The sequence below is a fragment of the Chelon labrosus genome, assembly GCF_963514085.1.
Source record: "Chelon labrosus genome assembly, chromosome: 10".
Classification (NCBI taxonomy): domain Eukaryota; kingdom Metazoa; phylum Chordata; class Actinopteri; order Mugiliformes; family Mugilidae; genus Chelon; species Chelon labrosus.
The window spans coordinates 25646719-25751234 of NC_140360.1; the positions used below are offsets into that span (position 1 = coordinate 25646719).

Here is a 104516-nt window from a genome sequence, read left to right on the forward strand (position 1 = left end):
ATTACATTGGTATTTTCACAATAACCAGTGAGAGTATACAGAGACACAAAAAAGCTGACAATGTTGTCAAGCAACAGTAAACACTTTAGTGGTCCTCTTGGCTAACTTTGGATATTACAACTGACAGTTAAGTCTGTGAAGGTTCTTAGTCATCCAGGTCATGGTATATCCAAAAAAGGTTAAAAAAAAAAAAAAAAAAAAGACAACTGGACTTGTAGAGCTTTTTTGAGAATTCTCAAAAAAACTCTACAAGTCCAGTCACCTTTTTTTTTCTTTTTTTTTTTTTAACCTTTTTTGGATAACTGACAGTTAAAATCTCACCTCTAGGTATCTCTGAAGAACATGTTTCTTTGAAGAAGAAAATGTTGACCTCGTCTTGCCAACCATTTTCTAGCCCACAGTCTTAGAGTTCTGCTATGTTCATTTTTGTATATTAGAAAGTGACTGTGAGTTCTTCTTTGGTTTACTTTTGGCAAACCAGACTTCAATTGCATTTTGGATCAGATTCACACCAAGTTGTTGCGAAATGGAGACACAGTCTCCATTTTGTTTACATCTAATCCCTGCCAGAACATGTACTGTAGTGCATTTAATGCTCCCTAATTGGGTATGATCATCTAAATAATATCCTCTATCAAGTTTCCTTGTTTTCTTTTTACAGATGCTGCACAAATCAAAGAAGTACACTACTCTGCATAGACTTTTCCAGACTATCCTGATCCTGCCAAGGTCTCTGCACAGGACACAGGTGTTTGCTAAGGTGAGTGTTATAACCTCAAGCCATTCAGAAAGCTCACCAGTTGGTTTACCAACATCATCAGATCCAGATTTCATGAGAATGAATATGACAGGGTGGGACCCTGATGAGAATTTTACAGGCTTGTCAGACATGTACAGCAACCATTTCTATTGAAATTAACAATATTTTGTCTACAATGTATCTAAAGATTATAGCCTCACCACAAGGTTGATATCTTTGGTTTTAAGGGATATGTCTCCACAACTTACTGGATAGATTGTCTGAAAATTGTTATATGACTAACTGCAATTGTGTATTTGCTCTTGTCTTAAGATGGTCAGCAGCGCAAAGGCTATTCGTGACAGCAAGAAAACCTCAAAAGTCCGCAGGAGGAAACTGCCTGTTCAGGCAGTTTATGACCACAACAAGATCCAAGTAAAGGCTCAAGACAGTTCTTCTGAGGATAGCAACTCTATTGCTGCCAAACACGTATATGTTCCTGTAAAATGCTCCAGTACTATGGAGGACTCAAGTGACACCGACAACTCCTCTGGTAAGACTGAGCAAGTACAACAGAGAAGTCATCGTAACTATATCAATGTGTTCATTGCGCTTGGCTAATGAGATCAATCTATTGTGATGCCAACTGTAATTCCAAATGTTATTGATAATAATATCCAATTTGACTCTGTCTTGTTTCCAGTAGATGTGGTAGAGGTTACACATGTGCCCAAAGTACCTCAACACCGCAGACTAATCAAGTCAAAAGGCAAGAAATGTGTCATATTAATCATGGTGTAAATTACTTACATGTTGTGTTGTTAGGACTGTTAGGTCATCCACAGAAGAAGCTTCCTTTGCCTTCTGTAAGAGCATAACATCAATAATAATTGTGCTTCCATGTCAGAAGACAGCCATACTGACTAAATACCAAATTCGCACAGGATTAATTTTACTGGGGACGTCATGTGATTTAGAAATTACACCTTTGCGTCTTTGTTTTGTGTGGCTCATTCGTACAGGATGGGGAAGGTCATTCGTTTTGTCATTTTTACTTGCAAATAGGGCTTAATGTAGATGTATGTACTACAGGAGATGATTACCATACAGATTCTACAGCTTCATAACTGGCCATGCTATCTGTTCTTTACTGTTGTTTGAATATCTGATTATCATGTGTACATTTGTTCTCCATCCAGTGGTGACAAAAACAAACGGCACGAAGGTGAGGAAGAAGTTTTTCCAGAAAACCTCCTCCATGCGTGTCTCCGCCCACTCTGTGAGCATAAAGCGAAGCATCAGCACTAAGATGAAAGGTCATAAGAAGAGAGGTAGTCTGTTTAAGACATTTACTGAAGAGGAATCGCCAAATGTTGTTCGAGACAAGAAGAGGAGCTACACCAAAGCTTACAGTAAAGACAACCAAACAAACAGCGTCTACGTACAGCCTGATCAGAAACTGAGAGGTATGAAACAAAATTTTTATGCAAATATCTAATCAGCATTGATAGTAGTTGTAGTTGACTTAGTTAGTGTAGACTTGTTCCATTCAAAATACATCCATTAGAAAGTGTTCATCCATGTACAGCTCCCCTCCTGCATTAAGATAACAGTTAATGGTACCATTGTTATTATCAATTAACCATCTGGGTTTTTGTAGAGACGACCATTCGTAGGATCATGGACACGAATCTGGACATTGAAGGTAAATGTTTAGATATGTATGTAAAACATGTCTGTTTACATGTGCGGAATATTTTAAGAATATCTATTAAACCAGTTCATGTGTTTACTTGATTCTTAAGACGGAGTATGATAGGTTGTCATTACAACAACATACAAAACATACAGAAGTGGTATTTTGTACCTGTATAGATATTTTCACTGACTTGTTTTTCCTCACTTCCCGTCTTTCTGTTACGTCTGCAGGCTTCTGTTTGTGTTGTGGAACTGAAGAAACTGAGATATTCCACCCACTCTTTAAAGGCAGCCTCTGCTTGAAGTGTAAAGTAAGGAGTTACCAACTACTGTTTATGCTCTTTATGTTACAACAAATGCATACGAACACAAAAACTACACTAACATATTCTGATTATGACTACATGGACAACACTTCTTCAACCTGATTGAAATCATTCTGGTCAGAGAACCTAGCTTGAAGGGAACATAGCATCCACTTCTCTCTCTTGGAGCTTTTTCCACATTTTTTTGTGTGGCCTGTCTGCCAGCTCAGAAAAGCTGACAAGAATCCATACACTTTGCTTGTTTTGAGTACTATGAGTGGAGTCTGAGAGTGAAAATGTCCTTCAGCATAAATTTGAACCACATGTAGATCATTTGCTCTAAACATAAAACCCGCCCTGAGCCCTGTCCCTACACAGCTTCAGACCGCCTCCTCCATCCCCTGTACACATGTTTACATCATAGGGGCTTGTTTAATTGAGAATGTTTAACCAAAGCATGTAACAGAGGTTCCATCAAGTCATGAAAGAAAGATATCAACTTGTAGAAATGGTTATGATATGTCCTCTTAAACGTTTTACACGGAAGATAAATAAAATGATCTGATAACATAAATGTGTTACATGCCCCAAAACATCCATCACTATAAAACTATTATTGAACACACTATTATTGAACACACTATTATTGAACACATTAAAGGTACACTAAGGTACTAGTGTCTGTGTAAGACGACTAACTGATTCCAGAATTGTGGCTGAAAACTGATTTACTAATTCTCAGAAGTATATGTTTGTCAATCTGCAACCTTCATACTTTATGCTACAATATGAAACTGGTGAGATGGATAAAATGTCAGGGGCCCACTTCACTGGAAGTTGTCATTTAAGAGTGTTATTTTCAATTTCAATTATTCAATTCAATTATTTTCAACAATCCCTGTGATGGTGTATGTGTTCCTGCAGGATAATTTCAAAGAAACTCTGTATCGTTATGATGACGATGGATATCAATCCTACTGTACCGTCTGCTGCTATGGAATGGAGGTCATACTGTGTGGCAATGATAGCTGCTGCAGGTTGGTCTGTTATTTTCTTTCTCCACATTTCAATCTTAAAATCTTAAGAAGGTAAAAAGTAGAAATCAAGTGTTTGTGTGTTTAATCTTCTGTCCTCTCCACCCTCAGATCCTTCTGTGCGGACTGTCTGAACATCCTTGTTGGTCCAGGGACGTTTGAAGCACTGACGGTGATTGACCCTTGGATCTGCTACTTGTGTAAACCTCATCAGGCTCATGGGGCTTTAGTTCCCAGGGATGACTGGAGCATTCGTGTACAGGAGTTGTTCGCCAACAACAGCGCCATGGAATTTGTGAGTGATCAGCGGAGTGTTTTTTAAGTTGCCTTAAATGTACATACATCCTACAATTAAATAGAAAAATAAAAGCAGCATATTTTTTAGCTTGCCAATTGCAGCTTTATAAAGTTCAATACTCAATTTCACTTACACGGACATATACCTGTGTCTGGGTGTCTTTTTTTTTCTTCTTTTTTTTCCCCTTATATTTCTGTCTTTACTTGATACATTCTGTACATTTTGTGTCGAGAAATCACGAATCCTGTGTAGTGTTTTTGTTCATATATTTGCCCTTTAATTTATTTCACAATAAATGCATGACTAAATTTTGAATAGAAATAATAGATTGCTTTAGATTTTCAGATAGGCCCTTTGCGATTACTAGAATTACATTTATTTGTGATTATTGCATTATAAAGAAAGTATAAGAAAACGTGTATTGATAAAATGATGTATACAAGCAATTAGAGTAGACTCTTAATACCTAGAATACTGTATACTGTGTTATTAGGAACATCTACTGTACATAAAAATACTGTCATTTAGCTTGTGATATATCTAAAACAAAGGCGAATGAACTTGGGTGTAAGTTTTCTCAATAAGTCTAGATGCTTTTGTTGTATTATAGGTGTGCATAAACGTAGTCAACATGTTTTGACAAAATTACATGAAAATGTTCATATATCTTAGTCTGAAAAGTCTCCCGTTAATAACTTTCCACATGGTTTATTTTCATTGAAGGAGCCCCATCGTGTCTACCCATCAATCCCTGCCAACCTGCGCAGACCAATTAGAGTGCTCTCATTGTTTGATGGCATCGCAACAGGTGAGTGTACAGACACAGTCGCTGCATTCCCGCTCTTCTGAAATTAATTTATGAATTAGGGATGTCCCGATCAGGTTTTTTTGCCCCCGAGTCCGAGTCCGAGTCATTTGATTTTGAGTATCTGCCGATACCGAGTCCCGATCCGATACTTCTACAGTACATTAAAAAAAATGAAGAACAGCGAAGAAACAGATTCAGGATATCCCTGATTTTTTATTTTATCCTTCTATGATATCAACAATCGCGAAATTTCTTTCATCAACTTTAAAATATCTCCACACCGCAGACATATTCGCGCCACTAGCTTGAAGTTGCTGCCGTGTTCTGCTTCCTTTACAGCACGCAGCAAAGTGACGTCATGCCGCATACGTTGTTTCTGTGTGGAGTTGAGACGGTCTGACTCTGTACCACCACATAACAGCAAATACTAAGCTGTTATTTTTCCCATTTGTTTTGAAATATTATAGATCTGATAAAAAAAATAATGAGAATAAATATAAATATATATATATATATATATTCGATCCCTGATCGGGATGTAACGTCCGATTCCGATCGAGTCTGAAACCACGTGATCGGCCCCGATTTCCGATCACGTGATCGGATCGGGACATCCCTATTATGAATTATGTTGTTTATTTGTTTAAAAATGTTTTCTTCTAACTTTTGTGTCCGTCTGTGTTTCTTCAGGCTACCTGGTGCTGAAGGAGCTTGGCTTCAAAATTGAGAAATATGTTGCTTCTGAGGTTTGTGAGGATTCAGTTGCCGTGGTGACAGTCAACCATGAAGCGAGGATCATCCACGTTGGTGATGTCCGGTTAATCACAGATGAACATGTATGTTCACACTTAATGCTTGGTTTTCTTCATTCACACTTAAAACCTTAAAAGACTAAAGCAGTCAATTTAAGGACTGTGGTGGCAGAACTGAATTTAACCATCTTATTGTCTCTCTTTGATTATTCAGATTATGCAGTGGGGTCCATTTGATTTTCTGATTGGGGGCAGCCCATGTAACGACCTCTCCATTGTCAATCCGTTGAGGAAAGGCCTCTATGGTACATAGCTGTGTTTTTTATAACTTACTGTCATCTTGTTTAATAATTAGTTTATTGTTTAAATGTTTGTCGAATATTACAAGTTACACCTTCAACAATTGTCTGTGTTCATGTCTTTGTCTTTTAAAGATATTTTAGTTGGACTTAAGTGTGTTATGAAGTATTTTTAATGCAGCTGTTTTATACAAAGTGTTTTATTATTTGCCTTTTATTCACACATCCACACACGCACACAAAACCATGGAAGAAACTGACGCTAACCATCTGGAGCAATTATATGGGTTCAGTGTCTTACCCAAGAACATTAAAACATGTATCAGAGGAGACAGGAACAACCATTCGTTTTGATCTTTTTTTATTATTGTTTTGACTTTCTATGTATGATTGTAGATGATGATGGTGGAAATGATCATCAATCGTAGCTCTTGTGTCTAAATATGGTGTAATTATTTGCTCTAATAGAGGGCACTGGCCGGCTGTTCTTTGAGTTCTACCGCATTCTTCATCTGCTGAAACCCAAAGAGGAAGACCCCCGGCCGTTCTTCTGGCTGTTTGAGAACGTGGTTTTTATGAACACACATGACAGAGTCAACATCTGCCGTTTCCTCGAGGTTTGCACAGTTTCTTTTAATCTCCTCTTATTTTTCTTGTCTTCCCTCATCTTTGCTCTAAACCTTCTTTTTTCTTGTTGCTCTCTTTTCTTTTATCTTGTCACTTTATTCTTTACACTAACATGTGCTGATATATGGTCCTTGAACAGTGTAACCCTGTGCTGGTGGATGCAGTCAAAGTAAGCCCAGCACACAGAGCTCGATACTTCTGGGGAAACATTCCAGGGATGAACAGGTAAAACTTTTTTTCCTGCTGTCATACATTAGTGGTAGTTACCAAAGAAAGCAAAGAAGTCTGCCTTAAAAGATGTATGAAAAACGGTTTCTGTGTGTTTACTTTGCTTAAGTCTACACCTTTATTTTGTTGGTTCTCAATTTTCTCTCTTATGTCCCTCTTTGTTATTTCATAATTCATCAAAGGACATTGTTGCTCTTTATGTTTTATGAATACAATTGGTTTGCCGTTTTCCTGTCAGGCCCATTATAGCCTCCCAGAATGACAAGCTGAATCTCCAGGACTGTTTAGAGATCGGTAGAGAAGCCAGGGTCAGTGCATTTTGTTATATCTACAGTCCCTCTATTCACATAATGTGATAATAACTATGCTTGTTAAGGTACAAATAATTACTCTATGTTTTTGTTTTTTGTTCCAGGTGACAAAGGTGAGGACGATCACCACTAATCCAAACTCCCTGAAGCAGGGAAAAAATGTGTCTCTGCTGCCTGTCCTCCAGAACGGCAAAGAGGACAACCTGTGGATCACTGAGCTAGAAAGGTAGGTTTCATGAAACTTATGTGGAGAGTGTGTTTGTGTGTGTGTGTGTACCACTGTACTTTCCCTCTGTAAAGTCACTGGTAGTATTCTTGACAAGTGGTTTAGAAGCTCAGTGTGGTGGGCAGGTGCCTGACTCCACCTAACTCCCAGGTAATTCAAAAGTGGTCAGAGTGGTGGCGCATAGCAACATGAGTGAACACCCATGCTGTCAAAGCAGCCACACCTGCAGTTGTCTTTAATGTTTACATTTGCGCTAATAATGAAATGTTTTGTTTTTTTTGTACAAAGTTGTACCACCTGTTTTTTTTTCTGCATTTGGACATTTAGTGTGGAGTTATATGAGTTTGGCTGGCTTTTAGAGTCAGCCTCAGGTGGTCATTGGAAGGAAGAACTGCAGTTTTTTTTGTCTCTTCTCTGTTGGCTTAATTTTTCAGAAAGAAAGTTCACACTTAATGTGTGTACACTTACAGAGGGAAGGAGACATCAGCGACGTCTGGTCATGAAAAGTAATGACGATAAAATAAATTATACTATTGATAAAATAAATCATACTATTTGTCCGTTGATGTGGTCCAATTTCCCGTCATTTTGATCATTTCTATAGTCAAAACCACTGAATTTATGTATTTCCCGTGTAAATACAGGGAGCGACGTGAGTTGAGGCAGCAGTGAGCCTCGCCTCACCTCGGATTGCGCAATCTATTAATGTATCAAATCATCAGACAATTTAACAACTGAATAGTACTATATATAAAATATATTTGATTAAGGTGACGATTTGGTTTTAAATTCAAATATTTCCATTTGTGTTGTTTTCTCACTTGGTACTCTCATGTTGAATGAATATGAATGAACTGTTGAACTGTGACAGCAAACGCACTCTCTCTCTTAACCACTGTAGACATTGTTCCTTTGGCCAAATATGTAAATGGTAAATGGCCTTGTGTTTATAAGGCGCCTTTCTACCTATTGGTACTCCAAGCCCCTTACAGTCACGGACCCAATTTACCCATTCGCTCACACAAGCACACACACGTTCAGACACCAGTGCCATGCACTGGGAGCAACTGGGGGTTCAGTGTCTTGCTTAAGGACACTTCGGCATGTGGTGTGTGCACTAACCCTCTGGTTCGGGGAAATCCCGCTCTATCTACTGAGCCACAGCCGCCCCCTTACCTATATGTGTGTAAAGAATGCTCATTTGAGATATGAAATGTAACCAGTTAGTGTGGAAGCAGCCAAGTGAATGGTGAATTTAAGTTATTCCATTGGGTTCATAATTGTAAATCAGTGCCTCACCAGCCACAAACCTCACCTCGCGTAACTGAGAGACATGTCATATTGTAGACAAAGCCAGTTTGTGTTGTGACCATAAGCCCTGTATTGTTATCTCTGGGCTAAAAACATCTAGAATAACTGTGAAGAAATGAGTGACTAAAAAGAGACCCATACAGGCCAAATCATATATAACCATCTCACTGACCAGTCAGGATCAATTAGCAGTCACTTACACATAGAGATGAGCTGTTGTCACAGTGTTAATGAGAAAATAGAAAGTCATTAATGCCCTGTTTTTTATTGTGAATGTGTTCTCATAATAATAAAAAAAAAAAGCTACTGCATAGAACGCAACAAAAAATATTCAGACACCTTAAAGGTGCAGTCAGTATTTTTCATGGAAATTGCAGAAGCTAAATGTCCTTTGAGGTGAGTCTCCAATCTTAAATTGAGATGAAGTTGCACTTATTTTAAGTTTGCTCATGATTTCTATAAGCATCTTCTGTAGTGCCCTAGAGCTTCATCTGATGTCTTCAAATGTTTTGGTTTGTCCTTCTTCCCCAGAATATTTGGTTTCCCTAAACATTACACCGACGTGAGGAACATGAACCGGCAACAGAGGCAGAAGGTGCTGGGGAAGGCGTGGAGTGTGCCGGTCATCCGTCACCTCTTCGCTCCCCTGAAGGACTATTTTGCTTGTGAGGAACTGACTCCTTCGACCACATTCAACACATCTACATCCAACCCTTCCCCTTCCGTGTCCCCCCCTGCTTCCCCAGAACTGCAGCAGTTGCGATAGGGGGGATTGGTCATGTTTTATATATATACTCTGTTTTTTTATTATTATTATTTTTTTTAATACCACATTTTCTAAGAGCTAGTCAGCGGTCAATACCGTCCTATGGTTTGTGGTCAGCTCCACCATGAACTGGACTTGTGTGCAGTCACCCCTAAAGGCTTTCCTGTAAGTCTGTTTTTCCTTCTTAATCTCACCACATGCTGTTTTTTTAAAGACACTATCGAACTGTCCCTTTTAGTAGAATGAGTGTGATACTAGCCAGTAGGGGTTGAACGACTTGTTTTTTGTTTGTTTTTTCTTTTAAGGTTGACTAATATGTGTTCATTTTAAATTCCACTGATTTCCCAAGATTTTACAAATGTCCACATAAGGCATATTTCTTGGGATTTTTAAACCTTTTTAGTGTGTCATACACCACAGCTACATTTTATTTAAAATACATGAAATATTTCATGCATATGGAATTATGTGACTCTGAGACCAGTCATGCTGCTTTATTGTGAAAAACAGCTTGGTTTACTTTTCCAATGTTTTCAATGTCAGATGTAACAAAAACGTCAGTAATAATAAGTCTTAGATGTATTTCAGAAGAAGAAAATGTTTTATTCTTGTTCCATTTATTGTATATTTTTGTGATCAATTATGTATATTCAGGAGAATATCTCTCAACTCTTTGAATTGTGTTGATTATTGCTGCTGCGTTGTTTGTGCTGTGTGGCCTGTGTGTACAAGTGTGTTTGCACTGCCACTTTGCCAGCAACAAAACTTTGAGAGACCCCAAGATCACTTTATGATCTTTTCTGGTGCTAAATAATAACAAAGCCATATTGAACCATGCTGGCACCTGCTGAGTTCTTGTTTTACTTTGAACTGTGGACTTTGTTAGGTCTCCCATTGCAATGTATTTTTTTTCCACCTTTTGGGACATTCTTCATTTTTCACAGAAAGAGCAGATGTATAAATATCCACATGATTCCCAAATTAATTTCTCTACTTGTGTTATACGTTCCTTTTATTGTGAATGCTGTCTGGACTTAATGGGACACTTGACAAGAAAAGACACTGTTAATGCTTTTTTACTACTTTTTTTACTACCTAAATGTGTGCATTATCTTTACAGAAAGGACAACACGTAGAACACAGCCAGTTCCTTATTAACCCTGTTTAATTGTTCTTTACACTATAGAAGATACGACCCATGAACAACTCCTCCCGTTACCTACTTACTTTGGTTCTCATTGTAGTTGTTATTATGGCCTAAATATACTGCTTTAACTTGCAACTGTATCTACATCTCAGAACTGACAAATGATTGAATGTAGCAGTAACCATGATATCAAATGTTTAAGATTTGTCCCAATGATTTTTTTTTGTACAATACTAATACAGATAATACTAATATTGATGACTGTATCATGGACACAGGTTTTTAAGTGGACTGTACAACATTTTTGCACATAACGGCAGACTCAAGAACAGGTGACCTTTGTCACTTTAAGTTTGACTTGTATTAACGTTTGAACACAGAATGGTGCCCTATGTTTAACAATTTTTGTTTCCATATGTATATTTTTGAACCACTGGGCTGAATTAATTTTTTATTTTTTTTTACAGCATTAAAACAACTCTCAGAATGAACCCAGACAAGGCCTCTTTATTTCACATTTGCCCCACAACTGAACTTAAAAACAGGGCTGTAGGCCTCATTTAGTTTGGTTAATTATTTTATACATTTATTTTTTATTTTATCTATCAGTTTTGCAATTAGGATTTTCTGGACTGGGAAGAGTAGCTTTAGGCACAAGACTACGGAAGCGTATTGCTGCCACACTGTAGAAAAAAAAGGCTCAATATTATGTAATTACATGAAAGTTTCTTGTTATAACATGATATTTTTCACGTTTTAACAAGATACGTATCACGTTATTTCATGAAATTATCACGTTATTTCATGATAATGATATTTTCATGTTATAACGTGAAAATATGTTATTTCAAGATAAAATATGTTCACGTTTTTACATGAAATTATCATGTTATTTCATGATAATGATATAACGTGAAAATATCATTATCATGAAATAACGTGATAATTTCATGAAATAACATGATAATTTCATGTAATAACGTGATACTTATCTTGTTAAAACGTGAAAAATATCATGTTATAACAAGAAACTTTCATGTAATTACATAATATTGACCCTTTTTTTTTCTACAGTGTGGCAGCAATACGCTTCCGTACAAGACAGCTGTAAAAAGCTTTTTTTTTTTTTCCTGTGTGCGCGCCCTCGTCACGTTTAGGCGTTACCCGGTACGTCTTGACGTCATCAAATTGTTCCTTCCGCTGCCGGTAGAGTGAACGTGAACTGCCAAGAAGAAGAGAAGAAAAAGCAGAACTGGCAATAACGTCGAAACAAGCTCAGATTGGCTTTTTATGACACAGGGTTACAGCCGAGCAATTTACAATCACCGCGTCCGAGAACTGTGAAAGTCAATCGACTCAAGGTGGGTTTAACAGCGCATACGGACGGTATCATTTATTTGCCGGCATGTGAAACGGCGGCTGGTTGAAGAGGCAGCCAAGTTCCGTTAGCTAAGATGTTAGCTAGTGACTATCAGGAACAGAACTGGGGTGCGATGGTTAGATTCCTAAATTAACCGTCTAAATTGGGCGAGGCATTGACTATAGTTTGCTAGCACAGTTTTGGAGCTGAAATATGGACGCTTTCGGAGAACAAGTATGAAAGTTTGAGTCATTAACGGCTGCAAGCTAACTTAAGCTAACGAGGTGGTGCTTGGCGAGTTCAGGGCGGGGAAACGGCTTCAATTCTTTAAGATAAATGGCTCACATTAGCCGGTGGCCGTGTTTGGCCGGCGATGGACACGAAGCTAATATTAGCCACGATTTAATTGACAAAACAAGTGAATTGACCGTTAATTTGATTTGATGTCATATGGTAGCTAGCTAGTTAACGGCTTAGCTAAGCTAACTTTTAGAATGCTAAGCTGCTTACCACTTGGCTAACTGACGCTAACTGACGCTAACGTTAGCTTCCAAGTTTCTAAGCAGGGCCCTCGGCCATATAGCTGTTATTTTTATACTATCCGATATCATAATGTCGACATCTCTTTCCATTTATGTTAATCAGAACCTAGCATCATGCACAACCCCGACTTGATCCTAAAACTAACCCGTTATCTCTGCTATCATTCATCACAACCCAGCCTCACCATCCGACGAGAAATATTTATACAAAGGGTTTTGAATGGACTAATACAGAAAATAAGAAAGGTAGAAATGAATAGAGCTATTCTAAAAACACTACTTTATTGATCGCATTGAACTTGAAATAATTGTGAAAAATGCCTCTTCTAAGCCAAATGTCACTGCGTCAGAACAATTTCCTTGAAGGATTAATAAAATATTGTGATTCTTACTAATTAACTTAGATATTTAGTCAGCAGCACAAAACTCAGAATCATTAAATAATAGATTATATCAATACATTAAAGATATTAAATACAGAATTATCACAACGGGGAGCAGATTCTGTTTAATGACCAAAATGTTCAGTCAGTTGACGAAATGACAACATCTTAGTCACTATTCATTTAGTTGTAGTTGGTATCAGTTGACTTGTTAAACATTAAACTCTGGACATTTCAAAGGCTTCTGATTTCTGTCGGACTCCTGTATGCTCATAATACTCAATACTGTAGACGCTTACAGTTAAATATAATATAAAGGTATCAAAGATAGATAAAATGGGTAGCTGATTTTTTTTTTGCGCTACAGCTAAGGAGAACTATTATGCTCCTATTTATTACTTTCAGCTACAGAAAAAATAACTGACCTGGAAGAGAGCTACAGCAGGGACTAATGATGAGATTATCTGTTGTGATAGAGTTCATATCATGAATAATGATCATGGGGCAGGCATTAAAACCTTACTTTTGTAGTTGATAATACTGCTGCAATCATCAAAATTATTCTTGGGTTTGTCAAATATAGATAGATAGATAGATAGATAGATATTTTTTGTGTTGAGTCTTGTTTGGAGGTCAGCACATCTAGGTGTGCTTTCAGCCCATATCTCAGTTGTCAGATTATGTGTTGAGTGATAAGTGAAATCAACGCAGCACTTATAAGACAGCGATTTATATAGAAGATTACTAAACTCGGGGAAATAAAAACTAAGTGTCACCTTGGATGCCAAAATCAGTGACTCATTCTGGTTATCTCCACATGAAAGCAGTTAATCAAGCACATTAATGTTTTGACAGTTAACTGGTTTTGGTTTTTCAAAAGTCAATATTTTCTCTCTTTGTTTTTTTTGTTCTGTTGAACTGAATATTCTAGGACTTGATCTGTTCGTCATACTGTGCAAGTTTGGGCTTGCAAAACTCACATTTAATGTGCCTATTTTGTAAAGACACTGTGATTATGTATGAAATGCGTGGTAAATTAATGTAAAAAGAAAAGTGTTAGTCACTGCATTAGTGTGATGAATCCTTTTATGGTCTTTCTTTATCTTAGCATTTTCCTCCATACAAATCATTTCTGGATTGATACAAACAAGTTCAAAGTAGAAAATGCCTCACAATAATGCCAGAGCAGCAAGGACTCAAATTAACACTCACAAGCCACCAGTTCTGTTTCAGGGATGGTTTTGCCTTCGTCTGCTCTACCTGCTGCTCTGACGGATAAACCAGTCTTCATGTAAATGCTTCTTTCCACGTTGCGCTGTTGACAGCTTAACAAAGCTGTAAGTTCTCCGTCTTCTCCTCTGTGACAGCAGCTGACCGACAATGGCTGTGAACGTGTACTCCACCTCAGTGACCAGTGACAACTTAAGTCGTCATGACATGTTGGTCTGGATCAACGAATCTCTACAGATGAACCTCACCAAGATAGAAATGTTGTGTTCAGGTAAGAAACCTGTTTCAGTTTTTATTCAACCACCTTGTGAGGGGTAGATGTTTTCTTAATAAATAGTTGTCATACTTCAGTTATAAATGGTGGGTGTGCATGTTTGAAGATTAGACTGGTGTCAGCACGAGTGATACTTGGCACAAGTGTGTGATTTTGCTGACGTTGTGGGACAGTGAGGTTGAATACACTGGCAATGAAAGAGTGGGACACTGAAGCTTAATTCCATATATGGGTTAATAAAACATTAAAATGAAACAGTTTGATTAAAGTTAATAATATGATTCTTTACAATTGTGGAAAGTCTGCTTCTTTATATTAAGTAGAAAGCATGTAGATCAGTATTACTTGCCACTATAATAACTGTTACAGTTACTCATCTGCAAGTGAAAACTCATCTTCTGTGGAAACTCGGTACATGGCAGTCTCTGCCAGGTATGCCAGCTAGCAGTGGTTAATGGCACCCATCGGCCTGTGCATGCATGTGTTTTGAGACTGTAGATTTCTTGTTTGGTGTGTTAATATCTAAACCCTCACTTTTAAGTGTTTAATTAAAAGGCATGTCAGGACAACTGCTGCAATTTGCTGTACTCCCTTGTTGGCAGGTACACGAGTCAGCTGGATATTCATCTGCACTTGTAACAAAATATGATCACCAATCTATTGCTGTCTTGTTTTTGTTTTTTTTGTTGTTGTTGTTGTTTTTTTTACTTGAAAATATTCTCTGCATGCATGTACTGCTGCCGATTAGACTTGAGGATGTTTCAAGTATTTTTTGTTGTACAGGTGCTGCCTACTGCCAGTTCATGGACATGCTGTTCCCCAACTCTGTGCCTCTGAAGAAAGTTAAATTTGGTGCCAAGCTGGAGCACGAATACATCCATAACTTCAAGCTTCTGCAGGTTTCCTTCAAAAAGATGGGAGTCGACAAAGTAAGCAAGAATATGTACTTACCTCACACCATCACATTACACAATGCAAGCACTGTAAGCGGTCTGGGAATATAGGTATGGAGGAGTTTCTGATATTCAAGAACAAGGTGTTACACTCGAAACTTTGAAACAAATTCTTCAGCAGACAAAATAAAAATCTTTTTAACAGTGTTTCATTGTAACATTCAAGCCTCATATGCAACGTTTTAATCTAGCACCTTCGTCATGTCCTGAGTTACACAGATTAGACTGTGGACTGTGGTTTTCTGTACAACAGGAACCGCTCTTTAAAAGGAGATGTTTTCTTTGACAACACAGGAGGTTGAAGTGTGAAATTCACCATGATGCAAACTGTGTTTACATCTTCTTCCGGATTTCTTTTCATATTTAAATTTCTGAAGTAATGACTCATTGCACCTGAGCAAAGACAAATTGTTGTACAAAACACGATGTATATTTTATTTGGTTGCAAGCAAGAACGTCTTCACATGAAAATTACTGCAGGAAAACCCTTCAAAGAACAACTCAGCTGCAGCTATCAACGAAATAAAACAAACCGCAATACACTCATTAATCTGAATACAGTCCACATGTCCACACATGTCCCATAAGATGTTGTATTAGCTTTTCTGAACCCTAATTGACTGAGGTTGCATTTCCTGTGCTTACTTCACAATAAAAGCCTTCCTGTGGTTGGCTGGGGAAAAGCTTTTAACCTGGAGCACGTGCAGGAAGCGTTTGGGTTAAATTAATAATATCTCAACACCAGCTGAGGTTTGTACAGCACGGCTCACTTACTGCAAAAGAGGCAACGTGAATCATGTCTGATTACTGACGATTTCCGCCCACTCTTTGGTGGAAGAAACACTGCTGATACAGTGTCCTCTCTTCCTCTGACCCTAAAGAGAATGATTGTCATGACTGCATGAAATATAATAAAAACTGCAAAAAAACAAACAAACTTCAAGTCAGTGCAAGAAGAAAGTTGTTTTGTAATTTAACAAACCTGCTGCCGCAAGAACGGGAAGTAAAACAATTTAACCTTTAACCACACCAGCTGGATCTTAAAACAGTGAATCATAAAATGGTTTAAGAGTGACTTTAGCAGTTGTTCCTCACTGCTGCTTGATATGCTGACTGAAACTCATGTCATCCCCCTCCCAGTCGCCTGAGCTGCCTCTGCAGATTATGACTCATTTTGTTTTCTTAGCACTTAGCTCGTCTGTTGCTCTTTTACTTTGTAATGAGAGACCAGAGCACAGGCAGAGGTTCATTTGAAATGTTGTACAGTAGAATCAAGTTACGTGATCATAGGATTCAAAACAGTTTTTTTACAGCTGTCTTGTGCAAAGTAGCAGGCCAGTTTTCCCCGAATGCTTCGTGTCGCTTTAGTCTGAATTCTCCCGTAACTTCTGGATGTCATCTAAAGGCCAACAAAGATCATACAAGGCGGGACACGTACTGCGGATCTTTTTGTTTCCAGACTCGACATGCTGCAGCTTGAAGGACTATTGACAAAGCTGTCATCATTTATTCATGGGTCAACATCCTTCCAGGCATCCATTTGTTTGAAGACATAAAGCCAGATCTTTTTGGCGTTACATATACTCCATGAAATTGTACACCAAGAGTACATATCTGCGTATTCATGGGTGTTCAGCGTTGTAATCCCAAGCACTGTGTCTGGTCCATGGACTTTACCCTCATTCATGCTTTGTGTCAGTGTCAGTTTCTTCCACTGCTGAGTAATTGGTGCGCTGCTGAGCCCTTTTGTCTTTTTCTGCTGTTCTTTTTCTCAGTGGTTCAGCCCTTCTTTTCACGTTTATTGTACTGTATGTATATGTCTTTTCTTGGCTGGGCCAACTACACAATCAGTACATTGTTAGTTTGTAATTTTATCCCTGCAGCTCGGTAGCTGCCATCTATTGTTTGTCAGTATTGCACCTTCCATAAGAAAGCTGTATACACCGATCAGGCATAACGTTATGACCGCCTTCCTAATATTGTGTTGGTCCCCCCTTTGACATGGACTCCACTAGACCTAGACGTGTGATGTGGTATCTGACACCACGATGTTAGCAGCAGGTCCTTTAGGTCCTGTAAGCTGTGAGGTGGGGCTTCCATAGATCGAGCTTGTTTGTCCAGCACATCCCACAGATGCTCGATTTGATTGAGATCTGGGGACTTTACAGCCCAACACCTCAAAGTCATTATTGTGACCTCAAACCATTTCTGAACCATTTTTGCTTTGTGGCAGGGCACATTATCCTCCTGATCAGGGAATACAGTTTCCATGACAGGGTCTGTAGCAATGCTTGGGTGGGTGGTACGTGTCAAACTAACATCCACATGGATGGCAGGACCCAAGGTTTCCCAGAACAACATTGCCCAAAGCATCACGTTGCTTCTGCCGGCTTGCCTTCTTAATGCATGTTGGTGCCATGTGTAAATGACGCACACTCATCTGGCCATCCACGTGATGGAATGGAAAACGTGATTCATCAGACCAGCCCACCTTCTTCCATTGCTCCGTGGTCCAGTTCTGATGTGGGCGTTTTTAGCACTGGAGACGTTTCAGCATGGGCACCCTGACTGGTCTGCAGCTATGCAGCCCCATACGCAACAAACTGCGATGCACTGTGTATCCCGACACCTCTCCATCAGAACCATCGTTAACTTCTTCTTCAGTAGCTCGCCTTCACTCCCCACATGCTTCAGTGAGCCTTGGCTGGCCATGACCCTGTCGCCAGTTCACCCCTGTTCCTTTCTTGGACCACTTTTGATAGATACTGACCACTGCAGACAAGGAACACGCCAAAAGAGCTGTAGTTTTGGAGATGCTCTGACCCAGTCGTCATCACAACTTGGCCTCTCAAATTCTTACACTTGCCAATTTTTCCTCCTTCTAACACATCAACTTTGAGGCCGAAATGTTTACTTACTGTCTATTATATCCCATCCACTAACGGGTACTGTGATGAAGAGATAATCAGTGTTATCCACTTTTCTTGTCTGTGGTCATAATGTTATGCCTGATTCATTGGTTTAACTGGCCTGTAATTTATGCCCTATACAAAACACAACGATAGTCCATTTCTTCAGATTTCTAATAACAATGTCTAGGACCATAAATAGTATCATTAAAATGCTAATGCTCTCTTCATGGAAAGTGTTGTGAAGGATGGATTTGATGCGAGTGGACAGACTGGACTGTCAAACCAAAACAACAAGCTGAAAGGCTTGCACAGATGCCACCATATTATTTTAACTGATTCAGTGTTGGAAATATACAGTCTGACAAGGTGAAAGCCGAGATTTATCAAGTGAAGTGTGTTTCAGCTTCTTGTTTAGTTGTCCAGCTTGGTTCACTCTCAGTGGTCTTACTGTGTTCTGCTGACTCTAACCCTAACCCTGCACTAATATCCTTCTCTTTTACTTCCAGATCATTCCAGTAGACAAATTGGTGAAGGGGAAGTTTCAGGACAACTTTGAGTTTGTCCAGTGGTTTAAGAAATTCTTTGATGCCAACTATGATGGGAAGGAGTATGACCCAGTGGAGGCAAGACAGGGCCACGATGCCATGCCTACACCACCTGCTACGTCAGCTCTCAACAAACCACCCAAGAAGGCCATCAGTCAAGGTCAGAGCTCTGGTTGGTCTGACCAATCTCTCTGTCACAGTTTGTGACAAAAGCGTCTGTGAAAATCTGGATACGTTGCTGTGAACGGTGAGGTTTTCACTTGTGAGTGATTGTGTATTATGAATCTCTTCAGCCCCCCAGAGGCCACCCGTTGCCAAGGTAGCGCCCAAGTTGGCTCCTGTCAGCTCAAGGAAACCGATGGGAGGAGGTGACGAGGAGAGGGCCGAGCTCCTGAACGAGGTCAGAATGAAACTGTGGAAAAGCATTTTCTTTGCGCCATGACAAAAATGACAAGTTAATCCACACAATCACAACTGAAAGAGCCAACGAATTGCCACAGCTTGATAAGTCTTTCAAATAACTAAACTAAAATAACTATTTTTTTTCCCCCCATGCACAGGTGGAGATGCTGAAATCTACCATTCAGGACATGGAGAAGGAGAGAGACTTTTACTTTGGTAAGCTGCGGAACATTGAGTTGATTTGCCAGGAGAAGGAAGGAGAGGGCGACCCCACACTGCAGAGGATCATAGACATCCTCTACGCCACAGATGTGAGTATTCATATGATATTCATTCACCATTTTTAAGTAGAAGGCAGATATTGCCAATTCAGAAATTAATTTCAGTTGGTCTCAACAGAAGTTTCAAACTATTCCATCGTTCATCTTTTTTTCTGTTGTGTGTCTGAAATCTTTTTTAAAATGTTGATGCTTTTTTGAAAAATCTTAGCGGGACCAAATGGAAAATACAGTAAATGGCTTTATTCTTTAAATGGCTCCCCAGTGAACAGTTGGACTGCATAATATTCTCTTAGCTCAATAGCCGATTAAAGCCCATTTGTTCGTCTGTTAACAGCTGCTGATGTCTTTGTGAATTCCTAGAGAGGAATGGCATGCAGCTCTCTAACTGAGGCTGAAAGACGTCACTGGAATATGCGGACATGCCCATTAACACGCATGTTTGTTTGTTTGATTCATGTGAATGTATACCCTCAATTTCCAGTTTATTGGGTACAATAGTGAAAATGAATGCATTCTAATATAAAAGTCCTGCTATAAATCTTAGCTTCATGAATGTTATGGTATTCTTCATTGGTTTAAAATAACCGAGAGAGCTGTTGACTCAACTGGGTTTTCATTGTGGAGGCTGTGGTTTGCAGCACTATTGAATGGCTTTGTGTTGTTCATACATGTTTATAATAATTTGACTATCTTATTTTAGTCAGTGGGCTATGACAAATAACAAATACTTTCTCCAAAATGATCATCCAGTTGAATTACCACCTTTCTGACGCGGTTTCAACATAAACTGAACATTATATCCGTCATGAAGTTGGTGCAGGACTGGCTTAATAAAAATCTATTTGGGTATGTGGGTTTTCTACAAACAAACAGCCTGAGTCCTCAGGTAGCAAATTAAACTGGTCTGTTAAGTGCCCAGACCAGAAGTATGATGTATGAAGTAAGAAGCAGCTAAATGTTCAATGTAGAAATTGTCCTCTGTGTGCCTTAACATTAATAACTGTGTTTTAGGACAAACCTGATGATGTACTGTTTCATATCTCCATCTCTTCAGGAGGGTTTTGTGATACCGGATGCCGAGGAGCAGGAGGAATTTTAAATATTCAAGACTGCAAGCAACTTTTCACTTAGATGCCCTGGTCTACCAACCCACTTCCAAATCTTTCCTCAAGCCAAGACAGTTTGGTTTTTACATCCAAGCCTGATCTTGACTTGTGTCCCCTCCCGAATCGAAACCCCACCCTGCTGGACTTCTTCTTCATCTAACCTTCGACCACCGTGCAGCTCCTCTTTTCCTGAACCATCTTTTATCAATAATCGCCGAATCCCCAGCCCTCCTCGCCCAAAACCAGATGGAGCAGTACATATCTGGTTTCTGTAACGGACTTCAGTGTGAAAAACACGGTCATGTTCTCTGTGTGTGTGTGCGTGTGTATACGTGTGTGTGTGTGTGTGTGGTTGTATGTGTTTAAAAATCGATTTGAAACAAACGTGAAGAACCTCCTCTGGAGACCCGGCTGTTAGCTCTTTGTCCCAAACTAATCCAGGCTGGTTTTTAGTTTAATGGCGCTGTAGCCGCTCTGTGCCTCTAATGCTCGCACTGAATTTTATTCATTTAGAGACAGAACTGAGGAACAGCGGGTAGAAGAAAAACACACCTTACCAATGAGAACACTTATTTTTTTTTTTTCATCACTTTGAAACAAATCTGTGGCTTGTTTTTGCTCATTTTAGTCGTGCTAAATGAATTGTGTGTTTAAAATGTAGTCGGATTTGATCGCTAAGTTTTGAATCTAAATCAAATGAAGAAAACAACTTTTGGGTCCCTCATTCTGACACTGAAGAGCTCATGGTTTAGTCTGGGACGAGGCAGCGGTCGGGTCTTCTCTTGGCCTTTTTCCACCTGTGACTTCCTGTCTCCAACCAGGGGCGCCATCTAGATTTTGTCCTGCTTTTGTAAATTAATGCTACTGTCACGTCTCTTCTGTCACATTTTCCTCCTCACTCATTTTTTTTCTTTCCTTTTATTTGTCTTGTTTACCCTGTCGTTTGTTTTGACATGTTTCTGGGCACTTTGTCATTCATGCCCTCACCTTTTTTATATAATTTAGTTTTTTTTCTCACGCTTTAAACTAAACGATCACTCTGTTGGAAAGATTTTACTTGTGTGCAGAAACCTGTTTTTCCAGCCACAATAGAGTTTTGATTTTTTTTTTTTTTTTTTTTTTGAAAGGTTGCGGTTCTTGTAGCAGATCCGATGTCTTTTCGTCTCCGCCGCACACATTCTCCCACAAAACCTACACATTTCAGGCTTCCTAAACGTGCAATTCTTAATTCCAGGGAAGTGGCTTACTCTTCAAGTCAACGTGAGATGAAGTGTTTAAAGCGGACGGCAGCCTTCTGCCAATGTTTAGAAAAAAAAAAAGTGCAAAAAAAAAAAAACCCCAACTAGCTGATAAGGTTTTTGTCTCTTTGGACGTCTGATTTAAGGCACAAGCACTGTTTTTATACCAGTGGCCTTTCAGCAGCTTCAGACCAGCCACTTGATAAACACTGTGAGCTCCGACTGTGGCTGATCGCTGTGTTGGCTTCATGTAGCCGGCTGCAGTCGAGACCTTCTACATCTCTCAGCTGCTGTGGATCAATGAAACCTCTGCTTTCAATACTAGTCTTTTTTTTTTTTTTTTTTTTTTTTATAAACCCAAAGCTGATAAATAACGTGGGATCAAAAATGTTGCCACACTGAAGGAAAATTCCGCTCTGGGAATGAAAGACAAACATCTTATACTTTCCCTTTTTGTTTCTATGTCCACACCCTGACTGACCAACTTTTAATATTATCTGTAGATCTAATTTGAGACCAGTGCACTATGTACAAACGTAACTTTCAACACATTTGTTCCTAATTTGAAACGATACACTAGTGTTTATTCCACTCCGACCATGTAATTGGAAAACATAATGGCCTTATTCTTTATTTTTTGTACTTTAAATGTGCTGTTTGGGGCAAATGTTTGTACTGTTACAGTCATAATTTTAATGTGTTCTGGAAATAAACAACATTGGAGGTATTGTGGACAGGAGATCAGCTGTGTCAGGGTGCAGCAGGACGCCCGTCTTCCGTCAGAAGCCAACTAATCTTAGTGGTGACCTATGTGCACAGAATACAGTCTGCAGACTTAAATTAAAGATGAGCATGTTCCTCTTCAGATGGTTGAATATTTAAGTGTAGCTTCGTGATCTGATTTGACAGAGCTCTCCAGCCTTTATCAAACACTGCCATGGGACTGAATACTGCACAAATCCAGTGGGTGCCTGGTCCTGATGTTCCTTTTGTATTTTCTGGTAGTTGCCTTCAGTAAGACCACGTCTCTATTTTGCCCTGTAGGAATCTCCAAATCGTTTCTTCTTGCAGAATGTATGACACTCCTAAGAGTGATTTGAGTCTCTTTATGAGCGCCGTCAGCCTTGTGGCGTTCCAGTTAATGTTTTGTTTCGTGTTTGTGCTCCCCAGATGATGAGGTTAAAGCACTGACTGATTTTCCCCCATTTTACCCACGGTAACGGGGGAAACTACGCAGACAAGTCGGAAGTTTAAAACCCCTGAGAATAAGATGGAAGTAAATCTGACTGCAGATGCAGACGGTAATGTTATGACAAAGATTTAAAAAAAAAAATAAATAAAATTGATTTGACTTTGTTCATTCCACAAAGACCTCGTGTCAAAGCTGGAAGATGTATTCTAGTTTGCTGAAGGTTCATGCAGCCCAACAAAAACTGAGCCTGAAGCCTCCTTGTTGTCAGGATTGCCTTTGGTCTATTTACAATGCAGATTTCAGTTCATCTATTTAACATTTACAAACATGTACGTAGTCATAAGCAGATATAAGGAAATAATGAGCTGCATTTGACCACAATAAAAAAAAAAAAAAAATCATTTATTCTGTTGACGCACTAATCTGTCCGCGGGAGTTACGTGCGTTGATAAATACTTATATCTGCTTATAACCACTGATTTAATGTTTAGATCGTTGATAGAAAAGCCTAACAAGGTGACATAAAGTTTAACTTTAACATCTAGCCTGAAGATAAACCAGCCGTTGGTTTCTTAATCCACTGCCACTCCAGCTGTAAAATAAATACTTCACAGAATGTTTCTGGAATAATTAAAATTTGTTCAAGTTGTAGTTATCAGTCTGTCCTGGTAGTAAGAAGCTGTAACAGTAATGCCAAATGAGGCGCACTCTACCGTGAGCCTTCTCAAATACACGAAGCTGTAGACAGGACAGCGACTCTTTGAGTTTGGTTCTGACGAGCCTTAGTGAAGACGTGTTTTTTGTTATGCAATGTTAAAGAGGGGACAGGAGCTCCCTCTTTACATAGTGGCCTCTGTACTGAACCCAGTGCCAATGTAACCACCCCGCTCCACTAGCTCCCTCTGTAGTCGACGAGTCACGGTACTGACTGACCCCAATCTGTCGTGGGGTCGAGATCTGTTTTACGTTCATCTTCCGGCTGGAGACTTCTTTTTTTTTTTTTTGACAATCGCCTGGTTCTTTTGCAGTTTTATGCCGTTTTGCTGACGAGCGTTTAGAAGTGTTTGACGCGGTGTGCCGACTCCTTTCTGGTTTCATGGTAGTGGTGAAGTGTGTTAATGTTAGGTGTTAGTGAGAAGGACTGTGTGTGCTGTTTCATGTTAACCTCTGGTACAAGATATTTGTTCCTTCTTTACAGTCACACACACCTGAATTAGTTTGTGCTTGCTCAGACATTTTAAATGATCTCCTAAACATAATTTAAATAAAGAACAAGCACAGTGTCTTTGACCTGGACGGACGTCAGATGTTTGCGTTTGCAAAAAAATGTCTGAGCAAAAATATGGAACAGCTTTAACGCTAACGGTGGTGCTTGTCTGACCTCTGACCTTTCTCAACAATCAGTGTGTACACTGTGGGCCGAGGGGCCGCCTGACTCTATTTGATGTGTTTGTTATACTCTGCTGAACTCGATTTTCTTCAAGTTTCTTACAGACAATAAAACAGTATTTCCACGTCAGAGTTAGCCTGTTTCTCTGCTTGCGTGATTGGAGATTGTTTTTTTTTTTTTTTCTTTTGAAGCACAACAAGAAATTGATCACAACTGAAATGAATATTCAAAGAGCAAAGCTGTGTGTTTGTCAGAAATGATGCAGAGATTTAAGGAACAGACAAAGAAAGACATTTGGCTTTATAATTAAGCATAATAAACTCATAGTTTTCTAAAGAGCCAATGATCAGCAAAATAATTAGAATAAAATAATGAAACACCAAAGTGTGGGTGGTTAAATGGCCCACTTAGGTAAAGCTGATCTTTTATAATGCTTTTTTTTTGTGTGTGTGTTATTTAGTTGTTCATCTCATTCTTTATTTTTGTCTTCTCAAAAGCAAAATTAATGTTTCATTAAAATGTACAGTGTACAAGAAAATGTTTTCACTAAATCTATGGTTCGGTCCTTGTGGTAGTACCGTGTGAAATAGCTGAACGGCCTCAACATATGAGAGTAGCCTGATAACAATGAACAAAGCAGCCTTATGAATCACATGACGTCCCTCGGTTTAGGCCCGTGGTTGACATTTGACCCCCCAGCGATCCAGAGCTGTGACATCAGGAAGCTTCCAGAAAGTCACGCTTTAAGTTCAAGAATACTCAACGGGCTGGGAGCCTCTACGTTACGTCCAACTAACACGATATGAAGAGGGGATTCATCAGAATGGTGCAAACTAACAACCAGCTGGTGCAGTTGATTCTGTCAGACTCACATCGTTAACTAATTTAGTGACAATGATGTTGCTTTTTGGTGGCAGTGATGAGTCAATGATGAAATATTCCATCTGTTTTATTTTCCTGGAAGGTTTCAGGTGTCAGTGACTCACCAACAGCTGGTGTATTTCCCTGACTTCTTAATAATACTGATTAGTCTGATCTTCCTTTCAAAACCTGAGCCCGACTTAACTATTCAGAACCTTCAACATGCCCTAATGCCAATTAAAGAGAGACTGATAAATACAGTGTATAGGAGATTAGATTAATGGCAGGTGAATGGTTTCCAAAGATGATTTTCTGTGTTTTAGACTTCTGGGTGTTATAAGTTGGAATTCACTTCAATAAATCTTAGTGACAGGATCTAAACCCCAGGATCTTTTCCTCTTTCTTTTCTTATGTTCATTTTTACTATTAATGTGTAATACTTACACTTGTCCACACGGAGGCAGTATTGGGAAACGTCCCTGGTGTCGCTGCTTCAGTTCTTTTCGTTGTGAACCAGACACACGGCAGACGTGAGCTTGATGACTTTACTGAGTCATTATTACGCCTGTTTGCAGGCATCAGTGACTCACCAGCAGATGTATTTTTCTCCTTTGTCCATAATAGCGCTGATTAGCCTGTTCTTCCTCTCAAACATGGATATTATTACCATCTCCGTTTTTTAGACCAGTCTGCCATGCTACATACAAACATTATTTTTTTATATAGATTAGTATGTTTACCCTACCTCCGGTTTTCAAAGTAAATTGTGGAGTTTTACACTTATGTGTGGTATCCGTATAATTCGAATTTCTTACTTTAATAAATGAAAAAAATAACAGTTAAAATATTTTTTTCCTTTTTTCTTCAGTTATTACAATGTAGTATATACTTTTGTCCACAGGGAGCGGTGTTGGACAACACATATTTTTAAAATACTGAAAATGTGCCCATCAACAGCTGCAAATGTAATGTTTTAGTAAATTAAGTAAAGTTGTTAATTGAAATTTAATGGGAGGGTCTCGAATTGGTCCCTGTTATTTTAACAGTCACCTCATGATATAAATATATTACTACGGTACAAACAACTGACATAGGTGAAAAACGTAAACCGAAAAATAGTAACGACCACAACAAAAAATAAAAATAATAATAAATAAAACTTAAATGAAAGTACAATAATTGTTAGGCACTTGACTAAAATACTAGTTCATTTCCAAGTAACTGCATACATCGCCTATTTATATATTTTCAAACCAGTGAAACAGGCAATTTATTGTGATATGTATACATATTTTTTTAAGGAATTCTGTTGTACAGATATCACTTGTGGGTGTGTCACAGTCAATGGTCACAATATGAGCGTTTTCCTCTTCCGTATTAACTTCCGTATTAAACAGATACATTTTTGAACTCTCACTATCAGGACCACTCATACAGTCTATGAGACTCCTTGAACGCAGCAAAAGTCTAATTTAACACTGTTAGTACTATGATTTCGGAGCTTTCGAGAAGTGTATGAAGGCACCTCGAGATGTGATTGGCTAGTCCTCGGGGCCAATCAGAGTTCAGAGCCGCACGCTCGTTCTCCTTGAGAAAGAAAAAGGAGAAGAAGAAGAATCAGCCAACTGTCAACGTTGGGACAAAAAAATCACCTCCACCCTTACGGATAGCATGAAAGACACTCTGCTGACTGAAAGGACGCTTTTAATTTGAAAATTAAAAAGTCGTTAAGAGTATACAGCTAAAACAAAAACAGAAGGCCTCTGCTGGGCGCGCGTCTACTGGTTTTCCTCTTCTTCTGAAGTGAGCTAGCTTAGCCTGTTAGCTTAGCTGGATAACCACTCACCCGTGTCCGTGCAGGAGTTTGTTTTTTCATCCTGAGCGAACAGACACACTCGGAGCTGCACCAGAACTAATCCGTGCTTTAGATTAAAAACGCATTTGCACGAATTGGGTCCAAAGTCGTCTTTTGCATGACGAATTTCAGCAAAAAACAACAAAACATAATCCTGCAAAACAAGGAAGTCTGAATGAACTTTGCTGATAGCCTACTAGCTAGCACTTAGCTTACATTGATTGATTTTGCTGCTTGCTTGTGCAGCTGAAGGGGTCTGTGTGCATCGTCTTCGGCCGTCCTGCAGCGCTAATATTGGTTATCTGTGCAAACATCTGGTCGTACTTTCGATTTCCCGATCGCCGACTAAGTTAACGGAGTACGTGTGAGTGTGGGCTGCTCTGCTGCTACGTCTCTTATCTACTAACTTGAGTCAAACAAACGTTTCATGATGATTCCCGACAAAGCCCCGAAGGAAAACGTCTTCCACGGCTCCGATGACTTAAAGAAGGAGGCTCACATCTCCAGCTTTGAGAAATACAAGGAGCTTTACATGAAATCCATAGAGAACCCAGATGGTAAGTTTCTGTTTTGAACCTCTGTAAAGAAGACACCTGCCACACGCAAATTAAATGCAGCATATGTGAAAGCTGAGGCGTTAGATTTAAGAACAACACTGCCGAAGTGCAGTAACTATCTGGAACACTGTAGCAACCATCCATATGCTCATCCTCAGCAGTGAGAAAGTTATTCAGATTTTTCACACACATCCGTGTCTACATCCGTGGTGTCCTGTCATTGCTGCGGGCTGTCAGTAGAGTCTGCAACAGATGAGATTTTGAAAATGCCCAAGCTTTCAGGTTCCCTTCAGACCCAGATATGTTCAGTTTTAATGTTACTTTAACTTACAGTTCAACTAATTGAATTGAAAGTTACCTGTGTCCAACTTCAAATTGGTTCAATTCCCAATACACATTGTTCCAATTGTGAATATCCTCAACAGTTATACATTTTTGTTGATGAACAAAATTACTTTTTAACAAATAATAGATTTTACCACATGTGGACTGTCTCCAGCACTGCTAGAGCTGAAAGGATTACCCAGTTAACCTTAAATTAAGTGTTTTAATAAGTGCATAATGTGAGGACCTGCTGCTTTTATTTATCAATTAACTGCATGTCTTTGAGTTTTAAATTGTTTGGCCAAAGAAAATACAGGTTCATTTTATAATATTTTGATGACAAAACAGTAGTTAACAATAGCTTGGTTAACGAAATACAAAAATTAAATCACACAAAAAAATACAATAAACACAACTGTAACAAAAAGTGCTACTCAGCTGCTGCATCTGTAATGATTGTTATTTCCTGGTGTAATGTGCAGGGTGTGTAAAATACTTCAGACTGCAATAAGATTAGACAGATTTGAAGATTGCTCAGACAGTTAGTTACACTTTTGCCAGGCTTCCTTGAGTCAGTGAATCAATGAAGAATAATTTATGAAACATATAACCAAAAATATTAGCTGGTTTAATAGTCTTCTCAAATGTAAAAGTAACGTTTGTAACATTGATCCTATGATTCTAGATCATAAGACCTAAAACAAAACAATTTAGTGTAGCTGGACTTTTGACCGTTGTAATATTTCATTTCTCCTCCACGCCTTGGAAGCACTATAAGTCGTTGCACCAGAAATGCAACTGCACTTCCAACAAGAATCAAATCAAGTCAAATCAGAAATACGTAACAATAAAAGGATTTTCCTTACCAAATATGAATCATTTTTATTTTTTTGGCCCACTGTGTCAAGTCACGTGGGACCCTTTTCTCCAAGTCCCAGCCTGCAAACATGCACAAGAGAGAGATTTTACTTTTCTGTTAATTTTGAGAAATATATCAAAACAAACGGCAGACTCATTCATGAATTCATCATTTCATAAGATGATGTCTTTCTCTCTCTAACTACTTTGGCTCTTCCTGTGCTGCAGAGTTCTGGGGGGACATCGCTAAAGACTTCTTCTGGAAGACCAAACACACGGGCCAGTTCCTCAGCTACAACTTCGATGTGACTAAAGGAGAAATCTTTGTCAAGTGTATGGAAGGAGCTTCCACTAACATCTGCTACAACCTCCTCGACCACAACATCCAAGAGAGGAAACTGGGCGAGAAAGTTGCTTTCTTCTGGTGAGTACAAGGCCCTTTTTGTGACCATAGAGTCTGTGGTCATGAAGGGGTTTACATTTGAATCAAACATGAGTTGTGTTAAAAGCAGAAACAGTTGGTTCATTAATTGATTAGCTGATCGACCAAAAATGATCAACAATTATTTTCACTGTTTATTAACTGTGTAGATCATTTTGAATCAAAAGGATTAATGAAATGTAGAATAGTGTCTGGTTCAGTGTTTCAGATATGAAGGCTCCCTTTTATGCACATCTATGTACACTGGATGTCTTTTGAGTTTTGGACTTTTAGTCAAGTTTAAAGGACATTGTAAGAGTTTCTTTTACAAGTCATTTTATAGAGGCTAAACAACAAAAAAGAATTGACAGGTTAATCATAGTTTTTGCTTTGTTGAGGTCACAAAAGTATTTATTTTTTTTGTCTGACAATTGTCAACTATTTAAACTTTTAGTTTTAGAAATGAATGAATTGATTATCAAAATAGAGAGTGTGTGATTGTCTGAGTCCTTCAGGACAAAACAAAGTGTGTGTTTTTAAGAGGTCACTGAGATGTGTAAAGCATCTGTAACCTAGCTTTAGGCGAGTAGTGGTTATTGTTGGGATGAGTACTCAGAAAGTGAATGCCCTCTGAACTGATGGAAACTCAAGTGTGTGTGTGTGTGTGTGTGTGTGTGTGTGTGTGTGTTGGCTCTTTGTGGGGGGGTTGCCTCTGTGAACAATAACAGGACTGAATACCAGCAGATCTTATGAATGGAGCCGCGGTGGTCCTCTCTCCTTTGTCTTTACGTTTTTCTCACTTGCTTTCCCTCATTCTCTCTTCTCTCTTCCCTCTATCTTTGTCTCCATTTCTCACCTTTTTTATTTTCATTTCTTCCTGACACTGTAATTAATGGAGTCTGCATAAAGCAACAAAGAAGCAGTTGAAATGGTGTCCACTCTCTGGAGATTGCTGTCTGCAGTTAAATAATGTAGAACCAAGATTAATTTCTATAAACAGATACCTGCATGTGAACATGCAGAATCTGCAGGCGATGGACCAGAAAGTCAAGATCAAGCAGGCTTTGGTTGCATGCAGATAAACAGGTGGGCGCTTTCACAGGTTGCTGGCTGTTAGCTTCCACGTCATGTGCTGCTTGTCACATACAGTTCAGCATAATGCCCCGTTGGATCACAAGCTAATGCATCTTTTTGTCAAACAAATACCTTAATTAAAGCTGCAGAACTTTTACACTGTTATCTGAGTGCAAAATATTCAAGCATAGATGTCGACTTCTAACTCTAGCTCCAGTAGATATATTTGTAACGTTATTCATGATATTTTATAATAAATGCACCAGCCACCTATTCTCAGTGTCTTAAATATCACTGCTCCATATTTTCTTGGCCAGCTTTTCTTTATCCCTGCACTTGTCCTGTTTTGTCCTGAAAGGCCCTCTTCTCAGTCTGCAGCATCACTTCTCTTCATCGTCTTCTTTTCTTCTTCCTAAGCCATTCATACGAGGACACATCAGTGACTTGAGGCGGGTGATGGAATGAGAGAGAAGAGAGGAATGCAGTTAGACGGCGCAGAGCTTTTAAAACGGGGCTATTCAGGCCAAAATGGAAACGTGATTGAATGTAGCAGCGATAGCAGAATGTCCCTCCGTCGCTCTGATTATGGATGTGGCTTAAGTGAATTTTACCTGCAGGAATATCTCCAAAAAAAGCACAGGAAGTTCAGCTGAATGCTTTAGGGCTACACTTGACCATTGTTTTCATTTATGTACAGCACTGCTTCCTTGAACATGTGTTCAGATTACATTAGCCAACAGACTTAAACCTGTCAACCAGGGGAAATGTATTGGTTGTGTATCCCTTTAGTGTAAAATTGCTGTTATATCATCACTACTATTTGCAGAGTTGAAACTTGTTCCTCTGAGACTAAATAAAAACATTCTGGCAGATCTTTCCTCTGCTCATACAGTGGAGGAAAAGTGACATATCTGGACCAGTCTTTTATTTTGTAAGCACTCCCTCTCGCTCTGTGCTGTGTTAGAATGAAGTTTGTTTTCATCAGATCTCGTCACGCGTCCCTGAGTGTCAGTCAGACCGACATTTAAACTCAGTGTTGAAAAAAGGGATAATACTGTTGTGTCTTTATACTTGACTCTGTGTGTGTGTGTGTGTGTGTGTGTGTGTGTGTGTGTGTGTGTGTGTGTGTGTGTGTGTGTGTGTGTGTGTGTGTGTGTGTGTGGTTGAGCCATCATTGCTGTTAATGTTTCCAGTTAGGATAGCAGGGCAGAGAAATATGTCAGCTGACCCTTCTTGGAAAGTTTGCTTCCAGCTTGTTTTAGCAACAGTCTGCAACAAGAACGATACACAAAACTAGTTTGTTAGAAATGTTAATAAGGATGCAGACAGTTTAAAGTCATTTCATCAAGGAAAATAGGGGAAAAGTACATTTAAGAAGCAGAAACCAGAGAATATTTGTTCAACTAAGTGTTGTGAAGGATAATGCCAAGAATGAACTTCTATGATTCTATGTTAGCATGTTCTATATGGCAACACTGTCAGATATTTGGTAGTTGTAAATAAACTAACGTTTCAGCTACAATTCTGTGTACAGATCTGGATGTCTGTTTACATTAGGACCGTCAATCAGGCATTGGCCAGTGTCTGGCTGTCGGTGAATGTCTGTGGCTCTGGTCAAGTTTTTTTTTGCCTGTGATCCGACACCGGTTCGGTATTGGCCAGTCCAAGTCACAATCTTAAATTAACAAAAAATCCTCCCCTGGAGATTCATAAAGGGTTTTCTTATCTTACTTTCAGTCTTGAGGAAACTTTTCTCTTGTACAGCGTTCAGCATTGAGTGTACTTAACGTTTTTTGTTTTTATTTGTTGGCGGTGAATCAAGTTGATCGTATTGAATGACGATCTCGTTGCCAAACATTCACATTGTATAATTTAAATATTTTGACTATCTTAATTTTTCACAGTCAAGTACTTCCGCAGCAGACATGTTTAATCAGAATGTAGAAGAAGTTTTGATGTTACAGGGATGTGGTTTTGGTTTATGGCAGACCTAAAAAAAAAGTAACTGCAATAGGTTGGGCTTGGCTGAACCCTTATGGGCGGTTTGTCCTTCTCTGTTAATTTGCCACCGTAGCTACGGCAACAGCGCAGAGCCTGCGCACACTCTAGCACCGTAGCCGACGTGCACCTCCCCAGAAATGTAACTGTGCACCTGGGCAACGCAGACTTGTAACAGGCTTGGTAGTAGCGTGTTTCTGCTTTAGTATTTCCAGCTGCTTCTAAATCTCTGCAATTTTCGAATTGATTGTTTTGGACCAATAAAGATGAAACACATCGAGAGAAGGTTAACTGAGGAGGTTCGAAGATACAAACATTTGTGTGACTGGTCTTCAGCGAAATTTGGGCGAAGGTTTCAGTCGCCATTGTTGAAAGAGAAGCAGGAAGTAGAAACGAAAATGAACCCGACTGGCAAAAGACACGGCGCATGGGTGGCATTTTTACAAGGCGAGCCAGACTGACGAGCGCACAACTATAAATGGCTCGTGCCGGTGCAGGCTGCGTGTGTATGTGATGGCGTCTATGTCCCACAGTACTCAAAAAGAGCCTTGAACAGATCATTTTAAAAATGCCTAGATTGGACCCTGATCTCCCAGTACTGATCAAGACCTGCAACATTGGCACCAGTTGGAGCAGTTGGGCCCCTGTTGGCAGCTTCTTTTCAGCTTGTTGAATCGCTGGTGGACAATTTGGTCAGAGAGAGCTCTTTGATAGGCTGGTCAGCTAAGAAACAAGTGATGAAATTACACAAAGATCAAAGGGCACACAGAAGGTTCTTCCCATTTCACCTCATCTCATGTGAACATTCAAACACACAAAACAGTGGAATGTTCTTCTCAAGTTCAAGTTGACTTTGTCAAATGTTCAGACCAAAGTTTTCAGGTGATTCTTCTTTAAATGCAGAAAAAAAGCTGCACATTCCTTAGATTGGAGAATATGGTTGATAAAACATCAAACTGGTTGCCATATTTTCTCTCTGTCAATTAATCCACCAGTTGTTGCAGCTCTAATGTGAATTCCGATTGTTTCAGAGATCAACAAACGTACAGAGTACAGTTCAGAGCTATACGCTGGAATGATTAACCTGCTTTGTGTGCTTTGCCTGGAGATCACCCTTTGCAGGTGAAAACTGATTGATCAGACAGTCAAACGCCACATTGACGACCTTATTGTGAACACTCTGTGAGCAACTCAGATATCGTGTTGGAGATGATTATCAAGGTCAGGCCTCTAGTATAGTGTTAGTTATTCCATGAATGCAACTCTGATTTGCTGCCAGTGCCAAATGGGTCACAGAGACTTTTCAGCTATGCAGGCTCTCCTCCTACCAACAGCTCACACACAATACTGGAAAACACACACTTAGAGACACAGTGTGCTCTGTTGAGAAACTCTACTTGAATAGACAAACAGTGAGGCAGCACTGTTGGCTAGTGCTCAAGCTCGAGCTGTAATGAAATCCCCGGTCACTGCTGCTGAAACAAATATTTTGCAATCTTCTTCCTTGTGTGTCTGTTTTCTTTCTGCACAACAGGTTGGACAATAAAGAACACAGTGCAGAAAACCTCACACATTTGGATCTATTCATGACACATCTGACAGTGACTCCTTTCTTTTCTCATTGACTGACAAATTGTGGGTCGCTTATGCCAAAATCCAGTTTCCTGATATTCTCTGATGTCCTCTTCACATATTTCTGTGCAGTAACTGTAGTAATGTGCCTTCACTTTGACAGTTTGATCTTAAAACTGAAATTCAGGTTAAAACCAGAGAGCATTGAGGACATGTACCAACCGGTCTTTACAGGGCATTGTTATCACAAGTTAATCTCTGATGACTCTATACGTAACTCAGTTTATCTGTGCTGAGTTTTGCATGCAGTATTTTTACTTGCAGTTTTCCCCTTACGGTGCAATGAAAGTTCCCTCCCTCATCCTTTGGGTGTTTTTCATAATTGCTCCACATTTGTCGCCGTCACAGCTCTGTCTTCCTGCACTCATACTTGTTCTGTCGTCAGTTTCACATCTCTTATGTGACGTCGGTCATCTGTCTCCTGTCTAAAAGATGTGTCTTTCCCTCAGGTGCACTTGTTCCTGTGTTGTGTCCCAGTTTCTCGCTACAAGCTGCTCTCAGTTCCAACTTTATTCGTTACACTGACATGCAAAACATTGTCCCTTCACAAAGACGTTTTTGTATTTAATCAGCTGTACTTTGAGTGTCATTGATATCACTGAAGGTTAAACTAAATATTTAAAACCCCTCCCTATATAGTGTTACTACAAGGGAAATGGAGAGCTTCATACACCTGCCAAAAAAAGTCAAATGTATGTATGTGTGAAGTTTGTCAGCACCGACAGCTCAAAGTTGCTGATTAGATGATGAGCTTTAGCACATGTTGCATAATTTCCTCTGGTTAGAAAATGTAAAACGATCAACAGCAAAAACTGTACTCAAACTGAGTTGATTAGTCAATCTACTAAACATTTCCTGTGTCCAGCCTCTCAAATGGGAAGTCATTATTGTTTTAAAAAACATTTTATTATTTGATTATAAATTAAATTTATAATTTTCCTGGGACAAAATAGCCATTTAAAGATCTTCACTAAGGAGCTTGCAAATTACAATGGGCATTTTTCAAATCTACTGTATTTAAATTTCTATTTATTTTTTTTAGACTATGATTGATCAGTGAATTAAAAAATATATATATATAACTGATTGTAGGTCTACAACTAATGAATATCTTTCCTTAGCAATTTTATCCTACGTGTTTTCTCTTTTTTTTTATTATTTTTATTTTTTGATCTGTAATATTTTGGGAAAATAGAAAAATCAGTTTGTTTCAGTTGTCTGTTGCTGTCCCAAAGTTGTCAAAGGTATTGAACTTGATTATTCCAGCTACTTGTGTTTCCATATCATTCTAGATGAACCCCTATGTTACACCTTTCTCCTTTTGTTTGCCCTTAAACATTTTAAAGTCATCTTCTTCCTGGTTTCAGCTTGTTACTACTCATCATTCAGTCTATATTATGTTGATGCAATGAGAGAAACTGAACCAAGTTTGGATAAATGTCTTTGGAGACGATAGCTTTGGCCAAATACACTATATTGCCAAAAGTATTTGCTCATCTGCCTTTACACCCATTCTTAATCCATAGGGTTTAATATGACGTCTGCCCACCCTTTGTAGCTAGGCTTTGGGAAGGCTTTCCACAAGGTTTAGGAGTGTGCTTATGGGAAGTTTTGACCATTCTTCCAGTAGCACACTTGTGAGGTCAGACACTGACATTGGACGAGAAGGCCTGGCTCACAGTCTTCACTCTAATTCATCCCAAAGGTGTTCTATCAGATTGAGGTCAGGACTCTGTGCAGACCAGTCAAGTTCTTCCACACCAAACTTGCTCATCCATGTCTTTATGGACCTTGCTTTGTGCACTGGTGCGCAGTCATGTTGGAACAGGAAGGGGCCATCCTCAAACTGTTCCCACAAAGTTGGGAGCATGGAATTGTCCAGAATCTCTTGGTATGCTGAAGCATTCAGAGTTCCTTTCACTGGAACTAAGGGGCCAAGCCCAGCTCCTGAAAAACAACCCCACACCAAAATCCCCCCTCCACCAAACTTCACACTTGGCACAATTCAGTCAGACAAGTACCGTTCTCCTGGCAACCGCCAAACCCAGATTCGTCCATCAGATTGCCAGATGGACAAGCGTGATTCATCACTCCAGAGAACACGTCTCCACTGTCCAGTGGCAGAGTGCTTTACAACACTGCATCCAACACTTTACATTGCACTTGGTGATGTATGGCTTGGATGCAGCTGCTCGGCCATGGAAACCCATTCCATGAAGCTCTCTACGCACTGTTCTTGAGCTAATCTGAAGGCCACATGAAGTTTGGAGGTCTGTAGCGATTGACTCTGTAGAAAGTTGGCGACCTCTGTGCACTATACGCCTCAGCATCCGCTGACCCCACTCTGTCATTTTATGTGACCTGCCACTTCGTGGCTGAGTTAAAGCGACTGGGACTATAATTGCTGTTTGGTAGCGAGGAAATTTCACGACTGGACTTGTTGCACAGGTGTCATCCTATCACAGTACCACGCTGGAATTCACTGAGCTCCTGAGAGCGACCCATTCTTTCACAAATGCTTGTATAGTTGCTTGATTTTATACACCTGTGGCCATGGAAGTGATTGGAACATTTGAGTTCGATTATTTGTATGTGTGAGTGAATACTTTTGGCAATATAGTGTATGATGGAGTATTTTTAACAAATAACTCTACCATATATTGTTGGTATGCTATATAGTCTCAAGAATTGGGACACATTGTCAGACTCTTGTGTACTCATCAGCCTACCTTTCTCCTCCCTCTTTATAGCTCGTGATAACTCGTACTTTTGGGTTTTTAAGACGTTGATGTCGAGAGACGAGCTGGGCGATGCTCACAAATTAGCACGGCTGTATTTGATAATGTGAAGAGGCAGAGCAGTCACAACTCATTCTCTTCTGTCCTCTGTTCCTGAGACTGTTATTACTAGAGGTCTTAGCTTATCCTATCGCTCTCTGTGTGTGTGGCGATATGTGACCTTAAATGACTCTTTTGCAAGCTCACAGTTCCTGAAACGCCCAGGGTGATACTCTGTTGTGAAAAAGGGGAAAGTTTAGATGGAGTTTCACAACTGGTTTGAAGTTCTACCAATCAAAAGTTGGCTGAAGCAAGAGCTGGATTGTAACGACTCTTTTACTGTTCTGTTTGAGACTTTAAGTGACCGACCTAGATAAACCTGATTGGCCGCTCAAAGTGCTAAGATGGACTGCTGGATAAAAGTTAGACATTCAGTGTTAATTAACACAATGTGTGAAACAATTTTGACAAATATTTCTTCTTTCTGTTACAGAAAACACTTGAAAGCCTTTTTTTCCTTCATAGCCCAAACAGTTAGTCAAGATTATAATCTGCAGATTAACTGATAAATATACGTAAATGATTGTCCTCAAGAAATAAACTGAAGCACATATTAAAAGCGCAATTGATATTATACTTTAGTGATGCATGTTATTCTTCTAAATGATAATCCCTGCAGTTTCCAGTCATCTGACATTGTGGGGCAGTTGTTTAGTTTGCTGTTACCATTGAAGAAACACAGAACACTGGTAGGTCTAAAAACAAGATATTGCTCATGCATTTTTCCGTGTGTTTAATTTCTGTTTCAGGGAAGGCAATGATCCCGGTGATGAGCTGACGGTGACCTACAGAGAGCTGCTGCAGAGGGTCTGCCAGTTCGCCAATGTCCTGAAATCACAGGGTGCGTTACAAAATCACTCATTTACACTTGAACCTGGGAATATCTACGAAGTAGACAATACATTGAGTGAATTTATCAGTGTTTCTGTTCTAGGTCACAATGAAGAGGAAATATTGAACACGAATAAGATGCTGAAGTTGAATATCTGGATTAAATCAAAAATATCTTACTGTATTGTCTGCAGGAGTGAAGAAGGGAGACCGTGTGTCCATCTACATGCCCATGGTGGTTGAACTTGTCGTTGCCATGCTAGCCTGCGTGCGCATCGGAGCTGTTCACTCCATTGTGGTGAGTTAGAAATGATGGTGTATGTGGTGAATTACGGTCAGTTTGAGGTAAAATGATGGATGTTAACACTGTTTACACTGCTGCTTCCAGTTTGCAGGTTTCTCCGCGGAGTCTCTGTGTGAGAGGATCCTGGACTCCCAGTGTTCTCTGCTCATCACTGCAGGTCAGCTTCAGACTATTAAAACAAATTCAAACACATTTTCAAAAGAGTAATACTTTAATAAAATGTAATTATTCTGAATTGATTATGACATTCTTCATTGTGATCAAGTTTAAATAACACCTGCTGTATTAATTAACAAATTCAGTTTTTATTAACATTTCCTTTTCTGTCTGAGTAGAAAATTTGTTTGTGTCTTGCTTGAAGAAACTTCAGCAGACTTGAGTTTAGTTGTTGCAGGGCCCTCGGGCTTGACTCGGGCCTCTAATGGTTGAAACAAAGAGCTGAAGTTGCTGCTGGCTGAGATGAGGTGCTGAGTCGGGGCCAGTAATCAAAGTCTTATTAGCTGGATTAGAGTCTGGGGATATAACGTGTTAATCCAGTGGGTTAATTACCTGTGTTTGGAAACCCCTCCCCATACAGATTTTCCTTATTCATAGAAGTCTTCTAAGCGGATCATAGTGTGTTTAGCTCAGTGGCATTTTTATCTTAACTCGCTGTGTAATCAGTGTTTTATTACCTTGTAAAGAAAGTATTCGGAGAGATGGAAAACAGCTAAAACTCTGCCGAGTTTTACTGTCATAGATAAAGCTTTGTCAAACACTTTGAAGCTACAGAGCCCCTTGCTCTAAACAGTTTAGCACTGAACAATGGCTCTACTTTGTAGAAATGTATAGTGACATGTAGATGGAAATAGTGTCAGATGTCAGTATTATTATTAACGGACTATAATCAATATTTTACAGTAATAATGACAGAGTGAAGGGAGGGCCACAGTTAGAGACTATCTGACCAACATATTTAAGCATTTAGATTTAGCTGCTGAAGAGAGCCTCAGGAGTTACAACAGAGTAAAAATTGGACTCGCATTCATAAAGTGCCCCTAAAGCACTGATTATGTCACTGCTCTCTGTGTAAAGAGACAAAAGGATTGCCAGGTCAACTCAAAAGGTGTTTCTGCTTTTACGCTGCCCCCAAGTGGCAAGACCTGCACAAATGAAAATACCGAACAATAACTTTTATGTGATATTTTTAATCCAAAAAATTTATGTTAAAAAAAAAAAGTCGTAACCTTCCCTCTGTTTCATTAAAAATGTTGAATTTATGAATAAAAAGCAGATGGTTTTCACTTTAGAGTTTCATATTAATGTTTTCCTCCCCAGAAGATGCAACATGGGTGCATTTCTATTACTTTGACTTCACCTCCAGCCCAGATTTAAATACCAAGTGACAATTTAAGTATTCGACTGTAGTGGAGCACTGTCAACATGCATATGTAAAAAGACACAGTGGTCCAAGCTGCAGAGGCAGCTCGAACTCCAGATTCACTAGAGGCCAGATACTATCATCTATCTGTCTGTGTGAATGCCCTGTAAGGAGTTGTCTGACCTTTTAAATACTCGTCAAACTGTAGAAAGAGAGAGGGTGTGAGCTCTTGTTTGGAATTACAGATTATAAAACTCAAACAGAGACTGGCCTTCAGTTGAAGATTACAGCAACCATTGGCACTACTGACATACTGGTAGTGAATGTGCGTTTGAGAAAAGTGTTGCCACTTTAATCTTGTGCTAACGTTAACCTGCTAGCTAACCTGCTAGCTAACGTTAGCCTGAACAAACAAGTATGTCTTCTTTTCCCCAAACTGATCCAACCGCTGTGTAAATCTTCTGTATTCATTTGTGTCTCTCTGTTTTCATCTCTCAATGGTTCAGATGGCTTCTATAGAGGAGATAAGCTGATCAACCTGAAGCTCTTAGCTGACGAAGCACTGCAGAAATGCAGAGACAAGTAAGCTGTCTGGGCACATACACACACACACACACACATTTTTGCATGGCTGTCTTTGTGAGGACATTTTTAGGCTGCAGCCTATCCCAGCTATCTGTAAATAGCAACTTTTAATGTAATTTATAATAGTATAATTTATTATTTGATTGGAACAACTCGTCTTCCTGGTGTTTACTTTAAAACCCACTGCTGAAGAGCATGTGTGGAACTGCTTATTAAATGGTTTCGGAATAGTTTCAGAAACTCTCTCCATGCACACTTTTCCAACAGAGCGCTCTATTATAAACGTTTGAACTTTCTGAAATAAATGCACACTGTCCTGTGAAACATTGGCCTTCACCTGCATCAGCTGCAGAGAAAGAAAAGTGGTGTCACAAATTCAGAGAGTTCAGAGAGGCTCTAATATATTTAGTTGGTCCCGAATCAGTGAGGACTCGTTTGCAAACGTGTACATTTCTGAATTTGTTGATCTGACATTTGCACCTATACCTTGTGTTGAGTGCCCAGCTGTGTAGAGATGATGGAGGCTCTAATAGCAGTCTGAAAACCACAGTACAGACAGTTCTGTATCATTCCACTGATTCACCACATTTCTGTTTCACTCTTTGATATTAAATATGTCATGTCTCAAAGTTTGCACAGATAGCACTGATTAAAACATGTTGGTCATATTCTCATTGAGTGTAAGGTTTTAAAATCTCTACATCTCTGTGTCTGTGCAGAGGATTTCCTGTGGAGAAGTGTATAATGCTGAAGCACTTGTCCAAAGAACCAGAGGAGATTCTGGGCTCTCAGTCTCCTCCTGCCAAACGATCGTGTCCTGATCTGCAGGTAAACGACAAACTGAAAACATGACTGTCACAGACGAGAGCAGAAAGCACCAGTTTGATTTGCTATCATATTATCATGCGGCCCCCTCATGGTGTGTCCCATTAAGTTCATTTGCATTATTCCCAAGATCATCCTTCCCCCTGTGTAATAACTTTTAAATGGAAATGATTTGTTTTCAGTTGGATCTGAAGGTGTTAGTGTTGTCTCACTGTTACATTGTCCAAACAGAGATGCAGCGATACAGAAGTGTGTCTGTTTGTTATAGCTGCAGCTGTGGAATTAGTTTTGGAGCCATTTATGAATCGGGTCAATAAAAGCAGAACCGGTGCATGACCATTATGCACTCTGGATGTCAAAATAGTGGTCTTTAGAAAAATTTTGGACTGATAAGGAAGTCAAATTTCCACCTTTAGAAGCCAGACGTTTTCACACAAATACACACCGTCCTTTAAAACATTGGTCTTCAGCTGCTGCAGCTGCACAAAGAGCTGATGGAGGCTCGAAAATATATAGTTTGTGCAGAATCAGCTATAACAACGGAGAGGTGCAGCTTTGTACAATAAGCAGAATCACATGGCTCTGAAAATAAAAGTGTAAACGTGAAATCTACCAGTCTACACAAATACATGACAACGGTTACTTTATTATAAAACACGCATTTTTGTTAAAGCATTGATCTGAAATTGGCCTGATAGCCATTTATGTATTAATATGTTCGAGCCTTGAGCCATTTTAAGAAAAATGGTCTATGCGGTTAAGGGTTAATCTGTTTTTTCTAATCTCCTAAAATTTCCATCACTGTCATACTGTATATTGATTTGATTTTGGGGACCCTGGTTTTTAACTTTGTATTCTTTGGTTTTTAAAATAACCACTCTCCATCATTAACATCTCCTTCCTCCTCCTTGTCCTCCTCGTCTTCTGGCTTTCTTTCTCCTGTCCAGCAGAAACAGACAGAGAGAGTAAAGAAAATACGTCATGCCCCGCAGGTATTTTCACCCCCACCTCCCTCCACTAAACCCCAATAACGTCTTTATTTTGGCTTTATTTGTAAAGGGGAATTTCACTTGAAGCAGAATTTGCATTTTACTGCTGAGGGGTAAAAAGAATAAATGTACAAATCTTAAAGTTCATTATCAGATGCATTTATTTAGTTTTCTTTCATTTAAAATTCCCAATTGATATCTCTGATCGTATATATTCATATTGGATTTATTTTTGTTGATTTATTGTTTTTGCCCAACAGCAGAATTTTTTTATTCCAGTGAGTTTTGACAGTTCAGTCTACTCAGTCAGAGATTGACAATGAAAACCTTTAAATTTTCTGCTGTATTTAGACATGTAGAATAGGTTATATGTTAACATGTAAAATTATGTGAAATAAAGCCCAAAACTTAAATTATATGACTTAAACAATAAAAATGACAACATTGCATCGTGAGATCAAGAAAGGTTTTTCTTCGCTGTTTAAATTCATTGGAATAAAATGTAAATTCCCTCTGAATGTGGAATTCAGATTAACACTTTTCTCTTTGTGTCACTCTTCATGTTGTAGTTGTTTATCTTTTCTTCTGATGGAGTTGATCATCTTTAGATTTTGTACTCAAATGCCCCGTCGTCTCTGTCGGTTGTTGTGTTTTTCTCACTAATGTAACTGCTGTAACACTTCTCTCCTTCACCTAGTCAGGAAGAGTCAGGGGCTTGTTTGTGTGGTTCTCTTTGCTTTTAACAATTTTAAGCCTATTCTGAAGGCCTTGTTTCTCTCACGGCATCTTTGAACAAATATTTCTTTGGTATAATTGTGTGACTCCGGATCACTTTGATCTAGAAACAGATTCATACCTTTTTAATTCAGTTCCAGATACAAACAGACCCCCGATTCTTTCTCAGTAACAAGTTTCTATAGACTTTGTCTCAGGGAGCAGAGGTAGAGCTCTGCGTGTCGCCTTATCAGCGCCCACATTACCTTTCCATCATTGCCTCACGCCTGGTAACATCTTATCTGGCTCAAGCTTCGTCTTGGTGCGACACACATGTATCAACCGTTCAGCTTTTTCTCTCCTGCTGCACATACAGTCCAGCTCATGAAAAGCAAATTACCGATCAGCTGTTTACTTTTGTTTATGGTTGATTAAAATGATTGTCTGAGATTACTGAAAAAATCTGAACTGTAACTGAAAACTCAAATCGCTGCCAACATGATGCTCATGGGTAATGTCTAACCAGGAGAACAGCATTCTGTATTTCATCAGACCTGGGTTGATTTACGGTCTGAAAGGAGCCTCTGATTGATAGCCTTTGGCACATAAAGGCAAATGAAATGGATCTAAAATATGTATTCATCGTTGTTGAGAAATCTGGACCACTTTAAGTAATTGGAAACCTTCTTCCTGAGTAATGACTTATTTTATGACCAAATCTTTCTGCCTGTACCTTTCTCTTTGTCAATGTCAGTCATTCTGCTTATCTTATTGTATCTTTGGTCCAAAGGTTATTATGCTGTTCTCCTTAAACTGTAAATATATTTCACTTTATGTTAAATATAACTTTAGTCATAGTTTACATTAGATAGTAAATGACGCAGCTCTGATGCACATACAGGGAATAAGTTACAACAACACCCTCAAAAACCCATGTTTGTTATTTTTCTAACAACTCTTTGTTGCTTTATTCACTCAGATTTGTGCGACATGTTTGTCAAACTAACTAACTTTTGTTTTGTGTTTTAGATCTTAGAAACATTTGTTATTCTGACTGACTGGCGAAGATTTTATTAATAACTTTTGGAATTTCTGATCATTTCTTTCCATGTCTTTGTATGTATGTTTCTATGTTTGTATGTATGTTTCTATTTCACACCAGGTCCCGTGGAACCCAGACGTGGACTTGTGTTGGCACACTCTGATCAGTGGAGTTTCAGACGAGTGTGAACCAGAGTGGTGCGAGTCTGAAGATCCGCTCTTCATCCTCTATACCAGTGGCTCAACTGGAAAACCAAAGGTAAAAATAAATAAACACACTCACAAACTGAGATACACTGAGAGAAGATGAAAGCTTCAGCCGGGTTGTTTATAGCTGACACAGGTATTTGTGTCATCAGATGAGCTATGTATGTTTTTGCACATGAGTAAGTTTAGGGTTAATGTTGCAACAAAAATCCTTAATGTGTGGTTTACAGACCAGCTTTTTTAACAGCAACTCTTATTTAGGACTTAATAACTTCCCATCTCTGCAAACCTGAACATCTTCTTTTAAGCAGACAAAAGAATTGAATTCAAGGGTGATTGTGGCACAGGGAAGCTATAAAGGCTTCAGCTGACAGTTTTCACTCTCTGAAATGTCATTGAAAAAAGATCAGAAAAACTTTGAATCAAAGCTCTGTCACTGTTGGACAGAAAAACACAACCTCTGTTTGACTCCAGAGCATCTGCAGAACATTGTGCAGCACTGACAGGGTTTACATTGAAGTAACCTCATCCCAAACGTCAAAGTTCATTCTGGAAGTTAGTTATGACTTAGTAAGGTGTCCAAACCACTGCATACAGCTGTACAAGGCTGAGATGGACACCACATGGAGCATTTATATAGCACAACTGTCATTATCTTATTCAGAGTGGTTTAAAAATGGATTACTTGAACTTTGAAGACGGTTACATTTTAACTTCTTGTGTTTCATTTAATTTTCAATATTAATAATATTAATATCGCAGTAACACTTTCAGGGAATTTCTTCAAGTTTCTTTCTTCTGGGCAGACGTGGATGTAAACAGAGACTTGACTTGTTGGAGTCAAACAACCACCCGGCTGTAATTCTTGTTTTATGACAGTTTACCTTTCAGATTTGTTTCTCTTGAAGTGTAAGATGTTCATGTTCATGTTTTGCCTTGTTGCATTTACTGTGAATGTGCATTAATTATTACATGGATTATGACATGAACAGTCAGTCCACAACTAACATTTAATTATTCTCAACAGTCCATAAATGCCACAGTTTGTTATTTTTGAGTGTTTTAAACATGTTTTCATTCATCACTTTGCTTGTCGACTTGTCTGCAGGGAGTTCTTCACACAGTCAGTGGCTACATGCTCTACACCGCCACCACCTTCAAACTGGTGTTTGACCACCAGCCTGATGATGTGTACTGGTGCACGGCAGACATCGGCTGGATCACCGGACACTCCTACATTACGTACGGCCCACTCGCTAACGGGGCCACCAGCGTCCTGGTGAGTGCAGCCTGAGCCTGAGGAACCGTGGGATTAAACCTCCTGTTTTTACAGCCTTCCACCAACTTGGCTGATGAACGGCCTATTGTAGCTGCCTGCCGGTGGAGTCTGCCCCCAGAGATCTATAACCAGTATGGAAATTTCAGGGCATCCATTATGTCACTTATATTTATAGTACCTTGCATGGAACATCCAATAACCGGCAGTGTCCAGCTGGCAAACACTGTTTGAGTGTTTTTAATGGAAAGCAGCCTCTGTTTTTTGGTCATACTTCATCAAAAGGACAAACATTCACAAATATAAAGATTTTTTGAAATTATGTAAATAATAGTTTAATGAAATTACATCAGTAACCAACCATGTGTGAAAGGCTGTAAAGCCTGTGTCAGAACTCTCATTAACGTCCCCATAATAAATTTGTTATCTCCTCATTGTTTCAGGCAGCATGCAGAAACTCATAAAACACGCTAAACTTAAACTTTGAATGTAGAGGAATGGGTCAAAATTTAAGGAATGGTTTAATTCATTTCATTCATAAAAACATAGTTAGCACACAGACTAATCTTTGATTAGTAAATAAATAATAAACTCAGGTGAAAAGAACTGAGAAAAGATGTTTTGTTCCCCATTTATAAATTGGTTGAAACAAATTGATTGATTATTCAACTTACAGAAACGTAATTTGCTTAAAAATTTGATTTTTTTCAGTTTTACTCTGAATATGTGTTTGTTTTTGGAGCAGACATTTCAAAATAACTTTAAACAATATTTTAGAACAACTGTGACTAACAGCTTTCATATTTTACAGATCATTTATAAACTCATATGAATTTCTGCCTTATTTGTCATTTTTAAACATTAATATTATAATGCTCTTTGAGGCAGAAGACAATCTGTTTTAAATGATACAATGCCAGTTCTCCTTCCCTCTTTAATCCTCCATAAAGCCTGACATTAACCTTCTGTTTTCCTGCTTCTGTTGGTATTTTGTCTGTATATTTACTGTTTTTATGTGTCTCAGTTTGAGGGCCTGCCCACTTACCCAGACGTGAGCCGAATTTGGGAGATTGTGGACAAATATCGTGTTACCAAGTTCTACACGGCTCCAACCGCCATCAGACTGCTGATGAAGTTTGGTAGCGAGCCAGTGCACAAGTGAGTCAATGTCTGCGTTTTTAATTCTGCATGTTATTATAAGTGGAATGAACTAGGTCGTAATAAGTTGGTTGTTTATTTAATTTATGGCTAATAATTCATATTTTTGAGACCTATACAAGGGACTTGTATTTATTGATCTCTTTAAACAATAAAAAACTTGTTTTTAGCTCAAGCAAATGTAAAAGTGCACGAGCCAATATTTCGGTTTCATTTGGAATTTTCGTTTATTTTTTGTACATTCACCAAAAAACTTGTTAAACACTTATCTTCAAATATATATAAATGTGGTTTCTCCCATCATATTAGTCCAAAAACTAATCCACCTGTGTTGTTCTGTCTTCGTTGTCTGCAGGTACAAGCGAGAGTCTCTGAAGGTCTTGGGGACGGTGGGAGAACCCATCAACCCCGAGGCCTGGATGTGGTACTACAACGTTGTGGGAGAGCAGAGATGTCCTATTGTGGACACTTTCTGGCAGACAGAAACTGTTAGTGATAGTTCTTACAGTCTCAGATATTCACTAAGAATCTTTCATATTTATAAATGTGAAATATGTCTTTTAGAAGTAATTTGATTTAATGGCATCTTAAAGTACTTTCTAACAAAGATGTAAAACATTTCTACTGCCCCCTGGTGGAGACAGTTAATTAAGACCACTCTTCTCTTTTCTTGTCTTTCAGGGAGGACATGTGTTGACTCCTCTTCCTGCTGCTACACCCATGAAACCTGGATCTGCTGTAAGTAAAGGAGAGAAAAATAAAACACACAGGGGCTTTTTTAATCTACAGTGCATCAACATGGCAAGACAAACTCACTTACACAGCATAACTCACACAGGAGACACACAAGAGACAGTTCAGTTGTAAACGGTGTTTGGAAAAACAGAAACAGTTAAACTACTAAATTCTAAATGATAAACTCTTCTAGTTTTACATTCTGTGTTGCTGTTCTTCTCGTCCACAAACCCATCAAATCTGACCTCGATATTAAGAGACATAGGGTTTTGCAAGGTAATTATCTAGCGAATCAAGTAAGGGTGCTACAAACTATTGTTGTAGATTTAATTTAATAATCTATCAATTATTTTTGTAGTAGACATTAAATCTTATGGTTTATGTATCAATAAATAAAAACTTAAATTTCTGCCATTAATCCTTAAAACATTTTCTCATACTGACATTATTTGATGTGAATAAACATTTCAAACTTCAACTTTTAAGAAAAAGTATTTGTGGCGCAACTTCCCCTGCTACCAAGGTGCATGGAGGAGGAAAAAGAAGTTGTAGAAAAGTCAAGCACTTTTACCCGTATGATTCACTAGTACCAAGGCAGCCATCCGTTATTATTCAACTGGTTGAGCTTTATAGTTTTTTGATTGTAGCTGAGGAATCAGATTTTAGATGAATTCTGACAAGGATTCTCTTCTGCCCTCCAGACGTTCCCGTTCTTTGGAGTGGTGCCGGCCATCTTGAACGAGTCAGGCGAGGAGCTTGAGGGGCCGAGCGAAGGATATCTGGTCAGGAACCTGAAGCTCACTCACAGGAAATGAAATGGACCGTCATTGGTCTGTCTGCCTGTCTTGCATACTGATCGCCCTCTGCTTCCGCTTCCACACAGGTGTTCAAACAGCCGTGGCCCGGTGTGATGAGGACGGTGTACAGAAACCATCAGAGGTTCGAGACCACCTACTTCAAGAAGTTCCCCGGATACTACGTCACAGGAGACGGTGAGAATATGACCGCTTATAAAACATTTCAACATTAAAACACAATCTTTTCATCTTGTGTTACATGCTCTGCGAGAAGCAAGAAATTTGTTCTTGTTCTCAAGGGGAACAAGAACATGAACAAAGTTCATTCTGGCCAGGTCATTTATACTTCACAAGAAACTCAAGTGCAGAACTCCAGGGAAGTCCTCCTAGGGTCCTCCCACTGCAGCATACGACACACGCACCTTTTTTATTATTTTCGAATGTCCATCAGTCGTTTTGACAACCGTGTCCGTTGGATCCCACTGTTCATTCAGCATGTGCCTGCACACAGTATGCCGAGATTGGTGGTCACACTGCAAATATTAACATTTGGGAGCTCACAGGGTGACCGCTAGCATTTCTGCTTTTCTGCATTAACCGCGCCTACTTCCAATTTCTGAATAGTTAGAAAAAAGTTCTGCCTGGTTAATGTGTTTCAAGAACAGGCTGTGAGAACAAAATCAAGACACGTGAGAAGCGTACTTCTTGCGGAGTATGTAACAAGCTTGAATGTTTTTTTCCAGGTGGCCGTAGAGACAAGGATGGCTACTACTGGATTACAGGGAGGATAGACGACATGCTGAACGTGTCAGGTATGAATTGTGACAAACTGCTGCTTTTCCTTTTAATTTTCATTGAAAGAAGACACTGCTGCATGTAACTTTCTGTCGACCCAACCTCCAAGAGGGAGTCATCATCCTCTTCTCTCACTGAGGCTTCTTCACTTTTATTCTCCATTAAAGGAGTTTTTGCTTCTCAGAGTCGAGCCTCTGAGGACAGAGAGTGTTTTGTGGTAAAAACACCCAGAGGCAAATGTGTGATTTGTGATATAGGGCTATAAAATTGATTTAACTTGAACAAGAGCTTCTGTTGTCAGTAGACAGCTGTTTAAAATATTTCAGCTCTGCAAAATAAATAGAAAAGATATGAAAAGCTTTTGTATCCTCTCATGCTTCAGTTTTACTCTGCATAGTATGACAAATGGTACTGTTCATTCTTGAACAATAGCATACTAACTGGTGACCTGTCACTTTGAGAGAACTGTTGTATGTCATAATGTGGTGCTTACTTCATGAAATATGCTTCTTTTGACCCAATTATCTAGTTCGAGTTAGTAATGCTCAATACTCAGAAACATGCATTTTATGTGTGGGAGTCGATTCCCATAGAAAATCCATAAATAATTGAGTCTAGAGGTAAGACCGCTAAGATTATCAAGCCATGCTAATGTGGGCAGACATCACTTGTTTCCTTTACCAGTTTTCATGTTTGTTCTGTAAGGTTATTTCCTCCACTTTATTCACACTTGTCAGCTGTACCGTTTCTACCATTTGAAGAGTCACAAAGACGAGTTTTTGAGCTAACTAAGTCTTCAAGGTTTCTATGGGAATGGACCCCACATGGCCATCGTAACCTAGCAACAGTAACATAGGAATTCAGGAGTTGACTAAAGGTAGGGGCCCTCTGGTTGGTGCTGAGCAGACCAATCAAAAGGTCATGAAAGGGTCAATTCTAAATGGTTATCTGTATTTTTTCCAAAGAAAAAAAGGACAATTCCAGCCTTTTAAATTCACTCACATGTCTCATGAGAATTCACTTGTTATGTCACATTAAAATACATATATGTATATTTGCATGAAGCATGTTTATTAATATTTCTTCAAATGTCCAATACCTGTGTGAAAGTGTGTAATGTTACTCACTTGTAGGCTTGAGACCAGACAACAGACTTCATAAAAAGAAAGGTTTATTTCAGTAAACGAAATAAAATGGCAAATGTAGGCAGCAAAGTGATAACTAGTGAGCATCAGCACAGAGAGAGTGGTGACACCTTCAGCTACACTGTCATAGTTATGGTTGATTAAAGTATTCAAGCCCATGCACCACCCATAGGCTCTTGTACTGCCACTTCATAGCCAGTAGGGGGTTAGAGGGGCTGAACACATTACAGAAGTAGTTTTAGCAGTGTTTATTAAGTACTCAGTCTGGTCTTAATGTGAGGAGATGCTCTTCTCTCGTACTTTGCGTTTTAGATCTGTTAAACACATATTCTCCGTCACTCTTCCCTCCAGGTCACTTGTTAAGTACAGCAGAGGTAGAGTCAGCTCTGGTGGAGCATGAGGCCGTCTCCGAGGCCGCAGTGGTGGGCAGACCTCATCCTGTCAAAGGAGAAAGCCTCTACTGCTTCGTGAGTCTGATTGATGGAGTGTCATACAACAGCGCGCTGGAAGCAGAACTGAAGAAACAAGGTTGGTGATCGCAGCTTTGTCACTGTATTCTTGTTGGCTAGGGTGAACTTGGCATGAAAAAGTAGAAAAAACGTTTTTGCAAACATGTAGTTTCACCTTGTAAAATGTTATAGTTTCTGTGTGACATCCTGAAGGAACCCCATTTTCAGTGCCACTATTAGTCTGACATGGTTAATGTTTGGTGTTCACAGTGAGGGAGAAGATCGGGGCCATCGCTACACCTGACTACATCCAGAATGCTCCAGGACTACCCAAGACCAGATCTGGTAACATGTCACTAAATAAAAGTTGAATCATTCATGCAACACAGGCTGTTCAGGTGGAGTGTTTTAACATTTAACTGCACAATAAATCGTCTTTATATGTTATCGTTATTTATCCTGTGTATCAGTGTAGCAATTTGGCAGTACCTGACCCCAGCTAACTCCTTCCTTCGGAGACCCAGACATTTAAACATAAGGCAGCCTCTAGTGGCTGTTCTAGGAACTGCAACTGATGCCTTCATTTTTCAGCCTTGGAGGTTGCCATTTTATATGAATCCAAAGTGTGATTCAATCTCTCTCTCCCTCTCCATGCAGGTAAGATCATGCGACGGTTGCTTCGTAAAATCGCCTGTGACGACCGAGACCTGGGTGACATCTCAACGCTGGCTGACTCCTCAGTCGTTGAGCAGCTTTTCCAGAACAGATGCCGCACCGCAGTGTGACGCCCTCCGGGATCCTCGCAGATCATTCGCAGGATCTGACTGCAGCTGCGTGACTGCCGCCACAAACCGAACCAGGGAAGAAGAAGAAGAAGAGGAGGAGGAGGAGGAGGAATTTCACAAACTTGCTCTTGTCCAGAAAACAACCTTTAGCTCCAGATGAAAAGGACCTCACTGTTCAGCAGCATCTCAGCATTTTACTCGTAGATATTTCCCACTTCTGTGCAGCAGTAATACCTGATACCTTTTAACAACATCAGTCCGTGGTTGACAGAGCTGCTGCCTTTCAGAAACAAAGCAACGGTAAAACCAGAGGTTGCCTACGGTAGAGACCATTGTGCTGTTAGCGTGGAAAAAACAGAGTAGGGTAACACTTCTACTGGTTTTCAGCCAGTGTTTCCGCCAATAATGCAATGTCCAACAAATCAGTAAAAGTATAGATTCAGTGATTCCTGCATCAGTCCAATAGAAGATTCTGCACTGGAACAAGGTCGATATGAAGTGCTACCTTAATAAAACTTCTCCTCCCCTCGCTCCACGCCATAGCACTGATGATTAGATAAATCTGAGAACGCTCAACTTTTCTGCTTGTTTTAATTTCTGTTGTCACTTTTTTCATAAAAGATACGTAGGCTTGTTTATTCATCGTCATCTTGTTTAGTTGCAGAGACGTGATCAGGCTGAATGCGTCAGTCTGACGGAAACTAGACACAATGTTCAGCCTCTATAGTTTAGACTCGAACGGTCGACTCCACAGCTTCAAACCTGCTCTTCCATTAAAATAAATAAATAAATAAAGGAATGGGCCCTGCATTGCCCAACTACTTGACTTAAAAAGTCAAATTTGGTCTTCTCAGGTGAAAGCAAACTAAGGTACCAAAGTCAACTTTAAATGGCTGTAATTATGTACGGGTTTGATTTGGATTTGGTAAAATAATCTACAACTTTTGGAGTTGGCACACTGGCTACGTTTACTTGGACAGTATTTCTTCAACCCGATTGAAATCTGTTTACATGGACGCTACCTAACGTCATCTGATATACATATTAACATGCCCCAAATCATCAGTCAGAGTAGAACATTGTCGTCCAAGTGCTTCTGTGCAGTGTGGTGCATTAAATGTAACAGAAGATGTTTATTTTCCCAACTTTATTGACAACTCTGTATTGATTCAGCGGAAGAAGATGACTTAGATAGGGCCATGTTTTAATCGTTGCTGCTCACACTGATTCCAGCTTCGTTCATCTTTTCAAATACTTGTTTGAACTGGTTGTTTTGCTACCTCCATGTTTCTGTCCTTCCTAGAAACTCATAGTGTCACCTGATGCACAGAAAGAATGTATTTACTCCAACCAGAGAGAAATGATCAGAACAAGTGTTAGGAACTAATATTTTTCTTCTGAATGGATTCTAAAAGGTTTTCACCACCCCTCTCAATCTGATAAAAAATAAAAAAATTCTGTTCAGGTCACTCTGTTCAGATTAAGGCGTTTTGATTCTGATTACTAGTGGAATACTAGTGTCCCTGTAAACGGAGCCAATGTGTGAAAGATGATGACCAGAAATTCACCAGGATGTGGGTACTACTGTAATCATTACTGGTTATTTATGGATTTGTGTAAAAAAAAAAAAAAAAAAAAAAAGGTCCCTAAAAATTGTAGAAAACATCAGTGACATCCTGTCAAACTATTCAGAGCCAATCTGTGCATGGAATTAAAAAATAAAAATATATAAATTTCTGTGCTGAGAGACTGAAGTCAAATTTGAAGTAAAAGAATTAAATCAGAGTCACCTAAACAACTAGGAGATGATCTGGGGCGTGATGTTTGTGGTTTGGTTTTAGGGAGACAAATTAGAAGCAGGACCTCGTTCAGGTTTCACTTTTATTTTTTTATTAATATTGTGTTGCTGTATGTATCTTAATGTGCCAACTGTGGAGCTGGGTTTCTAAGGCTAATAACTATCTAATGTTAAAATAATGTGCAGCTGCTTGTGTGATTCAGAAGCATCTCTGTATAATGACTCGGGTGAAGGAAAGACAAATTTGCTGTTTTTTTTTTTTTTCTGTTCATCTTCAGTTTTGTGTTTTCATTTCCCTGTTTATGTCAAAGTGTATGCAATGACAGTAAACGGACATGACTACTGCCTCTACCTCTGTCACTGACTGCTCCTTTAAAAACTGTCCGTCTGTTTGGTGCGTTTTTGCTGGAACCATCTCCAGACCTCCTCTCTCTGATCATCTGTAGATCTGTAGAATTTCAGTATTTTTCTACCTGGATGCCTTTTTCAGACCATTAACTGGGAGTTACAGGTGATGTGGTACTCTTATAGGAACTAAACATGTAAGAATTCAAAGTTTTTGTATAATTTACTGTCAAGGACAGGACAGTATTCAGTCGCAGTCATGCCCACGCTTCCTTAAAGCTGTGACATGTTATGATTCCTGGAAGGACCAAGTCCACAACAAACTGGACAATGACACATTTATTCATCTTAATTCAATGTCTTTTTTCATATTTTTAGTTGTTAGATGTTCCCCTTTCCTCACTAGCTGCTCCAGCTGACAGTGTCTGGACAGGTGGTGTACAGAAGTTTTAGTTTTTACTCGTTACGTGTAAAGACTTGTTTGCATTTTATTCTACTCTACAAATTACTCAATAACAATAACCTTTGTAGCATGTGCCAGCTGGAGATTAAAATGTGAATTAAAAATTATAATAAAACGTAGAGGGTTTATATGATATCTTTCACCGGTAGATTTACTGCCTGGTTCTGTATGCTAAATAAAATATAAAGTGGAATTAAAACGATAATGACGAGAGTTTCACTGGAAAAATATTTCCGGTCAGAAAGTTTTTCTGCATTAGTGTTAACTCTTATAGTAGTTAACACTAGTTATAGCACTGCCATCAAGGAGTGTCATTGCTATGGGGTGGGGGTGTCTGGTCTGGTCTAGGTGGGTGGTACATGTCTAAGTAACATCCACATGAATGCCAGGTCCAAAAGTTTCCCAGCAGGAAATTGTACTGTCACAAGATGGTCAATGTTATTCACTTCTCCCGTCAATGGTTTTAATGTTATGGCTGATCGGTGTATATTTGTACTAAGAATGAAGATGTACTAGCCCAATCCAAAAATATGATATATCATCAAATATGTTAAACAAAGTCACACATTCAAGTCCTTCTTTGGGAAACAATACCAGATTATTTGTTACCGCTGGATCAGTGCTGGTGATGGCGTTGTGTTGCGTTATTCTACGATAGGACAGAGATAGAGATTTAATATTTGCTTAAATAAAACATTTTGAGATTTCCACTTGAATGGGAAACCCTAGAGACACATATTTCAAATTGTACACATCCCTATTCATGTATCCGTTTGTTAGTGCATGCGTGTTAGCGTTAAAAAGGCAAAGTTTATCCCTGAAGTGCTAACACAGGAATTCAAAGTGACCCGCTTGATCTCTCCCATGGATGAACACAGTCAAAGACTATTTGAAGACTCAGTCCATTCATTAACCAAGAGACTTAGGTTTCTATACAACTTCACACCACAATGTATATGAACTCCAATAATTATTTTATTCTTTTAGACACCCCTGTCAATTAGACCTAACACAGCATACATTCTCTATGCCAGGGAGCAATGAAGCCTCTGGCACCTTGTCATTGCGTGATGTCTTACTCAGACATTTAATATTGTTTTTTCTTCTTGTCAGACAACAATCATTAGTTGGCAGTGGTGTGTATTTAAGTCTCACTAAGAGTTTTGAAGTCACTTAACTGTATCCGTCATGGTACAACATGTTTGCACTTGTCAGCTAATCAAAACAGCTGTATTTGTGTTCATGTGTGTCGACATTTACTGACGTGTGTCACTGTTTAAACAAAAGATGATGCGCACAGAGAAATTATTACAAGTCCTCTTCTTTCTCAACGTTACTACATAGCTTATATATACCAGAGGAACCCTGGCCCCAGTCTGTAACAGAAACGAGTTCTCAGACAACTTGTTTACAGCCATGGCCAAAAGCTTTGAGAATGACACAAATATTAATTCTGCTTAAAGTCTGCTGCCTCATTTTTTATGATGGCAATTTGCATACTCCATAAAGGCCCTCTTTATCATGAAAATGAACTTAATCCCCCCAAAAAAAAATTCCATTGCATTTCAGCCCTGCCACGGAAGGACCAGCTGACATCAGGTCAGTGATTCTCTGGTTAACACAGGTGAAAGTACTGACGAGGACAAGGATAGAGATCTCTCTGTAATGTTGAATGAGTGAGAACGACAGACTGGAAGCCTTAAAAGGGAGTTACGCAGGTCATTGTCCAAGTTTACCATAAAGAAAATACTTCACAAGAGCAAATACAGGTGGATTCACCACAACATGCAAACATAAACCTCAAAAACAGAAAGAATAGATTAAATAGATTAGACATGTTTATTGCTAAAAGACCTCAGACTCAGCTTCTCTACCAAGACCAAGAACATTACTGATACAGGTTCAAGGGGGAAATAACAGAGCATTTGAACGAAACCCTATACGTGTTTTTGAATTAATCAGTTAACGCAGATCCACATTTTTGATTCCCCATCCACTTTATGAATGTATTGAAACTAATCTAATACACATATTCTCTTCACCACACTGTTTTAACTCAGACAAAATAGAAGGTCTGAGCCAGAAACAATTATGATTGGTTCTTATAGAGTCAGATCAGATTTACAGCTATATGATGGAGCAAGGCTTTTTAAGACTTTACATTTGGATTCTGAATTCTGACACTGACTGGTAGTTGATGAAGGAGCTGAAATCAAGAGCCATGTTATCAAATCTGTTCTTCCTCAAGAATTTCTGGGTTAACTGTTTTCAAACCAACAAGAACTAAATGCATCTTTTTGTGATGTTTAACATGGCCCTGAACATTTAGTTTATAAATGATGAACTAGTGTGACGGTTTTGTAAAAGACCTTGTTGATGTTGATCCATCATCTCAGATATCAAGGTACAAGAGAACCAATTTCAGGAGGAATGACTACAACTTCTTTTGTCACCCAGGGCTTTGTGGCTCTGACCTGGAGTTGGTGCAACTTTATGATGTCATCCTTCCCTGGTAGTATAGGAGGGTTGCAGGCCTCTGTTCTTGTAGTCAGAATGAGAAAAGAAGTGGTTCAAGGTGTCTGGCAGAACGTTGTCTGTGGGGTTTCTGATTGTATAGTTGCCTTTGTGTGTGATTCTAATCCACTTGCCACATGGAAGGAGTTATTATGAAGTAGAATCCATAGTCCATACAGTGATGGCCTCTGTTTACAGCTGAGATGTGGCAGAGGGCTGACCATGATTGTCAGCAGACATAACGTTGAGGACCATAAGGCCTGGCATGACGCAAGAAGTGCTGTCAGTCTGGAGGAAGCAACATCATAACAGCAGATATGGTGACAGGAGCCATCACAAGTCTTTCACACAAACTAGGCTTGTGGTGGTTGCACGGGACATCATTCCAGTAGTTATCTGTAAAAACAAGAAGAATATGCACACAGCATCACGTTATTTTTGTGAGTCTTTAAAGTGTTTGTAGTTATGCCAGCGAAAGAAGCAGGAGTTCCTGAGGGCTTACGCAGACTTTACTGCCACGTAGAAAATGAACTGACGATGTGTGAAAATGAGTTAGTATACTCAGCAGTCAAATAATGGATGATGGGCTCAAAAGACAGCCTAAATAACGTTTTTAATAAAATGATACTGCAATGAACTGCAATACAAACTTTGAAAGTAGAGAATGTGTCTGTGCTTGACAGACAGACAGATATCATCATCAAAATGTCCTTATTTCAATGATGACTTTCTTCTCCTTAGATTGATGGAACAGAACAAATGTAACAAATGTTTTTAGATCAAATGTATTAAAAAAGATAAAATATACTCAGGTGCTCATGACATGTCTTATTCATAGATTACGGATGTATTTTGTGTTATTAATCTATAAGGTAAATAATAACCATGTTAACAAAAAAATGCAATGTGTGCCTCTGATCATATGTTTGACAACCTAACAATATACATTCAGTGCATCCAAAGTGCACAGTTTATAACTCTACTAATAGCAAGGAAATGTTACTCAAGCCAAACCACAAAAAGCCCCAGATCACTTTGTTTTTAATTATTTATATGGTAAAATGGTTTCACTAGAAACAGACAGCGGTGTCTTTGAGGAGGAGACTTAATTACTTCTTCTTGATTGTCAGCTTGTATGTGCCAAGTAAAACATTTAAGAATCAGCAACCAAAAAAATTAAATAGATATTATTAGTGTTCATGCACGAAAGCAATATCAATATTATTAAGATAAATATTTTTTATAGTGTATTTGTACAGTCAGTCCAGTGTATCATCTGTTTCAGACACGGTATATTCAGCCACGTGATGTTTACAACATATGCTACCTAACAGGAAGAACTAACATCACCTTAGTGTAGAGTACACTGGGGATAAGTATTTTTTCTTGTTTCAGCCAACCTTTTGGTATTTACTGGTGTCAATTTTCAATCAGATATTCATTTTGGAAGATCTGGAAGACAAGTGATCGACTTACAATTTGCATTAACTGTCCGTGTGGTGTTTTGGTGTAAAACATCAGCACATAGGAGGAAAGGGTAGAATATAAATAAGAGTGGAAAGCTTGTTGTGGTATTTAGTGGCATCTACAGACCACAGCTACTTTGTACTGGGGGTGTATGTACTTTGGACAGTGGATATCCACAGAAGACAAAGAGTTGTGGATGATCACAGAATCATTTTCAATAATTAAAATCCCATCACAACAACCAGACCGGCGAAGAACACTCTCCAGAAGTTACGCAGGGCATTGTCCAAGTCTACCATAAAGAGAATACTGGATGGAGCGAGGCCTTTTAAGACTTTACATTTGGATTCTGAATTCTGACACTGACTGGTAGTTGATGAAGGAGCTGAAATCAAGAGCCATGTTATCAAATCTGCTCTTCCTCAAGAGTTTCTGAGTTGACTGTTTTCAAACCAACAAGAACTAAATGCATCTTTTTGTGATGTTTACGACATGGCCCTGAAACATTTATAGTTTATAAATGATGAACTAGTGTGACAGTTTTGTAAAAGACCTTGTTGATGTTGATCCATCATCTCAGATATCAAGGTACAAGAGAAACAATTTCAGGAGGAAACTGTGTGCTGTAACATTTAATACTGTTGTTTTTGGAACATTTACTGAAGGCTGTGGTTGTATGTAATTCAATATTTAGTACAACAACTAACTAATGTCTTGAGGTTAGAGGATGACAAACAGGATGTTAAATCAAAACACTGAAAACATATATAAAGAGCGTGTTCCCTCTTCTAAGACATTGTGCGATCACCTGCTGCTTCTGAAACCTCGTCTGATCAGCACATCAAGGTGAAGTCTGAAGGCTTTCTTCATTTCACACATCTTGATTTGCTACTCAGTTGTATTTGACATTTCCTTTGTGTCTATTTAACAGGGGGATCTAATCTCACTTTAGAGTGTAATTCTTTACAGTATCAAAATCTTGTCCTTATTATTTGTCAGGAATGTAAGTTATGGTATTATAATGGAATCCTCTCTGAACAGTGAATGAACTTGTGTCATTTATTTTCTCACAGATGGGATCGTGCCTTTACTTCATTGTTCTCCTCTGTGTGACCAGTGGACTGTGGATTGGAGCAGATGTAAGTAATGTCAGCAATATGACATTTCATGACCAGCTGTATGACAGTCTAACTTTTAGAATAATTGAAAGTAACACTAGTTTTAAGTGAAGGTGAAATATAATCCTTTCAACCAGTATGCAAATTGTTTCTCATCCATTGTTCTTTACATCCACAGGCAGGTTGGTGCTTCAGACATTTATGGAGATGACTGATTAAAACAGAGCAGCTGGCACAGTGTGAAGGTTTTCAAACATCTTTAAAGATAACATGACTCCTAAATTCATTTAAACTGAGATGGTGGGATTATTTCAGATTGAGTCTACTCCTTCTTTTCCTATAGCCTTTCTAATAATGCATGTATCCAAAACATACCAGTGATTGTTATTTTGTAGCTATTTTGCATTATTGTCCTCTAAGTCAACCACTGTCTTGCAGGTTCTTGCAGAAGCGGTTGTCCTGGTGGTTGGAGTCGCTACAAGGGTCGCTGTTTCCTATACTTTAACAGGAACTATGACTGGGCTACTGCAGAGGTAGGAAACAGCAACTGGCTCACTGTGTTTATGGGCATGCTCTGAAATGTTTGCTGCTGTAAGAGTCATTTTATGGAAAACAAATCTTAAATGTGAATATGCGAGACAGTTTAACAACTTTACAACTGGCTTTAAGTCTGAAGTTCATCTATAGAGCTCCGGGCATCACGTGACGTTTTTTGTTGACACCACCTGATATAAAGTGACCGCTACACAAGCAAAATCTGTTTCTTGAGGGATCCCAGCTCTCCTTTTTCTCGTACCTGCTTCTTGCACGTTTTATTGCAATAATCCACATCTGCAGTCCAGCAGGATCTTTGGGAATCCTATAACGCGGACAGTTTCCCCTTTTCTTGTCCCCAACTATTCTGGCATCCTGGGGCACAACAGCTGTCCATTTCTGGATGTAACTGGTACAAGGACAAGTTAGTTAGTTGCTTGCAGTTGTCAACCGAATCATAATTTGAAAAGCGTGCTTTCCTGTCAATATGGTGGTGTTGTAATTGCTGGTGCAGGGTGATGTCAGCTACCGGAGCTCAAAAATAAGTTTCTTACCTTAATATTCACAGCATGAAATGGACATGGAATTCTGTTGTTTTTTTCAAGACATTTCAAAAACACAGATATTTTGTATATTAATGTCATTGTATTTTCAATGTATATTTTTCATGTTACATCTTTTCTTGCTCTTCTTTTGTTCTCCTCTTCTTTCTCAGCGTGTCTGCATAGCTTACAAAGGAAACCTGGCCTCAGTCCATAACGTATACGAGTACAACTTCCTCAGATCACTTGCTTACTCCAAGATACGTTCATATAAACCAACTTGGCTTGGAGGCTACGATGCTGTGAGGGTGAGTGTTTCATCAACTAACTGGTTTCCTGTTATTTTGTGGTTTCATTAAAAATCTATTCACCCCTCATGAGAGACTAGGAGGTGTACCAAACTGTAGAAGTCCACCTGTTCTTTCAGGTACCCTCACTGAAATCAAGAAGTGAGACAACACAGTACAGAAACAATGAGTCAGTAATGAAAGAAATGATGATGTAGTTCTCTTTTGCATGCTGCAAAGTTAAGATTTTTGTTCCCAGAAACCTTTTCAATGTTTGAAAATGTAGTTAGGTTATTATTACTTTAAACAAATGGACAAGTTATCTTTTTAGATATTGTCAGGACAAGTTTTCATTTCTATCTACTGTGATTCTTTCAGAACAATTACTGGATGTGGAGTGATGGTTCAAAGTGGAACTACAGTCCTTTTTACAGGGGGCAGCCTAACAACAGTGGAGGAGGACAAAGTTGTATGGAGATGAATCATGGAGGTACACACTAATTATCTGATTCTGCAGATCATGAGTTTTCAATTTGAGAGCTTGAATTACAAACTTCTAAGCATAATTATTAGTAAACTGAGCAATAAGAGTTATCCTCTTCTTTGTTATTCATGTTGTGTTGTATTTTTACATTTATCAGGATGAAATCAAACTTGTCAGACACTTGCACTTCTTTGTTTCTGTTTGTTTTCCCCTTCTTCTCACAGGACATAATTATGTCAACGACACCAAATGCTGCGTAAAGAAACCCTTCATTTGTGCCAGAAACATATAACTGAGCTCTTCATATCCTGACACTTCTGACGTGATGATCGTTCATTTCTACTGATCATGTCACTTCCAGCATAATGTCAAGCCTCGATGACATCACTGTTGGAAGATATATACGCTAATCAAATCTCATATCTGTCATTAATTGTTCCCTTTCTTCTCCTATGTTCTTTTCATATTACTTCAGTTAATAAACACCTATCCTGCAGAGCAATCTGTCTCACCTGTTGACATCATTTCATTATCAGTATTATATATCATGTGTTTGGACATTTGAAAATGTTGTAGTTGCACACATACAGTTCATCCAATGTCACCCAGAACACTCATCACACCAAAAATAAATTACACATGCATACAATATGTACACACAGTCTAAAGTGAATGCTGACAATAAAAATATGTCACAGAAAAATAAACAAATAGAAAATCTCTATTACTCACATGGATAACTGCAGCTTTTGGTCAATTTACTTGTGTATCATTGTGTATAAATGAGATTGGTTTCAACTTCAAGTACACTTTTCTTCACTTTAAGATACATGTCAATATAGTTATAATGCTTAAGAAATCTACTTGGAGTTTAATGCAAATGTGTAGTTAACACATTCCAAATATAATTTAGGTGAATTCATAAAGTATATTTACATATATATTAATGTTATGTTCAAGCAATCACTTAAGTGCACTTAGGTGAAATGCTCTGCAGTTCAACCAACAATTTCCCTTCATCAAATGTTTTATTAAACTTAAAATGTATTCATCTTTAAATCAAGACACGTTCTGTCTGTTTGAACCAAATTTATACCAAATATGGCATGGCAACTTCAACCGAACAAAATAAACAACTATAATGCACACTCACTTGTTGCTGCTTACAGTTTTTTAAAACACAAAATTTTCATTGTTACATTTCCGAATTTGTCAATCATTTGTGAACGATGAGGTGATGGGATTGAAGGCTGTTGTGGTTCATTTGTGATGCTTCTGTTCATCTATTGCTCAAATCTGGAAAGAAGTAAGCATAAAAAACAGATGTCAGTAAATCCCTATAGTCATCCATAAATTGCATTTAAAATGACACTTTGCTCCTCACATTACCATTATATCAATAGTTATATTACGTTTATATTAATTTTATTGTGCACTGCTTAAATATGGGCTGGAGCCTATCCCAGCTGTCATCGGGCGAGAGGTACGGTACACCCAGGACAGGTCTCCAGTCTATCACAGGGCCAACACAGAGACCACCATTCACACTCACATTCACACCTACGGCCAATTTAGAATCACCAATGAACCTAATGAGCATGTCTTTGGACAGTGGGAGGAAGCCAGTGTTGGCTCATTTTTGATGATGATGAGCCTACATTGGTATTCAAGATTCAAGATTCAAGATTTCTTTATTGTCAATTTTTCAGTACGTTCACAACATACAGAAAAATTGAAAAAAACATTTCTCTCTCTGTCTCACATAATAAAAAAGAAAACCTAAATAGACCTAAAGTGGATGAAGTTGGCGGTGAAACAGTTACTATGTAAACATTCTGTATATATATATATATTTATGCATAAATATAATGAATAAATAGAAATTACTATGTACAACAGTGCAATGTATAGTTTGCAGCTTGGGTTTTCCCAGTTGCAGAGGGATGTTTTCAGTCCGAGGTAGCTCAGTTTTGGTATAAGTTGCTGGGGAATGATTGTGTTAAATGCTGAACTAAAGTCTAAGAACAGCATTCTTCAGCGGAGCATGGCACTTTTGACTAGTATTTAGCACACAAAATGACAGAATGCACTTACTGATATTGAAGTACATTTTCATGACATTAAAATACACTTCATTTTTACCTGGGATAGAGGAGTGAGAAGTTAAAAATGGTGATGAATAACTTTCCTAACTGGTGCTTGAGGATCTTTCCGGTAACTCCATCTAGTCCTGCAGCTTTCGTCACCCAGGGCTTTGTGGCTCTGACCTGGAGTTGGTGCAACTTTATGATGTCATCCTTCCCTGGTAGTATAGGAGGGTTGCAGGCCTCTGTTCTTGTGGTCAGAATGAGAAAAGAAGTGGTTTAAGGTGTCTGGCAGAACGTTGTCTGTGGGGTTTCTGATTGTATAGTTGCCTTTGTGTGTGATTCTAATCCACTTGCCACATGGAAGGAGTTATTATGAAGTAGAATCCATAGTCCATACAGTGATGGCCTCTGTTTACAGCTGAGATGTGGCAGAGGGCTGACCACGATTGTCAGCAGACATAACGTTGAGGACCATAAGGCCTGGCATGATGCAAGAAGTGCTGTCAGTCTGGAGGAAGCAACATCATAACAGCAGATATGGTGACAGGAGCCATCACAAGACTTTCACACAAACTAGGCTTGTGGTGGTTGCACGGGACATCATTCCAGTAGTTATCTGTAAAAACAAGAAGAATATGCACACAGCATCACGTTATTTTTGTGAGTCTTTAAAGTGTTTGTAGTTATGCCAGTGAAAGAAGCAGGAGTTCCTGAGGGCTTACGCAGACTTTACTGCCACGTAGAAAATGAATTGACGATGTGTGAAAATGAGTTAGTATACTCAGCAGTCAAATAATTGATGATGGGCTCAAAAGACAGCCTAAATAAAGTTTTTAATAAAATGATACTGAACTGCAATACAAACTTTGAAAGTAGAGAATGTGTCTGTGCTTGACAGACAGACACACAAATATCATCAAAATGTCCTTATTTCAATGATGACTTTCTTCTCCTTAGATTGATGGAACAGAACAAATGTAACAAATGTTTTTAGATCAAATGTATTAAAAAAGATAAAATATACTCAGGTGCTCATGACACGTCTTATTCACAGATTACAGCTGTATAAATAAGTGTAGTGGATGAAAAAATCCAATGTGTGCCTCTGATCATATGTTTGACAGCCTACCAGTCAATATACAGGTAGTGCATCCAAAGTGCACAGTTTATGACTCTAATAGGGATTGTTTCATTGTTTCTAAGTGTAATGCTGACAAATGTTTTTTTCATTACGTTTATTCCGTTTTGACTCGTACACAATGAACAAACGTATAATTTATTTCTGGTGTGATGGGTCCTGCGTGTAAGCTGCATCAAAGTAACTCTTACACTGACATACAAGGAAATGTTACTCAAGCCAAACCACAAAAAGCCCCAGATCACTTTGTTTTTAATGATTTATATGGTAAAATGGTTTCACTAGAAATAGACAGTGGTGTCTTTGAGGAGGAGACTTAATTACTTCTTCTTGATTGTCAGCTTGGATGTGCCAAGTAAAACATTTAAGAATCAGCAACCAAAAAAATAAAATAGAGATAATTAGTGTTCATGCACGAAAGCGATATCAATATTATTAAGATAAATATTTTTTATAGTGTATTTGTACAGTCAGTCCAGTGTATCATCTGTTTCAGACACGGTGGATTCAGCCACGTGATGTTTACAACATATGCTACCTAACAGGAAGAACTAACATCACCTTAGTGTACAGTACACTGGGGATAAGTATTTTTTCTTGTTTCAGCGAACCTTTTGGTATTTACTGGTGTCCATTTTAAATCAGATATTCATTTTGGAAGATCTGGAAGACAAGTGATCGACTTACAATTGCATTAACTGTCCGTGTGGTGTTTTGGTGTAAAACATCAGCACATAGGAGGAAAGGGTATAATATAAATAAGAGTGGAAAGCTTGTTGTGGTATTTAGTGGCATCTACAGGCCACAGCTACTTTGTACTGGGGGTCCATGTACTTTGGACAGTGGATATCCACAGAAGACAAAGAATCGTGGATGATCACAGAATCATTTTCTCTCCAGAGTTTACGCAGGGCATTGTCCAAGTCTACCATAAAGAGAATACTGGATGGAGCGAGGCCTTTTAAGACTTTACAGTTGGATTCTGAATTCTGACACTGACTGGTAGTTGATGAAGGAGCTGAAATCAAGAGCCATGTTATCAAATCTGCTCTTCCTCAAGAGTTTCTGGGTTGACTGTTTTCAAACCAACAAGAACTAAACGCATCTTTTTGTGATGTTTAACATGGCAATGAAACATTTATAGTTTATAAATGATGAACTAGTGTGACAGTTTTGTAAAAGACCTTGTTGATGTTGATCCATCATCTCAGATATCAAGGTACAAGAGAAACAATTTCAGGAGGAAACTGTGTGCTGTAACATTTAATACTGTTGTTTTTGGAACATTTACTGAAGGCTGTGGTTGTATGTAATTCAATATTTAGTACAACAAGTAACTCATGTCTTGAGGATAGAGGATGACAAACAGGATGTTAAATCAAAACACACTGAAAACACATATAAAGACCATGTTCCCTCTTCTAAGACATTGTGCGATCACCTGCTGCTTCTGAAACCTCGTCTGATCAGCACATCAAGGTGAAGTCTGAAGGTTTGGCTTAATCATTAATAATAATCTATTCCTGATGACTTCATCAATAAATTGTATGAATCATTGTCGAACCGCATGGATGCAGTCCTTCAAGCTCATGGAAGTCATACAAGATATTAAATATGGATCTCACAGCACCAGTACTTAATTCACTGATGTTATGCATCATATTTTTGTATTTGAAGTAAATGATTTGTTCAATTTTCACATTACTTTCTGTAGGCGACAAAACTTTTGTCTTGCCAAAATCTGACCTTTCTGTGTTCATTAAATGATCGATCTTTCTTCAGTGAAGCAAATTTATTTTAGTATATCAAACATGATTTGGGAGGGTTTTAGCTTGACTATGACTGGGCTAGTGCAGAGGTACATTAGGAAACAACAACTGCCTCACTGTGTTTATGGGACATGCTCTGTTTGCTGCTGTAAGAGTCATTTTGTGGAAAAAAAACTTAAGTTTAACAACTTTACAACTGGCTTTCTCGAGGTGTCGTGGGCCTAACTTAACGAAACATCGGTGAAGGGAGGTGCCCACTTGAAAACCCCAATGACATGCTGCATACTGCTGTTGTCTTCTTGTTACGTGGTAGCTATGGTTAGCTGCTGAGCGGGCCATACAAGCCAGCAGCGTTTAGTTAATGTTTTACAATGTCTGAACTATGCTGCTCAATGGGCTTACAAGCCAGCAGCTTTTACTTAGTTTATGTAGATTATAGGTTAATTGTCATATTATATGACCATAGGTTAGGTAGGGTCTCTTAGCTGAACAGGGCCTCTAAATGTGTTTTGCCTGGGATTTTGGCACAAGGGATTATAACATCTTATCCTGTGTATTACTGAATGAAGTTCATCAATACTGAAAGTTGAGTTGTATGGAGTTTCTTACCTTAAAGTCTGTTGTTTTGTTTTTTTTCCAAGACATTTCAAAACACAGATATTAGTTGAATCACTAGTTTGTACATTAATGTCATTTCATTGTTTCATGTTACATATTTTCTTGCTCTTCTTTTGTTCTCCTCTTCTTTCACAGCGTTACTGCATAGCTTATACCAAAGGAAACCTGGCCTCAGTCCATAACGTATACGAGTACAACTTCCTCAGATCACTTGCTTACTCCAAGATACGTTCATATAAACCAACTTGGCTTGGAGGCTACGATGCTGTGAGGGTGAGTGTTTCATCAACTAACTGGTTTCCTGTTATTTTGTGGTTTCATTAAAAATCTATTCACCCCTCATGAGAGACTAGGAGGTGTACCAAACTGTAGAAGTCCACCTGTTCTTTCAGGTACCCTCACTGAAATCAAGAAGTGAGACAACACAGTACAGAAACAATGAGTCAGTAATGAAAGAAATGATGATGTAGTTCTCGTTTGCATGCTGCAAAGTTAAGATTTTTGTTCCCAGAAACCTTTTCAATGTTTGAAAATGTAGTTAGGTTATTATTACTTTAAACAAATGGACAAGTTATCTTTTTAGATATTGTCAGGACAAGTTTTCATTTCTATCTACTGTGATTCTTTCAGAACAATTACTGGATGTGGAGTGACGGTTCAAGGTGGAACTACAGTCCCTTTCACAGGGGGCAGCCTAACAACAGAGGAGGAGGACAAAGTTGTATGGAGATGAATCATGGAGGTACACACTAATTATCTGATTCTGCAGATCATGAGTTTTCAATTTGAGAGCTTGAATTACAAACTTCTAGGCATAATTATTAGTAAACTGAGCAATAACAGTTATCCTCTTCTTTGTTATTCATGTTGTGTTGTATTTTTACATTTATCAGGATATAATCAAACTTGTCAGACACATGCACTTCTTTGTTTCTGTTTGTTTTCCCCTTCTTCTCACAGGACGTAATTATGTCAACGACACCAAATGCTGCGAAAGGAAAGCCTTCATTTGTGCCAGAAACATATAACTGAGCTCTTCATATCCTGACCCTTCTGACGTGATGATCGTTCATTTCTACTGATCATGTCACTTCCAGCATAATGTCAAGCCTCGATGACATCACTGTTGGAAGATATATACACTAATCAAATCTCATATCTGTCATTAATTGTTCCCTTTCTTCTCCTATGTTCTTTTCATATTACTTCAGTTAATAAACACCTATCCTGCAGAGCAATCTGTCTCACCTGTTGACATCATTTCATTATCAGTATTATATATCATGTGTTTGGACATTTGAAAATGTTGTAGTTGCACACATACAGTTCATCCAATGTCACCCAGAACACTCATCACACCAAAAATAAATTACACATGCATACAATATGTACACACAGTCTAAAGTGAATGCTGACAATAAAAATATGTCTCAGAAAAATAAATAAATAGAAAATCTCTGTGGGGAAGCCTGGCCAGAGCGGTAGGAATTAGTAGGAGACAGACTCAAAATGTTGTTCCAGTCCAAAAGAAAGTGTTTATTTTACAAAGTCCAAGTGTCACCAAAATACACGTGTTACAAAACAAGGGGAATATCTACAAAAATATACAAAAATAAACAGTTAACAAAGCTTAACCGAATAAAACTAAACCTATAGCAACTTACTAACGTAACGTTACTTAAAGTACCGTAACATGCACCCAACTACACGGACACGGTTCTTCCCTCTCCAGGGCTGACAAGCAACTGCTTATATAGTGCTGTTCATTAGCACTTGACTGGCATCCCGTTGGTGCATACCATGTAGCAGGTACGTTCACTATTCCCAACCTGGAAAAGGTCAGTGACAAGTGTCAATGTACTTCTTGCACAAATAGACAGACACCTTCCACTACGCCTTTAACTTCTATTAACTTTGTACCATCTCTACCCATCTTAAAAGACCAAATAATCCGTAACATAATTTCTATATGGGGCGGCACAGTGGCGAGGCACTGATGCCTCACAGCAAGAAGGTCACCGGTTCGAATCCATGGGTCGGCTGGCCTTTCTGTGTGGAGTTTGCATGTTCTCCCTGTGTCTGCATGGGTTCTCTCCAGGTACTCCGGCTTCCTCCCACCGTCCAAAGACATGCTCATTAGGTTAATTGGTGATTCTAAATTGGCCGTAGGTGTGAGTGTGAATGGTTGTCTGTCTCTCTGTGTTAGCCCTGCGATGGACTGGCGACCTGTCCAGGGTGTACCCCTGCCTCTCGCCCGATGACAGCTGGGATAGGCTCCAGCAGACCCCCGCGACCCTTAACAGGAATAAGCGGGTATGGAAGATGAATGAATGAATGAATGAATAATTTCTATACGTCCCCCCATTGATGGTTTTGTCTGATGTCCTCAATGATGAGGTCACAGAGACCTTAAAAGCAGGAAGAGATCCAAACTTTCCTCCTTTTGTCTCTGGAACACGTGGTGGGTATGATAAGTAATTAAACAATTAAATAATGCACATTTGAAATAAACTAGTTTTAACTTAATTCTTGTCTGAGTCTGATTTCATATGGAAATGTTGGTGTATGGTTTGCAACCAAATATAATGCAAACACAAACAAACCCGGGATAGTAAGTGTATGCACATTACAGAAACAGGTGGAATTTGGCAAACAAATATTAAACAAACACGATTACGAAGAAATGGTAAATGGGACAAATGGTGTGGTTCTCACCCACTTTGTCACAATCTCTATTACTCACATGGATAACTTCAGCTTTTGGTCAATTTACCAGTGCATCATTGTCGTATTCTCTATTACAGTGATTGGCTCCCTCTAGTGATACGCAAGAGAATCACTTAATAGATATAAACAAAATAAAATAAATTTAAAACGTGAAATACTATCCAACATATTAGAACAGATGAAAATATCTTATCTCATGACAAGAAAATGAAAGGAGATGCGAATTATAGCCTGTGGGTGTGTTAGTTGTTCATAAGTATTAATTGTTCATGTGTCTCTGATGTGCACATCACTCAGTCTGAGGATTTGTTTAAACATTTATTTATTATGACAGTTTCCCAGCATCGCCTCTAAGTGTCGCCAAAGGATCAACAGCTGTAGAAGCCAGCGTACGCCAGTCATTAGGTTGGCTGAGGCTCTGCACATGGCATTTCACTCTTGATGCATCTGAACTTTGCCGTGAAAGAGAACGTACGCCACATTTTTGAGCTTACGCACCCTTTGTATATCAGGCCCCTCTGGCCTACAGGTGACGATAGCAAAAGGTAACAAGATCAAAGGCTACAACTCTAGGGGGTAGGAGACAGTCCAGACATGACTAAGTTACCTTATTTACTGAAGACGTGTGGATGTGACCCTCTGGACAATAGCAACAGTGTAACAAAGCATGTGTATTCTTCATTCAACACAGATGAGATCAAAGAATGATGAGCCGAAATTGGTATTCTTCAGCGGAGCTTGGCACTTTTGACTAGTAATTAGCACATAAAATGACAGTGTAGTATAAAAGCATATGTCTGAAGGTTCTCAGTCATCCAGGTCATGGTATATCCAAAAAAAGGTTTAAAAAAAGGCAGCTGGATGTGAAGATTTTTTTTTTTTTTTTTGACAAGACGTTTCACCACTCATCTAAGTAGCTTCTTCAGTTCTAGAGGACTGGTGGGAAGTTTGAAGTTTAAATGGGAAACTTCTACTGACACTTGCTTGTTGTGCTAACAACAAGAAACCAGCTAATTTCCATTAACGGCTGGGTACTCACCTGTTATTGCGGCATGGACTGTTTTGTCCCTGTCCTCTTTCCCTATGAATGGTGCTCTAATGACCCTCCACATTGACACAGTGCTTCAGTGTCAAGGTGTGAATGGGGTTGAAACTCAGTGGCGGTCCTTCATTGAATTACTCCCCGGGCGAGACCCCCTGCGCCTCCGACCCCGCTCCGACCACCCAGCCCCCCCCCCTCGCGAAAAGAAATGACACAAAATTTTGCACAAACAGCCATGTTTTATTATAAAATTATAGGTGAAACAGAAACTTATATTTCTCAATTGCACAAATCCTTCAATAGGACATTTGAAAATCACACTTAAGAGAATCCAGTTATTCAACTATTGCAGTTACAACAGGAAACACAATTTTTAAGGTGTTTTTAAGGTTCATCTTTGAGACTACCTACAGATATGAAAATTCGTTGGCTAATTACAGGACCCAACGTGATGGAAATAAATAATAACTGAACTTGTAACAGTTTTGCTGTAAAGCACAATCTTAGGGTGAAATTAGATTTGGTGTTTGTTAAGATGAATTTCTGTTGTGTAAGCATTGCAAGCATCATAGCAAGTATTTTCTAACAAAACTGTGTTTTAGATCAAATATTAAAAAACATAAAATATACTCAGGTGCTCATGACACGTCTTATTCATAGATTACAGCTGTATTTTGTGTTATTAATCTATAAAGTAAATAATAACCAAGTTAACAAATAAGTGTAGTGGATGAAAAAATGCTATATGTGCCTCTGATCATATGTTTGACAGACTACAGGTTATTATACAGCGATTGCATCTAAAGTGCACAATTAATAACTCTACTAATAGCTGCAGTTATCTATAAGGGATTTTTTTCATTATTTCTAAGTGTAGTGCTGACAAATGTTTTTTCATTTCTGTTTTGACTCGTACACAATGAACAAACGTATAATTTAATTTATGCATCAAAGTAACTCATACACTGACACACAAGAAAATGTTACTCATGTCTGGAGTTTCAAGCCCAACCACAAAAAGCCCCAAATCATTTATTTTTTTTATTTTTTTTATATGGTAAAATTGTCTCATTCCTAGAAATAGACAGTGGTGTCTTTGAGGAGGAGACTTAATTACTTCTTCTTGATTGTCAGCTTGGATGTTCCAAGTAAAACATTTAAGAATCAGCAACCAAAAAAATAATATAGAGATAATTAGTGTTCATGCACGAAAGCAATATCAATATTATTACGATAAATATTTTTTATAGTATATTTGTACAGTCTTTCCAGTGTATTATCTATTTCAGACACGGTGGATTCAGCCACGTGATGTTTACATCATAGTGCTACCTAACAGGAAGAACTAACATCACCTTAGTGTAGAGTACACTGGGAATAAACATTTTTTCTTGTTTCAGCAAACCTTTTGGTATTTATCAGGTATTCATTTTCATCTGGAGAAAGGTGCTCAATTTAAATTTGCATTAACTGTCTATATAGTGTTTTGTTGTCAAACCTCAGCACATAGGAGGAAGGGGTATGACATCATGTTATCAAATCTGTTCTTCCTCAAGAGTTTCTGGGTTGACTGTTTTCAAACCAACAAGAACTAAATGCATCTTTTTGTGATGTTTACGACATGGCCCTGAAACATTTATAGTTTATAAATGATGAACTAGTGTGACGGTTTTGTAAAAGACCTTGTTGATGTTGATCCATCATCTCAGATATCAAGGTAAGAGAGAAACAATTTCAGGAGGAAACTGTGTGCTGTAACATTTAATACTGTTGTTTTTGGAACATTTACTGAAGGCTGTGGTTGTATGTAATTCAATATTTAGTACAACAAGTAACTCATGTCTTGAGGTTAGAGGATGACAAACAGGATGTTAAATCAAAACACACTGAAAACATATATAAAGACCATGTTCCCTCTTCTAAGACATTCTGCGATCACCTGCTGCTTCTGAAACCTCGTCTGATCAGCACATCAAGGTGAAGTCTGAAGGTTTGGCTTTCTTCATTTCACAGATCTTGATTTGCTACTCGGTTGTATTTGACATTTCCTTTGTGTCTATTTAACAGGGGAATCTAATCTCACTTTAGAGTGTAATTCTTTACAGTATCAAAATCTTGTCCTTATTATTTGTCATGAATGTAAGTTATGGTATTATAATGGAATCCTCTCTGAACAGTGAATGAACTTGTGTCATTTATTTTCTCACAGATGGGATCGTGCCTTTACTTCATTGTTCTCCTCTGTGTGACCAGTGGACTGTGGATTGGAGCAGATGTAAGTAATGTCAGCAAAATGTATTAATACAACAAAGCATGACATTTCATGATCAGCTGTATGACAGTCTAACTTTTAGAATAATTGAAAGTAACACTAGTTTTAAGTGAAGGTGAAATATAACTTCATAATATACATTACTTAAAACTGTAAAACTGCTTCAAAGATACTTCTAACATTTCTAATTTCTAATATATTTTTGGAGATTTGATATGTGAAACGAAGGTTAGAGCGATCCTTTCAACCAGTCCTGGAAATTGGAAATTGTTTCTCATCCATTGTTTTTTTACATCCACAGGCAGGTTGGTGCTCAACACATTTATGGAGATGACTGTTTAAAACGGAGCAGCTGGCACAGTGTGAAGGTTTTCCAACATCCTTAAAGATAACACGACTCCTAAATTAATTTAAACTGAGATTGGAACCCTATTATTTTATTATTATTATTATTATTATTATTAGTAGTAGTAGTAGTATTAGGGGTCTAAGCACTGAAAGTGGTTGGAACTTTATTGTTTTTGTTTGGATTTTTATTATTATCTTTGTTTTTATTATTATTCTTGTTCTGTCGAAACTTTATGGACTGGAGATGGAATCGTTGACGGTATGAAGTTAAAGCTTTACCAGTAGATAGTATGGCCATAAAAAGCATTTTGTAGAAAGAAGTCACACATGGCCTCACAGCAAGAAGGTTCTGGGTTCAAATCCATCGGCCAACTGGGCGGAGTTTGCATGTTCTCTGTGTGTCTATTGGTTCTCTCCGGGTACTCCAGCTTCCTCCCACTGTCCAAAGACATGCTCATTAGGTTCATTGGTGATTCTAAATTGGCCGTAGGTGTGAGTGTGAATGTTGTCTGTCTTTCTGTGTTAGCCCTGTGACAGGCTAATGCAGGGCTGTCCAACGTGTACCCCACCTCTCGCCCAAAGACAGCTGGGATAGGCTCCAGCTCCCCCCCTCCAGAGGACAAGAAAATGAATGAATGACTGAATGAATGAATGAATGAATGAATAAAGTCACACATGTCAACCACTAGGTGGCGCTACAGTAATGGTGAATGCGTTTGATTCAATTTCTCATAAACAGTATGTCCCACCTTCATGTGCGTTACATCACTGCATTTCATGAATTCAGATGCATCTGATGATACAGGTCACCCCCTAACCTTATTCCTTGAAAGCTATCTGTTAATAATTATCTACTACAATTTTCATTTTGTACACTTTATGTTAGCCATGGATGTCAAAGTTTTTGTCAAACCTCACTTTTGGGAAAAAAACACTGTTACACAGCCAGACAGCCTTCTAATTACATGAGATTTGACATGTTTGTGAGTTTTGCCGTAACACATACATTTATAACACAACATGAGTTGGGGGAGCATACAGCTGGCCGTAAGATCACCAGATCTCTGGAGGATGGAGCCACAGCACTACAAGTTCCGAGTCCAGTCGGTGTACGACGCCCTCCCGAACCCTGCCAACCTGTTCACCTGGGGCCTGGCGGACTCACCACCTTGCAAACGCTGCCAGAAAAGGGGATCTTTAGAACACATCCTCAGCTGCTGCTTTTGGGAGATGGCCGGTATCGTTGGCGCCACGACCAGGTTCTGTGGACAGCAGCAGACAGGATCTGAACTTGCATCAACAACAACAAGTGGCAACACCCCTCCAGGTGTACATCACGTTCGTTCGCGCAGGCAAGAAGCCCCAGCAGAAGACCCAGGGGGGCGGCCTGCTTGCAGCAGCGAGGGACTGGTAGCTCCTGGTCAACCTTGGGAGACAGCTGAGATTTCTGGACATCATTGCAGCAACAACACTCCGGCCAGAGATGGTCTTGATGTCCGTGGCAAGCAAGCAGGTGGTGCTACTTGAGCTAACTGTCCCCTGGGAAGAGCGGATGGAGGAGGCTCAAGAACGGAAGAGGGCCAATTACGCTGACGTGGTGGCCAAATGTCAGAGGAATGGGTGGAAGGCCCGCTGCAAGCCTGTTGAATGCAGGGACTTTGCAGGCCAGTCTTTGCATTGGGTCCTGGAACTCCTAGGATCTGTGGATTGCACAGGCAAAGAGCCATGAAGAACATGGCCTGCAGCTGAAAAGGCTTCATGGTGGCTCTGGTTGAGGAATGGGGATGCGTGGCGTAGTGTGCTATGTGGACACTGGCTGGGTCACCCGGGTGAGGGTGTCTGATGTAAGACCCGAAACACCCCATGACCCCGGTTACATCACTGAAGATGTGTCCAGGTTGCACCACAAGGTGTATCTAAGTACTGTAACAAATATTTGAGGGAATTGCCCCTCTAGGGGGCGCTATAAACATTTATTTCAAAAGTACTTTCTCACTCATCTTAATTACACGTAATAGTTTCAGCACATACCATAAATTGTGCATAGCCAACATATTGAATTTTATGCAAATTTGCCAAGCGGCGGTGCTGTATTGTATTTTGTATTGTATATAGGGGTCCATGCAACAAGTTGCAGGATCCCTATTGATTTTGTTGCAATTTTTATTATTCTTCGCCTTATTATTCTGCTTAGCTTAAAGTGTCCAGGACAAACTGCAAGGGCAAAAAGCACTTAACCTGGTAAATTGGTAGAGGTCCTAACATTTCACTTTGACAAGGTGTCAATACACATGCCTACAGCTAGGTGGCGCTTTAATAAGCCCATTCACGTTTTGGCTCATATCTTGAGAACCGTGTGCCCTAGAAACAAAATCCTTTCTCCCCCTGATTCCTTACATAGCCCTGGTTCTAATGGACTAGGCCACGCCCATTTCCGCCTGCCATTTTGAAAAAATTGCACTGGATGACTCCTTACAAGCCCACCAGGTTTTGTGCAATACGGTCTACAGGGGGCCCTGCTGGTGACGTGTAAATATTTGAGTCCTACCTGTCGGGTCTTTTCTCACCTGCTTTAGCCTATGACTCCCTCTAGTGGCAGACTGAGGCAATGGCATCTGTGGAAGACTGCGTACAAGCCGACCAAATTTCATTGCTTCCGACCCTCCTGATTCTCAATCACTAGTCAGCCAAAGGATTCGTCCGCAGACACTTTGCCTCCTTTCAGGTCGTGTCCGACCCGCTTATGCCTCTGCTTCCCGCTTTGGGACATAAACCACAGCATGGACCCCTTTATGATCACTTGCGATCATCTAGTTTTTCCATGTGGAAGTAACAAACCTTTTTATGTAAACAATTTGAGGACTTTGCACCTCTAAGAGGTGCTAAAAGCAGCATTGTGTCTGACATGAGTGGGAACACTTGTCTTGGGCCGGCTTGGCTTTGGGTCCGAGTGGTGTGGGGTTGCTTGGACCCCTTTGTAATTTCTTGCTATTCTAGTTTCAGACTGAATCCAGTCCTTCCTTTCCTATAGTCTGTCTACTAATCTATGCATCTAGTACTTGTTTTCTGATTTACCAACAATGACAATAATAGCTGTTTTGCATCTATTTTCCATTATTGTCCCCTAAGTCAACAACTGTCTTGCAGACTCTTGCAGCAGCAGTTGCCCTGGTGGTTGGAGTCGCTTCGGGAGTCGCTGTTTCTTATTCATCAATGCGAACTACGACTGGGCTGATGCAGAGGTAAATTGGGAAACAACAACTGCCTCACTGTGTTTATGGGACATGCTCTGAAATGTTTGCTGCTGTAAGAATTATTTTGTGGAAAAAAATAAAACTTAAATGTGAATATGCAAGACATTTTAACAACTTTACAACTGGCTTTCAGTCTGATGTTCATCAATACTGAAAGTTGAGTTCTATGGAGTTTCTTACCTTAAATTCTGCTGTTTTTTCAAGACATTTAAAAAAATACAGATATTAGCTGAATCACTAGTTTGTTAATGTCTTTGAATTTTAATTATATTTTTTCATGTTACATCTTTTCTTGCTCTTCTTCTGTCCTCCTCTTCTTTCTCAGCGTTTCTGCATAGCTCATTACAGAGCAAACCTGGCCTCAGTCCATAACGGAAACGAGTACATCTTCCTCAGATCACTTGTTTACTCCAAGATTCGTTCATATAAACCAACTTGGCTTGGAGGCTACGATGCTGCGAAGGTGTGTGTTTTATCAACTAACGGGTTTACTGTTATTTTGTGGTTTCATTAAAAAAGCTATTCCCCCCTGTACGGGAGCCTATGAATTATATTGTAATTAGTTAGGTTATTATTACTTTAAACAAAAGGACAAGTTATCATTGTAGATATTGTCAGGACCATTTTTCTTTTCTATCTACTGTGATTCTTTCAGAACAATTACTGGATGTGGAGTGACGGTTCAAAGTGGAACTACAGTCCCTTTAACAGGGGGGAGCCTAACAATACTAGAGGAGGAGAAGGTTGTATGGAGATGAATCACAGAGGAGGTACACATTAATTTTCTGATTCTGCAGATCATGAGTTTTCAATTTGAGAGATTGAATAACAAGCTTCTAAGCATAATTATTAGTAAACTGAGCAATAAGAGTTATCCTCTTATTTGTTATTCATGTTGTGTTGTATTTTTACATTTATCAGGATGAAATCAAACTTGTCAGACACATGCACTTCTTTGTTTCTGTTTGGTTTCCCCTTCTTCTCACAGCATATTGCAATGACACCAAATGCTACGAAAGGAAACCCTTCATTTGTGCCAGAAACATATAACTGAACTCTTCATATCCTGACACTTCTGACATGATGATCGTTCATTTCTACTGATCATGTCACTTCCAGCATAATGTCAAGCCTCGATGACATCACTGTTGGAAGATATATACACTAATCAAATCTCATATCTGTCATTAATTGTTCCCTTTCTTCTCCTATGTTCTTTTCATATTACTTCAGTTAATAAACACCTATCCTGCAGAGCAATCTGTCTCACCTGTTAACATCATTTCATTATCAGTATTATATCATGTGTCTATATGGCATGCTTGGAGTCTGACGAATTGATTTGTTTCATTTGGTTTCATAAGTAAATACAATAAAGGCGAGTGTTTATGAAATTTATGCTGTAAGAATTTTGCTAAAAAAAAAAGGAATCGATCCTAGCACAGAACCCTGTGGAACCCCATGACTAACTTTAGTGTACATGGAAGAAAAATCATTGTCATGGTAATCTGTTGGATAAATAAGACTCAAACCAGTGTAATGCGGTACAGACACAAATCTGTTGTATGAAGCAATGAGGGCCTTGTGGGTAAATTTAAGGAGTGCTGCTTCTGTGCTATGATGTACTCTGTGCTATGACAGAGAATCATATAAATGATCAGCTTTCAAGTGATGCTTCCGTTAATCAATCACGTTAATAATATAGCTGACACATTGAAACTAATTTCATTTTATATATCACTTGATTAAAATTGCATTGTGAGTTATTTAATAATAATAATAATAATAATACATTTTATTTAAAAGCGCTTTTCAAGATACTCAAAGACACTTTACATAAAAAGGACATCAAATTAGCAAAACAGTGTGAAATATAACATCAAAAACACAATAAACTGAGCTAAACATTAAAAGCAATTTTAAAAAGGTGTGTTTTTGTCAGAGATTTGAAGGTAGGAAGGTCGGTACAGTCGCGGACGTGTTTGGGGAGAGAGTTCCAGAGGGAGGGGGCAGCTGCAGAGAAGGCTCTGTCGCCCCAGGTTCGATGCTTGGTCTTGAGTGGTGGAGTAAGGAGGTTTGCGTCACATGAACGGAGGCTGCGGGATCGATTGTGGCGATTGAGCAGGTCAGTGAGATAGGAAGGGGCCTGGTTATGGAGGGCTTTGTGTGTGAGGAGGAGGATTTTGAACTGAATACGCTGTGGAACTGGGAGCCAGTGGAGTTTCTGGAGGACAGGAGTGATGTGATCACGGGAGCGGGTGTGGGTGAGCAGACGTGCAGCAGAATTTTGGATGTACTGAAGTTTATTTAAAGTTTTGGATGGTGTGCCATAGAGGATGCTGTTGCAGTAGTCAATTCTGGAAGTGATGAATGCGTGAATGAGGGTTTCAGCAGCAGAGAAGGAGAGTGATGGACGGAGTCGGGCAATGTTCTTGAGGTGGAAGAAGGCAGTTCTGGTGATTTGATTGATGTGATGATCAAAGGAGAGGTTACTGTCAAAGATGGCTCCGAGGTTGCGGCTGTTGGGGGATGGAGACAGGGTGGAGTTGTCGATGGTGAGGCGGAAACTGTCTGTGGTGTTGTTGAGGGATTTGGGGCCGATAATGATTAGGTCTGATTTGTCACAATTTAGTTTGAGGAAGTTGATCTGCATCCAGGATTTGATGTCAGCGAGGCAATTGGAGAGAGTGGAAAGAGTGGCGGGAGTGATGGAGTTGGTGGAGATATAAAGCTGGACGTCATCAGCATAACAGTGGAAATGGAGACCGTGGTGGCGAATGAAGTGTCAGGATATGAAGAGTTCAGTTATTTATCAGAATCACCAAAGTAACTAATTTATTATAAGTGATTGTGTTCTTCATTGTTGGGATGTTTTTTTCCCCTTGACCTCTGGGCTGTGGGTGGAGCATGCGCAGTTTGCTGCAGGGCGGAGTTGTCTTTTTTTTTTTTTTTTTCTCATTTAATTGATCATGAGGACTGGTACACCTTGTCGGTGAGTGATAATAAACCAGCATTGTTAGAGTTGCAAAACATCAATTAATGTTACATGAATAATGTATAATTTTGTTATTTAATATTTGGTTTTGTGTTGGTGATTTCATTGCAGGTTTACAACCTAAATAACCAACTAAGCGTCAACAGACGTGTATGTGAAATAAAACGTTAAAAGAGACAAGTTGTGTCCACTGTACTTTTCCTAATAACTCTTCCAGAGGGATGTTTACTGTAGTATATAGTAAAAATCTGGACAAAGTGACCAAATAAATGTAATGGGTTAAAAAGTACAATATCAGTCTAAAATCATATTACCAGCCAATGCATTCAAACCATCACATGTAATACTGTATACACAGTATATAAATCTACCAATAGCTGCAGTTATTCATGTGAGAGGATTTTTTTATTTATGGTATTTTGGTGTGTTGAGTGTTTTCTGGGTAACACACATGTATGGGTATAGCTTTACATAATGTTTTACTTTCTAATCTTGACACGCAGTATATAAATGTTGAAATCGAAAAGATGTAAAGAAGTGAGGCCGTTTGCTCTGCAGGATAGATCTTTGTTTATTGATGGAAGTAATATGAAAAGAAGATAAGAGAGGATATAGATTGGAAAGTTAACCACAGATATAAGATTTGATTAGTGTATTTATCTTCCAGCACAGATGACATCGAGGCTTGACATTATGCTGGAAGGGACATGATGGGTAGAAATGTGTGATCATCACGTCTGAAATGTCAGGTTATGAAGAGTAGATTTAGGCTCTTCTGGTACAAATGAAGGCTGACCTTCCCGAACACTTGTAATTGTTGATAAAGCGTCCTGTAATGAGAGGTTGAACAACAAAAAAAGCCAAGTCAGGAGTATAAGCATCAGGTAAAAAGGCACCTGTTAACGGCAGGTATCACATGGATGGTGGAAAAACTGTTTATATTTTACGCCTATGATTTAGTAATCCATGCTCCAAGTTCTAAACTCATGGTTTGCTTATGTAACATTAATAGTTCCATTTTTAGCTTTGGCAGTTCATTCCATCTATAGTTATGGTTAGAAAATTTGGTTACACAAATTATTTGTCATCCCGATCCCATTTTGTTTACAGTGATACTTTTTATACTTCCAAGTATCTTCTCAATAATAATAAAAAAAAAATACAATCCAAGAGACAACATATAATTCATTTGTACCTTTATAGTTCATCGTCATACAGCCCTTGCGTCCTCGCCTATTGTAAAGCTTCCTGGACCGCAGTTTGGACCGCAGTCTGAAGGTAAACCTTGAACTTTTACTCCGCAGCCAATAACCATTCTGAAAGAATAGTTTCAAAAGTCAAGTTATTTTTTCCTAACAACAGAGGCAGAGCCTGAACATCTGCATTGTTTGTGTCTTCTCTACACATATATCTTCTGCTCTGTCTCACAAATCAAATCTTGATCTCAGTGATACTACTGGAGTTCTGCAGTTTGGTACACCTACCAGTCTCTCAAAAAGGGCTAAATATCTTTATTGAAACCACAAAATAGCAGGATACAAGTTCTTTGATGAAACACTCACCCTTTGGCCTCCAAGCCAAACTGGTCTGATTGAGTGTGTCTTGGTGTAAACAAGCCGTCTGAGGAAGTAGTAGTCGTTTTTGTTAAGGACTGAGGCCAGGCTTCCTCTTTGGTTAGTGCAGTAACGCTGAGGATTAAGAGGAGGGAAGGGTTTAAATCAAAGAACATAAGAAACATGAGAATTCAGAGACTTCCTAAAAACACTACAACAACATTTCTATCCTGTGTCAACCAGAAAAGCCAGCATACAAGTGTTTGAAATGTCTTGAAAAAGCTTCATAGTTGAAATTGTGTAAATATTAATGTTGGAAAATCTTAAGATATCCACATTCAAGGCTTTTCCTCTAAATTATTAAAATGGCATCAAACAATTTAGAGATACATAAACACAGTATAGCAATTGTTGTATCCTAACATACCGCTGCCTGAGCCCAGCTGCACTTGTTCCTAAAGACCCGGAAACAGCGTCCCCCATACACACTCCAACCACTAGGGCAACTCCTCCTGCAGTCATCTGCAAACCATTTGTAAACATAGAAACAATAATGCAACAAAGCTGCAAAATACATATTATTTTTTACTGTCAGTGCAAGCATGCTCTTTATATGTGGATACATAATTTATGTACACTAAAACACCAAACTTATTAATCCAAAGCTCTTGAACAGGTGGCAGTAGTAAAAAAGGCAGCCCGGAAGATTTACTAATATCTGTGATGTTAGCAAGAGCTACAAACCATGGTACAAAGCTGGCCTCTGCTATAGCATGCTTTTCATTTGTTCTACAGTTTATTCATTCTCCATGATCATGTCATTGTGAAAATACTCATGTATTGAAATGGTCAGGTAAGACTGAAAAATGAGAAGAGTGTCTTCTGTGTGCCAATCAATGGCCAGACCGGCCGCTGGCTTGGTGTGTCACGGTCCTCATTAACACCACAGCAGAGAAAAAAAGTTTGAAAACCTTCACGCTGTGCCAGCTGCTCTGATTTAAACAGTCATCTCCATAAATGTCAGAAGCACCAACCTGCCTGTGGATGTAAAGAACAATGGATGAGAAACAATTTCCATTATTTATTGACTGGTTGACAGCATTCTTACACATATCAAATCTGAAAAATATATAGTTCTGTCAAAAGACTAATGAGGTCTTCAATTATAATTGTTAGAAATGTCATATAGTTATTTTATTTAGAGAAAACTCTTTTAAAAGATTTCCTAACATTACTTACGTCTGCTCCAATCCACAGTCCACCGAGCAAACAGAGGAGCACAATGAACTGAAGTCCCGATGCCATCTGTGTGAAAACAAATCAGACACGTTTATTCACTGTTGTCAAATAACAGAAGAAAGAAACTACACTTTGAATTCAAATTAGAGTTCCCCTGTAAATGGACACAGGAATGAGCTGATACATGTTTTAATTCTGGGATGAGTAATTGCAGTCCTGTTTCTACATTTACCACTGCCAAATACAACTGTATAGCAAACTAAGGTCTTTTAAGTATAGCTGGCATTAAATGAAAAGAGTCAAGAATTCAAACATTACCTTGTTTTGCTGATCAGACGAGGTTGCAGAAGCAGTAGCTGATGGTAGGTGTCTTCTAAGAGGGGACGCGGCCTTTTTATACGTTTTCTAAATGCTTTGTGTTGTTTCTGTATGTCATCCTATGACCTCAAGACATTAGTTAATTGTTGTCATAAATATTGAGTTACATGCAGCCACAGCCTTATGCAAATGTTCCTTAAAAAACAAGGGTGTTAACTGGGAAACAATTTAACACACACGTGAGGTTGTTTAAAGTTATGAAATGTGACATTCAGCTGCACTGATGTCGATGATGTTGAAACACAGTTGAAAACCAAATTTACTCAGCTCTGGAGGGTTTGGGAGTACATCCCAGGTTCTTCCTTTAATCGTTCCTCACATGATCTGGAAATCTGAGATGATGGATCACAGACTATGGATCACAAGTCTTTCATGAGAGTTTATTATTGGTTTGGACCAGTATTTGAGAGCCACCCGTCAATAGCCAACCAGGCTGGTTTAATCCCACATAGTTTAGTTAGGTATTGATCTGCTAAACCTAGCAAAAAGCCATCGTACCTAATACCTAATGTGCTCCTTTAAAACATCATGTGGCGGAATCAACCATTTAAGACTGTATAAACAGACTGACTGCACACATGTACTGTAATAACATTTGTTGTATTAATATTTATGTTGCTATTTGCTAACTGTCAATTATCTCCCCTTTCATGGAAGTGAATTCTTAATTGTTTAACTTGGAAGTTCCAACTTGGCAAGTAATTAAGTCTCTTCTCAGGAGACAAGCTGCAGTCTATTTCTAGTGAAAGGACCATTTGTCATGGTTCTGTTTTGAAGATTTCCTGTGAAACTGTTCTTTGAGTTTCCTGTTTTTATTTTGTAAAGTTCTCCCTTGGTGTTTCTGGTGTAATTTCCTTTGTTTCTCCCTCTTATTGTTTCATTGGTTTCTCCTTGTGTGCTCCGTCCTCATTAGTTTCACCCTTTGCCTTTGTTCCCTGTCTCGTAGTCCTTCTTGTGCTTTTGTATGTTGCTTCTGTTCTCCGCTATCTTTCCCGTCTTGTGTTACCTCTGTTCTGTCCTGCAAGTTTACCCCTGTGTTTTTATGTGTTCCTTAGTTTCACCTTGGTTTTAGTTCTTACCTGTTTTTTGTATTTGAGTTCTTGGTTTACCCTGCCTCATATGCCTTCAGTTTCCTGTTTTCATTAAAACCATTTTGTTTAGTACTCCTGCCTTACCGTTGCGTTCTGCGTTTGGGTCCTACCTCTCCTGAAGCCGTGGCACCATTTCAAAACAGAAAACACGTCTTGATATTTTTCTGGCTTGTCGTCATCTGCTGTTCTGCAGAATCATGCATACATTTGCTTGGCAGTTAGTGAGAAAACATATTCTCTTAAAGAGTATTTGTTTCGAATGACGGAGAGCGCTTTGAGGGTGCAGTTTGTAGTACTATTGAATTGTATTGTGTTGTACCAACATGTTTCTGTTATTTTGACAACCACATTTTAGAGGGACACTCTAAATAACGGAAAAACCTTAATTCAGATCAGTCTGACAGTACTATAAATTACATTCTGCAAAATAATCAAACAGTTGAATTACCATCTGCCTTGATTTAGTGCAGTACTGTTATTTTAGATTGCATTGGTTTTCACTAGTGTACCTAATAAAGTGGCAGGTGAGTGCATACTGCATGTATATAGAACTGCCTGCCACAAATATTGTCCTGTTATTCAGTGTACCTGTCATGTGTTCCCACACTGGAGAACTTAGGTGACATGAAAGCAGTAAAATCATACATACCCTGCAATAGGGGTTGTACCGACTAGTTGACTTTACTGCTGTGCCGATCACATGACAGTAACAACACGGACTCCTCGGAGAAGACAGGTGAGGAGCCCAGTGGGTCATTGCAGCAAACTAGCAAGAGATCATCATGTTTGTGGAAATACTTCATTTTAAGATGAAGCCCATGCTAGCCAATTTACTTCACCAATCGCCGTGTGATAACAGAAAGAATGGGACTGCACATCAACAATTTTTTGGTGAATTTCATTGTCAGTTATTAGACCTTTAGCCACTATACACGGAAAAGGCTTCAGGGACATACTGCAGTGGTTGTGAAGCTTGTTTTTTGTCCTTGATGTCAGTGAATGCACCATGCGGGAGATGGAAGTTGTGGTTGAGCTGAGAGCTCATTGTTGGAAAACATTACTTTCTACTGTGTTTTTATGTGTGACGTCATCATCTAGTTGACTTTAGTCAACTTTAAAAAATTCAAAGTTGTTCAACACCTACACTGTAATAGTTAATATCAACAACCATTATTGTAATAACAAATAATTAATTCTTACTGCAATACGTATTGTTTATTTTAATAGCCTAGATAAATAGGCCAAAGAACAGCATGTTGTATAGTCTCTCAAATCACAAACCATTACTACTGTTTGTACTACTGTGGAGTGTATGATCAGCACGATGACAACGGTACTAACAGTGGAACACATTAAGTCTCTCACAGAAAGTGCACCTGTGAAACTGGATTTTTAATAAATGTATAAGCAGATAATGAGAGACTGAGTAGCAGCCCAAATGTCAGCAATGAAAGGGAATGTGTTGGATATTTTTATTTTTGAATCACTGAATGTGTCATGAAGCTACACTCTGCTATACTAATCAATTGGATGAACAGTTGAAAAGATGCTGTCACTTCTCACCTATTTAAATTGTTATTTTATACATTTTGTTGATATGTTTGATACTGTTAAGAAACAATCACTTGCTCTGTTATTGTCCCCTTTATTAATTTAATTTACTGTATATTGTTCCCAGACTATTTTAAAGCCCTACTCTTGGGCCCAGACATGTCTTTGTTATTTTAATGCTCACCAAAACATATTCAAATTATATTAAGAATATTGAATTAAAATGCAAGCCTCTCTTTAATTCAAGAGCTAACTGTATGTTTTAGGTCAGCGTTTGCAGTTGCAGGTTTTCACCAGGACATGGCGCTTTCTTCACAAAAACACATTCACACAATGAATGCGAGTCAGTATCAGTACAACAGGCCACTGTCTTGTATTGTCTTGTATTTTCTCAGATTCCGATTCTGTAATTTCTGGAACTTCAATGAAGTTTGATACGATGAAAAAGATAAATGTTTGTACATACACAGTTGTCCGTGCCACAGCTGTTCCTCTTTGATTGTCTTAAATATTGTCAAATCTTCAAAATGACCATGCATAAACCCTGTGGTGAAATCGCAGAATGGGATACTTAGGCTGTGGGGTGACAACAAAGATTTTCTTTTTGAGAAAATCTCTAATTGTTTGCCTATTTAGTGTGGACAAAATGTTCAGTGAAATGCTAATGATATGTTTGGGCTCTTTTAGTTTTAGTTTTACCTGGTCTCAACTACAGCCACTTAGCTCTTTTCTGTCTTCATGTCAGACAAACTGGAGAAGCAGTAGCTCAAACATACACTTCATACATGGATGGACATTGACACTTTTTATTTTATCATAGCTATTTATCAGGATGTCATATGTACATTATTATGTACAATTATGTGCTAAATGACTGAATACGGGCTTAAATTTAAGAGGATTCACATTGAAACTGGCAGATAGGCGTCAACATTTAAAACCATTTTTATATACAGTTTCCTGGTTTCTTGGGCCCAAATGCTATTGAAAGAAGTAACTCTGTTGGGGTTTTGGGGTTCATTAATACTTTGGATTTTCCTGGTGACTGCACAGTTGCAGACCATTCTAAAAGTCAACTTATATATTTCTTGTGCTTCAGGTAGTATACCACTACTGTCTACAGGACCTGCAAATACAATTTAAACACTACTTAAAATTTTATTTGGAGTAATAATAAATAAATTTTGTTGCAAGCAATTTTTGTCTGTGTACTGTTAGAGAATAATTTATCTTCCCTATTGTTGGGGTTAGTTATCTGCCCTATTTTCTCTTTGAGGAACATGCCAAGGCCATGGTCTCTTTTGGCGTCTTCAATCTCACTGTCTGGCTGTCTACAGGCACAGCTGTAGAGTTAGATGATAACGTCCTCCGTTCCTGGAAGACAATTTGTGTTTCCTAGTTGGTGTGAATGCTTATCTTCATGTTTATGTACAATAGCCAATTGTATATTAACACATCTCCCCTTTGCTGCCTCGGCCCACCTTTCTAGTATAAGAATCTGAGCTTTACTGTTTGACCCTTAGAACTGAGGTGGACTCGTGCACTTATGTTGTGATGACGAATCTTCTGTTCTCCTCGATCGAGCCTAAATAAATCCTTCAAGCATAAGACATACAGGACTCTGGTACTTCTTCTTCTTCATCGGCATCACCATAAATTCCTCCCTAACATGTACTACATGAAAAGTAGTCTTGACCTCATAATCAACAAGAAGAGTATAACACACCCTCTTTTTTTGTTTATGGTAGCATCCTACTGAAGACCAGGGCCCGTATTCCTAAAGGCTGAGGGTCGTACACTGAGGGTGAGGGTCGTACACCTGCGATGTTGAAGGGACTGTTGGATGAAAAAATGGATGAAGTGCAAAAATGACCAGCATGGTAAATGAATGTCAGCAAATAAATAGAACTATCAGCATGTGAATACTGTGCAAGTGGTCCTGGGTTTTCACACATTTTGTAGGATAATTTTAAAGTATAACTTACTATTTATTTTCATTTTATGTAAAGTATTATTTATTATTCCACAGTCTCCACAGAGATTAGATTCTCTGATTAAGTCTATTGATTGGACGCTCCATTGAATGCCCAATCACCAAAAGTTTATCTAGCTTTTAGGATCAACCAATCACACCTTTTGAAATGATGACTCATACCTAGCAATGGGGTCAATCACACGTCTCACTAAGATAAGAGTTTCTGTCCATTCCTTGCTCAGAGTTCTCTGTAAATGTTCTGGAATCACTCCTAAACTAAGACTCCTAGCTAGGAATTTTAAGACTAAGTTAGGAGCTCTCTGAGAGGATTATCAGAATCTTTAGGAATACGGGCCCAGGTCCCTTTGAAATTGTGAAGACTGCCGAGCAAAGGTGGCGCTAGACTTTTTCGTTGTCTGTCAATTTGACTGAAATCCTGTCATAATCTATTTAAACCTGTCACTTTAATTTTTTAAAATGATAATAATGACATATTCAATAGCATTTAATGTTCATTAAATGTTCATTAACTTTAAGCACTTTAAGCACGTATTGACCTTAAATGGTTAAAAACAAAAAAATAAAAAAAAGTTTGGGCTGCCGACACGTCTTATCCGCACTCGGAAAGGGACTGCTAGTGCTAACAGCTCTTAGACAGTATCGTACAGTTGAAATGCCTCAGTGGTATGCAAATTCCATTTTGGTAGCCGTTAGCCGCATAGACATAGACATATATACATATATATTGTATATATGTCTATGGTTAGTCGCATGGTTAGCCTAGCTCTAACGTGTGCATCAGTATAATCGGTGTACTAGGAAATCGTGCACTGACATAAATTCTGCGATGTTTGGAATACAAACTGAAATTACAGACAAGAGCCAATTATTAAGGTCAATGGCACCAAGTGGTCAGTGGTGTGAATTGCAATCTGTCAAAATGACAGAAAATATTCGGTTAACGCGACCCCTGCTGCCAAGTTATTTATTACTAATGAATTATGATTTATTGTTTCTGTCTTTTATTTACCCATTTGTTCTGCTTTGTGTCGCAAATCAAATCTCAATCTGAGTGGGAACACCTGATAAAACAGATGGACTTCTAAAATTTGCTACAACTGTCAGTTTCTCATGAGGTGTGAATATGTTTTAAAAGAGCCTATCAAGTCAAGTCCTGACTATATATCCAACAAGAAAGCTTTCAGATTAATGTGAAAGACATTCTGCTTCACAAACCTACACTGGTAGCATTTTTAAACTAATCTGAACTAAATCCATCTGGTGTTTATTGTTCCAAACACAGAACAACAGCTACAACTCAATTGTATTTTTTTTGGATCTAGCTGTTACCATGCTGATAACATGTAGTCTGAGCTAGACAGCTTATATAGCTTAGTGTTCAATAACACTAAGCTATATAAAAGCATTAGAAATTATAATCTGATCAGACTGGTAAAAAAAAACAACACATAATCACAGGAAAATCAATAAGAATTTCTAATGATATGTTAGTGATCATACTGGTAAACACAGTTTACACTTAATTAAAATGAGAAATATGCATGTTTATGCAGCTGTGACTGACATTTTCTTGTTCTTTGTACAAATAATAACAATAGGTGTGGCATATGTTTGGGCACCCAACAAAAAAAATACAAAGACTCTTCTGTCTGTCAGAGAGGCCACAACTTTGGTCACCACGAAGACGTCTCTGTAGACGGTAGATAACATCTGTAGTTCAGATCAATAATGCTAAAAGAAACACATATATGGATCCCTGGTAAATTTGCTAGAATAGTTTATATGCTGTAACTCTTAGAGATCAGGCCAAATTTTTTGAACATGCTGGAATTTATCTTTACATATATTCTAAGGACTGCTTCAGATGTGTACAAACATTCATGACTCACAGATTATGCATTTTCTATTTCTCCGGCTATCAACATGAGGTTGGTATTTTAGCATTTTTTTTCCCCCTCAGGATCAAGAATGTAAATGGTACAGTCTGATAAAGTTTGATAGCAGCAGAGAATGTATTCTCTCCCTTCAGTGATTTGTTCCTTTGTTTGGATGGTAAACCTCATCACAAGTTTCAGGAATAAAGTTAATCTATTCTCATTGCTTTTGTGGTTTTAACTTTTAACATTCAAGCAAACAAAGTGAACAATACTGTAAAGTCCTGTCTACATAAACCCATCACTCTTAGTCACTAGGGGACTTTCCAGGCTCTCGTTGCCTCTCATGTATTTCCTCAATGTTTCCCGGTGAAACACGCAGCCATCCACGTCATGAAATAGAAAACGTGATTCATCAGACCAGCCCACCTTCTTCCATTGCTCCGTGGTCCCATTCTGATGCTCATGTGCCCATTGTTGGTGCTTTTGGCGGTGGACAAAGGTCAGCATGGGCTGGTCTGTGGCTATGCAGCTCCATACGCAACACACTGTGATGCACTGTGTATTCTGACATCTCTCTACCAGAACCAGAATTAACTTCTTCTTCAATCTGAGCTACTGTAGCTCATCTGTTGGATCAGACCACACGAGCCAGCCTTCCCTCCCCACATGCTTCAGTGAGTCTTGGCTGCCCATGACACTGTCGCCAGTTCACCACTGTTCCTTTTTTGGGCCACTTTTGATAGATACTGACCACTGCAGACCAGGAACACACCACAAGCGCTGTAGTTTTGGAGATGCTCTGACCCAGTCGTCTAGCCATCACAATTTGGCCCTTGTCAAACTCTCAGATCCTCACACTTGTCCATTTTTCCGACTTCTAACACATCAACTTTGAGGCTAAAATGTTTACTTACTGTCTATTATATGCCATCCACTAACAGGTACCGTGATGAAGAGATAATCAGTGTTATTCACTTCACCTGTTAGGTCATAATGTTATGCCTGATCATTTAAAAAGAAAATCTCATGATGTAACCATCAATGATTACACTTTTCCATCGGGATTCAATTAAAACTCCAAGCCCATTATCAGTATGGGGAAATTGGTGGTTGGATCAAAGGTTGTGGAAGATATTTCCATGTGGTAAATGTTAAGGAAACTCTGTGCTTGCATCATTTGTCAATGAACTGCAGGAATGGCGCCTCAAACCTGTTTTTTTTTTTTATTATTATTATTATTGAAAAGAGCGAAATTACAAGCAAACATGCAACACAAAAAAGTGAACAACCAGACAGACAACAAAATTAGATACAAACATGGCTACATGTCATTCATTATAAAGGGGCAAAAAACATATAATAAAGGGAAAGCCTCAAAATTTAGATTAGTTTCACTTTACCTGCCCACATCATATCACCAAAGGTTTCTTCCTGGAGTGTAAATGTAGGTGGATTGTTGAAACTACTTTGTTGTTCAGTGCTACCTACTACATGTAAGATAAGAGATTAAACTAAGATGATAAACGTGTTAAAAATTATGTCTGCTACACATCATCATTTTATCAGTGTCGATGTTGTCCAGTCTGTCAGTGTACATTAAGCAGGGTAACGTTTTTCCAATCCAACTAAAAAATAAGAGTCACACGTGTATGCAGCACATTGCTTTGAGGAGTGTACAGATTATGGATTCAGTTTTGGAACAATGAGCACACCTGAAAGAAAAATACCTTTTTGGAGAGAGGAGACTTGAATCGTTCATTTTATATTATTTGTCTTGCAAACAGCATTCCTGAACAGAGGGTCAGGCCCCACTGGCAATGATTAATGCACTTTGCAAACACATTTAACGTGTGCCGTAAATTCTTGTCTACTTCCTTTTGGTGAAGTGGGATCACTTTTTCCTTATCCTTTATCGGATTTGATAAGGGAGTTTACATTTTAACCCACTAGGCAGGATCCAATTGGGTCAGACCATAGTTTATTACATCCAGAGCAAATATTATTATTGAAACAAGAAAATAAATAGAGGTGTCCCTGATCCAACTACCATCAGTAATCCAGCTGACCTGCTATTGACACCATGCTCCACTCAAGACTGTGTGAGTATACAGGGGACTGATGACTGGAAGAAAAATAATTAGCATTTTATTGAAATGTAATTGTGATTGCACACGATTTCTTCTGTCTTGCTGCGGAGGCAGACTCTCTTTTTGAGTAGTTTATGTACACTGGTATTTGGTGAGCCGGCGGAAAGCAACTGCTACTGTCAACCTTAATCTTCCATAAATGTGTTTTGAAGTCTTCTTTATGACCAGTTCACTAGGAGTTGGTAGACTTAACAGCTCTTTGAGACAATGATCTTTGACTTGTGTTCTGTTTACCATGCTCAGCTTAAGCGTGTTGATATTTCCTAAATACTAAGTAAAGCTGAGGCTGATGAGAAGTTTTGTTGGTATTTAATTAGAAATTTTCCAAAATGTTGCCATTGCTAAATACAGCCTAAATGTTTGTACCAAATACATGGCAATCCATACAACAGAAAGAAAGAATGAAATCTTCTGAGTTACAATTGATTATCAGTCTTTGATATGGGATTTCTATTAAAGTAGAAGGAGTAGGGCTACCAATCAATACCTGTTTAAATAAAACTCATGCTAACACATGCTAATACATCTTACATGGGATTAGTGATGGATTAGCAATATCAGTGTATGCAAACACGTAAAATCACTTAGTGACATGACAAAACGTCAAGATGTACAAATATCTGATAAATAACAATCTATTACTTTTAAAGTGTTTTATTCACATTTAGACTACTTGTTAAAAAGACCAGTGACATTTAAATATGATTTCATTTCAATGTTTCAGCTTGCTTCACAAGGGTGAACTAAAACTGTTTCTTTTTCAGTGCTGGCCGTGACCTGTCTGCTGCTCATGGCAGCAGGTAAATACATGCAAGTTGATATAATATCACAGTTCATACATACTTTACACACTTTGAGTCAGACTTCCATATCTGTACTAGTGTCAATACAGATTATTTATATATATTTTTACTACACCTTAATATTTACTACTTATATTACCTTTCTTTTTTTCTATGCTTGTGACATGTAGCTGCTACAAGAGATGCTGCCAAACGAAATTCCGTTGTATTCTTGTACAATGACAATAATGCTTCTTCTTCTGTTTGTAGATGTTTCCACAGAAAGCGTTATCACCTGTGACAATGGCGAGAATGTCCAACGCCTATACTGTGGTATGACTCTACACCAAAGCTTTTTTTTTCACTTTCTGAGCAGCAGATTTACCTTTGAATTCTTACACAATGTGACTCAGACACTGCTGAGACATTATGGTGAGGGATATAGAATTAGAGTTTTAAGGGTGGAAATAAACCTACAGCAGGAAGAGGTGAAAAGTACATTTCAGTTCTAGTTCAAATCAACAAAAATTGTCTTGTGTATATGTACCTTCTTTTTACCTACATTCCATAGATTTTATTAGTTAAACTCACAACAAAGAGTAAGGTTTCACAGACATAAGTAGTAAGAGGAGTGCAGACACATCCTGCACCCATAAGAATCCAGCAAACATATTTCTAAGCTTTTACTTTTTTGTGGTTTGGGGCTTAGTTCATAATACAAGGACTCATTTATTAACATTTACCAAAGTTAACCCTGCCCCCAACCTTTTATGGCTTGAATTACTGATGTGATCATAACTGGTCGTCAGTGGTTATGTACTGTAAGACCTCCTCATTGCTCACTAGTCACATAGTCTTGTCACTCTTTTAAGAAATCTTACAGTATTTGTATGTTCAACACTGTGACATTCACCTGACAACTGACAGTCATTGTAGACATCACTGTTCATTACAGAAGAGCACACTTCTGAGCCAAACAGAATAAAGGCAGCCAAACACAGATTTCCAGCCTGCTGTTGTACTGCTCTACAGCATACATTACACAGTAATACTAAAATAATGTGATTATGTCTCTTGTTGTACTTCTTATTTGACTTTGTGTGCTGTGTGACAGACAACGGCGTTATTAGTGTGCAGTCAGCTCTGTACGGACGTGCAGACAGAGAGACCTGCAGTGAGGGCCGGCCTCCAGAGCAGCTCACCAACACAACGTGCTCTCAGCAGGGAACCGTGGACATCCTCAAGACAAGGTACACATCCAAAGAAATCAGGAAACATTTTATTCATTCGAAATGTGGCTGCCGCATCTCAAACTCGGGTAAACATCAATCAAGTGTCAGTGAGCCCTGAAAAAGACATTCCAAATGTGAGAGTTTCATGCTGCATTAATCTTGTGCATTAGACTAAAATTACAGGCAGTTTCCTTTAGATTATCTTTGGACTACTGAGAACCGGATCGTTTTTGTTTCTCTAACAAAACAAGCCTTCTCTGTTATGACCACATTCTAAGATACAATTTTTTTGTCAGGCTTAATCTGTATGGATCAAAGATACCTGGGAGTCCTTGTCCCTATCTTAAAGCAGGAGTGATATCTGATTTATCAAAACAGGACATTTTACGAGTCATTGACACCGTTATTGAACTTAAAACTCTGAACTTCATCTTCAGTGTACTGATACAACAGATGTGACGCACAGGCATGCTGCATCCACTTTAGTCGTAGTAGTTCTAGGCGGTCTCTTCAGTGACTGCCCCATGCTTTTAACCCTTGAAGACTGGTATTTATAACAGACGTGATCTGCTTCCAAAAAGCATTTAAAAAAATCTATATTTTTTGGATATACCATGACCTGGATGACTGAGAACCTTCACAGACCTACAGACATGGCCACTCGCCAACATAGCTAGATAAATCTAGATTTGATCTTGTATAGTCTTCATGTGTTTCCTGCAGCTGTGATGGCAAGAGTGTTTGTGAATTAAACACAAATGTGGTCCGCACTTCTGATCCCTGCTTTGGCACCTTCAAATACCTGGAGACCAACTACACGTGTTTCCCAGCAAGTCAGTAAGATGTCATTGTGATTATGTAAGACAAATATGTTTAAACATTTGGTTACATCAGTATCTAAAACAAACGAATGTAGGCCGTTAACCAGTAATACACCATATTTGTCTTGACCATAGACTGTATAAATACGGACAGTGGGACAGCTCCTCAAAAGTGAAGCCAAAACAAGTAGAGCTCCCCCTGGTGGCTGGCTGCAGTACAGGTCATAAGTTCCACCTGGGCCAATTTAAAACACGAACGTACACTTCAAATATTTTTTATATTTACTTTTAGGTAGTTAATATAATACTGATGCATATTCAGTTGTCCATTTTTCTGAGAAATTTCGTTTTAATTAGTTATTTGACGCTATAGAAACAGGATGTGACATCATGACCACTCCATGAGGCGTTACCGTAGGACCGTGACAATTGGAATAAATAAATAAATAAGTGGAGTGTATAATCCAACATTTCTTTGTGGCTAAACTCCATAGACAAAAGAGCTCCACCCTAGCCTGTGCTGTGCAGACTCTGACTCCAAACCAAACCAAAAAATAGCATCAGTTTGGCCAATGCAAGGAAGTGGGGACGCATTGTCCATATTTATACAGAGAACCAGGGATTATGCTATGTTAACTATTGGTTCAGTGTCGACATCTAGTTTCAGTTAACCCTTTTCAGAGGGGAGTAAACATGCCAGTAGAGAGCAAATGCATACTATTTGTTGTTGGCATTTAGCTGGACTAATCATCCACACTTTTTGTCCTGAAGATGAATGAACATTTCTGTGCTTTCTGTTGTGATCACTCTTTTAATATTGTGATGTTTAATCTGGTTTATTCTGCTTCAACAGTCCAACTTGTTATATGTGAGCACTCCCTGGCAGATTTATATTGTGGTAAGCTACTATTTTATAGGAATATTTATATTTTCTAGCATCTCTATGCTAATCTGTCAGTATTGTAACTTTAATTATCCAGTTCATATTTAATCAAGATTTTACATATTTATTTTTAGTGTGTTTATTTCACATGTCTATGTTTCTTTTTTATATGGATCTGCTTCTATTTTCTTCAATTATTTGAACTCTTTTTACTTGATGCTTTAATGTTATTATATTAGTCCTTCTGCAGAATTTCCATTTATTTTACATTTTGCTAGTTGCTCTCTTTAATTTTTGGTATTTTATGTGATGTGTTTTATTATCACAGTCAACTGTTTAACCTCCTATGTGTATCTCAATTACAGTTAATCACTTTATATTGAATTGCTGTTGTGTGAAAGGTGCTGTATGAATAAAGTTTGATTGGTAGGTTTATTTCTCCTAAATTTCTTGTCCTCTTTTTGTCCTCTTGTTGTCAGATGTTGGGCAGGTTATAAATGTGTACGGTGCTTATTTTGGACGCACTGACCTGACCACGTGCTCTTATAAACGTCCTGCCTCTCAGCTCCAGAATGTCTACTGCTCAAGTCCTGCTAGTAGAGTCGCTGAAAGGTACCATCATTCATTCGTCCTTTACATTGAGGATTAAAAAGAGAATAAACTCACATCAATCTGCCTCCACAGCTGTAATGGGAAAAACAGGTGTACTGTCAAAGCCATGACATCTGTATTAGGAGACCCCTGTGTGGGCACTTACAAATACCTGCAGGTGGCTTACGCTTGTCAATGTAAGTACCTCAGACTGTAGCACAGATGTAACGCAGTCCCCTCTTTTAGGTCCATAAATACCCGAATGATCTTTTATGAACATGTTTTCTGTTCTTTTGCAGATCCTGTGTGAACATACTGAAATTATCAAATGGATCAAAAGGGCATCTATCTGATCAGTCTGGTATTCGGCTCAGGAACACAACATTGTCAGATTTAATCAAGAAACAATGAAATGGATCAAATTTACACAGATAATTAAATAGTTTAAATAGAAAAAAAAACATTGTACCTCTGATAATGTTTTTCTGTTGCTCCTGTATTAGCTCAAAACATTTTAAATGCCGTTTTTCTCTTTTGTTTATTGTTGTTTGTTTTAGCCGCCTTGTCTTGTCTTTTTTTGTTACAGGCGATTATTTTTCATCCTATGTAGGGGACGGGGGCTGTTGATGTAACAGTATGTTCAGTGGCTGTACATCAATTATTGTTCGAATAAAAAGAAAAGAAAATTTTGATCAAAAAAACAGTTTTAATGCGTGAAAAATTGTGTGAAAAATGCTACACATATAACAGACATCCATTCGGTTTAGTTTTATTGTCATTGTTTTATTGTCGCTCCTCTGATCGTAATCACTGTGGATGTGACTGTCAGCACCTCCCAGTCTCATTTTAAAACAAAACAGCTACATATACACATGCAATTAATAAACATGAACATTGCAAATGAATCTATAAATGCTGCTTTTGTAGAAATCTGGCAACTGAAGCGACCAGGATTGTGAGATTGGTTTAATTGTTTTGCGAGCATTGCAGGTATTATGAATAGTGAAATGACAATGAAAACCGTCTTTGGGAAGAAACATATGATCGCCTTTGTTTTACAGTAAAGACTCAGAATTAAGAGCAAATGCTAATTGCGGAGGAATATGAGCATTTATTTTGATAGATAAGTCAAGTGTTACTTTTCTAAACCACGTCAACGAGACGAAATCGACCATAGTTACGTGGGTCCACCTCAACAGGACCTATGCGCGCTCCCGCAGCAAGGACACGCTTCCTGGCGGGGATACTTAAAATGGTACGACACCGGTACGTTTAGACGTAGGCTACTTAACTTAACCAACCACAGATAAAGTAAAGAGAACATGCAGGCATAAACATCATTAGATGTCTACAACTATGTCCTGAATGGTCAACAACAAGACTTAGCTTACAAAGATTTAACAGATGACTTTTGTGTTGTGCGAGCCGCCGAAGTTCTGTCTAGCTAGCGTCAAGGATGGAAAACAAACATGAGGCTGGGGTTTCTGTGAACAGAACCAAAGGCTACTGCTAACTGCACATGCATGACTGGGTAAATAACCCACATCTCTTATTTGCCAACCATAAAGTTAATTGCATGTGATATTCATATGCCAGTGGAGGCTACACAGTCTAATCATAGACCCTAATGGCTGCGAGGCTAATGAAATAGCAAAATATTGTTAGCTGTGTTATGTTTAGCAAAATATTAAGTAAATGAAGCTTGTATTATTTCTAACTGCAAAAACACAAGCATTTCGGTCCCTTTCGTTTTATACAATAAAATAAGATTATCCTTTAATTATCCCTCAGGTCTCTCCGATATTTTTTACTCTTTTTTTTTTTACAATAAAATTTCATTTTGTAGCCATTCACCGTAGTCCTCTGATTCTGACACCCCGCAGCAGGACGCCATGTTGATAACAGGTGATAACGGTAGCCTGAGCCTCATATTCTGCTCTGTGGTGTTTTGCCTCCAGGTAACCGCCGCCTTCACGTAGTCGTGATGTAGGCCGTAAAAGGACTAGCTTTAGCAGCTATGACAGCGGTTGCCATGGAGACCGTTTATTTTCGAAATAGCCTTTATGTGCGTTTATGTTTGAAAAAGCAATTCCTAAACCACCACTTCAACCTAAAACTTTGGAGAACTAAGTTCAACCTTGATTTCTGAGAAGACGCTCAACTAGTGACGACCAAAAATGGATCCGCTAAGTTCAAGCCATCACCCTGACCATGTGACAAATGTAAATATCAGGAAATTAAAGTAGGACAAAATATTTCATTACTGCGTCTGTGAAGGTTCTCAGTCATCCAGGTCATGGTATATCCACCAAAGGTTCAAAAAAGGCAACTGGACTTGTACAGTTTTTGAGAAGACTACTCGGATGAGTGGTGAAACGTCTTCTCAAAAAACTCTACAAGTCCAGTTGCCTTTTTTGAACCTTTGTTGGATATTTCATTACTGCTTTCTATTCCTGGTGAAGCAGCTAGCTAGCTAGCAGTGTTATGCTACTTGATGCTTAGTAGCTTCTTATGTTTTATTTTATTTTATTTATTTTAGCAGCTACTGCTTCACAGCTTCAACATAATGTATCGTAAGGCAGGAGTTCTCCTCGTCTTAGAGCTTTTATTGAGCAGAAAAAACTAATGGCAGTAACGAGCAAAAGGAGATTTTGACAGCTTTCTCACTGAGAGCAGCTCATGCATGAAACAGTCTACCAACACGTAGCTTTTAAAATTAGTTTTCCTTTCACCAGTTTTCTGTTTGTATTGTTGCCTGTGGTTTAAAACATATTTGATGTTCTTATGAAGCATGTTCAGTATTGCGTTTACTTTAAATGTGCTGTATTTGTCTTTTGTGACTGTCATTACACCTGCCCAAGGACTGCACTGTAGAATTATTTCTATTGGGCAGAATTGCTTTATCCCAACTTTGTGGTCCCTACGCATGTATCCCACATTACTGCATCAGTAGTCCTTTACAACCTGTTCATCTCTGTCACAGAGACAGAGGCAGCAGGAGAGCGGCTCCAGAGACCCCGAGGGGCCTCCACAAAGAAGACTCCTCCCCCAGCCCTCCACCTCTGGTCTACGTAATAGGCGGGTAAGTAATCAAAATGTATAGACAAGTGCTGGTTTTCACCATCTTTTTGTTTTTCTGTTGGGCGGAATTGTTCTATCCCAGCACTGTTGTCCCCACACATGTATCCCACACCACTTCATCTCTCTCACAGAGACGGAGGGAGCAGGAGAGCAGCTCCAGGCTCCGTGTGAGCACTGCTGGCTCCACAGAGTGCAGCCCCAGTCCCCAGCCCTCCTCCTCTGGCCTACACACCAGGCGGATGGTGGTGAGCAATCCAGATGTATACGTGTTGGTTTTCACCCTCTTTTGTTTTTACTGTTGGGCAGAGCCATTTTATCCCAGCTCCATGGTCACAACACATGTTTCCCACACCACTTTATCATTAGTCCTTTATATTCAACCTGTTCATCTCTCTCACAGAGACGAAGGGAGCAGGAGAGCAGCTCCAGAGACCCCGAGGGGCCTCCACAAAGAAGACTCTGTGTGAGCGCTTCTGACCCCGCAGAGCGGAGATCCAGCCCCCAGCCCTCCACTTCTGGTCTACATAATAGGCGGGTAAGTAATTAAGATGATTAAGAAGTGTTAGTTTTCACCATGTTTTAGTTTTTCTGTTGGGCAGAATCGTTCTGTCCCAGCACTGTTGTCTCTACACATGTATCCCACACCACTCCATCAGTAGTCTTTTACATTTGACCTGTTCATCTCTCTTACAGAGACGGAGGGAGCAGGAGAGCAGCTCCAGGGACCCAGAAGAGCCTCCAGAGAGAAGACTCCGTGTGAGCACTTCTGGCCCCACAGAGTGGATCCCCAGCCCCCAGCCCTCCACCTCTGGCCTACAATCCAGGCAGATGGTGGTGAGCAATCCAGATGTATAGACGTTGGTTTTCACCATTTATTTGTTTCTCTTTGGGCTGAGCCCCAGCCCTCCACCTTTGCGGTTGAGAGTATTCCAGATGTGTTCGTTTTCACTGTCTTTTCGTTTCGTTCTTGAGCACTACGATTCTATCCCCACTCCAAGGTCCCCACATATGTATCCTACACTATTCCATCAGTTTCCTTCTCCTCCTCTTTCTGTGTGTCAAAAGGTCCAGTTACGCGCAGACCTTCGGCCTGGCCCCCCTGGTCTGCCACTCGCTGCTTTTAATGCAGTGGCGGACATGTTGATGGCATGGTTGACTGACTCGCCATACAACGTGGAGATGTGAGCTTCGCGCAGGAAACAGGCCAGATGCTGAGCTCCACAGCTGGACCAGCCAGCAGCTGTCACAGTATCACACACAAACACACATACACACACACACACAGTCTCTGTCTTTGTGAGGACCTTAATTGATATACTGCATTCTCTAGCCCCTTCTTCTGAATTTAACCTTCATTAACTATATGCCCAGTCCTAATCCTAACCCAAATATAAATCTACCATTCACCCAAAAAACGACCTCAATTTCGTAAAACAGCTTCACTCCCCTGACCTAATACCCAAACTGCTCCTCACAAAGATAGTTGTACAGTTAATTGATGTCCAAACCTTTCTTCCAACTTTTGGTGTTCATTCTATCTTCTTAATCTCTTCTTCTTAAAAAAAAATCTGGTATTTAGTTTAAGTAGTGAACTTTCACGTTATGACTTTTTATTTTTTAGATCTTTAACACTTTCTTCCTCATCTCCTTAAAACAACAAAAACAACAAAAAAATCTTTTTAGTAAGTAGTTCCCTTTCTAGTTTTTATTAGTTCTTAGCTTGTAGGTAAATTAAACTCAAACACCTTCTTCTTCACCAAAAATAATAGGTTGTTAACTTAAAAAAAATCTCTAAATTGAAATGTAGTTTGTAGTTTTTCTCTTTTTGGTCAGTATAAGTATTGTAAGCTTTACACGTTAATGTTAAAATTAAATGAAAAACGTAAGGGTATATAATCACACATGTCAAAATGTTTATTTAAAATACGCAGAAAAATAAATGTAAAATTGGCGTCTACTTTTAATTTAAAGAGGAAATTTCGGTTAATTTATTTAAAGTATTTAAAGTTTTTCTGTCAGTAAAGATTTTCTTTTGAATCCAAATTTGAATTTGTTCTTGACAGCTATAAGAGCTTTGGGAGGGTCTGCTGACAGTATTCTATTCCAACTGGCTTTTCCTACAGTTCATATGTCAGTATAATGACTGAAATGAAAAGTTTTCTACTCTTCCTTGTATCCCATGTTTTTTTTTATCTAGTGCCTTCTTACATTCAGTATACACCGATCAGGCATAACATTATGACCACCTTCCTAATATTGTGTAGGTCTCCCTTGTACTTTCAAAACAATTGTGACTCATCAGAGAATGGACATGGGCCTTCTGAGGGTGTCCTGTGGTGTCTGGCTACAGAATGTTGTTAGTGGGGGAGCTTTGGGTCCTATGGGTTGAGGGGAGGGGCCTCTGTGTGTCATCCCACAGATACTTGATCAGTTTGGCATCTAGGGAATGTCTAAGTAACATCCGCACTATTGCCAGGTCCAAACATTTCTTAGCAGAACATTGCATTATCACAAGATGGTCAATGTTATTTTCTCTCCCGTCAGTGGTTTTAATGTTATGTCTGATCAGTGTATTAATGGATGGTTACAGTGATTTCAGCCACTAGAGGGCAGCAGTATACTGTTTTTAGATTCAAGATTCAAGTCAATATTCAAAGAGTGTTAGATGCTCTCATACCATGCAACTGGTCAAGATGCTCTGAACGATGCAGCTGTAGAAGTTGGTGAGGTTCTTTGGCAACATGCCGAACTTTTTCAGCCTCCTCAGGAAGTACAGCCTTCTTAATCAGCTGTGCTCTGGTTGGCATTAATACCATTCCATAATTTGGAACTGACAAAAATATTTTGTAAGCTTAAAATCTCTGCAATTGTAATTTTGTTACTGAGTTTTCCTTCTTCACAGCTGCACCTCTCTTTTTACAGCGGCCCTCCAGTTTATTTTTAGAGTCAGAGTTTAAAATTTGTCACTATTGCCCCAGTTCATTAGTATGTTTTCCAGGTATGACATTTTGTAAGCGCCGATCTGAAAACTGCTGCACATATGTTTGTGAAAATATACTAAAACCTTGAAACTTAAATTTTGAGGGTGTGAAACATTATTTTGACCCTGTTCAGTCTTTGCATTAACATCCATTCTGGGAAACATGTCCTGCTTCCTTGATCCCAGCGTTTTTCTGTGACTTAGGGAACACTAGCAAAAATTACATGACTCTTAAAGCGGAACAACCATTTTTTACAACCCCGACCTTATTTCTTGCACAAAATATGCATAGAAACTCAGCCTCCAAATAACGCATTATCTGCCGCGAAACTCGCTCATTTCACCAATATTTTGTTATGATACGCTAGTGCTATTCGTGGCAGATAATGCGATATTTAGAGGCTGCGTTTCGGTGCCCCAGTCACTCCCACTATATGGATATACGCAGATCTAAATATCTTCCGAAGGACTCCAGATGACACCAAAGTTATATGGGTAAGTAAATGATCATATTTTATACCAGAAATAAGGTCCAGGTTGTAAAGTTCCCCTTTAAGACCACAACTGTGTTGAAATCTCTGAAAAGTGGGTGTTGTAAAGTCACCTCTGAAAGATCAGTGCACATACACCAATCAGCCACAACATTAAAACCACTTACAGGAGAAGTAAATAACATCAATGAACTTGTGACAATCCAATACTCTGCTGGGAAACTTTTGGACCTGGCATTCATGTGGATGTTACTTAGATATGTACCACCCACCTAGACCAGACCATATCAATGACACTCCTTGATGACAGCAGCCATCTCCAGTAGGATGCAGCCTGACACAGGTACACACACACAAAAAAAACAGAATAGCATAAGGTGTTGACCTGGACTCCAAATTCACTAGATCCCAAACATATCTGTGGAATGATCCACAGAGGCCCCTCCCCTCAACCCATAGGTCCCAAAGGCCCCCACTAACAACATTCTGTTGCCAGACACCACAGGACACCCTCAGAAGGCCCATGTCCATTCTCTGATGAGTCACAACTGTTCTGGAGGCACAAGGGAGACCTACACAATATTAGGATGGTGGTCATAATGTTATGCCTGATCTGTGTATGTGCAAATGTACAACAACCAAAAAAATTACTTTAAAACTTTAAAAGTTTAAAGGTTTCATATGTGCAGTAGTTTTCAAATCACAATGTTTACAGTGTTTCATGCTGGCAAACAAACTAATAAACCACAAGAACAGTATGTGAAACTCTGAGAATGCGTTGGAGTTATGCTGTTAAAAGAAAGCTGCAGATGTGAAGTAGTAAATTATATATCAATATAAAATACTACTTTTGGAAATTATTTACAGACTTTCAACACATTATGTCAGTCTTTGAAAACTTTTTTTTCAATTAGATCCTAAGTTTTCAAATGCAAATATGTCTGTGGAGGTTCTCAGTCATCCAGTCCATGGTATTATCCAGAAATGCTGAAGAAAGGCCACTGAACTTGTAGGGTTTCTTGAAGATGATTGACTACTCATCCAAGTAGTTTCTTCAGTTCTAAAGAACTGATGGGGAGTCTGGTTTTAAATAGGTACATCTGTGAGTGTTACTCATCAGAAACTCACATGACTATTTAAGCCTCAACTCACTCCCCACCAGTCCCTTATGACTATAAAAACTATTTGGATTAAGTGGTGAAATGTCTTCAAAGCCAGTTACCTGTCTTTAGCGTTTTTGGATATTTCAAATGGATGATTGTGACTGAAACCAGTTGAATACATTTTAATACATTTAAACCGTTTAGATTTCGGGAAATCATTAATTGGTATATAAGTATATGCAAGACAAATAACTAATGCAACATATAAAAATCCAAAAGTTTATCCAAAAAAAAAGAAAAAAGGCAACTGGACTTGTAGAGTTTTAGAGAAGACGTATCACCATTCATCCAAGTGGCTTCTTCAGTTCTAAGGGACTGGTGGGAAATTTGAGGTTTGTCACTGTCCTCTTCTTTATGAATGACGCTCTAACGCCCCTTGTCAGTCAGAGGCTCCAGCCTCAAGGTGTGAGGTGTGGGGTTGAAACTTCTTGGGGATAGAAGTTAGAACTGTATTGTAAATTGATACCAGATTAAATCTCAGTTCACCTCCTCTGTTAAGAGAAGTTTTTTTCCAATCTGACATAGATGGCTTCCTTTACTTCTCTTCCAAACTATCGGTCTTCTCTGGCTAAGATTTGGACGTTGTTATCTTCAAAAGAGTGTCCTTTGTCCCTCAGGTGTAGGTAGCGTTTCCTGATGAACTGGCTTTCCTGTGGTGGTACATGCATTTGTGGATGTGTTGTTTGGTTTTTCCCAAGTCCAGTCACCTTTTTTAAACACTTTTGGATATACCATGATCTGGATGACCGAGAACCTTCACAGATAAATAAGAGTTTGAAAACACTGGAGTCTGAACTGTAGGAAACATGTTTGGATGGAACATTGTCAGAGGGTTAGGGTTAGGGAGGGACAGACCCTCTCAAAGACTTATACTGTCAAGTGTTCAACACAAGACAACTTGTTACAATGCAACATGAAAATTTAGGTGGAACATTGAATTCATTAATGAGTAGTAGTGGTTAATATCATTTGAAATAACTTGACTCGACAGAAGTTTCATTAGCTATGTAATGTATGTGTTGTCTGTATCCAAAACATCCTGGGCTCAGTTTGTTAAAATGTGTGCACATTATTTGATCTATTGTCGGTTGACATGCACACCAGATGTGTTTAGACTGATCTATTGATTTTATGCCGTATCTACAGTGTCCTTACCATTAGTTAACACTAACTACAAGTTCAACCTAAAATTCAAATGTTGATGCTTGGTTCTGTTGTGCATTGTAAATGATCGCTTACATTCAGTACATTTTTCCCAGTGACTTTTTACAACAAATTCCACTCATGACAAGTATTCACCGCTCGACAGTTTGACTGACGTCTTCTTACTGTAATTTAGCGCTGTAGAATCACACTTTTTTCGAATAGTTTTATCAAACAAAATATACTGAACAAAATTTCTGACATCGACGCACAGGTCTCCTCTGATTGGCTACACTAAACTAGAGGAAGCTGATGAATTGGCACACTTCGTTTTAATCCTGCTATGCTGTGCACAGAAAGCTACATTTTAGAGAATGTTAGAAACTGAAATCAGGAAAGAGGCTTTAGCTTTATTCATTACACACAGACCATGCTAGATCATAGATTCCCGTGTAATGGAATGCTCCACACTTATCTAATACATATTATGTGATGCTCCTGTCACCTGAATGTACAGATTATTTTTTTGCTTCCTCTTCCCGTCACCATCATGTCTGCTCAGATTAAAGCAATTTATTTTATTTTTTTTAACCCTGTATTCTGATGTACAGTTCACAGTGAATGTACATTCCTTTCAGGTGAAGTTTCTGTCATGTTTTGTCATGTTTTCTGTCATGTCCTCCGTTCTTGGTCTTCCGTCATGGTTTAGTTTTTCGTCATGTCTTTTCGTCATGTGTTTTCGTCATGTCTTTTCGTCATGTCTTTTCGTCATGGTTTAGTTTCCTGTGTGTCTGTTTATTGTATTTTGTTAAGTTCTGGTTTTCCATGTTGTCCCATGTCATGTTGTCCCATGTCATGTTGTCCCGTCATGGTTTAGTTTTCAGTCATGTCTTTCGTCATGTCTTTTCATTGTCACGGTTTAAGTTTCTTGGGTTTCTGTTTATT

At 38.9% G+C, this 104516-nt stretch overlaps 7 protein-coding genes across 12 annotated transcripts; 6 read left to right on the top strand and 1 right to left on the bottom strand.

Annotated features, from left to right (window-relative positions):
• Window positions 1-329: 329 nt before the first annotated feature.
• LOC311494629 (DNA (cytosine-5)-methyltransferase 3C-like) lies at window positions 330-11024 on the top strand. Of its 2 annotated transcripts, XM_084553773.1 has the most exons (15): window positions 330-760; window positions 1073-1292; window positions 1443-2205; window positions 2400-2444; window positions 2669-2748; window positions 3667-3779; window positions 3888-4071; window positions 4798-4882; window positions 5573-5718; window positions 5849-5939; window positions 6402-6550; window positions 6700-6785; window positions 7027-7096; window positions 7204-7325; window positions 9168-11024. In XM_084553773.1, exons 3-15 carry the CDS (start codon window positions 1914-1916, stop codon window positions 9400-9402), a joined length of 1698 nt encoding a protein of 565 aa, XP_084409899.1. In that variant the 5' UTR covers window positions 330-760; window positions 1073-1292; window positions 1443-1913; the 3' UTR covers window positions 9403-11024. The 2 variants fall into 2 exon arrangements, with proteins under 2 accessions (XP_084409899.1, XP_084409898.1); XM_084553772.1 differs by having other exon boundaries at window positions 1073-2205.
• Window positions 11025-11737: 713 nt separating this feature from the next.
• LOC311494739 (microtubule-associated protein RP/EB family member 1-like) lies at window positions 11738-24570 on the top strand. Of its 2 annotated transcripts, none has more exons than XM_084553943.1 (7): window positions 11738-11910; window positions 14202-14335; window positions 15122-15267; window positions 18710-18908; window positions 19042-19148; window positions 19309-19461; window positions 20486-24570. In XM_084553943.1, exons 2-7 carry the CDS (start codon window positions 14215-14217, stop codon window positions 20528-20530), a joined length of 771 nt encoding a protein of 256 aa, XP_084410069.1. In that variant the 5' UTR covers window positions 11738-11910; window positions 14202-14214; the 3' UTR covers window positions 20531-24570. The 2 variants fall into 2 exon arrangements, with proteins under 2 accessions (XP_084410069.1, XP_084410068.1); XM_084553942.1 differs by having other exon boundaries at window positions 14205-14335.
• Window positions 24571-26817: 2247 nt separating this feature from the next.
• On the top strand, window positions 26818-52917 carry LOC311493764 (acetyl-coenzyme A synthetase, cytoplasmic-like). Of its 2 annotated transcripts, XM_084552544.1 has the most exons (19): window positions 26818-27630; window positions 29041-29236; window positions 37524-37615; window positions 37800-37903; window positions 37994-38066; window positions 39776-39851; window positions 40574-40682; window positions 41627-41671; window positions 43545-43682; window positions 44739-44909; window positions 45931-46064; window positions 46420-46552; window positions 46746-46802; window positions 47501-47581; window positions 47683-47791; window positions 48340-48408; window positions 49888-50064; window positions 50256-50330; window positions 50643-52917. In XM_084552544.1, the coding sequence occupies exons 1-19, from the start codon at window positions 27501-27503 to the stop codon at window positions 50768-50770; spliced, it is 2097 nt and encodes a 698-aa protein (XP_084408670.1). In that variant the 5' UTR covers window positions 26818-27500; the 3' UTR covers window positions 50771-52917. The 2 variants fall into 2 exon arrangements, with proteins under 2 accessions (XP_084408670.1, XP_084408671.1); XM_084552545.1 differs by lacking the exon at window positions 41627-41671.
• Window positions 52918-58138: 5221 nt separating this feature from the next.
• Window positions 58139-60824, top strand: LOC311494376 (galactose-specific lectin nattectin-like). The gene is made up of 6 exons (XM_084553399.1): window positions 58139-58203; window positions 58431-58500; window positions 58914-59008; window positions 59725-59859; window positions 60217-60328; window positions 60547-60824. The coding sequence occupies exons 2-6, from the start codon at window positions 58431-58433 to the stop codon at window positions 60612-60614; spliced, it is 480 nt and encodes a 159-aa protein (XP_084409525.1). The 5' UTR covers window positions 58139-58203; the 3' UTR covers window positions 60615-60824.
• Window positions 60825-73875: 13051 nt separating this feature from the next.
• Window positions 73876-76887, top strand: LOC311494164 (galactose-specific lectin nattectin-like; the record flags this gene model as incomplete). Its single annotated transcript, XM_084553074.1, has 5 exons — window positions 73876-74038; window positions 75453-75565; window positions 75903-76040; window positions 76233-76347; window positions 76566-76887. The coding sequence occupies 5 exons, from the start codon at window positions 73876-73878 to the stop codon at window positions 76625-76627; spliced, it is 591 nt and encodes a 196-aa protein (XP_084409200.1). The 3' UTR covers window positions 76628-76887.
• A 2231-nt stretch (window positions 76888-79118) lies between these two features.
• LOC311494389 (galactose-specific lectin nattectin-like) lies at window positions 79119-81719 on the bottom strand (the record flags this gene model as incomplete). 3 transcript variants are annotated; one of them, XM_084553415.1, is made up of 6 exons in its annotated part: window positions 79119-79402; window positions 79768-79888; window positions 80135-80260; window positions 80553-80650; window positions 81364-81430; window positions 81683-81719. In XM_084553415.1, the coding sequence occupies 5 exons, from the start codon at window positions 81428-81430 to the stop codon at window positions 79338-79340; spliced, it is 477 nt and encodes a 158-aa protein (XP_084409541.1). In that variant the 3' UTR covers window positions 79119-79337. The 3 variants fall into 3 exon arrangements, with proteins under 3 accessions (XP_084409541.1, XP_084409542.1, XP_084409543.1); XM_084553416.1 differs by having other exon boundaries at window positions 80553-80647; window positions 81361-81430; window positions 81683-81704; XM_084553417.1 differs by lacking the exon at window positions 81683-81719 and adding an exon at window positions 81097-81159 and having other exon boundaries at window positions 80553-80647; window positions 81365-81430.
• Window positions 81720-91194: 9475 nt separating this feature from the next.
• LOC311494165 (L-rhamnose-binding lectin SML-like) lies at window positions 91195-95012 on the top strand (the record flags this gene model as incomplete). The annotated part of the gene is made up of 7 exons (XM_084553075.1): window positions 91195-91204; window positions 91457-91519; window positions 92301-92436; window positions 93142-93251; window positions 94093-94137; window positions 94602-94734; window positions 94807-95012. 7 exons carry the CDS (start codon window positions 91195-91197, stop codon window positions 94928-94930), a joined length of 621 nt encoding a protein of 206 aa, XP_084409201.1. The 3' UTR covers window positions 94931-95012.
• Between the last annotated feature and the right edge of the window lie 9504 nt (window positions 95013-104516).

Bases quoted from the DNA above. Each gene is read 5' to 3' on its own strand.
- LOC311493764 (XM_084552544.1), top strand. From the start codon at position 27,501: ATGATGATTCCCGACAAAGCCCCGAAGGAAAACGTCTTCCACGGCTCC. The intron at 43,683-44,738 runs GTAAAAATAAAT...ACTTGTCTGCAG, and splicing joins GCTCAACTGGAAAACCAAAG to GGAGTTCTTCACACAGTCAG. The intron at 46,803-47,500 runs GTAAGTAAAGGA...TCTGCCCTCCAG, and splicing joins CCATGAAACCTGGATCTGCT to ACGTTCCCGTTCTTTGGAGT.
- LOC311494739 (XM_084553943.1), top strand. From the start codon at position 14,215: ATGGCTGTGAACGTGTACTCCACCTCAGTGACCAGTGACAACTTAAGT. The intron at 15,268-18,709 runs GTAAGCAAGAAT...TTTTACTTCCAG, and splicing joins AAAAGATGGGAGTCGACAAA to ATCATTCCAGTAGACAAATT. The intron at 19,462-20,485 runs GTGAGTATTCAT...CCATCTCTTCAG, and splicing joins ACATCCTCTACGCCACAGAT to GAGGGTTTTGTGATACCGGA.
- LOC311494629 (XM_084553772.1), top strand. From the start codon at position 1,914: ATGTGTACATTTGTTCTCCATCCAGTGGTGACAAAAACAAACGGCACG. The intron at 2,749-3,666 runs GTAAGGAGTTAC...GTGTTCCTGCAG, and splicing joins GCCTCTGCTTGAAGTGTAAA to GATAATTTCAAAGAAACTCT. The intron at 7,326-9,167 runs GTAGGTTTCATG...CTTCTTCCCCAG, and splicing joins TGGATCACTGAGCTAGAAAG to AATATTTGGTTTCCCTAAAC.
- LOC311494376 (XM_084553399.1), top strand. From the start codon at position 58,431: ATGGGATCGTGCCTTTACTTCATTGTTCTCCTCTGTGTGACCAGTGGA. The intron at 58,501-58,913 runs GTAATGTCAGCA...ACTGTCTTGCAG, and splicing joins GTGGATTGGAGCAGATGTAA to GTTCTTGCAGAAGCGGTTGT. The intron at 60,329-60,546 runs GTACACACTAAT...TTCTTCTCACAG, and splicing joins TATGGAGATGAATCATGGAG to GACATAATTATGTCAACGAC.